This window comes from Petromyzon marinus, unplaced genomic scaffold (assembly GCF_048934315.1).
Source record: "Petromyzon marinus isolate PM22_M1 ecotype Great Lakes invasive population unplaced genomic scaffold, UKy_Petmar_22M1.pri1.0 PM_Scaffold_17, whole genome shotgun sequence".
Classification (NCBI taxonomy): Eukaryota; Metazoa; Chordata; class Hyperoartia; order Petromyzontiformes; family Petromyzontidae; genus Petromyzon; species Petromyzon marinus.
This window is the reverse complement of record NW_027423135.1, coordinates 1,054,065-1,198,243: the sequence shown is the minus strand read 5'-3', so window position 1 is coordinate 1,198,243 and position 144,179 is coordinate 1,054,065. Positions and strand designations below refer to the sequence as shown.

General features: G+C 54.1%; 2 protein-coding genes across 10 annotated transcripts in view; both read left to right on the top strand.

Moving 5' to 3' along the window:
* Positions 1-12,598, top strand: part of LOC142922783 (gamma-butyrobetaine dioxygenase-like) — a 23,019-nt gene extending 10,421 nt beyond the window's left edge. The window contains exons 2-4 of the mRNA XM_076063687.1: positions 910-1,106; positions 8,149-8,432; positions 9,737-12,598. Of these exons, the coding sequence (XP_075919802.1) occupies positions 910-1,106; positions 8,149-8,432; positions 9,737-10,044 (789 nt within the window). The 3' untranslated portion in view covers positions 10,045-12,598. The remainder of the gene's footprint in view (positions 1-909; positions 1,107-8,148; positions 8,433-9,736) is intronic.
* An 11,290-nt stretch (positions 12,599-23,888) lies between these two features.
* On the top strand, positions 23,889-98,449 carry LOC116937477 (FERM, ARHGEF and pleckstrin domain-containing protein 2-like). Of its 9 annotated transcripts, XM_076063656.1 has the most exons (30): positions 23,889-24,067; positions 24,158-24,263; positions 27,539-27,637; positions 31,506-31,698; positions 34,842-34,946; positions 41,074-41,116; positions 42,906-42,984; positions 43,307-43,404; positions 50,478-50,595; positions 51,724-51,871; positions 54,782-54,877; positions 55,646-55,920; positions 59,392-59,460; positions 61,058-61,130; positions 63,246-63,744; positions 67,785-67,966; positions 70,976-71,065; positions 74,200-74,354; positions 74,761-74,842; positions 76,127-76,340; positions 76,955-77,085; positions 80,053-80,121; positions 81,255-81,344; positions 81,522-81,542; positions 86,323-86,399; positions 89,050-89,180; positions 90,901-91,004; positions 92,696-92,803; positions 94,028-94,260; positions 95,298-98,449. In XM_076063656.1, exons 4-30 carry the CDS (start codon positions 31,510-31,512, stop codon positions 95,365-95,367), a joined length of 3,549 nt encoding a protein of 1,182 aa, XP_075919771.1. In that variant the 5' UTR covers positions 23,889-24,067; positions 24,158-24,263; positions 27,539-27,637; positions 31,506-31,509; the 3' UTR covers positions 95,368-98,449. The 9 variants fall into 9 exon arrangements, 3 of the variants coding, with proteins under 3 accessions (XP_075919771.1, XP_075919772.1, XP_075919773.1); XR_012940284.1 differs by lacking the exon at positions 95,298-98,449 and having other exon boundaries at positions 31,506-31,541; positions 91,197-92,803; positions 94,028-94,131; XR_012940281.1 differs by lacking the exon at positions 95,298-98,449 and having other exon boundaries at positions 91,197-92,803; positions 94,028-94,131.
* Positions 98,450-144,179: the final 45,730 nt, after the last annotated feature.

The following is a 144,179-nucleotide window of genomic DNA, read 5'->3' as shown; positions in this document are numbered from 1 at the left end:
CTGTGTGTGTGTACTGTGTGTATGTACTGTGTATGTGTGTGTACTGTGTGTGTATGTACTGTGTGTGTGTACTGTATGTACTGTGTGTGTATGTACTGTGTGTGTACTGTGTATGTACTGTGTGTGTATGTACTGTGTGTGTGTATGTACTGTGTGTGTGTACTGTGTGTGTGTGTACTGTGTATGTACTGTGTGTATGTATTGTGTGTGTATGTAGTGTGTGTGTGTGTACTGTGTGTATGTACTGTGTGTGTGTGTGTGTACTGTATGTATGTACTGTGTGTGTGTACTGTGTGTGTGTGTACTGTATGTGTGTACTCTATGTGTGTGTGTGTGTACTGTGTGTACTGTGTGTGTGTACTGTGTGTGTGTGTACTGTATGTGTGTACTCTATGTGTGTGTGTGTACTGTGTGTGTACTGTGTGTGTACTGTGTGTACTGTATATATGTACTGTGTGTGTGTATGTACTGTGTATGTACTGTGTGTGTGTACTGTGTGTGTGTGTACTGTGTGTACTGTATGTATGTACTGTGTGTGTACTGTGTGTACTGTATGTACTGTATGTGTGTGTACTGTATGTACTGTGTATGTACTGTGTGTATGTGTGTACTGTATGTGTACTGTATGTACTGTGTGTGTATGTACTGTATGTGTGTACTCTATGTGTGTGTGTGTGTGTACTGTGTGTAATGTGTGTACTGTGTGTATGTACTGTATGTGTGTGTGTGTACTGTGTGTGTGTACTGTATGTGTGTGTACTGTATGTACTGTATGTGTGTGTACTGTATGTGCTGTATGTGTGTGTACTGTATGTACTGTATGTGTGTGTACTGTATGTACTGTATGTGTGTGTACTGTATGTACTGTATGTGTATGTACTGTATGTACTGTATGTGTGTGTCCTGCAGGTGCAGTTCCTGCACTGCGTTCGCCAGGCGTTGCGTGGGGGCTCATCGCAGCTGGTGGACGGCTTCTGGGTGTGCGAGCAACTCCGCAGGGAGCAGCCGGCGGCGTTCCGCCTGCTCACCAGCACGCCGCTCAACTTCGTGGACGTGGGCGCCGACCAATGGGACTTCCACGTGCACTCTCGAAACCCCGTCATACAGTACGCACGCGGTGCACACACACACGGTGCACACACACAGTACACACACACAGTACACACACAGTACACAATGGGACTTCCACGTGCACTCTCGAAACCCCGTCATACAGTACGCACGCGGTGCACACACACAGTACACACAGTACACACACACACGGTGCACACACACACAGTACACACAGTACACACACAGTACACAATGGGACTTCCACGTGCACTCTCGAAACCCCGTCATACAGTACGCACACGGTGCACACACACACGGTGCACACACACAGTGTACACACACAGTACATACACACACAGTACACGCACACGGTGCACACGCACACACACAGTACACACACAGTACACAGTACACACACAGTACACACACACAGTACACACACAGTACACAATGGGACTTCCACGTGCACTCTCGAAACCCCGTCATACAGTACGCACGCGGTGCACACACACAGTACACACACAGTACACACAGTACACACACAGTACACACACAGTACACACACACACACACAGTACACAATGGGACTTCCACGTGCACTCTCGAAACCCCGTCATACAGTACGCACGCGGTGCACACACACAGTACACACACACGGTACACACACACACACAGTACACACAGTACACACACACACACAGTACACACACAGTACACATAGTACACACACACACAGTACACACAGTACACACACAGTACACACAGTACACACACAGTACACACAGTACACACACACACAGTACACAATGGGACTTCCACGTGCACTCTCGAAACCCCGTCATACAGTACGCACGCGGTGCACACACACAGTACACACACACGGTACACACACACACACACAGTACACACAGTACACACACACACACAGTACACACACAGTACACATAGTACACACACACACACAGTACACACAGTACACACACAGTACACACAGTACACACACACAGTACACACACACACACAGTACACACACAGTACACACACACACACACAGTACACACAGTACACACACAGTACACACACACAGTACACAATGGGACTTCCACGTGCACTCTCGAAACCCCGTCATACAGTACGCACGCGGTGCACACACACACACGGTACACACACAGTACACACACACAGTACACAATGGGACTTCCACGTGCACTCTCGAAACCCCGTCATACAGTACGCACGCGGTGCACACACACAGTACACACAGTACACACACACAGTACACACACACACACAGTACACACAGTACACACACAGTACACACAGTACACACACAGTACACACAGTACACACACACACACACAGTACACAATGGGACTTCCACGTGCACTCTCGAAACCCCGTCATACAGTACGCACGCGGTACACACACACAGTACACACAGTACACACACACAGTACACACACACACACAGTACACACAGTACACACACACACACAGTACACACAGTACACACACAGTACACACAGTACACACACAGTACACACACAGTACACAATGGGACTTCCACGTGCACTCTCGAAACCCCGTCATACAGTACGCACGCGGTGCACACACACACGGTACACACACACAGTACACACACACAGTACACACACACACACAGTACACACACACACACACAGTACACACAGTACACACACACAGTACACACACACACAGTACACACACAGTACACACACACAGTACACACAGTACACAATGGGACTTCCACGTGCACTCTCGAAACCCCGTCATACAGTACGCACGCGGTGCACACACACACGGTACACACGCACACACAGTACACACACACAGTACACACACAGTACACAATGGGACTTCCACGTGCACTCTCGAAACCCCGTCATACAGTACGCACGCGGTGCACACGCACACACAGTACACACACACACTGTACACACACACAGTACACACAGTACACACAGTACACACACAGTACACACACACACACAGTACACAATGGGACTTCCACGTGCACTCTCGAAACCCCGTCATACAGTACGCACGCGGTGCACACACACACGGTGCACACACACACGGTGCACACACACAGTACACACACACAGTACACACACAGTACACAATGGGACTTCCACGTGCACTCTCGAAACCCCGTCATACAGTACGCACGCGGTGCACACACACACGGTACACACGCACACACAGTACACACACACAGTATATACACACACACACACAGTACACACACAGTACACACACAGTACACACACACACACAGTACACACACACACACAGTACACAATGGGACTTCCACGTGCACTCTCGAAACCCCGTCATACAGTACGCACGCGGTGCACACACACACACGGTACACACACACAGTACACACACAGTACACACACACAGTACACACACACACGGTACACACACACACACGGTACACACACACAGTACACACACACACACAGTACACACAGTACACACACAGTACACACACAGTACACACAGTACACACACACACACACAGTACACAATGGGACTTCCACGTGCACTCTCGAAACCCCGTCATACAGTACGCACGCGGTGCACACACACACGGTGCACACACACAGTACACACACACACACAGTACACACACAGTACACACAGTACACACACAGTACACACAGTACACACACACACACACAGTACACAATGGGACTTCCACGTGCACTCTCGAAACCCCGTCATACAGTACGCACGCGGTGCACACGCGCACACGGTACACACACACAGTACACACAGTACACAGTTCATACACAGTACACACACACACACACACAGTACACACACACAGTATATACACAGTACACACACACACAGTACACACACACAGTATATACACAGTACACACACACACAGTACACACACACAGTATATACACAGTACACACACACACACAGTACACACACACACACAGTACACAGTTCATACACAGTACACACACACACAGTACACACACAGTACACACAGTACACAGTTCATACACAGTACACACACACACAGTACACACACACACACAGTACACAGTTCATACACAGTACACACACACACAGTACACACACAGTACACACACACAGTATATACACAGTACACACACACACAGTACACACACACACGTTACACAGTACACACACACAGTACACACACACACGGTACTACACACACACAGTACACACACACAGTACACACAGTACACACACAGTACACACACACACAGTACACATAGTACACACACACAGTACACACACACACACACAGTACACACACACGGTACACACACACACGGTACACACACAGTACACACAGTACACACACGGTACACAGTACACACACACGGTACACACACACAGTACACACACACAGTACACACACAGTACATACATACACAGTACACACACAGTACACACACAGTTCATACACACACACAGTACACACACACAGTACACACAGTACACACACACAGTACACACACACACAGTACACACAGTACACACACACAGTACACACACACACAGTACACACACACAGTACACACACAGTACACACACACAGTACACACACAGTACACACACACAGTACACACACACACACAGTACACACAGTACACACACAGTACACACACACACAGTACATACACACACACAGTACACACACACAGTACACACACACAGTACATACACACACACAGTACACACAGTACACACACACAGTACACACACGGTACACACACGGTACACACAGTACACACAGTACACACACACAGTACACACAGTACACACAGTACACACACACAGTACACACACAGTACACACAGTACACACACACACAGTACACACACAGTACACACACACAGTACACACACACAGTACACACACGGTACACACACACAGTACACACACACACACAGTACACACAGTACACACACACAGTACACACACACACACAGTACACGCAGTACACACAGTACACACACAGTACACACACAGTACACACACACACAGTACACACACAGTACACACACACACGGTACACAGTACACACACACAGTACACACACACACAGTACAAACACACACAGTACACACACACAGTACACACACACAGTACACACACACACACAGTACACACACACACAGTACACACACACACAGTACACACACACAGTACACACACACAGTACACACACACACACAGTACACACAAACAGTACACACACACAGTACACACACAGTACACACACACACACAGTACACACACACACAGTACACACACAGTACACACACACAGTACACACACACAGTACACACACAGTACACACACACACGGTACACACACAGTACACACACACAGTACACACAGCACACACACACAGTACACACAGTACACACACACAGTACACACAGTACACACACACAGTACACACACAGTACACACAGTACACACACACAGTACACACACACAGTACACACACACACAGTACACACACACACAGTACACACAGTACACACACACACAGTACACACACACACAGTACACACTCACACACAGTACACACACAGTACACACACACACAGTACACACAGACACACAGTACACACACACAGTACACAGTACACACACACACAGTACACACACACACAGTACACACACACACAGTACACACACACACAGTACACACAGTACACACACACACAGTACACACACAGTACACACACACAGTACACACACACAGTACACACACAGTACACACAGTACACACACACAGTACACACACACAGTACACACACACACACAGTACACACACAGTACACACACACAGTACACACACGGTACACACACACGGTACACACACACAGTACACACACACACAGTACACACACAGTACACACACACGGTAGACAGTACACACACACAGTACACACAGTACACACACACAGTGCACACACACACACAGTACACACACACAGTACACACACAGTACACACACACACACAGTACACACACAGTACACACAGTACACACACACAGTACACACAGCACACACACACAGTACACACAGTACATACACACACAGTACACACACACACACAGTACACACACACAGTACACACAGTATATACACACAGTACACACAGTATATACACAGTACACACACACGGTACACACACAGTACACACACACAGTATACACACAGTACACACACACAGTACACACACAGTACACACAGTACACACACACAGTACACACACACAGTACACACAGTACACACACACAGTACACACACAGACAGTACACACACACAGTACACACACACACAGTACACACACAGTACACACACAGTACACACAGTACACACACAGTACACACACACACACAGCACACACAGTACACACAGTACACACACACAGTACACACACACACAGTACACACACACAGTACACACACACACGGTACACACACACAGTACACACACACAGTACACACAGTACACACAGTACACACACACACAGTACACACACACACAGTACACACACACAGTACACACAGTACACACACAGTACACACACACACAGTACACACACAGTACACACAGTACACACACACAGTACACACAGTACACACACACAGTACACACACAGTACACACACAGTACACACACACACAGTACACACAGTACACACACACAGTACACACACACAGTACACACACAGTACACACACACAGTACACACACACAGTACACACACAGTACACACACACAGTACACACAGTACACACACACAGTACACACAGTACACACACACAGTACACACACACGGTACACACACAGTACACACACACAGTACACAGTACACACACACACAGTACACACACACACACACACAGTACACACACACAGTACACACACAGTACACACACACACACAGTACACACACAGTACACACACACAGTACACACACACACACACAGTACACACAGTACACACACACAGTACACACACAGTACACACACACAGTACACACACACAGTACACACAAACAGTACACACAGTACACACACAGTACACACAGTACACATACAGTATACACACACAGTACACACACACGCAGTACACACACGTACACACACACACACGCAGTACACACACAGTACACGCACACACACAGTACACACACACACGTACACACACACACAGTACACACACACACACAGTACACACACACACACAGTACACACACACAGTACACACACACACAGTACACACACACACAGTACACACACAGTACACACACACGCAGTACACACACAGTACACACACACAGTACACACACACAGTACACACAGTACATACAGTACACACACACAGTACACACACAGTACACACACACAGTACACACACACAGTACACACACACAGTACACACACACACACAGTACACACAGTACACACACAGTACACACAGTACACACACACAGTACACACACACAGTACACACAGTACACACACACAGTACACACAGTACACACACACAGTACACACACACAGTACACACAGTACAAACACACAGTACACACACATTACACACACACAGTACACACAGTACAAACACACAGTACACACACATTACACACACACAGTACACACACACAGTACACACACAGTACACACACAGTACACACACAGTACACACAGTACACACACACAGTACACACACACAGTACACACACACACAGTACACACACAGTACACACACACACACACAGTACACACAGTACACACACAGTACACACACACAGTACACACACACAGTACACACAGTACACACACACACAGTACACACAGTACACACACACACACAGTACACACACACAGTACACACACAGTACACACACACACACTGTACACACAGTACACACACACAGTACACACACAGTACACACACACAGTACACACACAGTACACACACACAGTACACACACAGTACACACAGTACACACACACAGTACACACACGCGTTGCGTGTGCGTGCCCAGGCTGGATGAGCAGGGCCGAGTCTCGCGCCTGAACTTGAACCACGCTACGCGCGATTCGGTGCTGGACGTGCCGCTGAGCGCCGTTCGGCCGCTCTACACCGCGCTCAGTCTCTTCACGGCACTCACCGAGTCTCCACGCAACCAGATCACCTTCACGCTGAGACCCGGTGAGTCTCACCGGGGCTCACCACTCACCGTGTCTCACCACTCACCACTCACCGTGTCTCACCACTCACCACTCACCGAGTCTCCACGCAACCAGATCACCTTCACGCTGAGACCCGGTGAGTCTCATCGGGGCTCACCACTCACCGAGTCTCACCACTCACCATGTCTCACCACTCACCGAGTCTCCACGCAACCAGATCACCTTCACACTGCGACCCGGTGAGTCTCACCGGGGCTCACCACTCACCACTCACCGTGTCTCACCACTCACCACTCACCGTGTCTCACCACTCACCGTGTCTCATCACTCACCACTCACCGTGTCTCACCACTCACCACTCACCGTGTCTCACCACTCACCGTGTCTCACCACTCACCACTCACCGTGTCTCACCACTCACCACTCACCGTGTCTCACCACTCACCGTGCCTCACCACTCACCACTCACCGTGTCTCACCGTGTCTCACCACTCACCACTCACCGCGTCTCACCACTCACCACTCACCACTCACCACTCCCCACTCACCACTCCCCACTCAATGCGTCTCACCACTCACCACTCCCCACTCACCACTCACCACTCCCCACTCCCCACTCACCACTCCCCACTCACCACTCCCCACTCACCACTCCCCACTCACCACTCCCCACTCACCACTCCCCACTCCCCACTCACTGCGTCTCCCCACTCACCACTCACTGAGTCTCACCACTCCCCACTCACCGCTCACCGTGTCTCCCCACTCACCACTCACCGCGTCTCCCCACTCACCGTGTCTCACCACTCACCGTGTCTCCCCACTCACCACTCACTGAGTCTCACCACTCACCACGTCACTCACGGCGTCTCACCACTCACCGTGTCTCCCCACTCACCACTCACAGCGTCTCCCCACTCCCCGTGTCTCACCACTCCCCGTGTCTCCCCACTCACCGCGTCTCCCCACTCACCACTCACCGCGTCTCCCCACTCCCCGTGTCTCACGGCGTCTCCCCACTCACCGCGTCTCCCCACTCACCACTCACCGCGTCTCCCCACTCCCCGTGTCTCACCACTCCCCGTGTCTCACCACTCACCGCGTCTCCCCACTCACCGCGTCTCCCCACTCACCACTCACCGCGTCTCCCCACTCCCCGTGTCTCACGGCGTCTCCCCACTCCCCGTGTCTCACCACTCACGGCGTCTCCCCACTCCCCACTCACCACTCACTGAGTCTCCCCACTCACCGTGTCTCACCACTCACCGTGTCTCACCACTCACCGCGTCTCCCCACTCCCCACTCACCACTCACCGTGTCTCCCCACTCCCCGTGTCTCACGGCGTCTCCCCACTCCCCGTGTCTCACCACTCACGGCGTCTCCCCACTCCCCGTGTCTCACGGCGTCTCTGTCCATCTCTGTCCCCTCTCTCTCGCCAGGGGACGTCATCACCTTCGACAACTGGCGGGTGCTGCACGGGCGGGCGGACTACGTGGACCCGGCACGCGACTCACGCCGCTCGGCAGCGGCGGAGGAGGAGGAGGCTGGCACCGGTGCCGGCCCCGGCGACGCCACCGACGACGCCGGCGACGCCGGCGGCAGATTGCTGGAGGGCTGCTACCTCGACTGGGACGTGGTGCTGTCCACGCTGCGCCTCCTCCGTGCCGGGCAGGAGAAGAAGACTCGCCCATCGGCGAGCGCCGGGCGGCTGCCGCCGGGGGGGGGTCCTGTCGGCACGCTCGGTTAAGCTGGCGGCGGCGGTGATGTGGTGATGTGGTGGTGATGTGGTGGTGGTGATGTGGTGATGTGGTGATGTGGTGGTGGTGCGGTGATGTGGTGGTGATGTGGTGGTGATGTGGTGATGTGGTGGTGATGTGGTGATGTGGTGGTGGTGTGGTGATGCGGTGATGTGGGGTGATGCGGTGGTGCGGTGGTGATGCAGGAATGTGGTGGTGGTGTGGTGGTGATGCAGTGGTGTCATCGTCAACAACATTGTCATCATCATCATCAGCAGCAGCATCATCATCAGCATTATCCACAGCATTGTCACACTCACCATCAGCATCACCATCAGCATCACCATCAGCATCACCATCAGCAGCGTCGCGCACAGCAGCAGCAGCAGTGACGATTATCTGAACCGGTCCTGGGCCTCCCCTAGGTCGACTCAGCCTCAAATGAGTACCTGGTGCGGTGTGTAAACATTGCCACTAGGGAGACAAAGGCGGTCGGGCGTGGTGCTGGCCACCCACCCCCTCGTGTACCGATCCGGCCTTCATAGGTGCTCGCTAACAGCACTTGCCCCTACAGTCTGTTAAGGCTATACGGGGGATCTTTGTCTTTGTGTATGTGTGTGTATGTATGTATGTGTGAGTGTGTGTGGTGTGTGTATGTATGTATGTGTGAGTGTATGTGTGTGTGTGAGTGTTGTGATGCCTTGGCTCTGTCCCTTCGTGTCCATCCGGATGTCCCAGAGCTACCTTTTGAGATTCCCTTGCTGGTGGTGATGATGATGCAGTTGGTGGTGATGGTGATGGTGGTGATGGTGGTGATGATGATGGTGGTGATGGTGGTGATGATGGTGGTGATGGTGGTGATGATGGTGGTGATGATGGTGGTGATGATGGTGGTGATGATGGTGGTGATGATGGTGGTGATGATGGTGGTGATGATGGTGGTGATGATGGTCGTGATGATGGTCGTGATGATGGTGATGGTAGTGACGACGATGATCTTGGTGGTGATGATGGTGGTGATGATGATGGCGGTGATGATGATGATGGTGGTGATGATGGTGGTGATGATGATGGTGATGATGGTGGTGATGATGGTGGTAGTGATGGTGGTGATGATGGTGATGGTAGTGACGACGATGATCTTGGTGGTGATGATGATGCAGTTGGTGGTGATGATGGTAATGATGGTGATGATGGTGATGGTAGTGGCGACGATGATCTTGGTGGTGATGACGGTGATGATGGTAGTGGCGACGATGATCTTGGTGGTGATGACGGTGATGATGATGGTGATGGTAGTGGCGACAATGATCTTGGTGGTGATGACGGTGATGATGACGGTGATGATGATGATGGTAGTGGCGACGATGATCTTGGTGGTGATGACGGTGATGATGATGGTAGTGGCGACGATGATCTTGGTGGTGATGACGGTAATGATGATGATGGTGCTGATGATGGTGATGGTAGTGACGACGATGATCTTGGTGGTGATGACGGTGATGATGATGGTGCTGATGTTAGTGGCGACGATGCTGATGGTGGTGGCGACGATGCTGATGGTTGTGGTGGTGCCATGCTGATGGTGGTGGCGACGATGGTGGTGGTGACGATGCTGATGGTGGTGGCGGTGATGCTGATGGTGGTGGCGACGATGCTGATGGCGGTGGCGGTGATGATGATGACGATGGTGCTGATGTTAGTGGCGACGATGCTGATGGTTGTGGCGGTGCCATGCCGATGGTGGTGGCGACGATGCTGATGGCGGTGATGATGATGATGATGTTAGTGGCGACGATGATGATGGCGGTGGCGGTGATGATGATGATGATGGTGCTGATGGTGGTGGCGACGATGCTGATGGTGGCGGTGATGATGATGATGATGGTGCTGATGGTGGTGGCGACGATGCTGATGGCGGTGGCGGTGATGATGCTGGATGTTGGTGGCGGTGCCATGCTGATGGCGGTGATGATGATGATGGCGGTGCCGGTGCCATGCTGATGGTGGCAGTTATGATGATGATGGCGGTGCCATGCTGATGGCGGTGATGATGATGATGGCGGTGCCGGTGCCATGCTGATGGTGGCAGTTATGATGATGATGGCGGTGCCATGCTGATGGCGGTGATGATGATGATGGCGGTGCCGGTGCCATGCTGATGGTGGCAGTTATGATGATGATGGCGGTGCCATGCTGATGGCGGTGATGATGATGATGGCGGTGCCGGTGCCATGCTGATGGTGGCAGTTATGATGATGATGGCGGTGCCATGCTGATGGCGGTGATGATGATGATGGCGGTGCCGGTGCCATGCTGATGGTGGCAGTTATGATGATGATGGCGGTGCCATGCTGATGGCGGTGATGATGATGATGGCGGTGCCGGTGCCATGCTGATGGTGGCAGTTATGATGATGATGGCGGTGCCATGCTGATGGCGGTGATGATGATGATGATGGTGGTGGTGGCGGTGCCGGTGGCGGTGCGATGCTCTAATCCACGCGCAGCAGAGGGCAGCACTTGTCCAGCGAAGCGTCTGTTATTAAACGTGAAACTTCCCCAACCTCGTCATGCTCCCAGGCAATGGCGCTCTCACCGCTGAGCTGCTGACTGAGCTCTTCGTTTTCACACGTGGCCGGGCAATCGCAAACGGTAGCGGGCGGGGTCATCGTCATCATCGTCGTCGTCATCATCGTCGTCATCGTCTTCATCATCGTCGTCATCGTCTTCATCATCGTCGTCGTCGTCATTGTCATCGTCATCATCGTCGTCATCATTGTCATCATCGTCGTCATCATCGTCGTCATCATCGTCGTCGTCGTCGTCTTCATCATCGTCGTCATTGTCATCGTCATCATCGTCGTCATCATCGTCATCGTCGTCATCATCGTCGTCTTCATCATCGTCTTCATCGTCGTCGTCGGTCGTCATCATCGTCATCGTCGTCATCATCGTCGTCTTCATCATCGTCTTCATCGTCGTCGTCGTCGTCATCATCGTCATCGTCGTCATCATCGTCGTCTTCATCATCGTCTTCATCGTCGTCGTCGTCGTCGTCATCATCGTCGTCGTCGTCATCGTCATCATCGTCGTCTTCATCATCGTCGTCATCGTCGTCATCGTCGTCGTCTTCATCATCGTCGTCGTCGTCATTATCGTCGTCATCGTCGTCGTCATCATCGTTGTCATCGTCGTCATCGTCATCATCATCGTCACTGTCGTCGTGTGGACACTTATAGCAGCGGCCAGCTCACTGTGACCGCCGCGGCGATGCCGATTCTGGCTGCGGAGGGGAACGCACCGGAGGATCCGGAGACAAATCCACCACGCGAGCACCACGGGGAGAGCGAGAGAGAGAGCGAGACTCCAGACACAGCAGCAGCAGCAGGCGTCGTCAGGGTCGGGATCGAACCCACGACCTCCTGCGTACCAGGCGATGTGGTCAACATCTCACCACACGCAAATATACAATAGGCATCATTTGGGTCGGGATCGAACCCAGGACCTCCTGCGTACCAGGCGAGGTAGTCAACATCTCCTAGCCACCGTGATGATGATGAGAGAGACACAGACACTCTAAATATACAGCAGCAGTACTGTCAGGGTCGGGATCGAACCCAGGACCTCCTGCGTACCAAGCGAGGTAGTCAACATCTCCTAGCCACCGTGATGATGATGAGAGAGACACACTCTAAAATATACAGCAGCAGGCATTGTCAAGGACGGGATCGAACCCAGGACCTCCTGCGTACCAGGCGAGGTAGTCAACATCTCATCGCCACCGTGATGATGATGAAAGAGACACACACACTAAATATACAGCAGCAGGCATCGTCAGGATCTGGATCGAACCCACGACCTCCTGCGTACCAGGCGAGGTAGTCAACATCTCATCGCCACCGTGATGATGATGAAAGAGACACACACTCTAAATATACAGCAGCAGGTATCGTCAGGGTCTGGATCGAACCCAGGACCTTGCGTACCAGGCGAGGTAGTCAACATCTCATAGCCACCGTGGTGATGATGAGAGAGACACACTATCTCTAAATATACAGCAGCAGCTGCAGGCATCGTCAGGGTCGGGATCGAACCCAGGACCTCCTGCGTACCAGGCGAGGTAGTCAACATCTCCTGGCCACCGTGATGATGATGATGAGAGAGACACACTCTACATATACAGCAGCAGATATCGTCAGGGTCTGGATCGAACCCAGGACCTCCTGTGCACCAGGCGAGGTTGTCAACATCTCATAGCCACCGTGATGATGATGATGAGAGAGACACACACTCTAAATATACAGCAGCAGCAGGCATCGTCAGGGTCTGGATCGAACCCAGGACCTCCTGCGTACCAGGCGAGGTAGTCAACATCTCCTGGCCACCGTGATGATGATGATGAGAGAGACACACTCTACATATACAGCAGCAGATATCGTCAGGATCTGGGTCAAACCCAGGACCTCCTGCGTACCAGGCGAGGTCGTCAACATCTCATCGCCACCGTGATGATGATGAGAGAGACACACACTCTACATATACAGCAGCAGATATCGTCAGGGTCTGGATCGAACCCAGGACCTCCTGTATACCAGGCGAGGTCGTCAACATCTCCTCGCCACCGTGATTATGATGAGAGAGACACACTCTAAATATACAGCAGCAGCTGCAGGCATCGTCAGGGTCGGGATCGAACCCAGGACCTCCTGCGTACCAGGCGAGGTCGTCAACATCTCATCGCCACCGTGATTATGATGAGAGAGACACACACTCTAAATATACAGCAGCAGCAGGCATCGTCAGGGTCTGGATCGAACCCAGGACCTCCTGCGTACCAGGCGAGGTAGTCAACATCTCCTGGCCACCGTGATGATGATGATGAGAGAGACACACTCTACATATACAGCAGCAGATATCGTCAGGATCTGGGTCAAACCCAGGACCTCCTGCGTACCAGGCGAGGTCGTCAACATCTCATCGCCACCGTGATGATGATGAGAGAGACACACACTCTACATATACAGCAGCAGATATCGTCAGGGTCTGGATCGAACCCAGGACCTCCTGTATACCAGGCGAGGTCGTCAACATCTCCTCGCCACCGTGATTATGATGAGAGAGACACACTATAAATATACAGCAGCAGCTGCAGGCATCGTCAGGGTCGGGATCGAACCCAGGACCTCCTGCGTACCAGGCGAGGTCGTCAACATCTCATCGCCACCGTGATTATGATGAGAGAGACACACTCTAAATCTACAGCAGCAGCAGGCGTCGTCAGGGTCTGGATCGAACCCAGGACCTCCTTGCGTACCAGGCGAGGTAGTTAACATCTCGCCACCGTGATGATGATGAGAGACACACTCTCTCTAAATATACAGCAGCAGCAGCAGATATCGTCAGGGTCGAGATCGAACGCACGACCTCCTGCGTACCAGGCGAGGTTGTCAACATCTCATAGCCACCGTGGTGATGATGAGAGAGACACAGACTCTCTAAATATACAGCAGCAGCAGGCGTCGTCAGGATCTGGATCGAACCCAGGACCTCCTGCGCACCAGGCGAGGTCGTCAACATCTCATCGCCACCGTGATGATGAGAGAGACACAGACACTCTAAATATACAGCAGCAGTACTGTCAGGGTCGGGATCGAACCCAGGACCTCCTGTGCACCAGGCGAGGTTGTCAACATCTAGCCACCGTGATGATGATGATGAGACACACACACTAAATATACAGCAGCAGGCGTCGTCAGGATCTGGATCGAACCCAGGACCTCCTGCGTACCAGGCGAGGTTGTCAACATCTCCTCGCCACCGTGGCCTCCCTACAACTCATTCTGAGAGCGCCACATCGAGTCGCGAATCCTTTGGCCGGCTTCCAGCGGGGCTCAGCTCGGGGCTTCTCCAGCCCGGGTTGGACCCCACAGAGCGGCGTCAACGCAGTTCGGGGGGGGGGGGGTGGGGGGCAGAGAGCCCCCCCCCCCCCCCCCCCCCCCCCACCGAAGCATCGTGGAGACGGAGGCGCTCATGGTCAGCGGGCGAGGAGGTCGGCTCGGTCACCTCGGCTGGGTCACCTCGGCTGGGTCATCTCGGCTGGGTCACCTCGGCTGGGTCACCTCGGCTGGGTCATCTCGGCTGGGTCACCTCGGCTGGGTCATCTCGGCTGGGTCACCTCGGCTGGGTCACGTGGTCCACCGCCGTGGCCAAGCGGATTGCGGTTTAGCCGGATGGAGATGGGGGAGGGAGTGGAGGGGGGGGCTGGAGATGAGATGGAGTTGGGTGGGTGGGTGAGTGGGTGGGTGGGTGGGTGAGTGGGTGAGTGGGTGGGTGAGTGAGTGGGTGGGTGAGTGGGTGGGTGAGTGGGTGGGTGAGTGGGTGGGTGAGTGGGTGGGTGACTGTGTGGGTGAGTGAGTGAGTGGGTGGGTGAGTGAGTGAGTGGATGGGTGAGTGGGTGGGTGAGTGAGTGAGTGGGTGAGTGGGTGGGTGAGTGGGTGGGTGAGTGGGTGGGTGAGTGGGTGAGTGAGTCAGTGGGTGGGTGAGTGGGTGAGTGAGTGGGTGGGTCAGTGGGTGGGTGGGTGAGTGGGTGGGTGAGTGAGTGGGTGGGTGAGTGGGTGGGTGAATGGGCGGATGAGTAAGTGGGTGAGTAGGTGGGTAAGTGAGTGGGTGACTGGGTGGGTGAGTGGGTGGGTGAGTGAGTGGGTGAGTGAGTGGGTGGACAAGTGGGTGGACGAGTGGTTGGGCGAGTGGGAGGGCGGTGGGTGAGTGGCTGAGTGAGTGAGTGACACGGGCTGGAGAAGAGATGGAGCTGATGGGTGAGTGAGTGGGTGAGTGAGTTGGTGAGTGGATGGGTGAGTGGGTGAGTGAGTGGCTGAGTGAGTGACACGGGCTAGAGAAGAGATGGAGTGATGTGGTACAGGTGGACGTGGAGATGAGTGGACTTGCCGATGACCGGTACCAGCGGTGTCAAGACCGGCCTCTGTGAAGGAGGAGGCTCGTGAAGGACGCCACCGGGCTAGTGCCAGGCTAGGTGCACTTTGACGCTTCTGGGCAGTCGCAGTGGAGCGAGGCTCACAACAACGGGCAGAGCGCCGGGTGGTATAAAATGAAACGAGTTGGCACAGTAGGGGTCACAGCTGCTGCTGCATCTGCCGGTCATCTGAGTTGACCCATGGCACCTGCTGGGTCTGTCCCGTGAGCTCCTGCACCTAGCCTGGCACAGTAGGGGTCACCTGCTGGGTCTGTCCCGTGACCTGCCAGCAGCGGAGCCTTCCGACACTTCACGTGGCCTGAAGGTGCACCTAGCCTGGCACAGGCGCCGTGGTGATGATGGGGTTGGTGGTAAGCATGGTAATGCTGATGGTGGTGATGCTGATGGCAGTGGCGATGATGGTAATGATAGTGATGATGGTGGTGATAATTGTGGTGGTGATGGTTGTGGTAAGCATGGTAATGCTGATGGTGGTGATGCTGATGGCAGTGGCGATGATGGTAATGGTAGTGATGATGGTGGTGATAATTGTGGTGGTGATGGTGGTGGTAAGCATGGTAATGCTTATGGTGGTGATGCTGATGGCAGTGGCGATGATTGTGGAGATGATGGTGGTAATGTTGGTGATGATGGTGGTGATACTGATGGCAGTGGCGATGATGGTGGAAGATGATGGTGGTGATGATGGTGATGATGGTGGTGATACTGATGGCAGTGGTGATGATGGTAGAGATGATTATGGTAATGTTGGTGATGATGGTGGTGATACTGATGGCAGTGGCGATGATGGTGATGGTGGTGATACTGATGGCAGTGGCGATGATGGTAATGATAGTGATGATGGTGGTGATAATTGTGGTGGTGATGGTTGTGGTAAGCATGGTAATGCTGATGGTGGTGATACTGATGGCAGTGGCGATGATGGTGGAAGATGATGGTGGTGATGATGGTGATGATGGTGGTGATACTGATGGCAGTGGTGATGATGGTAATGATAGTGATGATGGTGGTGATAATTGTGGTGGTGATGGTGGTGGTAAGCATGGTAATGCTGATGGTGGTGATAGTGATGGCAGTGGCGATGATGGTGATGATGGTGGTGATACTGATGGCAGTGGCGATGATGGTGGAGATGATTGTGGTAATGTTGGTGATGATGGTGGTGATACTAATGGCAGTGGCGATGATGGTGGAGATGATTGTGGTAATGTTGGTGATGATGGTGGTGATACTGATGGCAGTGGCGATGATGGTGGAAGATGATGGTGGTGATGATGGTGATGATGTTGGAGATCATTGTGGTGGTGGTGATGGTAATGCCGGTGATTGTGATGGTGGTGGTACTGATTGCTGTGATTATTCCAATCGTGATGATGGTGATGATGACAGTGATGGTGATGATGGCAGTGATGGGTGCCCCTCACCCAGACCCCTCCCCCCATCACCAACTCGTGACCTCAAGCGTGCAAGCTGTTGTGGATGATCGCCCTGTAAGACGCTAAGTGGATTTGGCGACTTCTCCAAACTTAGCATTGGAGGGGGTGGGCAAGGCGATTAGGGGGGTTATTATCGTGGCTAGGAGATGTTGACTACCTCGCCTGGTCTACAGGAGGTCCTGGGTTCGATCCCGACCCTGACAATGCCTGCTGCTGCATATTTGGAGTCTGTGTCTCTCTCTCTCATCATTATCATTATCATAGTGGCTAGGAGATGTTAACTACCTCGCCTGGTGTACAGGAGGTTGTGAGCTCGATCTCGACTCTGACGCCTGCTGCTGCTGCTGCTGTATATTTGGAGTCTGCATCTCTCGTCATCATCACGGTGGCTATGAGATGTTGACTACCTCGCCTGGTATACAGGAGGTCGTGGGCTCCACCCTGACCCCTGCTGTCTGTGCGGAGTCTGTGAGTCTCTCTCTCTCTCTCATCATCATGGCGGTGGCTAGGAGATGTTGACTACCTCGCCTGGTATGCTGGAGGTCGTGGGTTCCATCCCGACCCTGACAACGCCTGCTGCTGTATATTTGGAGTCTGCGTCTCTCTCTCATCATCATCATCATCATCACGGTGGCTATGAGATGTTGACTACCTCGCCTGGTATACAGGAGGTCGTGGGTCCTGACGAGAGATGTTGACTACCTCGCCTGGTCTACAGGAGGTCGTGGGCTCCACCCTGACCTCTGCTGTTTGTGCGGAGTCTGTGAGTCTCTCTCTCTCTCATCATCATAACGGTGGCTAGGAGATGTTGACTACCTCGCCCGGTATACAGGAGGTCGTGGGCTCCACCCTGACCTCTGCTGTCTGTGCGGAGTCTGTGAGTCTCTCTCTCTCTCATCATCATCATCACGACGGTGGCTATGAGATGTTGACTACCTCGCCTGGTACACAGGAGGTCGTGGGCTCCACGCCGACCCCCTGCTGTCTGTGCGGAGTCTGTGAGTCTCTCTCTCCGCGTGGTGGCCGTGTGGATTTTGTGTCCCGCCTCTGTCGGTGTCATCCCCTCCGCGTGCAGAATCGACGGCTCTCGCAGTCGCGTTTGGCGATGCTGCTGCTGATGCTGCTGATGATGAAATAAAACAACAGTTTAGTTTACTACAAATCTCCGCGTGTTTCCCCCCGTGTCTCGGTCTGTGGGAATGTCGCGTTCCCAGCCTAACCCTTTGGGAATGTCGCGTTCCCAGCGTACTCTATGGGAATGTCGTGTTCCCAGCGTAACCCTATGGGAATGTCGTGTTCCCCGTGTAACCCTATGGGAATGTCGTGTTCCCAGCGTAACCCTATGGGAATGTCGCGTTCCCCGTGTAACCCTATGGGAATGTCGCGTTCCCAGCCTAACCCTATGGGAATGTCGCGTTCCCAGCGTACTCTATGGGAATGTCGTGTTCCCAGCGTAACCCTATGGGAATGTCGTGTTCCCAGCCTAACCCTATGGGAATGTCGTGTTCCCCGTGTAACCCTATGGGAATGTCGTGTTCCCAGCCTAACGCTATGGGAATGTCGTGTTCCCCGTGTAACCCTATGGGAATGTCGTGTTCCCAGCCTAACCCTATGGGAATGTCGTGTTCCCAGCCTAACCTTATGGGAATGTCGTGTTCCCCGTGTAACCCTATGGGAATGTCGCGTTCCCAGCCTAACCCTATGGGAATGTCGCGTTCCCCGTGTAACCCTATGGGAATGTCGTGTTCCCCATGTAACCCTATGGGAATGTCGTGTTCCCAGCCTAACCCTATGGGAATGTCGTGTTCCCAGCCTAACCTTATGGGAATGTCGTGTTCCCCGTGTAACCCTATGGGAATGTCGCGTTCCCAGCCTAACCCTATGGGAATGTCGCGTTCCCCGTGTAACCCTATGGGAATGTCGCGTTCCCCGTGTAACCCTATGGGAATGTCGTGTTCCCAGTGTAACCCTATGGGAATGTCGTGTTCCCCGTGTAACCCTATGGGAATGTCGTGTTCCCAGTGTAACCCTATGGGAATGTCGTGTTCCCAGTGTAACCCTATGGGAATGTCGTGTTCCCCGTGTAACCCTATGGGAATGTCGCGTTCCCAGCCTAACCCTATGGGAATGTCGTGTTCCCAGTGTAACCCTATGGGAATGTCGCGTTCCCCCGTGTAACCCTATGGGAATGTCGTGTTCCCCGTGTAACCCTATGGGAATGTCGTGTTCCCAGCGTAACCCTATGGGAATGTCGCGTTCCCAGCCTAACCCTATGGGAATGTCGCGTTCCCAGCGTACTCTATGGGAATGTCGTGTTCCCAGCGTAACCCTATGGGAATGTCGTGTTCCCAGCCTAACCCTATGGGAATGTCGTGTTCCCCGTGTAACCCTATGGGAATGTCGTGTTCCCCGTGTAACCCTATGGGAATGTCGTGTTCCCAGCGTAACCCTATGGGAATGTCGTGTTCCCCGTGTAACCCTATGGGAATGTCGTGTTCCCAGCCTAACCCTATGGGAATGTCGTGTTCGCAGTGTAACCCTATGGGAATGTCGCGTTCCCAGTGTAACCCTATGGGAATGTCGTGTTCCCCATGTAACCCTATGGGAATGTCGTGTTCCCAGCCTAACCCTATGGGAATGTCGTGTTCCCAGCCTAACCTTATGGGAATGTCGTGTTCCCCGTGTAACCCTATGGGAATGTCGTGTTCCCAGCCTAACCCTATGGGAATGTCGTGTTCCCAGTGTAACCCTATGGGAATGTCGCGTTCCCCGTGTAACCCTATGGGAATGTCGTGTTCCCCGTGTAACCCTATGGGAATGTCGCGTTCCCAGCCTAACCCTATGGGAATGTCGCGTTCCCCGTGTAACCCTATGGGAATGTCGTGTTCCCCGTGTAACCCTATGGGAATGTCGTGTTCCCAGTGTAACCCTATGGGAATGTCGTGTTCCCAGTGTAACCCTATGGGAATGTCGTGTTCCCCGTGTAACCCTATGGGAATGTCGCGTTCCCAGCCTAACCCTATGGGAATGTCGTGTTCCCAGTGTAACCCTATGGGAATTTCGTGTTCCCCGTGTAACCCTATGGGAATGTCGTGTTCCCCATGTAACCCTATGGGAATGTCGTGTTCCCAGCCTAACCCTATGGGAATGTCGTGTTCCCCGTGTAACCCTATGGGAATGTCGCGTTCCCAGCCTAACCCTATGGGAATGTCGTGTTCCCAGCCTAACCTTATGGGAATGTCGTGTTCCCCGTGTAACCCTATGGGAATGTCGCGTTCCCAGCCTAACCCTATGGGAATGTCGTGTTCCCAGTGTAACCCTATGGGAATGTCGCGTTCCCCCGTGTAACCCTATGGGAATGTCGTGTTCCCAGTGTAACCCTATGGGAATGTCGCGTTCCCAGTGTAACCCTATGGGAATGTCGTGTTCCCAGCGTAACCCTATGGGAATGTCGTGTTCCCCGTGTAACCCTATGGGAATGTCGTGTTTCCAGCGTAACCCTATGGGAATGTCGTGTTCCCCGTGTAACCCTATGGGAATGTCGTGTTCCCAGCCTAACCCTATGGGAATGTCGTGTTCGCAGTGTAACCCTATGGGAATGTCGTGTTCCCAGCCTAACCTTATGGGAATGTCGTGTTCCCCCGTGTAACCCTATGGGAATGTCGTGTTCGCAGTGTAACCCTATGGGAATGTCGTGTTCCCAGTGTAACCCTATGGGAATGTCGCGTTCCCAGTGTAACCCTATGGGAATGTCGTGTTCCCCGTGTAACCCTATGGGAATGTCGCGTTCCCAGCCTAACCCTATGGGAATGTCGTGTTCGCAGTGTAACCCTATGGGAATGTCGTGTTCCCAGCGTAACCCTATGGGAATGTCGCGTTCCCAGTGTAACCCTATGAGAATGTCGTGTTCCCCGTGTAACCCTATGGGAATGTCGCGTTCCCAGCCTAACCCTATGGGAATGTCGTGTTCGCAGTGTAACCCTATGGGAATGTCGTGTTCCCAGCGTAACCCTATGGGAATGTCGCGTTCCCCCGTGTAACCCTATGGGAATGTCGCGTTCCCAGCCTAACCCTATGGGAATGTCGTGTTCGCAGTGTAACCCTATGGGAATGTCGCGTTCCCAGTGTAACCCTATGGGAATGTCGTGTTCCCCATGTAACCCTATGGGAATGTCGTGTTCCCAGCCTAACCCTATGGGAATGTCGCGTTCCCAGTGTAACCCTATGGGAATGTCGTGTTCCCAGTGTAACCCTATGGGAATGTCGCGTTCCCAGTGTAACCCTATGGGAATGTCGTGTTCGCAGTGTAACCCTATGGGAATGTCGTGTTCCCAGCCTAACCCTATGGGAATATCGTGTTCCCCGTGTAACCCTATGGGAATGTCGTGTTCCCAGCCTAACGCTATGGGAATGTCGTGTTCGCAGTGTAACCCTATGGGAATGTCGTGTTCCACATATTGGGGGAGGGGGGGACATTTTGATCATATTTGATTGTTGGTGGGGTGGTGTTCCCTCCAAAATATTTTATAATTACGGCCTTGAGACACACCCTGGGCCAGGAGTCGATCCCGTGGCGTCTAGGGGTGTTCCCCTGGGTCGCTGTTTGTGTTGCTATAATGGAATGAGCATGAGACATTTTAATTATTATTAAACAGCGGGGCCCGTCCACAATCGCACACAATCATTGTGTGTGTGATTGTGAGTGTGTGTGTGTGTTATTGTGAGTGTGTGTGTGATTGTGAGTGTGTGATTGTGCGTGTGATTGTGAGTGTGTGTGTGTGATTGTGAGTGTGTGATTGTGTGTGTGATTGTGAGTGTGTGTGATTGTGTGATTGTGAGTGTGTGTGATTGTGAGTGTGTGTGATTGTGAGTGTGTGTGTGTGATTGTGAGTGTGTGTGTGATTGTGTGTGTGATTGTGTGGCACAGTAGGGGGCACAGGTGGGGCATCAGCCAGTCATCTCAGTCAGTCGACCCGTGGCACCTGGGTCTGCCCCGTGACCTCCTGCCAGCGGGCGTTCGACACTTCACGTGGCCTCAGGGTGCACATAGCCTGGCACAAGCGTCGTGGTGACGTCACCGCCACTTAGTGGCGAATGGCGGTTGTTGTTGTTGTTGTGTTGTTGATTGCCTGACCCCTCCCCCCACCCACCTGACCCCTCCCCCCGCTTCTCCCCCCCCCATCCCCCCCACCCACCTGACCCCTCCCCCCGCTTCTCCCCCCCCCGACCCCTCCCCCCACCCACCTGACCCCTTCCCCCACCCACCTGACCCCGACCCCTCCCCCCACCCACCTGACCCCTCCCCCCGCTTCTCCCCCCCCCGACCCCTCCCCCCACCCACCTGACCCCTCCCCCGACCCCTCCCCCCACCCCTCCCCCCACCCACCTGACCCCTCCCCCCACCCACCTGACCCCTCCCCCCCCACTGTTTTAATCGCGCGAATCCGCTGAGGCGAAAGCCAGCGCCGGTTTTGGAGTCCGGCATCGATTTTAGTTTTTTTTATTTCCCCTCAGAATTTTTTTTCTTAAAATTAATCTCCCGGTTACAACAACGACGACGACGCCGCCGCCGCAGAGCAAGGTGCCGGCGACGTTTGAAACGGAGGTGAGCATCCAACAAAAATCGACTTAAAGACGAGTGATTATTTTTTTTTCCCGTCCACTAGCAAATGTTGTTGTTGTTTGCGCGCGGAAGGAGACGCCGAGGCGCGCCGAGGTTTGAGCGGAGACGGCGGTGAGGCGGCCGCGTCGGCGGAGGGATACGGCGCGGTGCGCTGGCCGCTACGCCGAGCTGCCCCGAGGTTTGTTCGTTGCAGGGATTTTAAAAATAAAAATAAATAAAAAGTTTTTTTTTTAAAGTTTAAAAGTTTTAAACTCACGGATGAATTAAAAGTTAACTTGTCGGCGCAGGCAGCACGGAGGCGCGTTTATTATTGTGCATTTGTGCGCGCGTCTTGTGCGTCGATATTCCACGGGTGTGTAATGCATGAGTGTGTGTACTGTGTACACACGTGTACTACACTACACGTGTGTACTACACTACACGTGTGTGTACTGTGTACACACACTACACGTGTACTGTGTACACGTGTAGTGTGTGTACTGTGTATACACACGCGTGTGTGTACTGTGTATACACACGCGTGTGTGTGTATACACACGCGTGTGTGTGTATACACACGCGTGTGTGTGTATACACACGCGTGTGTGTGTATACACACACGCGTGTGTGTGTATACACACACGCGTGTGTGTGTGTACACACACGCGTGTGTGTGTGTATACACACGCGTGTGTGTGTATACACACGCGTGTGTGTGTGTACTGTGTATACACACGCGTGTGTGTGTACTGTGTATACACACGCGTGTGTGTGTGTACTGTGTATACACGCGCGTGTGTATGTGTACTGTGTATACACGCGCGCGTGTATGTGTACTGTGTATACACACGCGTGTGTACTGTGTATACACACGTGTGTGTACTGTGTATACACACGTGTGTGTACTGTGTATACACACGCGTGTGTGTGTGTACTGTGTATACACGCGTGTGTGTGTGTACTGTGTATACACGCGTGTGTGTGTGTACTGTGTATACACGCGTGTGTGTGTGTGTACTGTGTATACACACGCGTGTGTGTGTGTACTGTGTATACACACGCGTGTGTGTGTACTGTGTATACACGCGCGTGTGTGTACTGTGTATACACACGCGTGTGTGTGTACTGTGTATACACACGCGTGTGTGTGTACTGTGTATACACACGTGTGTGTGTACTGTGTATACACACGCGTGTGTGTGTACTGTGTATACACACGCGTGTGTGTGTACTGTGTATACACGCGTGTGTGTGTACTGTGTATACACACGTGTGTGTGTGTACTGTGTATACACACGTGTGTGTGTGTGTACTGTGTGTATACACACGCGTGTGTGTGTACTGTGTGTATACACACGCGTGTGTGTGTACTGTGTGTATACACACGCGTGTGTGTGTACTGTGTGTATACACACGCGTGTGTGTGTACTGTGTGTATACACACACGCGTGTGTGTGTACTGTGTGTATACACACACGCGTGTGTGTGTACTGTGTGTATATACACGCGTGTGTGTGTACTGTGTGTATATACACGCGTGTGTGTGTACTGTGTGTATACACACACGCGTGTGTGTGTACTGTGTATACACACGTGTGTGTGTGTTTTGACCATCGTGGTGAAGTATGGTCAAACAACCCTCCCGTACGACAGGGATGCAAAAAGCCACTCATCTAGCAGTGGATTGATCTTGTCAACGTATTTACACTGTGTGTGTGTAAGGCGTTAGCAGACCTGTCATATCAGTGCCCCTATCTTATTACAGACCAAATCACAAGTTATTGGTCACCCCGTGCCCCTTATAAATCTCAACGTTCATCCTACAAAGTCTCATCACGAGGGAGAAACACAAACAGATAGACAACAGCAACAACAATTATTATTATTCTGATTAATTTTGTGGCCCCTATTGAACACTCAATGTCCCTGTACATGAAGACGGCGTGAACTGTATGGGTTAAGAGCTATGCATTAGTATATAGTACCTGTGCAGTTGACCAAGATGTGCTGTATATATGTACACACACATACGTTAGTATGTTTACATGCCGTGCGTGGATGGACTTTCCTTGGGCGTCGGAATGTGGAGTTGACAGCGCTGGTTTTGCGCTGTCAGTGCGTAAACTGAGTGTGTGTGTGGTGTACACTGTGTGTGTGTGTGGTGTACACTGTGTGTGTGTGTGGTGTACACTGTGTGTGTAGTGTACACTGTGTGTGTAGTGTACACTGTGTGTGTGTGGTGTACACTGTGTGTGGTGTACACTGTGTGTGTGGTGTACACTGTGTGTGTGTGGTGTACACTGTGTGTGTGTGGTGTACACTGTGTAGTGTACACTGTGTGTAGTGTACACTGTGTGTGTGTGTACACTGTGTGTAGTGTACACTGTGTGTAGTGTACACTGTGTGTGTGTGGTGTACACTGTGTGTAGTGTACACTGTGTGTGTAGTGTACACTGTGTTTGTGTGTACACTGTGTGTTTGTGTGTACACTGTGTGTTTGCGTGTACACTGTGTTGTGTGTGTGTGTAGTGCACACTGTGTTTGTGTGTACACTGTGTGTGTACACTGTGTGTGTACACTGTGTGTGTGTGTACACTGTGTGTGTGTACACTGTGTGTGTGTACACTGTGTGTGTGTGTACACTGTGTGTGTGTGTACACTGTGTGTGGTGTGTGTACACTGTGTGTGTGGTGTGTGTACACTGTGTGTGTGGTGTGTGTACACTGTGTGTGTGGTGTGTGTGTGTGTACACTGTGTGTGTGTACACTGTGTGTGTACACTGTGTGTGTGTGTACACTGTGTGTGTGTTTGTGTGTACACTGTGTGTGTGTTTGTGTGTACACTGTGTGTGTGTGTTTGTGTGTACACTGTGTGTGTACACTGTTTGTGTGTACACTGTGTGTGTACACTGTTTGTGTGTACACTGTGTGTGTACACTGTTTGTGTGTACACTGTTTGTGTGTACACTGTGTGTGTACACTGTGTGTGTGGTGTGTGTACACTGTGTGTGTGGTGTGTGTACACTGTGTGTGTGGTGTGTGTACACTGTGTGTGGTGTGTGTACACTGTGTGTACACTGTGTGTGTGTGTACACTGTGTGTGGAGCGGTGGTGTAGTGGTTAGCACTACGCTGCGCTACGAACCCGGACACCCGAGTTCAATTCCTGCTCACGGCCAACACTGGCGGTGACGATTATCTGAACCGGTCCTGGGCCTCCCCTAGTTCGACTCAGCCTCAAATGAGTACCTGGTGCGGTGTGTAGTAAACATCGCCACTGGGGAGACAAAGGCGGCCGGGCGTGGTTGCTGGCCACCCACCCCCTCGTGTGCCACAGTGCCGGTAGCCTTCACAGATGCTGCCCGCTAACAGCACTTGCCCCTGCAGTCTGTTAGAGGCTACACGGGGGATCTTTGTCTGTGTCTACCTTCACAGGTGCTGCTGCTACTCGCTACTAACAGCACTTGCCTCTGCAGTCTGTTACAGGCTACACGGGGGATCTTTGTCTGTGTTCATCTCCATCGTCTTCATCTTGGCATTCCTCGCATTGCACCTCCACATTCCTTCCCTCTGAGGCAGGAGATGCGATCCCGAGTGCACACACTCACCATACACACTCACCATACACACTCACCATACACACTCACCATACACACTCACCATACACACTCACCATACACACTCACCATACACACTCACCACACTCACCATACACACTCACCATACACACTCACCACACTCACCATACACACTCACCATACACACTCACCATACACACTCACCATACACACTCACCACACTCACCATACACACTCACCATACACACTCACCATACACACTCACCATACACACTCACCATACGCACTCACCATACACACTCACCATACACACTCACCACACTCACTCACCATACACACTCACCACACTCACCACACTCACCATACACACCATACACACTCACCATACACACTCACCATACACACTCACCACACTCACCATACACACTCACCATACACACTCACCATACACACTCACCATACACACTCACCATACACACTCACCACACTCACCATACACACTCACCATACACACTCACCATACACACTCACCATACGCACTCACCATACGCACTCACCATACACACTCACCATACACACTCACCACACTCACTCACCATACACACTCACCACACTCACCATACACACTCACCATACACCCTCACCATACACACTCACCATACACACTCACCATACACACTCACCATACACACCATACACACTCACCATACACACTCACCATACACACTCACCATACACACCATACACACTCACCATACACACTCACCATACACACTCACCATACACACTCACCATACACACTCACCATACACACTCACCATACACACTCACCATACACACTCACCACATACAACATACACACTCACCATACTCACCATACACACTCACCATACACACTCACCATACACACTCACCATACACACCATACACACCATACACACTCACCATACACACCATACACACTCACCATACACACCATACACACTCACCATACACACTCACCATACACACTCACCATACACACTCACCATACACACTCACCATACACACCATACACACTCACCATACACACTCACCATACACACTCACCATACACACTCACCATACACACTCACCATACACACTCACCATACACACTCACCATACGCACTCACCATACGCACTCACCATACACACTCACCATACACACTCACCACACTCACTCACCATACACACTCACCACACTCACCACACTCACCATACACACTCACCACACTCACCATACACACTCACCATACACACTCACCACACTCACCATACACACTCACCATACACCCTCACCATACACACTCACCATACACACTCACCATACACACTCACCATACACACCATACACACTCACCATACACACTCACCATACACACCATACACACTCACCATACACACTCACCATACACACTCACCATACACACTCACCATACACACTCACCATACACACTCACCATACACACTCACCACATACAACATACACACTCACCATACTCACCATACACACTCACCATACACACTCACCATACACACTCACCATACACACCATACACACCATACACACTCACCATACACACCATACACACACACCATACACACTCACCATACACACTCACCATACACACTCACCATACACACTCACCATACACACTCACAATACACACTCACCATACACACTCACCATACACACTCACCATACACACTCACCATACACACTCGCCATACACACTCACCATACACTCTCACCATACACACTCACCATACACACTCACCATACACACTCACCATACACACTCACCATACACACTCACCATACACAATCACCATACACACTCACCATACACACTCACCATACACACTCACCACACTCACTCACCATACACACTCACCACACTCACCACACTCACCATACACACTCACCATACACACTCACCATACACACTCACCATACACACTCACCATACACACTCTACACACTCACCATACACACTCACCACACTCACCATACACACTCACCATACACACTCACCATACACACTCTACACACTCACCATACACACTCACCACACTCACCATACACACTCACCATACACACTCACCACACTCACCATACACACTCACCATACACACTCACCATACACACCATACACACCATACACACTCACCATACACACTCACCATACACACTCACCATACACACTCACCATACACACTCACCATACACACTCACCATACACACTCACCATACACACTCAGCATACACACTCACCACACACACTCACCATACACAGCATACACACTCACCATACACACTCACCAGACACACCAGACACACTAACCAGACACACTCACCAGACACACTCACCATACACACTCACCATACACACTCACCACACACACCATACACACCACACACACCATACTCACCATACACACTCACCACACACACTCACCATACACACACACCATACACCCTCACCACACGCCATACACACTATACACGCTCACCACACACACCATACACACTCACCACATACACTCACCATACACACTCACCACACACACTCACCACACACACCACACTCGCCATACACACCATACACAGTCACCACACTCACCATACACACTCACCATACACGCTCACCACACTCACCATACATACTCACCACACACACTCACCACACACACCACACTCGCCATACACACCATACACACCACACACATCATACACACCATACACACTAACCACACACACCATACACACTCACCACACACACCATACACACTCAGCATACACACTCACCACACACACCATACACACTCAGCATACACACTCACCATACACACTCACCACACACCACACACACTCACCACACACACTCACCATACACACTCACCACACACATCATACACACTCACTGATGGTGCTGGTGATGATCTTAGTGTTGATGCTGATGATTGTATTGATGATGCTTATGATAGCGTTGATGATAGTCCTGATGATGCTGATGATGATGCTGCTGATGATAATGATGGTGGTGCTGCTCATGGTTGAAGTGTCGGTGTTGGTGCTGATTATGATGATAGTGATCATGATTATGATGGTGCTGATCAGAATGGTGCTTCTGATGGTCATAGTGTCAGTGTTGTTGCTGATGATGCTGCTGCTGATTCTGATGTTGATGGTGCTGATAGTGATACTGATGCTGCTGATGAAGCTGATAATGATCCTGATGGTGCTGATGATGATCCTGATGATTCTGATGATGATCCTGATGCTGATGATGATTCTGATGATCCTGATGATGCTGCTGATGATGCTGATGATGATCCTGATGATGCTGATGATGATCCTGATGATGCTGCTGATGATTCTGATGATGGTCCTGATGATGATGCTGATGATGCTGATGATGATGATCCTGATGATGCTGCTAATGATCCTGATGATGCTGATGGTGCTGATGATGTTGGTGCTGATGATGTTGGTGCTGATCATGATGCTGATGATGATGATTCTGATGATGATACTGCTGATTATGATACTGATGCTGCTGATGGTGCTGCTCATGTTGATGGTACGGACGATGCTGTTAGTGCTGATGATGATGGTGCTGATGATGCTGATATTGCTGAGGATGCTAACGATGCTGATGGTGCTGATGATGTTGATGCTGATGGTGCCGATCATGCTTCTGGTGCTGATGATGCTGCTGATGCTGACGATGCTGGTGATGATGGTGCTGTTGATGATGCTGATGATGATGCTGATGCTGCTGACGATGCTGATGGCACTGCTGACGATGCTGATGATGCTACCCCCCCCCCCTCCCCCCAGGGCGATGCGCGACTCCCCGCGTGGTGCTGGTGCCAGGTTGGTGTGGGGGTCCCCTTCGCCCGCCCCCCCCCACGCCATCAGCACCCTGGAGGCCGCCCCCCCCCGCGGGGGCAAGGGGGGGGGCGGCCCCTCCTCGCTGCTCCCCTGGACCGTGGAGACGCTCGGCGATGCCTCGCACACCTTCCTGCTGCAGGTGCCGTCGCCTGGCAACCCCCCGTTGCCATAGCGACGCGTTCCGCTGGCTGCCTGGAGACGCGGTCGCCTGGCAACCTGGTTGTCTAGCAACCAAAACACCTGTTTGCCTAGAGACACGGTCGCCTAGCAACCTGGTTGTCTAGCAACCAAATCGCCTGTTTGCCTAGAGACATGGTCGCCTAGCAACCTGGTTGTCTAGCAACAAGAACACCTGTTTGCCTAGAGACACGGTTACCTAGCAACCTGGTTGTCTAGCAACCAAATCGCCTGTTTGCCTAGAGACATGGTCGCCTAGCAACCTGGTTGTCTAGCAACCAAAACTCCTGTTTGCCTAGAGAGACGGTTACCTAGCAACCTGATTGTCTAGCAACCAAAACACCTGTTTGCCTAGAGACACGCTTACCTAGCAACCTGGTTGTCTAGCAACCAAAACTCCTGTTTGCCTAGAGACACGGTCGCCTAGCAACCTGGTTGTCTAGCAACCAAAACACCTGTTTGCCTAGAGAGACGGTCACCTAGCAACCGTGTTGTCTAGCAACCAAAACACCTGTTTGCCTAGACAGACGGTTACCTAGCAACCTGGTTGTCTAGCAACCAAAACTCCTGTTTGCCTAGAGAGACAGTGACCTAGCAACCTGGTTGTCTAGCAACCAAAACTCCTGTTTGCCTAGAGACACGGTCGCCTAGCAACCTGGTTGTCTAGCAACCAAAACACCTGTTTGCCTAGAGACACGGTCGCCTGGCAACCTGGTTGTCTAGCAACCAGAACACCTGTTTGCATAGAGACACGGTCGCCTGGCAAGCTGGTTGTCTAGCAACCAGAACACCTGTTTGCCTAGAGACACGGTTACCTAGCAACCAGGTTGTCTAGCAACCAGAACACTTGTTTGCCTAGAGACACGGTCGCCTGGCAACCTGGTTTTCTAGCAACCAGAACACCTGTTTGCCTAGAGACAGAGTCGCCTAGCAACCTGGTTGTCTAGCAAACAAAACACCTGTTTGCCTAAAGACACGGTCGCCTAGCAACCTGGTTGTCTAGCAACCAAAACACCTGTTTGCCTAAAGACACGGTCGCCTAGCAACCTGGTTGTCTAGCAACCAAAACTCCTGTTTGCCTAGAGACACGGTCGCCTAGCAATCTGGTTGTCTAACAACCAAAACACCTGTTTGCCTAAAGACACAGTCGCCTAGCAACCTGGTTGTCCAGCAACCAAAACTCCTGTTTGCCTAGAGACACGGTCGCCTGGCAACCTGGTTGTCTAGCAACCAAAACACCTGTTTGCCTAGAGACACGGTCGCCTAGCAATCTGTTTGTCTAGCAACCAAAACACCTCTTTGCCTAGAGACATGGTTACCTAGCAACCTGGTTGTCTAGCAACCAAAATTCCTGTTTGCCTAGAGACACGGTTACCTAGCAACCTGGTTGTCTAGCAACCAAAACGCCTGTTTGCCTAGAGACACCGTCGCCTAGCAACCTGGTTGTCTAGCAACCAAAACTCCTGTTTGTCTTGAGGCACAGTCGCCTAGTAACCTGGTTGTCTAGCAACCAGAACACCTGTTTGCCTAGAGACACGGTCGCCTAGCAACCTGGTTGTCTAGCAACCAAAACACCTGTTTGCCTAGAGACACGGTCGCCTAGCAACCTGGTTGTCTAGCAACCAAAACACCTGTTTGCCTAGAGACACGGTCGCCTAGCAACCTGGTTGTCTAGCAACCAAAACTCCTGTTTGCCTAGAGACACGGTCGTCTAGCAACCTGGTTGTCTGGCAACCAAAACACCTGTTTGCCTAGAGACACGGTCGCCTAGCAACCTGGTTGTCTAGCAACCAAAACTCCTGTTTGCCTAGAGACACCGTCGCCTAGCAACCTGGTTATCTAGCAACCAAAACTCTTGTTTGTCTTGAGGCACAGTCGCCTAGTAACCTGGTTGTCTAGCAACCAGAACACCTGTTTGCCTAGAGACACGGTCGCCTAGCAACCTGGTTGTCTAGCAACCAGAACACCTGTTTGCCTAGAGACACGGTCGCCTAGCAACCTGGTTGTCTAGCAACCAAAACACCTGTTTGCCTAGAGACATGGTCGCCTAGCAAGCTGGTTGTCTAGCAACCAGAACACCTGTTTGCCTTGAGGCACAGTCGCCTAGCAACCCCCGTTGCTTAGAGACCCATTCGCCTGGTTGTTTACCAACCAGAGCAGCTGCTTGCCGAGCTACTTGGTTACCTAGCAACCGGGCTACCAAGTTTCTTAGCAACCTGGTTACCTAGCGACTGTCACCCGCTGATGATGATTTCCCTCCATGCTGCACCGCTCGACTTCGTGAGACTGATGATGATGCTGCTGCTACTGATGGTGTTACTGATGATGCTGCTACTGATGATGCTGCCACTAATGATGATGCTGCTACTACTGATGATGATGATGATGCTGCTGCTGCTGCTGCTGATGATGATGCTGCTGCTGCTGATGATGATGCTGCTGCTGCCGCTGCTGATGCTACTGATGATGCCGCTGCTGATGTTGCTACTGATGATGCTGATATTGATGATGCTGCTACTGATGATGCTGCTACTGATGATGCTGCTACTGATGATGCTGATACTGATGATGCTGATACTGATGATGCTACTACTGATGATGCTGCTACTGATGATGCTGATACTGATGATGCTGATACTGATGATGCTACTACTGATGATGCTGCTATTGGTGATGCTGCTACTACTGATGATGCTGCTACTGATGATGCTGCTACTGATGATGCTGCTACTGATGATGCTGCTACTGATTATGCTGCTACTGATGATGCTGCTACTGATGATGCTGCTACTGATGATGCTGCTACTGATGATGCTGCTACTGATGATGCTGCTACTGATGATGCTGCTACTGATGATGCTGCTACTGATGATGCTGCTACTGATGATGCTGCTACTGATGATGCTGCTATTGATGATGCTGCTACTGATGATGATGCTACTGATGATGCTGCTACTGATTATGCTGCTACTGATGATGCTGCTACTGATGATGATGCTACTGATGATGCTGCTACTGATTATGCTGCTACTGATGATGCTGCTACTGATGATGCTGCTACTGATGCTGCTGCTGATGTGAATGCTGTTTTCTCTCTCTCTGCAGAAGGGAGCGAACGGAGGGACTCTGCTCGACTCGGTGTGGCAGCTGCTGCGCGTTGTGGAGAGCGACTACTTTGGCCTGGAGTTTGAAGATCACCGCGGAAATCAGGCGAGTGCGGAAGGGCTCGCCCGGCCTGGCTACGGCACTCGTCAGTGAGCGAGCGGTCGGGGAGGGTGACTCACGCAGAGACAGAGACCCATAGACTCATCACGCAGAGACCCATAGACTCATCACGCAGAGACCCACAGACTCACCACACAGAGACCCATAGACTCACCACACAGAGACCCACAGACTCATCACGCAGTGACCCATAGACTCACCACACAGACCCACAGACTCGCCACACAGAGACCCATAGACTCACCACACAGAGACCCACAGACTCACCACACAGAGATCCACAGACTCACCACACAGAGACCCACAGACTCACCACACAGAGACCCACAGACTCATCACGCAGAGACCCATAGACTCACCACACAGAGACCCACAGACTCATCACGCAGAGACCCATAGACTCATCACGCAGAGAGAGACCCACAGACTCACCACACAGAGACCCATAGACTCATCACACAGAGACCCATAGACTCATCACGCAGAGACCCATAGACTCATCACACAGAGACCCATAGACTCATCACACAGAGACCCATAGACTCATCATGCAGAGAGAGAGCCACAGACTCATCACGCAGAGACCCATAGACTCATCACACAGAGACCCATAGACTCATCACGCAGAGAGAGAGCCACAGACTCATCACACACAGAGACCCATAGATTCATCACACAGAGAGAGATCCATAGACTCATCACGCAGAGACCCATAGACTCATCACGCAGAGACCCATAGACTCATCACGCAGAGACCCATAGACTCATCACGCAGAGACCCATAGACTCATCACACAGAGAGAGAGCCACAGACTCATCACGCAGAGACCCATAGACTCATCACGCAGAGACCCATAGACTCATCACGCAGAGACCCATAGACTCATCACACAGAGACCCATAGACTCATCATGCAGAGAGAGAGCCACAGACTCATCACGCAGAGACCCATAGACTCATCACACAGAGACCCATAGACTCATCACGCAGAGAGAGAGCCACAGACTCATCACGCAGAGACCCATAGACTCATCACACAGAGACCCATAGACTCATCACGCAGAGACCCATAGACTCATCACACAGAGAGAGAGTCATAGACTCATCACGCAGAGACCCATAGACTCATCACGCAGAGACCCATAGACTCATCACACAGAGACCCATAGACTCATCATGCAGAGAGAGAGCCACAGACTCATCACGCAGAGACCCATAGACTCATCACACAGAGACCCATAGACTCATCACGCAGAGAGAGAGCCACAGACTCATCACGCAGAGACCCATAGACTCATCACACAGAGACCCATAGACTCATCACGCAGAGACCCATAGACTCATCACACAGAGAGAGAGTCATAGACTCATCACGCAGAGACCCATAGACTCATCACACAGAGACCCATAGACTCATCACACAGAGACACATAGAATCATTACACAGAGACACATAGAATCATTACACAAAGACACATAGAATCATTACACAGAGACACATAGAATCATCACACAGAGACACAGAATCATTACACAGAGACACATAGAATCATTACACAGAGACATAGAATCATTACACAGAGACACATAGACCTATTACACAGAGACACATAGAATCATTACACAGAGACACGTAGAATCATTACACAGAGACACATAGAATCATTACACAGAGACACATAGAATCATCACACAGAGACACAGAATCATTACACAGAGACACATAGTTTCATTACACAGAGACACATAGAATCATTACACAGAGACACATAGAATCATTACACAGAGACACATAGACTCATTACACAGAGACACATAGAATCATTACACAGAGACACATAGAATCATTACACAGAGACCCATAGAATCATTACACAGAGACACATATAATCATTACACAGAGACACATAGAATCATTACACAGAGACACATAGAATGATTACACAGAGACACATAGAATCATTACACAGAGACACATAGAATCATTACACAGAGACACGTAGAATCATTACACAGAGACACATAGACTCATCACACAGAGACACATAGACTCATCACACAGAGACACATAGAATCATTACACAGAGACACATAGAATCATTACACAGAGACACATAGAATCATTACACAGAGACCCATAGACTGACCACACAGAGACACATAGACTCATTACACAGAGACACATAGACTCATCACACAGAGACACATAGAATCATTACACAGAGACACATAGACTCATCACACAGAGACACATAGAATCATTACACAGAGAGACATAGAATCATCACACAGAGACACATAGAATCATTACACAGAGACACATAGAATCATTACACAGTGACACATAGACTCATTACACAGAGACACATAGACTCATTACACAGAGACACATAGAATCATTACACAGAGACACATAGAATCATTACACAGAGACACATAGAATCATTACACAGAGACACATAGAATCATTACACAGAGACACATAGAATCATTACACAGAGACCCATAGAATCATTACACAGAGACACATATAATCATTACACAGAGACACATAGAATCATTACACAGAAACATATAGAATCATTACACAGAGACATGTAGAATCATTATACAGAGACATGTAGAATCATTATACAGAGACACGTAGAATCATTACACAGAGACACATAGAATCATTACACAGAGACACATAGAATCATTACACAGAGACACATAGAATGATTACACAGAGACACATAGAATGATTACACAGAGACACATAGAATCATTACACAGAGACACGTAGAATCATTACACAGAGACACGTAGAATCATTACACAGAGACACATAGACTCATCACACAGAGACACATAGACTCATCACACAGAGACACATAGAATCATTACACAGAGACACATAGACTCATTACACAGAGACACATAGAATCATTACACAGAGACACATAGAATCATTACACAGAGACACATAGAATCATTACACAGAGACACATAGAATCATTACACAGAGACACATAGAATCATTACACAGAGACACATAGACTCATCACACAGAGACACATAGACTCATTACACAGAGACACATAGACTCATTACACAGAGACACATAGAATCATTACACAGAGACACATAGACTCATCACACAGAGACACATAGACTCATTACACAGAGACACATAGAATCATCACACAGAGACACATAGAATCATCACACAGAGACACATAGAATCATCACACAGAGACACATAGAATCATTACACAGAGACACATAGAATCATTACACAGAGACACATAGAATCATTACACAGAGACACATAGAATCATTACACAGAGACACATAGACCTATTACACAGAGACACATAGAATCATTACACAGAGACACATAGAATCATTACACAGAGACACGTAGAATCATTACACAGAGGCACATAGAATCATTACACAGAGACACATAGAATCATCACACAGAGACACATAGGATCATTACACAGAGACACATAGTTTCATTACACAGAGACACATAGAATCATTACACAGAGACACGTAGAATCATTACACAGAGAAACATAGAATCATTACACAGAGACACATAGACTCATTACACAGAGACACATAGAATCATCACACAGAGACGCATAGAATCATTACACAGAGACACATAGACTCATTACACAGAGAAACATAGAATCATTACACAGAGATACATAGAATCATTACACAGAGACACATAGAATCGTTACAGAGAGACACATAGAATCATTACACAGAGACACATAGAATCATTACACAGAGACACATAGAATCATTACACAGAGACCCATAGACTGACCACACAGAGACACATAGACTCATTACACAGAGACACATAGACTCATCACACAGAGACACATAGAATCATTACACAGAGACACATAGACTCATCACACAGAGACACATAGAATCATTACACAGAGAGACATAGAATCATCACACAGAGACACATAGAATCATTACACAGAGACACATAGAATCATTACACAGTGACACATAGACTCATTACACAGAGACACATAGACTCATTACACAGAGACACATAGAATCATTACACAGAGACACATAGAATGATTACACAGAGACACATAGAATCATTACACAGAGACACATAGAATCATTACACAGAGACACGTAGAATCATTACACAGAGACACATAGACTCATCACACAGAGACACATAGACTCATCACACAGAGACACATAGAATCATTACACAGAGACACATAGACTCATTACACAGAGACACATAGAATCATTACACAGAGACACATAGAATCATTACACAGAGACACATAGAATCATTACACAGAGACACATAGAATCATTACACAGAGACACATAGAATCATTACACAGAGACACATAGACTCATCACACAGAGACACATAGACTCATTACACAGAGACACAGACTCATTACACAGAGACACATAGAATCATTACACAGAGACACATAGACTCATCACACAGAGACACATAGACTCATTACACAGAGACACATAGAATCATCACACAGAGACACATATAATCATCACACAGAGACACATAGAATCATCACACAGAGACACATAGAATCATTACACAGAGACACATAGAATCATTACACAGAGACACATAGAATCATTACACAGAGACACATAGAATCATTACACAGAGACACATAGACCTATTACACAGAGACACATAGAATCATTACACAGAGACACATAGAATCATTACACAGAGACACGTAGAATCATTACACAGAGGCACATAGAATCATTACACAGAGACACATATGATCATCACACAGAGACACATAGGATCATTACACAGAGACACATAGTTTCATTACACAGAGACACATAGAATCATTACACAGAGACACGTAGAATCATTACACAGAGAAACATAGAATCATTACACAGAGACACATAGACTCATTACACAGAGACACATAGAATCATCACACAGAGACGCATAGAATCATTACACAGAGACACATAGACTCATTACACAGAGAAACATAGAATCATTACACAGAGACACATAGAATCATTACACAGAGACACATAGAATCGTTACAGAGAGACACATAGAATCATTACACAGAGACACATAGAATCATTACACAGAGACACATAGAATCATTACACAGAGACCCATAGACTAACCACACAGAGACACATAGACTCATTACACAGAGACACATAGACTCATCACACAGAGACACATAGAATCATTACACAGAGACACATAGACTCATCACACAGAGACACATAGAATCGTTACAGAGAGACACATAGAATCATTACACAGAGACACATAGAATCATTACACAGAGACACATAGACTCATCACACAGAGACACATAGAATCATTACACAGAGACACATAGAATCATTACACAGAGACACATAGAATCATTACACAGAGACACATAGAATCATTACACAGAGACACATAGAATCATTACACAGAGACCCATAGACTGACCACACAGAGACACATAGACTCATTACACAGAGACACATAGACTCATCACACAGAGACACATAGAATCATTACACAGAGACACATAGACTCATCACACAGAGACACATAGAATCGTTACAGAGAGACACATAGAATCATTACACAGAGACACATAGAATCATTACACAGAGACACATAGACTCATCACACAGAGACACATAGAATCATTACACAGAGACACATAGAATCATTACACAGAGACACATAGAATCATTACACAGAGACACATAGAATCATTACACAGAGACACATAGAATCATTACACAGAGACACATAGAATCATTACACAGAGACACATAGACTCATCACACAGAGACACATAGAATCATTACACAGAGACACATGGAATCATTACACAGAGACACATAGACTCATCACACAGAGAAGCCGCGCCGCCTTGCTGCCTGCTGTTGCCTGCTGCTGTTGCCTGTTGCTGCTGCTGCCTGTTGCCTGCTGCCTGCTGCCTGTTGCCTGCTGCTGCCTGTTGCCTGCTGTTGCCTGCTGCTGCTGCACGAGGCATTTGCCCCTGGAAGGCCACGCTGGTGACCTTTGTCTTTGTGCGTGGTGCAGGTGTGGCTGGACGCCAGGAAGAGGATCACCAAGCAAGTGAGAAGTGAGAGACTCACAGACACGGAGGGGATGGAGGTCCATGTGTGTGTGTGTGTACACGTGTGTGTGTGTGCGTGCACGTGTGTGTGTGTACGTACACGTGTGTGTATGTACACGTGTGTGTGTGCGTACACGTGTGTGTATGTACACGTGTGTGTGTGTGTGCGTACACGTGTGTGTGTGTACACGTGTGTGTGTGTACACGTGTGTGTGTACGTACACGTGTGTGTGTGTGTACGTACACGTGTGTGTGTGTGTACGTACACGTGTGTGTGTGTGTACGTACACGTGTGTGTGTGTACGTACACGTGTGTGTGTGTACGTACACGTGTGTGTGTGTGTACGTACACGTGTGTGTGTGTACGTGTGTGTGTGTGTACGTACACGTGTGTGTGTGTGTGTACGTACACGTGTGTGTATGTGCGTACACGTGTGTGTACGTACACGTGTGTGTACGTACACGTGTGTGTGTGTACGTACACGTGTGTGTGTACGTACACGTGTGTGTGTACGTACGTGTGTGTGTGTGTACGTACACGTGTGTGTGTACGTACACGTGTGTGTGTGTACGTACACGTGTGTGTGCGTGTACACGTGTGTGTGCGTGTACACGTGTGTGTGCGCGTACACGTGTGTGTGTGTGTACGTACGTGTGTGTGTGTGTGCGTACACGTGTGTGTGTGTGTGCGTACACGTGTGTGTGTGTGTGTGCGTACACGTGTGTGTGTGTGCGTACACGTGTGTGTGTGTGCGTACACGTGTGTGTGTGTGTGTGCGTGCACGTGTGTGTGTGTGTGTGCGTGCACGTGTGTGTGTGCGTACACGTGTGTGTGTGTGTGCGTACACGTGTGTGTGTGTGCGCGTACACGTGTGTGTGTGCGCGTACACGTGTGTGTGTGCGCGTACACGTGTGTGTGTGCGTACACGTGTGTGTGTGTGTGTGCGTACACGTGTGTGTGTGTGTGTGCGTACACGTGTGTGTGTGTGCGTGTACACGTGTGTGTGTGCGTACACGTGTGTGTGTGTGTGCGTACACGTGTGTGTGTGTGTGTGTGCGTACACGTGTGTGTGTGTGTGTACACGTGTGTGTGTGTGTGCGTACACGTGTGTGTGTGTGTGTGTGCGTACACGTGTGTGTGTGCGTACACGTGTGTGTGTGTGCGTACACGTGTGTGTGTGTGTGTGTGCGCGTACACGTGTGTGTGTGTGTGCGTACACGTGTGTGTGTGTGTGCGTACACGTGTGTGTGTGTGTGCGTACATGTGTGTGTGTGTGTGTGCACGTGTGTGTGTGTGTGTGTGCGTCCGATTATCGGAACCGGTCCTGGGCCTCCCCTAGGTCGACTCAGCCTCAAATGAGTACCTGGTGTAGCGGTGTGTAGTAAACATCGCCACTGGGGAGACAAAGGCGGCCCGGGCGTGGTGCTGGCCACCCACCCCCTCGGCAGCCTCCATAGGAGCTCGCTAACAGCACTTGCCCCAAACGCCTGCTAAAGGCTACACGGGGGGTGTCTTTGCCTTCGCGTGTTCATGTCTCCATGTCTCTCTCCCTTGTGCCGGTGGGACTGGCTTCCTTCATCTCCCCGCCAACCTCTCTCCCTGCGTCCTCGTCTCTCTCCGTGCGTGTCTCTCCGTGCGTGTCTCTCCGTGCGTGTCTCCGCGTGTCTCTCCGTGCGTGTCTCTCCGTGCGTGTCTCCGCGTGTCTCTCCGTGCGTGTCTCTCCGTGCGTGTCTCTCCGTGCGTGTCTCCATGCGTGTCCCCCGCGTGTCCCCCGCGCGTCTCCGCGTGTCTCAGAACCCTCCATGGTGACGTTCAAGATGAGCGTGAAGTTTTTCCCTCCAGACCCTGGACAGCTGTTTTATGAATTCACGAGGTGAGGCGCGGAGGGGCATGGGGACACGGGGGACGTGGGGACGTGGTGACGTGGGGGACGTGGGGACGTGGGGACACACACGGGGACACGGACACACGGGGGGACGTGGGGACACGTGGAGACACGGGTCGACTCAGCCTCAAATGAGCACCCGGTGTAGCGGTGTGGAGTAAACGTCGCCACTGGGGAGACAAAGGCGGCCGGGCGTGGTGCTGGATCCACCCACCCCCTCGTGTGCCACAGTGCCTTGTGTGTGTGTGTACGTACACAGCCTGTTAAGGCTACACGGGGGACCTTTGTCCTTGTGTGTGTGTGTGTGCAGGTATTTGTTTGTGCTGCAGGTGAGGCGAGATCTTTCTCACGGCCGCCTGCCCTGCAGCGACACCTCTAGGGCCCTGCTGCTCTCTTACCTGCTGCAGGGTGAGTAGGGAATAGCGCCACGGTGGCTAGGAGATGTTGACTACCTCGCCTGGTACGCAGGAGGTCGTGGGTTCGATCCCGTCCCTGACAACGCCTGCTGCTGTATATTTGGAGTCTGCGTCTCTCTCTCTCTCTCATCATCATCACGGTGGCTAGGAGATGTTAACTACTTCGCCCGGTACGCAGGTGGTCATGGGGTTCATCCCGTCGCTGACGATGCCTGCTGCTGTATATTTGTAGTCTGTGTGTCTCTCTCTCTCATCATCATCACGGTGGCTAGGAGATGTTAACTACTTCGCCCGGTACGCAGGTGGTCATGGGGTTCATCCCGTCGCTGACGATGCCTGCTGCTGTATATTTGTAGTCTGTGTGTCTCTCTCTCTCATCATCATCACGGTGGCTAGGAGATGTTAACTACTTCGCCCGGTACGCAGGTGGTCATGGGGTTCATCCCGTCGCTGACGATGCCTGCTGCTGTATATTTGGAGTCTGCGTCTCTCTCTCTCTCTCGCTCCCCGTGGTCACGTCGATTTCTCTCCGGGTCGTCCGGGTTTTCCCCCTCCGCATTAAGAATCAACGTCCTATAAAATCAGAAAAAAATGAGCACATGTTTTGTACCCTTTCTGCAAGCAAGCAAGTTACCGCGCATTTAACCACACGCGCGGCTGTACTTGTGGGCATTCATAGCTCGGGGTGAGTGCGCCGCGAGACCGTTCGCCGATTGGCGTTGCTCTCTGTTCTGACACTGCTGGTGAGACTAAGGCCCTGAAGAAGGCTGCCGTCTCTGTTGTAGGCCAATGGGGTTTCCAAGCGCAGTGCGTCGATATTATCAGAGCAGTGTTTACCCCTCTGGTTTTTTTTCGGTGAAGTGACGCACGGTGAAACCTTGGATTGCGAGTAACTTGGTCTGCGAGTGTTTTGCAAGACGGAGCAAACATTGTTAAATAGATATTAACTTGATTAACGAGCGAGGGTGTTGCAATACAGCAGTGCACGTATACGCTTTCCCTTATAGGGGAAACACATACTATGAGAATAGGTTTTACCCTTTTAACTGGCACAAAAACTGACACCTTTATTCAAGGCATCATGTTTGCAATAACCACAACACAAGCAGTCAAAATGCAAACAAAAAAGACAACTCTGATAATAATATGCACGATATTATCAGAGTTGTCTTTTTTGTTTGCATTTTGACTGCTTGTGTTGTGGTTATTGCAAACATGATGCCTTGAATAAAGGTGTCAGTTTTTGTGCCAGTTAAAAGGGTAAAACCTATTCTCATATCTTGTTTCTGGCAAAGGAGGTCTCATAATGAAACACATACTAATTAACGGATTACTAACGTAGCATATAATCACAATAACACACATTACAACGAATTACTAATCTACAACTCATTACTAATCATAACCATTGACTGATTACCGATCGATCATATAATTACTGCACCTGATATGAGTTAAGTGATGACGTCACCCTGCTGCTGCTCTATATAAAACCGGGAGCAAGTGAGGGCTTTACCATTGTGGCGAATTGCCCGATGATGCTGGATGTAATTGGCAGCGAAACGTCACGGTACTACTCAAACATCGTAAATGTTGTGGATTCGCTCTTCAACACACCGGTGAGGGGGGCTAAAGTAGTGAACTATTTTGCCTTTTATATTCTTAGTTTTTTCGGGTAAAGTCACGTTGAAGGGAAACAACAAAATAATAAAATACAACTCACATCAGGCGCAGTATTATTATTTTGTTGTTTCCCTTCAACGTGACTTTACCGAAAAAAACTAAGAATATGAATTGCTGCAGTCACGAAAGCTTTAAATCAAAATTTATTTTGCCTTTTGTCAACGCGACACTTTATTTTGCTGATTGGTCGTGCCGGGCGGTGGAGGGTTACGACACATTCGTAAATGAAACGCGATCCAACCCATAAACGCCTTTTTATTTACGAACGCTTTGTACTGCCGAGCGTCATTGGAAATGAAACGAAATGCAACGGATGACGGGCGTTTCGTTGGCAACACGAGCGGTCGCCATCGGGCGACCGAAACGTCGTCGCCTGTCGTGCTTTCTTTCATTTCTGCCCACGTGATGGCTTTTCCCGAAAGAACCAAAGAGTACATGGACTCCCGCAGGCAGGCAATGCGGCCAAGTCAAGATCGAGAAATGTTTGTTCGCCGTGTTTCAACGCAGGCATCGGTGCGCGTTTTTTTTTCATTTTCCGTCTCGGTTTTCATTTGTTTGGAATCGCCCCGCGAGCCATTCGGCTCTTGATTTGGGGATGCGACCGCGACAATCAATAACATCGCAAGGTACATTTAAGATTCGGCGGCACGCAAGTTTAAACATCCCCGGCAAAAAACAATGAGGTCTTGCCAGAAAATGCACCGTTTGTTTATGCTGCGTGCAAAAACGTGCAAAATAATAAGAATAATAATAATCGCATTTTGATGTTTGATCACAATGACAATCGATACAATTTAGATTACAATGTTTAGTCTAACTCGATACTAATGCACGGTAACTTGATTCTAAGCAAAGGGTGTAATCTGTTGGGTGTTTGAACGTCTTCACACGACTCTTTTATTGCTGCCAGAAAGTGTAAAGCCCCTTCTAATTTTTTTCCAACTTTTTTTTGACACTGGTGGCGAAATTTTGCCCTTTAAATTTGCACGCGATGATAATGATGATGATGAGCCAATGATGTTGAGCTGTCATTTGAGGTGGCCAGGTCGCTTCTGCAAAGGAGTTGCACGGCAGCTCACTGGGCCTCACCTGGTGAAATAAAACATTTGTTTGGCTTAGAGTGAGTGTGAGTTAGTGAGTGAGTGTGCGTGCGTGTGTACATGAGCGTGTGTGTGCGTGCGCATAGCAAGGGGAGCGCTGCGCTACGAACCCGGCGACCCGAGTTCGATTCCCGCTCACGGCCAACACCGTTGACGATTATCTAAACCCGGTCCTGGGCCTCCCCTAGGTCGACTCAGCCTCAAGGGAGTACCTGGTGCGGTGGTGTAGTAAACATCGCCACTGGGGAGACAAAGGCGGCCGGGCGTGGTGGTGCTGGCAACCCGCAACCTCGTGTGCCGTGCCGGCCTTCGTAGGTGCTGCTCGCTAGCAGCACTTGCCCCAGCAGTCAGTTACAGCTATACGTGGACAGTGCTGTGGGGGGAGATCCAATTTTGATTGGCTCCTCCCCTCATGGCATATGTGTCCACCACAGGGGCTAAACGGGGGCTCTGGACGGGTGCGAGGGGCTGGTAACCCCTCCACCTTCAATTAATTACCACGAAACTACGAGTTAAACTGAAATATGTAACTAATAAGCTTGTGCCGGAGGCCCCGGGGGGCCAGGCGTCTATGACGTCTCCTGGCCAAACCCCAATTGGCGGAGCCAGGAGATTGAATACCTACCCTCGGGGCTACTCCAGAAACAACGAAAAGCCACTACGGATGGCCACGTGGAATGTTCGAACGCTCACTGCAGAGGAGAGGCTGCCACTCCTCTGTCGGGAGCTGGACCGGTACCGCCTGGATCTATGCGGCATTCAGGAGGTCCGGTGGACCGGCTCTGGCTCCTGCCACCATGAGGGGTGGACAGTCCTCTACTCGGGGCAGCAGACTGCCAAACAACAGGGTGTGGGTCTTCTTTTGAACAAGAGAATGAAGGGGGCGTGGGAGCGTGGCGGTGAGGTGTGGGAAGCTGTTAGACCCAGGCTACTTTGGGCTCGCCTTCCCATCAACCGGAGGCGAGGAATGGTGGTCGTGGTTACTTACGCCCCCACCGAAGATGAACATCCGTGGAGGGATGCAGGCAAAGCCGATGAGTCAGATGCCTTCTATGACCTCCTGTCACAGGTGCTGGCTAAAGTGGCCCCTCGGGATAGAGTCATCATGTTGGGCGACTTCAATGCCCGAGTTGGTCATGATACTGGCACCTGGTCTGGAGTGATTGGAGGGCATGGGCCAGATCAGCTCAATAACAACGGTAGGAGGCTGCTAGATTTTTGTGCAGCCCATGGGCTTGTAATTACCAGCGCGCTGTCCCGGCATCGGCGCATCCACACAACATCATGGATGCATGCCGGGTCCAAGCAGGAACATCTGCTGGACTACATAGTGACGGACCAGCGAATGCGAGCCCATGTCCTTGACACCAGGACCTACCGTGGAGCTGATTTGCCCTCTGACCATCGACTAGTCATCTGTAAGATGCGCCTGCCATTCTTCCACTCCGGTGGTGGGTGTACACCCAGGACCCCATTCCAACATAAAGTGGCCTGGTCTCAATTATCTGATGAAAGTTGCAAGCGAGAATTTCATCATCGCTTGCGGCTGGGATTGGCATCATCCCCGACTCCTCCTGATGTCGAGGGTAAATGGGCGAGGTTTAGGACTGTGACTCATGCAGCTGCAATGGCTGCTTTGGGTACGCGGTCCAGACCTCCCCAGAGACCCTGGCTGACAGAGGAGGTGTTCAGGATGGTTGAGAAAAAGCGACAGGCCCACTGTCATCGGCTACAGAATCCCACGTCAGAGAATGAGGAGGCTTACCGCAGCCTTCGCTCGGAGGTTCGGAGAGCCGTGAGGCGCTGCAAGGATGGGTGGTGGTCGCGGGTTGCTGAGGAGATGGAGTCTGCCTCAGTGGCCCGTGATTACAAATCTCTATTTAACTCCATCAAAAAAGTCACCTGCAGCGCCACACCTATTACCATCATTAGGGGAAAAAACGGTGATCCAATCTCCGACCCCCAGGAACAGGTTCGCAGATTTGCTGAGCATTTCTGTGAGGTCCTGGGGGAGGGAAAATCCCACAGCCAGGAAAACATTGTGGCACAAGGTGAGGATGACCCTGCTGAGGCTGCGGTGCCTCAAATATTGGAAGAAGTCACCCCCTGTGAGTGGCTGGCTGAGGTGCCATCTGCTGAGGAAGTATTGAAGGCGATCCGGAGTCTGAGACCAGGAAAGGCAGCGGGCAGAGATGATCTCCCAAGCGAAATGCTGAGGGAGGGTGGCGTTTGTGCACAGACTGCCCTATATGACATCATAACAACAGTCTGGACCACTGGACGGGTTCCACAGGATTGGAAGGATGCCCTGGTGGTCCCCCTTTTTAAGAAGGGGGACCGCACAGACTGTAACAACTACAGGGGCATCTCACTCCTCAGTGTGCCGGGAAAGGTCCTGGCAAGGATTATTCAGCATCGCCTTGCCAGGCACGCTGAGGAGAGGCTTGCGGAGCCCCAATGCGGTTTCAGGAAAGGGCGGTCCTGCACAGATGCCATATTTTCTGTCCGTCTGCTACAGCAGAGGTGTAGGGAATTCCAACAAGACCTACATCTCTGCTTTATTGACCTGGTCAAGGCCTATGATACCATCAGTAGGCCTGGGCTCTGGGTCGTTCTTCGTGCTTTTGGAGTACCTGACCCTCTGCTCACGATCATTAAGGACCTTCATGATGGTGAGCGGGCCCGGATAAAACTACATGGCCGGGAGTCAGAGCCATTCCCTGTACACCTTGGGGTGCGACAGGGATGTCCTCTGGCTCCCACATTATTTAACATCTATTTTGACCACGTAGTTTGTGAAGCCTTCAATAGCTGTACCGGGGGAATCTCCATATGGTACAGATATAATGGGAGGCTAATCGATGCCCGGGTGCGGTCAAGGGATGGCTCCCTATTGCTCAACCACGTTATGTATGCTGATGATTTGGTAATAGCTGCTCAGTCAGAGGAGGAGTTGGAGACGCTGCTGCTGAGACTGGAGCGTGCCACTAAGAGGTGGGGCCTTACCATCAGCCCCACCAAAACTAAGCACCTGCCTGGGTATTTTGTACCATCGGACACTCCACCCCCACAACTCCCAATCGGTGATGAGGCAGTTGTGGAGAGAGTGGAGAGTTTCCCATACCTGGGCAGTGTGCTTATGACTGGCTCCAGTTTAACAGCAGAGGTCTCACTCCGAATCAGTCGAGCGGCAATATCTTTTCATCGGTTGCGTAACGCTGTGTGGAAGCTACCTGGTCTGTCGCTCCGCACTAAGCTTCAGGTCTTCTCGGCCACGGTCATTCCCTCACTTCTCTACGCTTGTGAAACGTGGACCCCCCTAATGGAACATCTTCGCCGGTTAGAAACATTTAGGCTGGCCTGCCTACGATCCATCCTGGGTTTAACCAGACTGGATTGTGTGAGGAGCTCACAAATCCTTGAAAGATCTGGGCAGGGTCCCATCGGTGAGCTCCTCCGGCAGGCAAGGCTGCGATGGCTGGGTCATGTAGCCCGCATGCCCAGCCACCGCATGCCGAAACAGCTTTTGTTTGGCCGGATTGAGGGGGCTAAGCGGGCGCGGCACAGGCTAGAGAAGAGATGGAGTGATGTGGTACAGGAGGACGTGGAGCTGAGTGGACTTGCCGATGACTGGTACCAGCGGTGTCAAGATCGGCCTCTGTGGAGGAGGCTCGTGAAGGATGCTACTGGGCAGTTGGAGGCAGTCGCCCTCCAACAACAACGGAGGGCGGAGGAGCGACGCTCAGAACAACGAGCGGAGCGCCGGGTGGCTAAAGCACAGCAGGTTGGCACAGTAGGGGGCACAGGTGGTGCATCAGCCAGTCATCTCAGTCAGTCGACCCGTGGCACCTGGGTCTGCCCCGTGACCTCCTGCCAGCGGGCGTTCGACACTTCACGTGGCCTCAGGGTGCACATAGCCTGGCACAAGCGTCGTGGTGACGTCACCGCCACTTAGTGGCGAATGGCGGTTGTTGTTGTTGTTGTATGGGGAGCAGTAGTGCCACAGTTGTATGTTACTGTACGTTGAACTTCGTACGTAGCCAACCGTGCTAATCGGAGGTGCGCGGGAGGCAAGGACGACACTAAACGCATCGTGAAGCGGTTCTGAACAGATTCGTTTTTCGTCGGTGTGCTGTTAGAGGGCTGCCCGGGGGACCTTTGCCTTTGTCCCCGCGCGTTGTCATTTTGTTGTTGTGGTGTTATTGTTGTGTTATTGTTGTGTTGTTGTTGTGTTGTTGTTGTGTTGTTGTTGTGTTGTTGTCGTGTTGTCGTCGTGTTGCAGCGGAGGTGGGCGACGTCACGGAGAGCTCGGCACGCCACTTCCTGCGCACCGAGGGGCCGATGGCGTCCATCGCCCCCCTTGTGGAGGCCTCGGCCCTGCACATGCACCAGCAGCACCGGTGGGTGGGCGAGAGAGGGCCTGAGTGGGCCTGAGAGGGGGCCTGAGTGGGCGTGTGTGGGCGTGTGAGGCGTGTGAGGCGTGTGTGGGCGTGTGTGGGCGAGAGAGGGCGTGAGTGGGCCTGAGTGGGCGTGAGTGGGCCTGAGTGGGCGTGAGCGAGAGAGTGTATGAGTAGTGGACAGAGCCCTGGTCAGGCCGAGATGCACGTGCTGTGTGTGTGTACCTGTGTGTGTGTACCTGTGTGTATCTGTGTGTACCTGTGTGTATCTGTCTGTGTGTGTACCTGTGTGTGTACCTGTGTGTGTACCTGTGTGTATCTGTCTGTGCGTGTACCTGTGTGTGTACCTCTGTGTGTACCTGTGTGTGTACCTGTGTGTGTGTGTACCTGTGTGTGTACCTGTGTGTGTGTACCTGTGTGTGTGTGTACCTGTGTGTGTGTGTACCTGTGTGTGTGTACCTGTGTGTGTGTACCTGTGCGTGTACCTGTGTGCGTGTACCTGTGTGCGTGTACCTGTGTGTGTGTACCTGTGTGTGTGTACCTGTGTGTGTGTACCTGTGTGTGTACCTGTGCGTGTACCTGTGTGTGTGTACCTGTGTGTGTGTACCTGTGTGTGTGTACCTGTGCGTGTACCTGTGTGTGTGTACCTGTGTGTGTGTACCTGTGTGTGTGTACCTGTGTGTGTGTGTACCTGTGTGTGTGTACCTGTGTGTGTGTACCTGTGTGTGTACCTGTGCGTGTACCTGTGTGTGTGTACCTGTGTGTGTGTACCTGTGTGTGTGTACCTGTGTGTGTGTACCTGTGTGTGCGTGTACCTGTGTGTGTGTACCTGTGTAGTGGACAGAGCCCCGGGCAGGCCGAGCTGCACGTGCTGAGCGTATGTATCTGTGTGTACCTGTGTGTGTGTACCTGTGTGTGTACCTGTGTGTATCTGTGTGTGTGTGTACCTGTGTGTGTATCTGTTTGTGTGTGTACCTGTGTGTGTGTACCTGTGTGTGTGTGTACCTGTGTGTGTGTGTACCTGTGTGTGTGTGTACCTGTGTGTGTGTGTACCTGTGTGTGTGTGTACCTGTGTGTGTGTACCTGTGTGTACCTGTGCGTGTGTACCTGTGTGTGTGTGTACCTGTGTAGTGGACAGAGCCCCGGGCAGGCCGAGCTGCACCTGCTGGACGTGGCAAGGAAGTTGGAGTGGTTCGGCCTGCACCTGGTCCCCACCAAGGCGAGGGACGGCACCCCCCTCCACCTCGCCCCCACGCACTCGGGCATCGCCGCCTACAGGGTGGGCCCGCTCGCTCACCCGCTCGCTCACCCGCTCGCTCACCCGCTCGCCCGCTCGCTCGCTCGCTCACCCGCTCACCCGCTCACCCGCTCGCTCACCCGCTCGCTCGCCCGCTCGCTTGCCCGCCCACTCGTTCACCCACTCGCCCGCTCGCCCGCTCGCTCACCCGCTCGCTTGCCCGCCCGCTCGCTCACCCGCTCGCTTGCCCGCCCGCTCGCTCACCCGCTCGCCCGCTCGCCCGCTCGCTCACCCGCTCGCTTGCCCGCCCACTCGCTCACCCACTCGCCCGCTCGCCCGCTCGCTCACCCGCTCGCTTGCCCGCCCGCTCGCTCACCCGCTCGCCCGCTCGCTCGCCCGCTCGCTTGCCCGCCCACTCGCTCACCCACTCGCCCGCTCGCCCGCTCGCTCACCCGCTCGCTTGCCCGCCCGCTCGCTCACCCGCTCGCTCGCCCGCTCACCCGCTCGCTCACCCGCTCACTCACCCGCTCGCCCGCTCGCCCGCTCGCTCACCCGCTCGCTTGCCCGCCCGCTCGCTCACCCGCTCGCCCGCTCGCTCGCCCGCTCGCCCGCTCGCCCGCTCGCTCGCTCGCCCGCTCGCCCGCTCGCTCACCCGCTCACTCACCCGCTCGCCCGCTCGCCCGCTCGCCCGCTCGCTCGCCCGCTCGCCCGCTCGCTCGCTCACCCGCTCGCCCGCTCGCTCGCCCGCCCACTCGCCCACTCGCTCGCCCGCCCGCTCGCCCGCTCGCTCACCCGCTCGCCCGCTCGCTCGCCCGCCCGCTCGCCCGCTCGCTCACCCGCTCGCTCGCTCACCCGCCCGCTCGCTCACCCGCTCGCCCGCTCGCTTGCCCGCCTGATCGCTCACCCGCTCGCTTGCCCGCCCGCTCGCCCGCCCGCATGCTAACCAGCTCGCTCACCCACTCACCCACCCAGTGACCAACTCGCCCGCTCGCTCGCTCGCTCACTCACTCACCCACCTAGTGATCAACTCACCCGCTCGCTCGCTCGCTCACTCACTCACTCACTCACCCACCTAGTGATCAACTCGCTCACGCACGCACGCTCACCCGCAAGCCCACCCGCTCGCTCGCCCACCCACTCACTCGCTCGCTCGTCCACTCACCCATGCAGTGACCAACTCACCCGCTCGCTCACTCACTCGCTCACTCACCCACCCAGTGACCAACTCACCCGCTCGCTCGCTCGCTCACTCACTCACTCACTCACCCACCTAGTGATCAACTCGCTCACGCACGCACGCTCACCCGCAAGCCCGCTCCCTCGCTCGCCCACCCACTCAGTCGCTCGCTCGTCCACTCACCCACCCAGTGACCAACTCACCTGCTCGCTCACTCACTCGCTCACTCACCCACCCAGCTCACCCACTCGCTCGCCCGCACGCACGCTCACTCACCCGGCCACTCAGTCGCTCGCTCACTCGCTCGCTTACTCGCCCACCCAGTGACCAACTCGCTCACCCACCCGCATGCTCACACCTACCCGCCCGCATGCTCAGACCCACCCGCTCGCTCGCTCATTCGCTCATCCGCCCACCGAGCAACCAACTCGCTCACTCGCTCCCCCACTCGCCCACCGAGCAACCAACTCGCTCACTCGCTCCCCCACTCGCCCACCCAGCAACCAACTCGCTCACTCGCTCACCCACTCGCCCACCCAGCAACCAACTCGCTCACTCGCTCACCCACTCGCCCACCCAGCCACCAACTCGCTCGCCCACTCGCCCACCCAGCAACCAACTCGCTCACTCGCTCCCCCACTCGCCCACCCAGCGACCAACTCGCTCCCCCACTCGCCCACCCAGCAACCAACTCGCTCACTCGCTCCCCCACTCGCCCACCCAGCCACCAACTCGCTCACTCGCTCCCCCACCCAGCCACCAACTCGCTCACTCGCTCTCCCACTCGCCCACCCAGCCACCAACTCGCTCACTCGCTCCCCCACCCAGCCACCAACTCGCCCACTCGCCCACCCAGCCACCAACTCGCTCACTCGCTCCCCCACTCGCCCACCCAGCCACCAACTCGCTCCCCCACTCGCCCACCCAGCGACCAACTCGCTCACTCGCTCCCCCACCCAGCCACCAACTCGCTCACTCGCTCCCCCACTCGCCCACCCAGCGACCAACTCGCTCCCCCACTCGCCCACCCAGCAACCAACTCGCTCACTCGCTCCCCCACTCGCCCACCCAGCCACCAACTCGCTCACTCGCTCCCCCACCCAGCCACCAACTCGCTCACTCGCTCTCCCACTCGCCCACCCAGCCACCAACTCGCTCACTCGCTCCCCCACCCAGCCACCAACTCGCCCACCCAGCCACCAACTCGCTCACTCGCTCCCCCACTCGCCCACCCAGCCACCAACTCGCTCCCCCACTCGCCCACCCAGCCACCAACTCGCTCCCCCACTCGCCCACCCAGCCACCAACTCGCTCACTCGCTCCCCCACCCAGCCACCAACTCGCTCACTCGCTCCCCCACCCAGCCACCAACTCGCTCCCCCACTCGCCCACCCAGCCACCAACTCGCTCACTCGCTCCCCCACTCGTCCACCCAGCCACCAACTCGCTTACTCGCTCCCCCACTCGCCCACCCAGCCACCAACTCGCTCACTCGCTCCCCCACTCGCCCACCCAGCCACCAACTCGCTCACTCGCTCCCCCACCCAGCCACCAACTCGCTCACCCGCTCCCCCACCCAGCCACCAACTCGCTCCCCCACTCGCCCACCCAGCCACCAACTCGCTCCCCCGCTCGCCCACCCAGCCACCAACTCGCTCACCCGCCCGCCCGCCCGCCCATCGTGCCGGCCTTCGTAGGCGCTGCTCGCGAACGGCACTTGCCCCAACAGTCTGTGAAAGGCCACAGGGGGGACCTTTGTCTTTGTTGCGTCACAGGGCAGCACGAAGCTGAATTTGTGTTCCTGGGCCAAGATCCGCAAGCTGAGCTTCAAGAGAGACCGCTTCTTCCTGAAGCTGCACGCAGAGGCTTACGTGAGTGAGAGAGAGCATGAGGGAGTGTGAGAGAGAGACAGTGTGAGAGAGAGAGAGAGTGTGAGAGTGTGATAGTGAGAGAGAGTGTGAGAGAGAGAGAGAGTGTGAGAGAGTGTGAGTGTGAGAGTGTGATAGTGAGAGAGAGTGTGAGTGTGAGAGTGTGATAGAGAGAGAGTGTTAGAGAGAAAGTGTGTGATAGTGAGAGAGTGTGATAGTGAGAGTGTGATAGTGAGAGAGAGTGAGGGAGTGTGATAGTGAGAGAGAGAGTGTGATAGTGAGAGAGAGTGTGATATTGAGAGAGTGCGATAGTGAGAGAGAGTGCGATAGTGAGAGAGAGTGTGATAGTGAGAGAGAGTGAGAGAGAGAGTGTGATAGTGAGAGAGTGTGTGAGTGTGTGATAGTGAGAGAGAGTGTGAGTGTGTGATAGTGAGAGAGTGTGTGAGTGTGTGATAGTGAGAGAGAGTGTGAGTGTGATAGAGAGAGAGTGTGAGAGATAAAGAGTGTGATAGTGAGAGTGTGTTAGAGAGAATGAGTGTGATAGTGAGAGAGAGTGTGATAGTGAGAGAGAGTGTGAGAGAGAAGAGTGTGATAGTGATAGAGAGAGTGTGAGAGTGGTGAACTTCTTTCGCACCGTACGTAGCCAACCGTGCCAATCGGAGGTGCATGGGGAGCGAGGGAAGACAAACCAACCAACACCGCCCCCCTCCCTCACCCCCCCCCCCTCCTCACCCACCCCACCCCCCCCTCCCCCCGCGGGCTCATCCGCAGGAGTTTGAGCCGCCGTGGTGCTGCGTGGACACGCTCGAGTTCACGATGCCCGACCGTGACGCCTGCAAGCGCCTGTGGAAGCGCTGCGTGGAGACGCACGCCTTCTTCCGCTCGACGCCTCCCGCCTCCTCCTCCACCGCCTCAGCCGCCACCGCCGCCTCCGCCGCCTCCTCCTCCTCCACCGCCTCAGCCGCCACCGCCGCCTCCGCCGTGTCCCCACGCGCCCGCCGGCATCGTGCGGCGCTCTTCGTCCGCGGCTCGGCGTTCCGCTACAGGCGAGAGAAAGAGGGAGACCGCCAGTAGCGTCGCACCCCCCCCCCCGCCCGCTCCACCTCATCTTCCCCGGCTGTACACTACACTATACACTACACTACTATACACTACACTACTATACACTACACTACTATACCCTACACTATACACTACACTACTATACACTACACTACTATACACTACACTATACACTACACTATACACTACACTATACACTACACTATACACTACACTATACACTACACCACTATACACTACACTATACTATACACTACTATACACTACACTATACACTACACTATACACTACACTATACACTACACTACTATACACTACACTATACACTACACTACTATACACTACACCACTATACACTACACTACACACTACACTATACACTACACTATACACTACACTATACACTACACTATACACTACTATACACTACACTATACACTACACTACACTATACACTACACTATACACTACACTATACACTACTATACACTACACTATACACTACACTATACACTACACCACTATACACTACACTACTATACACTACACTACTATACACTACGCTATACACTACACTACTATACACTACACTATACACTACACTATACACTACACTATACACTGCACTATACACTACACTATACACTACACTATACACTACACTACTTTACACTAAACACTACACTACTTTACACTACACTATACACTACACTACTATATACTACGCTATACACTACACTACTATACACTACGCTATACACTACACTATACACTACACTATACACTGCACTATACACTGCACTATATACTACACTATACACTACACTCTACACTGCTATACACTACACTATATACTACACTATACTACTATACACTGCTGTACACTACACTATACACTACACTGCTATACACTACACTGCCATACACTACACTATACAATACTATACACTACACTATACACTACTATACACTACACTATACACTACACTATACACTACACTATACACTACACTACTATACACTACACTATACACTACACTATACACTACACACTACACTACTATACACGACATTATATACTACACTATACACTACTATACACTACTACACACTACACTACTACTATACACTACACTACTATACACTACACTATACACTACACTCTACACTGCTATTCACTACTTTTTTCCCCCCTTTCCACGTCTGTCACGATGGACACACACAATCCGCGCGCTCCGCTGTGTTTTGGCCGTGCGGGTCCAGGGCGTGCCACCTTGTTTATTCTGCGTAGTTTTCCGCGACGTGCTCGCCTTTTTTATTCTTCTACGCTTTGCACCTCCGATCGATATCGTTGTTGTAACTGTGACCAGTTACAAGCTAATCACTCAGCTATTTCAATGCTAAATTCTATGCCAATTCCTTTGTCAAGGGGTGCCTCTGCAGATGTGTATACTTTAACTTAGCTATTTCAATGCTAAATTCTATGCCAATTCCTTTGTCAAGGGGTGCCTCTGCGGATGTGTATACTTTAACTTGGCTATTTCAATGCTAAATTCTATGCTAATTCCTTTGTCAAGGGGTGCCTCTGCGGATGTGTATACTTTAACTTAGCTATTTCAATGCTAAATTCTATGCTAATTCCTTTGTCAAGGGGTGCCTCTGCGGATGTGTATACTTTAACTTGGCTGTTTCAATGCTAAATTCTATGCTAATTCCTTTGTCAAGGGGTGCCTCTGCGGATGTGTATACTTTGACTTAGCTATTTCAATGCTAAATTCTATGCTAATTCCTTTGTCAAGGGGTGCCTCTGCGGATGTGTATACTTTGACTTAGCTATTTCAATGCTAAATTCTATGCTAATTCCTTTGTCAAGGGGTGCCTCTGCGGATGTGTATACTTTAACTTAGCTATTTCAATGCTAAATTCTATGCTAATTCCTTTGTCAAGGGGTGCCTCTGCGGATGTGTATACTTTAACTTAGCTATTTCAATGCTAAATTCTATGCTAATACCTTTGTCAAGGCGTGCCTCTGCGGATGTGTATACTTTAACTTGGCTATTTCAATGCTAAATTCTATGCTAATTCCTTTGTCAAGGGGTGCCTCTGCGAATGTGTATACTTTAACTTAGCTATTTCAATGCTAAATTCTATGCTAATTCCTTTGTCAAGGGGTGCCTCTGCGGATGTGTATACTTTAACTTAGCTATTTCAATGCTAAATTCTATGCTAATTCCTTTGTCAAGGGGTGCCTCTGCAGATGTGTATACTTAAACTTAGCTATTTCAATGCTAAATTCTATGCTAATTCCTTTGTCAAGGGGTGCCTCTGCGGATGTGTATACTTTAACTTGGCTATTTCAATGCTAAATTCTATGCTAATTCCTTTGTCAAGGGGTGCCTCTGCGGATGTGTATACTTTAACTTAGCTATTTCAATGCTAAATTCTATGCTAATTCCTTTGTCAAGGGGTGCCTCTGCGGATGTGTATGCTTTAACTTAGCTATTTCAATGCTAAATTCTATGCTAATTCCTTTGTCAAGGGGTGCCTCTGCGGATGTGTATGCTTTAACTTAGCTATTTCAATGCTAAATTCTATGCTAATTCCTTTGTCAAGGGGTGCCTCTGCGGATGTGTATACTTTAACTTGGCTATTTCAATGCTAAATTCTATGCTAATTCCTTTGTCAAGGGGTGCCTCTGCGGATGTGTATACTTTAACTTAGCTATTTCAATGCTAAATTCTATGCTAATTCCTTTGTCAAGGGGTGCCTCTGCGGATGTGTATGCTTTAACTTAGCTATTTCAATGCTAAATTCTATGCTAATTCCTTTGTCAAGGGGTGCCTCTGCGGATGTGTATACTTTAACTTAGCTATTTCAATGCTAAATTCTATGCTAATTCCTTTGTCAAGGGGTGCCTCTGCGGATGTGTATACTTTAACTTAGCTATTTCAATGCTAAATTCTATGCTAATTCCTTTGTCAAGGGGTGCCTTTGCAGATGTGTATGCTTTAACTTTAACATAGCCATTTCTGTGACCAGTCACAAGCTAATCACTCAGCCATTTCAATGCTAAATTCTATGCTAATTCCTTTGTCAAGGCGCTTCGTTTCTTCTCACACAGCTTAAAGGTCGTGATCTGAGCGTGGCTTCTTTCACTCCAGCGCTGTCCTCCAGACAGTATGGTCCCTTCACCTGATGAAGGCCGCTTGTGTTGTGGCCGAAACGTCGCGATTTTTGTCATTTTATTTTTTACCTACTACGTGACTTTACCCAATAAAACCAAAGAGTATGGATTTCTTGCAGTCACGAAAGCTTTAAATCTAGAGTTGTTGTTGTAGTTGCGTTGTTGATACAAAGCATCGCACAAAGGCGTTGGTCGCCAGTCCGGCTCTGACTTTCGTGTCCTCACCCACCCCTCCCCCCCCCAACACTGTTCCCTTCCCTCTGCAACTCAGCGGGCGGACACAGCAGCAGTTGATAGAACATGTCAAGCAGAATGGGCTCAAGCAGACTGCCTTCACCAGGTAGGCAGTGTGCGATTGTGCGCCCGAGTGAGTGCGTGCGTGTGTGTGTGTGTCATGCCCTCCCTTCCTCCATGCTCGTGAAACGTGGACCCCCTCGAATGGAACATCGGCGCCGGTTAGAAGCATTCAGGCCGGCAGGCCTAACGATCCATCCTGGTATTCTTATTCTTAGTTTTTTCGGTAAAGTCACGTTGAAGAGAAACAACAAAATAATAAAATATATATAAAACAATAAAAAATTCTCACGACGTTTCGACCATAACTGAAGGTGGATTGTTGCGAGGAGCTCACAAATCCTTGAGAGATCTGGACACGGTCCCATCGGTGAGCTCCTCCGGCAGGCGAGGCTGGACTGGCTGGGTCACGTAGACCCCCCGCACGCCCAAGCGGCTTCTGTTTGGCCGCATAGAGGGGGCTAAACGGGCACGGCACGGGCTGGAGAAGAGGTGGAGCTGATGTGGTACAGGAGGATGTGGAGTTGAGTGGACTTGCCAGAGACCGGTACCAGCGATGTCAAGATCGTCCACTGGTGGAAGAGGCTCGTGAGGGACGCCGCTGCTGCTGCTGCTGCTGGCCAGTTGGAGGCAGAGGAGCGACGCTCACGACAACGAGCGGAGCGCCGGGCGGCTCAAATCTAGCAAGTTGGCACAGTGGGGGGGGTACAGCTGGTGGTGCATCCACCGGTCATCTCAAGTCAGCCGACCCACATGGCGCCTGCTGGGTCTGTCCCCGTGACCCCCTGCCAGCGCAGGATCCTTCGACCCTTCACGCGGCCTCAAAGAGCACCTAGCCTGGCACAGGCGCGGCGGCGGCGTCACCGTCAGCTTGGTGGCGAATGGCGCGGTTATTCTCCTTGGGAGGACGTCGTAATGGTAGCGGATCGCCATTTTGCAAGGTCGCATTGAAAAGTCCAGGGGTCTCGGCGAGCCATGCACGGAGTTGGGAAATATCGACAGGGTGAGCCGTGGAGAGCGTAGGCCTGCAGGCGAAACAGCTGAGCCTCTTGGCGAAGGCGAGTGACCTCGCCTGGGTGGCCCGCACGCTAGCGTGCGAGCGAATCGGCCGTCCCATGTAAAAAAAACGGTGCAGGGTCGTCGTGGGAGGGAGGGGCCCTCCGTCGTGGGCGACCTCCGTCGTGGGGCCCTCCGTCGTGGGCGACCTCCGTCGTGGGGCCCTCCGTCGTGGGCGACCTCCGTCGTGGGCGACCTCCGTCGTGGGAGGAACTCCCTTGCCAGTGTCAGAATGTGAGAATGTTTTTTTTTCCCCCGTATCTGGCGATAAAAGATGTTTAAACACCAAGCGGAAACACCTGCCCCCCTCTTTGCTAAGGAATCGTGTCGCTGCATTAGCCTCGCGCACGGCGCTTGCGGTGAGCGTGCGAACCAAGCCGGCACACGGCCCGGCAAAGGCGACGTGCAGCTGATGGGTCCGCACCGCCGTTGCCGGCAGCTTTTAAATCGGACCCTCGATCGGATCGTGGATCGTTGAGGGCCCGGCGAGTGTCCGCGTGCGTGCCGACCCCCCCCCCCTGACTCCTCCCCCTGACCCCCCCCCTGACTCCCCCCCCCTGACCCCCCCTTCTCTTCACCCCCTCTAGAAAACGTCACCTCCCTCCTCGACGCAGCGTCTCAGCCCAGGCGACGCAGCTGCGCCTGCCGTTGACCGCGCAGGTGACGAGCACACACCACCATCACCATCACCACCACACACCATCACCATCACCACCACCATCACCACCATCACCACACACCACCACCACCACACACCACCACCATCGCCATCACCATCACCACACACCACCACCACCACCATCACTACACACCACCATCACCACACACCGCCACACACCACCATCACCACACACCACACACCACCATCACCACACACCACCACCATCACTACACACCACCATCACCACACACCGCCACACACCACCATCACCACACACCACACACCACCATCACCACACACCACCACCATCACTACACACCACCATCACCACACACCGCCACACACCACCATCACCACACACCACACACCACCATCACCACACACCACAACCACCGTCATCCCCACACACCACCACCGCCACACACCACCGCCACACACCACCACACACCACCATCACCACCACACACCACCACCGCCACACACCACCATCACCACCACACACCACCACCGCCACACACCACCGCCACACACCACCATCACCACCACACATCACCACCGCCACACACCACCACCGCCACACACCACCACCACCACACACCACCACCGCCACACACCACCACCGCCACACACCACCACCACCGCCACACACCACTGCCACACACCACCACCGCCACACACCACCACCGCCACACACCACCACCACCACACACCACCACCACACACCACCACCGCCACACACCACCACCGCCACACACCCCATCGCCATACACCACCACCACCGCCACACACCACCACCATCACCACACCACCACCATCACCACACCACCACCGCAACACCACCACCGCCACCACCACACACAGCCACCACCACACACCACCACCACACACCACCACACACCACCACACACCACCATCCCCACACACCACCACCACCATCGCCACACACCACCACCACACACCACCATCCCCACACACCACCACCGCCACCACCACACACCACCACCGCCACACACCACCACTGCCACACACCACCACCGCCACACACCACCATCGCCACACACCACCACCGCCACACACCACCACCGCCACACACCACCACCGCCACACACCACCACCGCCACACACCACCACTGCCACACACCACCACCGCCACACACCACCATCGCCACACACCACCACCGCCACACACCACCACCGCCACACACCACCACCGCCACACACCATCACCACACACCACCACTGCCACACACCACCATCACCACCACACCACCATCACCACACACCACCATCACCACCACCACCACACACCACCACCACACACCACCACCGCCACACACCACCATCACCACCATCACCACCACCACACACCACCACCGCCACACACCACCATCACCACCACACCACCATCACCACAAACCACCATCACCACCACACACCACCACCACCACACACCACCACCACCACACACCACCACCACCACACACCCCATCGCCACACACCACCATCGCCACCGCCACACACCACCACCACCACACACCACCATCACCACACACCACACACCACCACCGCCACACACCACCACCACCACACACCACCATCACCACCACCATCACCACACCACCACCATCACCACACCACCACCGCAACACCACCATCACCATCCACACACACACGCGCGCGCGCGCAACCCTAACATCCGTCATTCGCCACGGCGCTTGTGCCGGGCTAGGTGCACGCTCTCACACGCAAAGACAAAAGGTCCCCCCGTATAGCCTTCAAACCGGCTGTTGGGGGTGGGGGGCAGGTGCTGTTGGTAAGTAGCGAGCAGCAGCAGCAGCAGCAGCTGCTGCTGTGTTGGTCAGCACCACCACGCCCGGCCGCCTTTGTCTCCCCCAGTGAGCGACGTTTACTGCGCGCTGCGAACGAAGCGCTGAACGAATGACAATCACCGAATGAATAACTCGGCGAAGGAACCGCTCGATCAATGAATCGGCGAATGAATCACTCGGTCGAATGAGCCGCTCGGTGAGCCACTCGCTGAACGAATCGCCCAGGGGGAATGAATCTCCCGCCAGATGAATCGTTGATTGAACCGTCGAATGATTCGGGTGCAGAGTTCAAGCTTCTCGTACGGGGCGCTTCTCCTCTCCTCGCCGCATCTCCACTCGTGCGACGTCGCCGCCGGCGACGCCGGCTCCGGCGACGCCGGCGCCGGCGACGCCGGCTCCCGGCCCGAGTCGCCGTCGTCGCCGGCTCTCGCCTCCTCGCCGCACAGCCCCCCTCACCGTCAACATCCTCGCCAGCTGCCCCACCACCACCACCACCACCTGCAGCAGCAGCAGCAACAGCAGCAGCAACCACAACAACCACAACGACAACCACAACAACAACAACAACCACGACAACAACCACAACAACAGCGCGAACATTGCCCGCACCGGCACGGCACCGCGGGGCGGCTGACGCCGGGCGACGCTGACGAGGTGGACGATGGCGCGAGGAGGAGGGGCAGCGGCGCCCTCCGCGCGTCGCCATCGTCGGTCTCCACCACCTCCTCCTCCTCCTCCTCGTCATCGTCGTCGTCCGCCGGGGTTCCGTCACCGGCCGGGAGAGGTGAGCCAGCGGCCCACGTGACCAACTCCTCCTCCTCCTCCTCCTCCTCCTCCTCGCACGACGATGTCGTCTCGCCGAGCGAAGGTGGCGGTGGCGGTGATGGTGGCGGTGATGGTGGCGGTGATGGTGGCGGTGATGGCGGTGATGGTGGTGGTGATGGTGGTGGTGATGGTGGCGGTGATGGTGGCGGTGATGGTGGCGGTGATGGTGATGGTGGTGGTGATGGTGGCAGTGATGGTGGCGGTGATGGTGGCGGTGATGGTGGCGGTGATGGTGGTGGTGATGGTAGTGATGGTGGTGGTGGTGATGGTGGTGGTGATGGTGGCGGTGATGGTGGTGGTGATGGTGGCAGTGATGGTGGTGGTGATGGTGGCAGTGATGGTGGCGGTGATGGTGGCGGTGATGGTGGCGGTGATGGCGGTGATGGTGGTGGTGATGGTGGTGGTGATGGTGGCAGTGATGGTGGCGGTGATGGTGGTGGTGATGGCAGTGATGGTGGCGGTGATGGTGGTGGTGATGGTGGCGGTGATGGTGGTGGTGATGGTGGCAGTGATGGTGGCGGTGATGGTGGCGGTGATGGTGGCGGTGATGGTGGTGGTGATGGTGGTGATGGTGGTGGTGGTGATGGTGGCGGTGATGGTGGCGGTGATGGTGGTGGTGATGGTGGTGGTGTTTTCCGCGCCTCCATCTGTGCACGGTACCGCTTGGCTAGCTGCGGGGGTGGCGGCCGTGGCGGTGGTTGCGGCGGTGATTGTGGCGGTGATTGTGGCGGTGATTGTGGCGGTGATTGTGGCGGTGATTGTGGCGGTGATTGTGGCGGTGATTGTGGCGGTGATTGTGGCGGTGATTGCGGCGGTGATTGTGGCGGTGATTGTGGCGGTGATTGCGGCGCCGTCGACCGCTCCGTCTCCCGCCGGCCCCGCTTGCCGAACCCCGAGCGCGATGTTGACGACGACCTGGACGCCGGCGGTGACGTTGACGGTCGCGGTGCCCATCGCTGCTCCTCCCACCGCTACCACTTACCGGGCGGCGAGGGCGGCGAGGGCGGCGAGGGCGGCGAGGGCGACGAGGGCGACGAGGGCGACGAGGGCGGCGAGGGCGACGGGGGCGACGAGGGCGACGAGGGCGACGGGGGCGACGAGGGCGGCGAGGGCGGCGAGGGCGACGAGGGCGGCGAGGGCGGCGAGGGCGGCGAGGGCGACGAGGGCGACGGCACCATCGTTTCCGACATCACCTCGTTGCGAGACGACGGGCTGCTGGCCGCGTTCGATCGATCGTGGCCCAGCTCCTTCGACGACGAGGACGACGACGAGGACGAGGAGGAGGACGAGGAGGAGGAGGCCGTTGACGACGACGACGGCGTCACCATGACGACGATGTTGATGATGATGAGGAGCGGGGGGTGGGGGACCGCTGCCCCCCACCCACCTCTTCCTCCCCCGCTCCCCGCGGACTCGCCCCCCTGCTCGCTCCTCAACTTCCCTGCGTCGTCGGAGCGATCCTTCCCGGCGGCGTTCCCGGCGGCGTTCCCGGCCCTCGGCGCCTCCCGCGGCCTCGGCCTCCTGCTCACCAACTCGGACCGCTGCTCGTCAAGCGCCCGGTCTTACGACGAGGTGGACGACGAGGATGGACGACGAGGTGGACGACGAGGTGGACGACGAGGCGGACGACGAGGCGGACGACGAGGTGGACGACGAGGTGGACGACGAGGTGGACGACGAGGTGGACGACGAGGTGGACGACGAGGCGGACGGCGGCGGCCTGCCGACCTGGGCTCTCAAGGCTCCGGGCGGCGGCCCGCTTGGGGTCGGAGGTCGGCTCGGCCGCTCTGCCTCCCCCGTGGCCCCCTGCCACGTGGCGACGTCGCCTCGCTGACGTCAGCGCTTGGCCCCCACCCCACCCCCCACCCCCCCCCCCCCGTAGACGGTGGTGGGCGTCCCACAGGGGGCAAGGAGGTGGCCTTATCCGCGTGTGGTTTTTGTATGGTTCCATTTTATTTGCTTGTTAGAACGGACGGTGCCAAAGTCGCTGTTGACAATAAACACGCCGTCGCCTCTACACCGGGGTGTCACACGTGGTCTCAGATGGTTGGGTGGGTGGCTGGGTGGCTGGGTGGGTGGTTGGGTGGCTGGGTGGGTGGGTGGGTGGCTGAGTGGGTGGGTGTTTGGGTGGCTGAATGGGTGGGTGGCTTAATGGGTGGGTGGGTGGCTGGGTTGCTGAATGGGTGGGTGGGTGGCTGGGTGGGTGGGTGGTTGGGTGGCTGAATGGGTGGGTGCGTGGTTGGATGAGTGGCTGGGTGGTTGGGTGGATGGGTGGATGGGAGGGTGGTTGGGTGGCTGAATGAGTGGGTGGCTAGGTGGGTGGGTGAGTAGATGGGTATCTGTGTCCACCCAACTGCATCATCGTCCTCATCACCTCCCTGTGACTCACACCGCTACCGCCTCCTCCAGACAGAGACAAGGGCAGACTCCTCCAGGGCCCACACCGCTCTCGCTCACGCGACGTCCACGTGGCGTGAGAGGTTGATGGTGGCGATGATGATGGTGGTGGTGGTGACGATGATGGCGGTGGTGGTGGTGGTGGTGTTGACGTGAAGGGTGTGGGTTTGAGACGTTGATCTGGTCCCTGGTTCCCAACTCAACCCTCCCGACCGTCCCACGCCATCCCCACACACGGAGAGACGCGTCCCTCGCTCCTGTCCCCGTCCTCCTCCCGTCCCCCTCCCGTCTCCCTCCTGTCTCTCTCCGTGTCACTCTCCTGTCTCCCTGTCTCTCTCCTTGCCTCCCTCCTGTCTCCCTGTCTCTCTCCTTGCCTCCCTCCTGTCTCCCTGTCTCTCTCCGTGTCTCTCTCCTGTCTCCCTCCCGTCTCTCTCCTGTCTCCCTGTCTCTCTCCGTGTCTCTCTCCTGTCTCCCTGTTTCTCTCCGTGTCTCTCTCCCGTCTCCCTGTCTCTCTCCGTGTCTCTCTCCTGTCTCCCCGTCTCTCTCCGTGTCTCCCTCCCGTCTCCCTGTCTCTCTCCGTCTCTCTCTCCTGTCTCCCTGTCTCTCTCCGTCTCTCTCTCCTGTCTCCCTGTCTCTCTCCTGTCTCCCTGTCTCTCTCCGTGTTTCCCTCCTGTCTTCCTGTCTCTCTCCGTCTCTCTCGCCTGTCTCCCTGTCTCTCTCCGTCTCTCTCTCCTGTCTCCCCGTCTCTCTCCGTGTCTCCCTCCTGTCTCCCCGTCTCTCTCCGTGTCACTCTCCTGTCTCCCTGTCTCTCTCCTGTCTCCCTGTCTCTCTCCGCGTCTCTCTCCTGTCTCCCTGTCTCTCTCCGTCTCTCTCTCCTGTCTCCCTGTCTCTCTCCTGTCTCCCTGTCTCTCTCCGCGTCTCTCTCCTGTCTCCCTGTCTCTCTCCGTGTCTCTCTCCTGTCTCCCTGTCTCTCTCCGTGTCTCTCTCCTGTCTCCCTGTCTCCTTGTCTCTCTCCTGTCTCCCCGTCTCTCTCCGTGTCTCCCTCCTGTCTCCCTGTCTCTCTCCGTGTCTCCCTCCTGTCTCCCTGTCTCTCTCCTCGCCTCTCCCTGTTTCTCTCCCCGTCTCGTGGCCTCTCTCCCTCCCTCTCTCTCTCCCTGTCTCTCTCCCTCTCTCTCTCTCCCTGTCTCTCTCCGTGTCTCTCTCCCTGTCTCCCTGTCTCTCTCCCTGCCTCTCCTTCTCTCTCCCTGTCTCTCTCCGTGTCTCTCTCCCTGTCTTCTCTCCCTGCCTCTCCCTCTCTTTCTCTCCGTGTCTCTCTCCGTGTCTCTCTCTCCCTGTCTCCCTGTCTCTCTCCCTGCCTCTCCTTCTCTCTCTCTCCCTGTCTCTCTCCGTGTCTCTCTCCCTGTCTTCTCTCCCTGCCTCTCCCTCTCTTTCTCTCCGTGTCTCTCTCCGTGTCTCTCTCTCCCTGTCTCCCTGTCTCTCTCCCTGCCTCTCCCTCTCTCCCTCTCCCTGTCTCTCAGCGGGACGCTGGCCGGTGGCCGTGTCTCTCTCTCCCTGTCTCCCTGTCTCTCTCCCTGCCTCTCTCCCTCTCTCCGTGTCTCTCAGCGGGACGCTGGCCGGTGGCCGTGTCTCCGCCACGTGTCTCCGCCGCGTCCCCCTGGCGCCCGGACGACGTCTCCGCGTCGCCGTCGCCCCCGTCGCTCTCGCCGTGCCTCAGCGACGTGAGCGGCTGCAGCTCCCGCACGGACGAGGACGCCGGAGGCGTCGGTAGCGGGGGCCATCGCAAGGTGGGTGGGCGATGATGGTGGAGCCTCACTGCCATCACGAACGTCAGCGTCGTCACTAACAACATCATCATCATCATCATTATGAGAACCTCCTTTGCCAGAAACAAGATATAGGAATAGGTTTTACCCTTTTAACTGGCACAAAAAACTGACACCTTTATTCAAGGCATCATGTTTGCAATGACCACAACACAAGCAGTCAAAATGCAAACAAAAAAGACAACTCTGATAATAATATTGGCACTAGGCTCTAAGAAAAGCTGTCTCGGGTGTGGACCAATCAAATTCAAGGACAAGTGCCAATATTATTATCAGAGTTGTCTTTTTTTGTTTGCATTTTGACTGCTTGTGTTGTGGTTATTGCAAACACGATGCCTTGAATAAAGGTGTCAGTTTTTGTGCCAGTTAAAAGGGTAAAGCCTATTCCTATATCATCATCATCATCATCGCTCAAATCATCATCATCATCATCATCGGAGGAGGAGGGTGCGTGGACGGTGATGGTCAGCATCGCTGAGTGGACTTGCCGATGAGCGGTACCAGCGGTGTCAGGGTCGGCCTCTGCGGAGGAGGAGGCTCGTGAAGGACGCCGCTGCTGCTGCTGCTGGGCAGTCGGAGGCAGTCGCCCTCCAGCAACAACGGAGGGCGGAGGAGCGACGCTCACAACAACGAGCGGCAGATAAAACGCAGCGAGTTGGCGCAGTGTGGGGCGGGGGGGGCACAGGAGGTGGTGCATCCACAAGTCAGTCAGCCGACCCATGGCACCTGCTGGGTCTGTCACGTGACCTCCTGCACCTAGCCTGGCACAGTAGGGAGCACAGGTGGTGCATCAGCCAGTCAACGTAGTCGACCCATGGCACCTGCTGGCTCTGTCACGTGACCTCCTGCACCTAGCCTGGCACAGTAGGGAGCACAGGTGGTGCATCAGCCAGTCAACGTAGTCGACCCATGGCACCTGCTGCCTCTGTCACGTGACCTCCTGCACCTAGCCTGGCACAGTAGGGAGCACAGGTGGTGCATCAGCCAGTCAACGTAGTCGACCCATGGCACCTGCTGGGTCTGTCACGTGACCTCCTGCACCTAGCCTGGCACAGTAGGGAGCACAGGTGGTGCATCAGCCAGTCATCGTAGTCGACCCATGGCACCTGCTGGGTCTGTCACGTGACCTCCTGCACCTAGCCTGGCACAGTAGGGAGCACAGGTGGTGCATCAGCCAGTCAACGTAGTCGACCCATGGCACCTGCTGGCTCTGTCACGTGACCTCCTGCACCTAGCCTGGCACAGTAGGGAGCACAGGTGATGCATCAGCCAGTCAACGTAGTTGACCCATGGCACCTGCTGGCTCTGTCACGTGACCTCCTGCACCTAGCCTGGCACAGTAGGGAGCACAGGTGGTGCATCAGCCAGTGATCGTAGTGGACCCATGGCACCTGCTGGGTCTGTCACGTGACCTCCTGCACCTAGCCTGGCACAGTAGGGAGCACAGGTGGTGCATCAGCCAGTCAACGTAGTCGACCCATGGCACCTGCTGGCTCTGTCACGTGACCCGCCATCAGCGAGCTTTCCACACTTCACGTGACGGGCCTCAAGGTGCACCTAGCCTGGCACAAGCGCCGTGGCGACGTCACCGCGACTTATATGGCGGTGTGAGCAGTTGAAGGCGCTGCGCTACGAACCCGGCACAGACCCCGGGCCCAACTCCCCCTCACGGCCACGGCCAACACCGGCAGTGACGATTCTCTGAACCGGTCCTGGCCCTCCTCCCCTAGGTCCACTCGGCCTCAAATGAGTACCTGGTGCGGTGTGCAGTAAACATCGCCACTGGGGAGACAAAGGCGGGGGATCTTTGTGTCTACCTTCACAGGTGCTGCTGCTACTCGCTACTAACAGCACTTGCCCCTGCAGTCTGTTAGAGGCTACACGGGGGATCTTTGTCTGTGTCTACCTTCACAGGTGCTGCTGCTACTCGCTACTAACAGCACTTGCCCCTACAGTCTGTTAGAGGCTACACGGGGGATCTTTGTCTGTGTCTACCTTCACAGGTGCTGCTGCTACTCGCTACTAACAGCACTTGCCCCTGCAGTCTGTTAGAGGCTACACGGGGGATCTTTGTCTGTGTCTACCTTCACAGGTGCTGCTGCTACTCGCTACTAACAGCACTTGCCCCTACAGCCTGTTAGAGGCTACACGGGGGATCTTTGTCTGTGTCTACCTTCGCAGGTGCTGCTGCTACTCGCTACTGACAGCACTTGCCCCTGCAGTCTGTTAGAGGCTACACGGGGGATCTTTGTCTGTGTCTACCTTCACAGGTGCTGCTGCTACTCGCTACTAACAGCACTTGCCCCTACAGCCTGTTAGAGGCTACACGGGGGATCTTTGTCTGTGTCTACCTTCGCAGGTGCTGCTGCTACTCGCTACTAACAGCACTTTCCCCTACAGTCTGTTAGAGGCTACACGGGGGATCTTTGTCTGTGTCTACCTTCACAGGTGCTGCTGCTACTCGCTACTAACAGCACTTGCCCCTACAGTCTGTTAGAGGCTACACGGGGGATCTTTGTCTGTGTCTACCTTCACAGGTGCTGCTGCCACTCGCTACTAACAGCACTTGCCCCTGCAGTCTGTTAGAGGCTACACGGGGGACCTTTGTCTGTGTCTACCTTCACAGGTGCTGCTGCTACTCGCTACTAACAGCACTTGCCCCAGCAGTCTGTTAGAGGCTACACGGGGTATCTTTGTCTACCTTCACAGGTGCTGCTGCTACTCGCCACTGACAGCACTTGTCCCTACAGTCTGTTGAGGCTACACGGGGCACATTTGTCTGTGTCTACCTTCATAGGTGCTGCTGCTACTCGCTACTAACAGCACTTGCCCCTGCAGTCTGTTGAGGCTACACGGGGGATCTTTGTCTGTGTCTACCTTCATAGGTGCTGCTACTCGCTACTAACAGCACTTGTCCCTGCAGTCTGTTGAGGCTACACGGGGGACATTTGCCTTTGTTGTCTTGCGCAGCGTGTGCCGGCAGACCGGGCCTACTTCATCACCAAGGAGCTTCTGGCCACGGAGCGGACCTACCAGCGGGACCTGGCAGCCATTGTCACGGTCAGAGGTCAACCCCCTCCCCCCTGTGTCTGGGTCACTCCGACACGGCCATCGTGAACTCCCAGAGATAGAGACCCAGACCCAGGGCTTGAACCTTGACCCCAGCATCTCAGTGTCTCTGACACGGCCATCGTGAACCCCCAGAGAGACACCCAGACCCAGGGCTTGAACCTAGAACCCAGGTTCTCAGTGGCTATGATACGGCCATCGTGAACCCCCAGAGAGACACCCAGACCCAGGGCTTGAACCTAGAACCCAGGTTCTCAGTGGCTATGACACGGCCATCGTGAACCCCCAGAGAGAGAGACACCCAGACCCAGGGCTTGAACCTAGAACCCAGGTTCTCAGTGGCTATGACACGGCCACCGTGAACCCCCAGAGAGAGAGAGACACCCAGACCCAGGGCTTGAACCTAGAACCCAGGTTCTCAGTGGCTATGACACGGCCATCGTGAACCCCCAGAGAGAGAGAGAGAGACCCAGACCCAGGGCTTGAACCTTGACCCCAGGTTCTCAGTGTCTCTGACACGGCCATCGTGAACCCCCAGAGAGTGACCCAGACCCAGGGCTTGAACCTTGACCCCAGGTTCTCAGTGGCTATGACACGGCCATCGTGAACCCCCAGAGAGAGAGACACCCAGACCCAGGGCTTGAACCTAGAACCCAGGTTCTCAGTGGCCATGATACGGCCATCGTGAACCCCCAGAGAGAGAGAGACACCCAGACCCAGGGCTTGAACCTAGAACCCAGGCTCTCAGTGGCTATGACACGGCCATCGTGAACCCCCAGAGAGAGAGACACCCAGACCCAGGGCTTGAACCTAGAACCCAGGTTCTCAGTGGCTATGACACGGCCATCGTGAACCTCCAGAGAGAGAGACCCAGACCCAGGGCTTGAACCTTGACCCCAGCATCTCAGTGTCTCTGACACGGCCATCGTAAACCCCCAGAGAGACACCCAGACCCAGGGCTTGAACCTAGAACCCAGGCTCTCAGTGGCTATGACACGGCCATCGTGAACCCCCAGAGAGAGAGATACCCAGACCCAGGGCTTGAACCTAGAACCCAGGTTCTCAGTGGCTATGATACGGCCATCGTGAACTCCCAGAGAGACACCCAGACCCAGGGCTTGAACCTAGAACCCAGGTTCTCAGTGGCCATGACACGGTCATCGTGAACCCCCAGAGAGACACCCAGACCCAGGGCTTGAACCTAGAACCCAGGTTCTCAGTGGCTATGACACGGCCATCGTGAACTCCCAGAGAGAGAGAGGGAGAGACACCCAGACCCAGGGCTTGAATCTAGAACCCAGGTTCTCAGTGGCTATGACACGGCCATCGTGAACCCCCAGGGAGTGACCCAGACCCAGGGCTTTGACCTAGAACCCAGGTTCTCAGTGGCTATGACACGGCCATCGTGAACCCCCAGAGAGAGAGAGACACCCAGACCCAGGACTTGAACCTAGAACCCAGGTTCTCAGTGGCCATGACACGGCCATCGTGAACCCCCAGAGAGAGAGAGACACCCAGACCCAGGGCTTGAACCTAGAACCCAGGCTCTCAGTGGCTATGACACGGCCATCGTGAACCCCCAGAGAGAGAGACACCCAGACCCAGGGCTTGAACCTAGAACCCAGGTTCTCAGTGGCTATGACACGGCCATCGTGAACCTCCAGAGAGAGAGACCCAGACCCAGGGCTTGAACCTTGACCCCAGCATCTCAGTGTCTCTGACACGGCCATCGTAAACCCCCAGAGAGACACCCAGACCCAGGGCTTGAACCTAGAACCCAGGCTCTCAGTGGCTATGACACGGCCATCGTGAACCCCCAGAGAGAGAGATACCCAGACCCAGGGCTTGAACCTAGAACCCAGGTTCTCAGTGGCTATGATACGGCCATCGTGAACTCCCAGAGAGACACCCAGACCCAGGGCTTGAACCTAGAACCCAGGTTCTCAGTGGCCATGACACGGTCATCGTGAACCCCCAGAGAGACACCCAGACCCAGGGCTTGAACCTAGAACCCAGGTTCTCAGTGGCTATGACACGGCCATCGTGAACTCCCAGAGAGAGAGAGGGAGAGACACCCAGACCCAGGGCTTGAATCTAGAACCCAGGTTCTCAGTGGCTATGACACGGCCATCGTGAACCCCCAGGGAGTGACCCAGACCCAGGGCTTTGACCTAGAACCCAGGTTCTCAGTGGCTATGACACGGCCATCGTGAACCCCCAGAGAGAGAGAGACACCCAGACCCAGGACTTGAACCTAGAACCCAGGTTCTCAGTGGCCATGACACGGCCATCGTGAACCCCCAGAGAGAGAGAGACACTCAGACCCAGGGCTTGAACCTAGAACCCAGGTTCTCAGTGGATATGACACGGCCATCGTGAACCCCCAGAGAGAGAGAGAGAGACACCCAGACCCAGGGCTTGAACCTAGAACCCAGCATCTCAGTGGCTATGACACGGCCATCGTGAACCTCCAGAGAGAGAGACACCCAGACCCAGGGCTTGAACCTAGAACCCAGGCTCTCAGTGGCTATGACATGGCCATCGTGAACTCCCAGAGAGACACCCAGACCCAGGGCTTGAACCTAGAACCCAGGTTCTCGGTGGCTATTACACGGCCATCGTGAACCCCCAGAGAGGGAGAGACACCCAGACCCAGGACTTGAACCTAGAACCCAGGTTCTCAGTGGCTATGGCACGGCCATCGTGAACCCCCAGAGAGAGAGACACCCAGACCCAGGGCTTGAACCTAGAACCCAGGCTCTCAGTGGATATGACATGGCCAATGTGAACCCCCAGAGAGAGACACCCAGACCCAGGGCTTGAACCTTGACCTCAGCATCTCAGTGTCTCTGCCATGGCCATCGTGAACCACCAGAGAGTGACCCAGATTCAGGGCTTGAACCTAGAACCCAGGTTCTCAGTGGCTATGACACGGCCATCGTGAACTCCCAGAGAGAGAGAGAGACCCAGACCCAGGGCTTTAACCTAAAACCCAGGTTCTCAGTGGCTATGCCACGCAGCCAGCCAGGCAGCCAGCCAGGTAGCCAGCCAGGAAGGAGGGGGAGACACGAGAGGAGAGAGGTGAGCGGTGACTGTGAGGAAGGAGGTTTGTGTTTTCTGTGCAGTGTCTGGGTGGAGGAGGTGGAGGTGGAGTGACGGACAGTGGAGCGAGTGCTGCTGCTGCTGCCCAGCCGCCACCGCCGCTGCTGTCCGCCATCGCTACTCTGCAGCTGCTCCACGAGGCCTTCCTGCGCCGCGTGGAGCAGCGGATGGCGCTCTGGTAGGGACGGGGAGCACCCTGGCATCGCCAGTCCACTCCGTCATCCTTGTGTGTCTCTGTCCCCGTCCACCTCTCCCTCCTCTCCCACCTCCTCCTCCTCTCCCCTTCCCCCTATGGGGAATCTTTGTCTGTGTCTACCTTCACAGGTGCTGCTGCTACTCGCTACTAACAGCACTTGCCCCTGCAGTCTGTTAGAGGCTACACGGGGGATCTTTGTCTGTGTCTACCTTCACAGGTGCTGCTGCTACTCGCTACTAACAGCACTTGCCCCTACAGTCTGTTAGAGGCTACACGGGGGATCTTTGTCTGTGTCTACCTTCACAGGTGCTGCTACTACTCGCTACTAACAGCACTTGCCCCAGCAGTCTGTTAGAGGCTACACGGGGGACTTTTGTCTTTTCCCCAGGGAAGGGAGGTCCAATGCCCACCTCAAAGGAGACTTCCAAAGAATTGGAGACATCCTCGTCCACTTCATTCAAACCCTGAAGGTGAAAACGCATCATCAGCAGCATCATCAGCACCCATAGTTCCATAGTTGCATTTATTTGGTACAGCCCTGTGAGCCATTCGGCTCTTGAATCGGGTGCAACCACAACAAACAAAAACATGAACAAGAAAAAACATCTTAAAGTGATTATTATGTGACTGTGCAAACAGAAAATCCAGGAAAAAAACATCAAAATATTCCTGAAATAGCACCGTACACCAACGCTGTGTGCAAAAATCCCAGTGGGATGCAAGTCAAACAACAACAACAACAACCACAGGACAACTTAGATTAAGGCCATCAGTCTAACTCCGTACTACAATAACCAAAAACATGGCCAAAACAAAAAAAAACGTTTTCGAAATCACCAAAATAAAAGCCATAAATGCAATGTAACAGTGAGCATGCAATGCATCATCAACATCATCATCAGCAGCATCATCAGCACGCATCGCATCATCAACATCGTCATCAGCAGCATCATCAGCACGCATCGCATCATCAACATCGTCAGCGGCATCGTCATGATCAGCAGCGTCGTCGTCATGATCAGCAGCGTCGTCGTCCGCATCATCATACAGCAGCATCGTCATCATCCACAGCATCGTCATCATCGTCATCGTAAGCAGCATCGTCATCATCGTCATCAACCACAGCATCGTCATCATCGTCATTGTAAGCAGCACCATCCACAGCATCGTCATCATTGTCATCGTAAGCAGCAGCATCCACAGCATCGTCATCATCGTCATCGTCATTAGCAGCATCCACAGCATCGTCATCATCGTCATCATCGTCATCGTAAGCAGCATCATCCACAGCATCGTCAGCATCGTCATCGCAAGCAGCACCATCCACAGCATCGTCATCGTCGTCATCGTAAGCAGCACCATCCACAGCATCGTCATCATCGTCATCATCGTCATCATCATCGTAAGCAGCATCATCCACAGCATCGTCATCATCATCGTCATCGTAAGCAGCATCATCCACAGCATCCACAGCATCGTCATCATCGTCAGCAGCATCATCCACAGCATCGTCAGCATCGTCATCATCGCAAGCAGCACCATCGTCATCATTGTCATCATCGTCATCGCAAGCAGCACCATCCACAGCATCATCGTCATCATCGTCATCATCGTAAGCAGCACCATCCACAGCATCATCGTCATCATCGTCATCATCGCAAGCAGCACCATCCACAGCATCATCATCGTCATCGTCGTCGTCATCACTCCACCTCTTACACTCGCGCTCACCCACGCCCGCCACCCACCCACAGGCCCAGCTGCCCCTGCTGCTCTCTCTGGAGTCCCTGCAGGGGGAGCTGCCGCCGCTGCCGCCCTCCTCCCCCCACGCCTCCCCGCCGCTGTGCCTCCCGTCGGGCGGCGGTCTCCTCGCGAAGGCCCTGCAGCGGCCGCCTCACTACGGGCTGTTGCTTGCCCGCCTGTGCGCCCACTACCCGGACGAGCACCCGGACCGCGGAGACTGCGCCGGTTCGATCGGCCCGCACGGCCCTCCCTTGCCTGTTTCAGGCGCCCATCGATCGCCGATTATCCTGACTGAGCCGCACGTGCACGCGGCCATCTTCATGTTTGGTTGGCCGACCGGTAGCATTGCTCTGGTCGAGGTGCACGTTCACACAGCCATCCTGCTTACTGGGGGTCGATCGATCGCTCGCTCCGCTCCGCTCCGCCTGAGCCGCACGTGCACGCGGCCATCTTGATGTTTGGTTGGCCGACCGGTCGCAGGCTTTTGGTTGAGCTACACGTCCGCAAACGGCCATCTTGCGTGCGTGTGTGTGTGTGTGTGTGCGTGTGCGTGCGCGTGTGTGTGTGTGCGTGTGTGTGCGTGTGTGTGCGTGTGTGTGTGTGTGTGCGTGCGCGTGTGTGTGTGTGCGTGCGTGCGTGTGCGTGTGTGCGTGTGTGTGCGTGTGTGCGTGTGTGCGTGTGTGTGTGTGCGTGCGCGTGCGTGTGTGCGTGTGTGCGTGTGTGCGTGTGTGTGCGTGCGTGCGTGCGCGTGCGTGTGTGTGTGCGTGTGTGCGTGTGTGTGCGTGTGTGTGTCTGTGCGTGTGTGCGTGTCTGTGTGTGTGCGTGTGCGCGTCCGCCAGCCGCGCTGCAGGAGGTGTCGCGCATCACCGACGTTACGCAGGAGGTGGCGGCTCGCATGGAGAATGCGGAGAAGCTGGCCGCACTGGGTCGCGACGTCGTGGGGATCGGCAAGCTGAGCACTCCTGGCAAGGTTGGGACCCCACCCGCTGCCGGGTTTACACCTGGACTGACACCCCCCTCCGCTTGGACCACGCTGGCTGGGAGATGTTAGCTCCCTCGCCTGGCGCGCAGGAGGTCGTGGGTTCCATCCCGAGCCTGCTGTATATTTGTGTGTGGCTAGGAGATGTTGACTACCTCGCCTGGCACGCAGGAGGTCGTGGATTCGATCCCGACCCTGCTGTATATTTGTGTGTGGCTAGGAGATGTTAACAACCTCGCCTGACGCGCAGGAGGTCGTGGGTTCCATCCCGAGCCTGCTGTATATTTGTGTGTGGCTAGGAGATGTTGACTACCTCGCCTGGTACATAGGAGGTCGTGGGTTCGATCCCGAGCCTGCTGTGTATTTGTGTGTGGCTAGGAGATGTTGACTACCTCGCCTGGTACACAGGAGGTCGTGGGTTCGATCCCGAGCCTGCTGTGTATTTGTGTGTGGCTAGGAGATGTTGACTACCTCGCCTGGTACACAGGAGGTCGTGGGTTCGATCCCGAGCCTGCTGTATATTTGTGTGTGTGGCTAGGAGATGTTGACTACCTCGCCTGGTACACAGGAGGTCGTGGGTTCGATCCCGAGCCTGCTGTATATTTGTTTGTGGCTACGAGATGTTAGCTCCCTCGCCTGACGCGCAGGAGGTCGTGGGTTCGATCCCGACCTTGCTGTATATTTGTGTGTGGCTAGGAGATGTTAGCTCCCTCGCCTGGCACGCAGGAGGTCGTGGGTTCCATCCCGAGCCTGCTGTATATTTATGTGTGGCTTGGAGATGTTAGCTCCCTCGCCTGGCACGCAGGAGGTCGTGGGTTCGATCCCGAGCCTGCAGTATATTTGTGTGTGGCTAGGAGATGTTGACTACCTCGCCTGGTACGCAGGAGGACGTGGGTTCGATCCCGAGCCTGCTGTATATTTGTGTGTGGCTAGGAGATGTTAACTACCTCGCCTGGCACGCAGGAGGTCGTGGGTTCGATCCCGACCCTGCTGTATATTTGTGTGTGGCTAGGAGATGTTAACAACCTCGCCTGGCACGCAGGAGGTCGTGGGTTCGATCCCGACCCTGCTGTATATTTGTGTGTGGCTAGGAGATGTTAACAACCTCGCCTGGTACGCAGGAGGTCGTGGGTTCGATCCCGACCTTGCTGTATATTTGTGTGTGGCTAGGAGATGTTAGCTCCCTCGCCTGGCACGCAGGAGGTCGTGGGTTCCATCCCGACCCTGCTGTATATTTGTGTGTGGCTAGGAGATGTTAACTACCTCGCCCGGTACGCAGGAGGTCGTGGGTTCGATCCCGACCTTGCTCTATATTTGTGTGTGACTAGGAGATGTTAACAACCTCGCCTGGCACGCAGGAGGTCGTGGGTTCGATCCCGACCTTGCTCTATATTTGTGTGTGGCTAGGAGATGTTGACTACCTCGCCTGGTACGCAGGAGGTCGTGGGTTCGATCCCGAGCCTGCTGTATATTTGTGTGTGGCTAGGAGATGTTAAATACCTCGCCCGGTACGCAGGAGGTCGTGGGTTCGATCCCGACCTTGCTCTATATTTGTGTGTGGCTAGGAGATGTTAACTACCTCGCCCGGTACGCAGGAGGTCGTTGGTTTGATCCCGACCCTGCTGTATATTTGTGTGTGGCTAAGAGATGTTAAATACCTCGCCCGGTACGCAGGAGGTCGTGGGTTCGATCCCGACCTTGCTCTATATTTGTGTGTGGCTAGGAGATGTTAACTACCTCGCCCGGTACGCAGGAGGTCGTTGGTTTGATCCCGACCCTGCTGTATATTTGTGTGTGGCTAAGAGATGTTAAATACCTCGCCCGGTACGCAGGAGGTCGTGGGTTCGATCCCGACCTTGCTCTATATTTGTGTGTGGCTAGGAGATGTTAGCTACCTCACCTGGCGTGCAGGAGGTCGTGGGTTCGATCCCGACCCTGCTGTATATTTGTGTGTGGCTAGGAGATGTTGACTACCTCGCCTGGTACGCAGGAGGTCGTGGGTTCGATCCCATCCCTGACGCCTGCTGCTGTATATTTTTACTTAGCGTCTCTCTCTCTCTCTCCCCGTGGTCACGTGGATTTTTCTCCGGATCCCCCCGATTTTTCCCCCCTCCACGTTTAGAATCAACGTTACACGTTTCGAGTATTTTGCTGCCGCTATAAACTTCCACGTGATGACGACGATGATCATCGCGAGCCACTTCGTGTGAGCTATCATTTGCGATAGCCACGTGGCTTCTGAAAAAGAGCTACACAGTTCCGTAGGCCCTCACCTGGAGAGATAAGATTTAGTGGTGCGTGCGGCGTGGTGTGTGCGTGGTACGTGCGTGGTGTGTGCGTGGTGTGTATGTGGTGTGTGTGTGGTGTGTGTGTGGTACGTGCGTGGTGTGTGCGTGGTGTGTGCGTGGTGTGTGCGTGGTGTGTGCGTGGTGTGGTGTGTGTGTGGTGTGTGTGTGGTGTGTGTGTGGTGTGTGTGTGGTGTGTGTGTGGTGTGTGCGTGGTGTGTGCGTGGTGTGTGTGTGGTGTGTGTGTGGTGTGTGTGTGGTGTGTGTGTGGTGTGTGCGTGGTGCGTGGGTGGTGTGTGCGTGCGAGGTGGGGGCGTGCGTGGTACGTGGTGCGTGTGTGGTGCGTGCGGTGTGTGGTGCGTGGTACATGGTACGTGTGTGCTGTGTGTGTGGTACGTGGTGCGTGCATGGTGCGTGCGTGGTACGTGGTTCGTGGTACGTGGTACGTGCGTGGTACGTGCGTGGTACGTGCGTGGTACGTGCATGGTACGCGGTGTGTGTGTGGTGTGTGGTGTGTGCGTGGTACGTGTGTGGTGTGTGCGTGGTACATGCGTGGTACGTGTGTGCTACGTGGTGTGTGCGTGGTACGTGCGTGGTGTGTGTGTGGTACGTGTGTGGTGTGTGTGTGGTGTGTGTGTGCTACGCGGTGTGTTTGTGGTGCGTGGCTCCGCAGGTGTTTGTGCGTGAGGGTCGACTCTTGAAGCTCACGCGCTCGGGGCCCCAGCAGCGCATGTTCTTCCTGGTGAGCGACGATGCGTCAGGTGGTGGAGGGTTCTTCACACACACACAAAGACAAAGCTCTCCCGTGTAGCCTCTAACAGACCGCAGGGGCAAGTGCTGTTAGCGAGCAGGACCTATGAAGGCTAACGGCACTGTGGCACACGAGGGGGTGGGTGGCCAGCACCACGCCCGGCCGCCTTTGTCTCCCCAGTGGCGATGTTTACTACACACAGCACCAAGGAACTAATTTGAGACTGAGGCGACCTAGGGGAGGCCCAGGACCGGTTCAGATAATCGTCACCGGTGTCAGCCGTGAGCTAGAATCGTACTCGCACACACACACAAGTACCACACACACGTACACACGCACACATGTACCATACACACACACACCACACATACACACACACGTACAACAACAACAACCACAACCGCCATTCGCCACTAAGTGGCGGTGACGTCACCACGACGCTTGTGCACCCTGAGGCCACGTGAAGTACACGCACACACACGTACACACACACACGTACACACACGTACACACACACACGTACACACACGTACACACACATGCACCACAGGTACACACGCACGTACACACACACACTCAGGGACACACACGTACACACACGCACACACACGTACACACACACACACATACACACACGTACACACACGTACACACACATGCACCACAGGTACACACGCACGTACACACACACACTCAGGGACACACGTACACACACGCACACACACGTACACACACACACACGTACACACACGTACACACACATGCACCACGGGTACACACGCACGTACACACACACACTCAGGGACACACACTTACACACACTTACACACACGTACACACACGTACACACACATACACACACATGCACCACAGGTACACACACATACATACACACACACGCACATACACGTACACACACACACACATGGGTACACACACACACACACACGTACACACACATGCACCACAGGTACACACACACGTACACACACACACACTCAGGTACACACGCACGTACACACACACACACACTCAGGTACACACACGACAGTCTGCCAAGCCTACCTGGGGGAACCTTTGCCTCTGCTGCTGTCCCCCCTCCGATGGTGTTCTTCGATGTCCAGTTCCTGGACGCCCTCATCTACACGCGCCGGGACCTCACTGCCCACAACCAGTTCCCCGTGGCCGGACGCATTCCCCTGCACGGCATGATCGTGAGTGCCCACTCCGCGTTACCGCGACGGGACACAGTACATCCGGCGTGATGCTCGCTTGCTCCGCGGTGCACCCCAGCGCATCGCCCACTCCACGTTAACGTGGCGGGACGCAGCAGGCCATGCGGACAACTCACCTCGCGGTTGACCATCACGCTTCATGTTGTCTCTTTGCAGCTCATCGTTTTGGAGCCACCGGTAAGATTGTGTGAGTGAGTGTGTGTGTGTGAGTGTATGTGTGAGTGTGTGTGAGTGTGTGAGTGTGTGTGAGTGTATGAGTGAGTGTATGAGTGTATGAGTGTGTGTGAGTGAGTGAGTGTATGAGTGAGAGTGTGTGAGTGTGTGTGTGAGCGAGTGTGTGTGTATGTGTGAGTGTGTATGTGTGAGTGTGTGTATGTGTGTGTGTGAGTGTGTGTGAGTGTGTGTATGTGAGTGTGTGTGGGTGTATGAGTGTGTGTATGAGTGTGTGTGTATGAGTGTGTGAGTGAGTGAGTGTATGAGTGAGAGTGTATGAGTGAGAGTGTGTGAGTGTGTGTATGAGTGTGTGTATGAGTGTGTGTATGAGTGAGTGTATGAGTGAGTGTGTGTGTGTGAGTGTGTGTGTGTGAGTGCGTGTGTGTATATGAGTGAGTGTGAGTGTGTGTATGAGTGAGTGTGTGTGAGTGTATGAGTGTGTGTATGAGTGTGTGTGAGTGTGTGTATGAGTGGTCGACTCAGCCTCAAATGAGTACCTGGTGCGGTGTGTAAACATTGCCACTAGGGAGACAAAGGCGGTCGGGCGTGGTGCTGGCCACCCACCCCCTCGTGTACCGTTCCGGCCTTCATAGGTGCTCGCTAACAGCACTTGCCCCTACAGTCTGTTAAGGCTATATGGGGGATCTTTGTCTTTGTATGAGTGAGTGAATGTGTGTGAGTGTGTGTATGAGTGTGTGTGTGTGTATGAGTGTGTATGAGTGAGTGTGTGTGTGTGTATGAGTGAGTGTGTGTATGAGTGAGTGTGTGTGTATGAGTGTGTGTGTATGTGTATCCACCACAGGGGCTAAACGGGGGCTCTGGACGGGTGCGAGGGGCTGGTAACCCCTCCACCTTCAATTAATTACCACGAAACTACGAATTAAACTGAAATATGTAACAACTAAGCTTGTGCCGGAGGCCCCGGGGGGCCAGGCGTCTATGACGTCTCCTGGCCAAACCCCAATTGGCGGAGCCAGGAGATTGAATACCTACCCTCGGGGCTACTCCAGAAACAACGAAAAGCCACTACGGTTGGCCACGTGGAATGTTCGAACGCTCACTGCAGAGGAGAGGCTGCCACTCCTCTGTCGGGAGCTGGACCGGTACCGCCTGGATCTATGCGGCATTCAGGAGGTCCGGTGGACCGGCTCTGGCTCCTGCCACCATGAGGGGTGGACAGTCCTCTACTCGGGGCAGCAGACTGCCAAACAACAGGGTGTGGGTCTTCTTTTGAACAAAAGAATGAAGGGGGCGTGGGAGCGTGGCGGTGAGGTGTGGGAAGCTGTAAGCCCCAGGCTACTTTGGGCTCGCCTTCCCATCAACCGGAGGCGAGGAATGGTGGTCGTGGTTACTTATGCCCCCACCGAAGATGAACATCCGTGGAGGGATGCAGGCAAAGCCGATGAGTCAGATGCCTTCTATGACCTCCTGTCACAGGTGCTGGCTAAAGTGGCCCCTCGGGATAGAGTCATCATGGTGGGTGACTTCAATGCCCGAGTTGGTCATGATACTGGCACCTGGTCTGGAGTGATTGGAGGGCATGGGCCAGATCAGCTCAATAACAACGGTAGGAGGCTGCTAGATTTTTGTGCAGCCCATGGGCTTGTAATTACCAACACGCTGTTCCGGCATCGGCGCATCCACACAACATCATGGATGCATGCCGGGTCCAAGCAAGAACATCTGCTGGACTACATAGTGACGGACCAACGAATGCGAGCCCATGTCCTTGACACCAGGACCTACCGTGGAGCTGATCTGCCCTCTGACCATCGACTAGTCATCTGTAAGATGCGCCTGCCATTCTTCCACTCCGGTGGTGGGTGTACACCCAGGACCCCATTCCAACCTAAAGTGGCCTGGTCTCAGTTATCTGATGAAAGTTGCAAGCGAGAATTTCATCATCGCTTGCGGCTGGGATTGGCATCGTCCCCGACTCCTCCTGATGTCGAGGGTAAATGGGCGAGGTTTAGGACTGTGACTCATGCAGCTGCAATGGCTGCTTTGGGTACGCGGTCCAGACCTCCCCAGACACCCTGGATGACAGAGGAGTTGTTCAGGATGGTTGAGAAAAAGCGACAGGCCCACTGTCATCGGCTACAGAATCCCACGTCAGAGAATGAGGAGGCTTACCGCAGCCTTCGCTCGGAGGTTCGGAGAGCCGTGAGGCGCTGCAAGGATGGGTGGTGGTCGCGGGTTGCTGAGGAGATGGAGTCTGCCTCAGTGGCCCGTGATCACAAATCTCTATTTAACTCCATCAAAAAAGTAACCTGCAGCGCCACACCTATTACCATCATTAGGGGAAAAAACGGTGATCCAATTTCCGACCCCCAGGAACAGGTTCGCAGATTTGCTGAGCATTTCTGTGAGGTCCTGGGGGAGGGAAACTCCCTCAGCCAGGAAAACATCGTGGCACAAAGTGAGGATGACCCTGCTGAGGCTGCGGTGCCTCAAATATTGGAAGAAGTCACCCCCTGTGAGTGGCTGGCTGAGGTGCCATCTGCTGAGGAAGTATTGAAGGCGATCCGGAGTCTGAGACCAGGAAAGGCAGCGGGCAGAGATGATCTCCCAAGCGAAATGCTGAGGGAGGGTGGCGTTTGTGCACAGACTGCCCTATATGACATCATAACAACAGTCTGGACCACTGGACGGGTTCCGCAGGATTGGAAGGATGCCCTGGTGGTCCCCCTTTTTAAGAAGGGGGACCGCACAGACTGTAACAACTACAGGGGCATCTCACTCCTCAGTGTGCCGGGAAAGGTCCTGGCAAGGATTATTCAGCATCGCCTTGCCAGGCACGCTGAGGAGAGGCTTGCGGAGCCCCAATGCGGTTTCAGGAAAGGGCGGTCCTGCACAGATGCCATATTTTCTGTCCGTCTGCTACAGCAGAGGTGTAGGGAATTCCAACAAGACCTACATCTCTGCTTTATTGACCTGGTCAAGGCCTATGATACCATCAGTAGGCCTGGGCTCTGGGTCGTTCTTCGTGCTTTTGGAGTACCTGACCCTCTGCTCACGATCATTAAGGACCTTCATGATGGTGAGCGGGCCCGGGTAAAACTACGTGGCCGGGAGTCAGAGCCATTCCTTGTACACCTTGGGGTGCGACAGGGATGTCCTCTGGCTCCCACATTATTTAACATCTATTTTGACCACGTAGTTCGTGAAGCCTTCAATAGCTGTACCGGGGGAATCTCCATATGGTACAGATATAATGGGAGGCTAATCGATGCCCGGGTGCGGTCAAGGGATGGCTCCCTATTGCTCAACCACGTTATGTATGCTGATGACTTGGTAATAGCTGCTCAGTCAGAGGAGGAGTTGGAGACGCTGCTGCTGAGACTGGAGCGTGCCACTAAGAGGTGGGGCCTTACCATCAGCCCCACCAAAACTAAGCACCTGCCTGGGTATTTTGTACCATCCGACACTCCACCCCCACAACTCCCAATCGGTGATGGGGCAGTTGTGGAGAGAGTGGAGAGTTTCCCATACCTGGGCAGTGTGCTTATGACTGGCTCCAGTTTAACAGCAGAGGTCTCACTCCGAATCAGTCGAGCGGCAATATCTTTTCATCGGTTGCGTAACGCTGTGTGGAAGCTACCTGGTCTGTCGCTCCGCACTAAGCTTCAGGTCTTCTCGGCCACGGTCATTCCCTCCCTTCTCTACGCTTGCGAAACGTGGACCCCCCTAATGGAACATCTTCGCCGGTTAGAAACATTTAGGCTGGCCTGCCTACGATCCATCCTGGGTTTAACCAGACTGGATTGTGTGAGGAGCTCACAAATCCTTGAAAGATCTGGGCAGGGTCCCATCGGTGAGCTCCTCCGGCAGGCAAGGCTGCGATGGCTGGGTCATGTAGCCCGCATGCCCAGCCACCGCATGCCGAAACAGCTTTTGTTTGGCCGGATTGAGGGGGCTAAGCGGGCGCGGCACGGGCTAGAGAAGAGATGGAGTGATGTGGTACAGGAGGACGTGGAGCTGAGTGGACTTGCCGATGACTGGTACCAGCGGTGTCAAGATCGGCCTCTGTGGAGGAGGCTCGTGAAGGATGCTACTGGGCAGTTGGAGGCAGTCGCCCTCCAACAACAACGGAGGGCGGAGGAGCGACGCTCACAATAGCGAGCGGAGCGCCGGGTGGCTAAAGCACAGCAGGTTGGCACAGTAGGGGGCACAGGTGGTGCATCAGCCAGTCATCTCAGTCAGTCGACCCGTGGCACCTGGGTCTGCCCCGTGACCTCCTGCCAGCGGGCGTTCGACACTTCACGTGGCCTCAGGGTGCACATAGCCTGGCACAAGCGTCGTGGTGACGTCACCGCCACTTAGTGGCGAATGGCGGTTGTTGTTGTTGTTGTGTATGTGTGTATGAGTGTGTGAGTGAGTGAGTGTATGAGTGAGAGTGTGTGAGTGTGTGAGTGAGTGAGTGTATGAGTGAGAGTGTGTGTGTGTGTGAGTGTGTGTATGTGAGTGTGTGTATGTGTGTATGAGTGTGTGAGTGTGTGTGGGTGAACCGGTCCTGGGCCTCCCTTAGGTCGCCTCAAACGAGTACCCGGTGTCGCGGCGTGCGGTAAACATCGCCACTGGGGAGACAAAGGCGGCCGGGCGTGGTGCTGGCCACCCACCCCCTCGTGTGCCACAGTGCCGGCATCCTTCATAGGTGCTGCTCGCTAACAGCACTTGCCCCTGCACTCCCTTGAGGCTACACGGGAGAGGAGGTTGGGGATCTTTGTCTTTGTATGGGCCGCAGGAGGGAGACACCCCCGTGGTAGTCTCCAACTGCTTCACCATCTTCTCGGCTCACAAGTCCATGGTGCTGTCTGCCAGGTCCGTCTTTGTTTCTCCCCTCTCGCGCCCTTATCCGTTAATCTGCCACCACAGCGCACGTGCGGATATCACGGAGCGACCTCTTGAGATGTCCTTGCCGATGATGGTGGTGATGAGTGGTGGTGCTGGTGGTGGTGGTGGTGATGATGGTGGTGATGAGTGGTGGTGATGATGATGGTGGTGGTGGTGGTGATGATGATGATGGTGGTGATGATGATGGTGGTGATGATGATGGTGGTGATGATGAGTGGTGGTGCTGATGGTGGTGGTGGTGGTGATGATGATGATGATGGTGGTGATGATGACGGTGATGATGAGTGGTGGTGCTGATGGTGGTGGTGATGATGATGGTGGTGATGAGTGGTGGTGCTGGTGGTGGTAGTGATGAGTGATGGTGATGATGATGATGATGGTGGTGATGATGAATGGTGATGATGGTGGTGGTGATGATGAATGGTGATGATGATGGTGGTGATGATGATGATGAATGGTGATGATGAATGGTGTTGATGAATGGTGGTGCTGATGGTGGCTGATGATGGTGGTGGCGATGGTGATGATGATCATGATGCTCTCATCACGGTGGCTAGGAGATGTTAACTACCTCGCCTAGTGTGCAGGAGGTCGTGGGTTCGATCCTGACCCTGACGCCTGCTGCTGCTGCTGTATATTTGGAGTTTGCGTGCCTCTCTCTCTCTCCGTGTTCGCGTGGATTTTCTCCCGCGTCCTCCGGTTTTACCCTCCACATTTGGAAACGTGCGTTTGGAGTGTTTGCCTGCTCTACATCTCCACGGGATGCTCGGCCGCCGTGTTGAGTTATCATTTGTGGCAGCCAGGTCGCTTCGGAAAGAGCGCTACAGAGCTCACTGAGCCTTTGCTGGTGCAATGAACGCCGCTACCGCTGGTCGCTAACAGCACTTGCCCCAACGGCCTGCTAGAGGCTACGCGAGAGACCTACAATACCACCCTCCCTACAATCCCACCCCCCCTACAATCCCCTACCCCCCCTACAATCCCACCCTCCCTACAATCCCACCCTCCCTACAATCCCACCCCCCCTACAATCCCACCCTCCCTACAATCCCACCCCCCCTACAATCCCCTACCCCCCCTACAATCCCCTACCCCCCCTACAATCCCACCCTCCCTACAATCCCCTACCCCCCCTACAATCCCATCCCCCCTACAATCCCACCCCCCCCCTACAATCCCACCCTCCCTACAATCCCACCCCCCCTACAATCCCACCCTCCCTACAATCCCACCCTCCCTACAATCCCACCCTCCCTACAATCCCACCTTCCCTACAATCCCACCCCCCCCCCCTACAATCCCACCCTCCCTACAATCCCACCCTCCCTACAATCCCACCCCCCTTACAATCCCACCCTCCCTACAATCCCACCCCCCCCCTACAATCACACCCTCCCTACAATCCCACCCTCCCTACAATCCCATCCTCCCTACAATCACACCCTCCCTACAATCCCACCCTCCCTACAATCCCACCCTCCCTACAATCCCATCCTCCCTACAATCCCATCCTCCCTACAATCCCATACCCCCTACAATCCCATCCCCCCTACAATCCCCTACCCCCCTACAATCCCACCCTCCCTACAATCCCACCTTCCTTACAATCCCACCCCCCCTACAATCCCACCCTCCCTACAATCCCACCCCCCCCTACAATCCCACCCCCCCTACAATCACACCCTTCCTACAATCCCACCCTCCCTACAATCCCACCCCCCCTACAATCACACCCTCCCTACAATCCCACCCTCCCTACAATCCCATCCTCCCTACAATCACACCCTCCCTACAATCCCATCCTCCCTACAATCCCACCCTCCCTACAATCCCCTACTCCCCCTACAATCACACCCTCCCTACAATCCCACCCTCCCTACAATCCCAACCTCCCTACAATCCCACCCTCCCTACAATCCCAACCTCCCTACAATCCCACCCTCCCTACAATCCCACCCTCCCTACAATCCCAACCTCCCTACAATCCCATCCTCCCTATAATCCCCTACCCCCCCTACAATCCCACCCTCCCTACAATCCCACCCTCCCTACAATCCCACCCTCCCTACAATCCCATCCCCCTACAATCCCACCCTGCCTACAATCCCACCCTCCCTACAATCCCACCCTCCCTACAATCCCATACCCTCCTACAATCCCATACCCCCTACAATCCCACCCTCCCTACAATCCCACCCTCCCTACAATCCCATACCCTCCTACAATCCCATACCCTCCTACAATCCCATACCCCCTACAATCCCACCCTCCCTACAATCCCATCCCCCCTACAATCCCACCCTCCCTACAATCCCCTACTCCCTACAATCCCATCCCCCTTACAATCCCACCCGCCCTACAATCCCATCCCCGCTACAATCCCATCCCCGCTACAATCCCATCCTACAATCCCACCCTCCCTACAATCCCATCCCCCCTACAACCCCCCCCCCCTACAATCCCACCCCCCCTACAATCCCACCCTCCCTAGAATCCCATCCCCCTACAATCCCATCCTGCCTACAATGCCATCCTGCACGCCCTGAAGCAAGCAGCACTTGCCCCGCCGTCGCGTGCTGGGCTACACGGGGGACCTTTGTCTTTGTTTGCGAGGAAGTTCTCCCCAGGAGATGGAGGCTTGGCTCTCGGACCTGGACCAGGCGATTTGTCACGCGAAGAGGAGTGGTGGAGGAGGAGGAGGAGGAGGTGGAGGAGGTGGAGGAGGTGGAGAGGGGATTGTGATGGAGAGTAGGTCCCGTTGCGAGCATCATCATCATCATCAACAGCAGCGCCATCTTCGACACCATCAACATTATCATCATGCTGAACATAAACATCAACAACATCTTGATTTAAAGCTTTTCGTGACTGCAGTAATTCATATTCTTAACTCTTTCGGCAAAGTCACGTTGAAGGGAAACAATAAAATAATAAAATATATTTAAAACAATAAAAATTCTCACGACGTTTCGACCATAACACAAACGGTCGTCATCAGGTGTGCCGGTTTTGCATTAATTAATTTATTTTTTTACGGTGTATTTATTTCTTTATTAAAAAAACGTCAGCGCCACGCGCAGTGATTTGGCAGTTTATTTAGAAGGACGAGTCCATCTATGTTCTGAAAAGAGGAGGGGGGAGATGAAAAATTTATGTATGTTGTCTGAAAGCCACTGTAAGCGTGAACAATCAATTAAGACCCGAAATGGTTTATCAAATCTTTCCAATGATTGCCAAGCCAGAATCCATCTTCTCGGTTGAAATTGTCTCTGTGCTTGTATATGCGGATAGCCTCATGAACGAATCTCTCATGGTAGCCAGATGGCTTACAAAGAAACAACATCAACACCATCAACATCATCATGATGAACATGAACATCAGCAACATCGTCATCATCGTCGTGATTAACATCAACAACATCTTGATTTAAAGCTTTCGTGACTGCAGTAATTCATATTCTTAGTTTTTTCGGTAAAGTCACGTTGAAGAGAAACAACAAAATAATAAAATATATAGAAACAATATATTATATATATTTATATTTGTTTTTACTTTACCGAAAAAACTAAGAATATGAATATCAACAACATCGTTGACATCATCAACAATGTCCTCGACACAAGCAGCACCATCAACATCAGCAGCATCAGCACGTGATGACGATTTGCACGCTCGGCTAAGTTGCGGTGCGAAAAAAGTTCAACATACATAATGCACACGTGTTGTTGATGTGTCCGTGCGTGCGTGTGTGTGTGTGTACCTGTGTGTGTGTGTGGGGAGCGGTAGTGTAGTGGTTAGCGCTACGCTGCGCTACGAACCCGGAAATCCGTGTTCGATTCCCGCCCACCTAGGTCGACCCAGCCTCAAATGAGTACCTGGTGTAGCGGTGTGTAGTAAACATCGCCACTGGGGGAGACAAAGGCGGCCGGGCGTGGTGTTGGCCACCCACCCCCTCGTGTGCCACAGTGCCGGTAGCCTTCATAGGTGCTGCTCGCTTAACAGTACTTGCCCCTGCAGTCTCTTAGAGGCTACACGGGGGATCTTTGTATGTGTCTACCTTCATAGGTGCTCGCTTAACAGCACTTGCCCCTGCAGTCTGTTGAGGCTACACGGGGGGCCTTTGTGTGCGGGGAGCGGTGGCGCAGTGGTGAGCACGCCGCACTACAAACCCAGCGACCCGAGTTCGATTCCCACTCACGGCCACCAACACCACTGGTGACGATTATCTGAACCGGTCCTGGGCCTCCCCTAGTTACGACCCAGCCTCAAATGAGTACCTGGTGCGCTGTGTATTAAACATCGCCACTGGGGGAGACAAAGGCGGCCGGGCGTGGTGCTGACTCCACAACGCCCTCGGTTACCAAAGTGCCGGTAGCCTTTATAGGTGCTGCTCGCTAACAGCACTTGCCCCTACAGTCTGCTGAGGCTACAAGGGGGACCTTTGTCTGTACATGTGCGTGCGTGGAGGTGAACTTCCTGCTGCGACAGAGCCGAGACCCAACTCCCTGACCCACGTCTGCTGGCTGCGGGGTCACAGTCTCTCCCTCTGCGACAACCTCATCATGGCCAAGGTAGGGGAACAGGTTGCCTCTCACACGCTGTGCCGTGTCCCCACCGAGTCAGCTGTCTGGTTACCTGCTGTCCCGTGTCCCCACCGAGTCAGCTGTCTGGTTACCTGCTGTCCCGTGTCCCCACAGAGTCAGCTGTCTGGTTACCTGCTGTCCCCACCGAGTCAGCTGTCTGGTTACCTGCTGTCCCCACAGAGCCAGCTGTCTGGTTACCTGCTGTCTCCACAGAGCCAGCTGTCTGGTTACCTGCTGTCCCCACAGAGCCAGCTGTCTGGTTACCTGCTGTCCCCACAGAGCCAGCTGTCTCGTTACCTGCTGTCCCCACAGAGCCAGCTGTCTGGTTACCTGCTGTCCCCACAGAGCCAGCTGTCTGGTTACCTGCTGTCCCCACAGAGCCAGCTGTCTCGTTACCTGCTGTCCCCACAGAGCCAGCTGTCTCGTTACCTGCTGTCCCCACAGAGCCAGCTGTCTGGTTACCTACTGTCCCCACAGAGCCAGCTGTCTGGTTACCTGCTGTCCCCACAGAGCCAGCTGTCTGGTTACCTGCTGTCCCCACAGAGCCAGCTGTCTGGTTACCTGCTGTCTCCACAGAGTCAGCTGTCTGGTTACCTGCTGTCCCCACAGTGCCAGCTGTCTGGTTACCTGCTGTCCCCACAGAGCCAGCTGTCTGGTTACCTGCTGTCCCCACAGAGTCAGCTGTCTGGTTACCTGCTGTCCCCACAGAGCCAGCTGTCTGGTTACCTGCTGTCCCCACAGAGCCAGCTGTCTGGTTACCTGCTGTCCCCACAGAGCCAGCTGTCTGGTTACCTGCTGTCCCCACAGAGCCAGCTGTCTGGTTACCTGCTGTCTCCACAGAGCCAGCTGTCTGGTTACCTGCTGTCCCATGTCCCCACAGAGACAGCTGTCTGGTTACCTGCTGTCCCCACAGAGACAGCTGTCTGGTTACCTGCTGTCCCCACAGAGCCAGCTGTCTGGTTACCTGCTGTCCCGTGTCCCCACAGAGCCAGCTGTCTGGTTACCTGCTGTCTCCACAGAGTCAGCTGTCTGGTTACCTGCTGTCCCCACAGTGCCAGCTGTCTGGTTACCTGCTGTCCCCACAGAGCCAGCTGTCTGGTTACCTGCTGTCCCCACAGAGCCAGCTGTCTGGTTACCTGCTGTCCCCACAGAGCCAGCTGTCTGGTTACCTGCTGTCCCCACAGAGCCAGCTGTCTCGTTACCTGCTGTCCCCACAGAGCCAGCTGTCTCGTTACCTGCTGTCCCCACAGAGCCAGCTGTCTGGTTACCTGCTGTCCCCACAGAGCCAGCTGTCTGGTTACCTGCTGTCCCCACAGAGCCAGCTGTCTGGTTACCTGCTGTCCCCACAGAGCCAGCTGTCTGGTTACCTGCTGTCCCCACAGAGCCAGCTGTCTGGTTACCTGCTGTCCCCACAGTGCCAGCTGTCTGGTTACCTGCTGTCCCCACAGAGCCAGCTGTCTCGTTACCTGCTGTCCCCACAGAGCCAGCTGTCTGGTTACCTGCTGTCCCCACAGAGCCAGCTGTCTGGTTACCTGCTGTCCCCACAGAGCCAGCTGTCTGGTTACCTGCTGTCCCCACAGAGCCAGCTGTCTGGTTACCTGCTGTCCCCACAGAGCCAGCTGTCTGGTTACCTGCTGTCCCCACAGAGCCAGCTGTCTGGTTACCTGCTGTCCCCACAGAGCCAGCTGTCTGGTTACCTGCTACGCAAGTTCAAGATGAGCAGAGGGTGGCAGAAGCTTTGGGTCGTCTTCTCCAACTTCTGTCTCTACTTCTACAAGAACCATCAGGTTGGGAAACCCTCCACCATGGCCCTGGGTGTCTCTGTGTACTTGTTGATGTGCGAGCGTGTGTGTGTGTGTGTGCACGTGTGTGTGTGTGTGCACGTGTGTGTGTGTGTGCACGTGTGTGTACACGTGTGTGTACACGTGTGTGTACACGTGTGTGTGTGTGTGCACGTGTGTGTGCGTGTGCGTGCGAGCGTGTGTGTGCACGTGTGTGTGTGTGTACACGTGTGTGTGCGTGTGCACGTGTGTGTGCACGTGTGTGTGTGTGTGTACACGTGTGTGTGCACGTGTGTGTACACGTGTGTGTGCGCGTGGGGAGCGGTGGGTGTAGTGGTTAGCGCGCTGCGCTACGAACCCGGCGACCCGGGTTCGATTCCCGCTCACGGCCAACACCGGTGACGATGATCTGAACCGGTCCTGGGCCTCTCCTAGGCCGACTCAGCCTCAAATGAGTACCTGGTGCGGTGGATAAAAACATTGCCACTGGGGAGACAAAGGCGGTCGGGCGTGGTGCTGGCCACCCACCCCCTCGTGTACCGTTCCGGCCTTCATAGGTGCTCGCTAACAGCACTTGCCCCTACAGTCTGTTAAGGCTATACGGGGGATCTTTATCTTTGTGCGTGCGTGCGAGCGTGTGTGTGTGTGTGCGTGCGAGTGTGTGTGTGTGTGCGTGTGCGTGCGTGCGTGCGAGCGTGTGTGTGTGTGCGTGCGTGTGTTCGCAGTGTGTGGCCTGGATGGGGAGTGGTAGTGTCGTGGTTAGCGCTACGAACCTGGCGACCCGGGTTCGATTCCTGCTCAACGGCCAACACCGGTGACGATTATCTGAACCGGCCCTGGGCCTCCCCTAGGTCGACTCGGCCTCGAATGAGTACCCGATGCGGTGGTGTAGTAAACATCGCCACTGGGGGAGACAAAGGCGGCCGGGCGTGGTTGCTGCTGGCCACCCACCCCCTCGTGTTGCCACAGTGCCGGCAGCCTTCATTGGCTGCTGCTGCTGCTGCTACCAAACAGCACTCGGCCCAACAGCGTCAGAGGCCACGCGGTGCGCGTGGTGAACCTTTAATGTCTTTGTGTCCTCGTCGTCGTTGTTCTCATCTTGATTTGAAGCGTTCGCGACTGCAGGAGAACCATGCTCTTCTAAAATCAATCGCGACGTTTCGATCGGCCGACACGGGCGTTGTTGTTTTCGTTGTTTTCGTTGTGCCATCGTCGTCGTCGTCGTCAAAGGAGGACGCCCCGCTAGCGAGCCTGCCCCTGCTGGGCTACTCGGTGTCTGCGGTGGAGGACGTCGCCGACGCCGACGGCGACACCGGCGACACCGGCGGCGGCGCCGGCGAGGGGGCGGAGACGGCGGTGCAGCGGGAGGGCGACGACGGCGGGAGATGCGACTTCGTCTTCCGCCTGCGTCTGCGGGCTCACAGCTATCTGTTCCGCGCCGAGGGCCAGTTCACCTTTCAGAGGTGTGACGTGCGGGCAAGCGCCGGGGGGGGAGACAAAGGCGGCCGGGCGCGGTTGCCGGCCACCCCACCACCACCCGTTGCCTCGGTGGCCCGCGATCGCAAATCGCTCTTTAAATCCATTAAAAATGTGACGCTCCAGCGCTGTCCTACCAGACAGTCTCGCCCCCTTCGCCTGATGAAGGCCGCTTGTGTTGTGGCCGAAACGTCGTGAGAATATTATCGCGTTATGTTATTTTAATTTGATCAATTTATTATTTTATTCTCATTCTACGTGGTGGTGACTTTACCGAAAGAACCAAAGAAGACGTAGCTTGTAGTGCCGCACCTATCACCATCGTTAGGGGGGAAGAACGGTGATCCAAACTCCGACCCCACCCCCCCCCAGGAACAGGTTTGCACATTTGCTGAGCATTTTCTGTGAGGTCTCGGGGGAGGGGAAATCCCTCAGCCTGGAAGACATCGTGGGGCAAAGTGGGGAGATGACCCTGCTGAGGCTGCGGTGCCTCAAATATTGGAGGAGGAAGTCCACCCCCTGTGAGTGGCTGGCTGAAGTGCCGTCCGTTGAGGAAGTACTGAGAGGGCAATCCAGAGTCTCTGAGACCAGGAAAGGCACCGGGCAGAGATGATCTCCCTAGCGAAATGGTGAATGGCGGTTGTTGTTGTTGTTGTGTGTATCGGTCGGGAGCAGTGGTGTAGTTGGTTAGCGCGCTGCACTACGGACCAGGTAACCCGAGTTCGATTCCCGCTCACGGCCAACGCCAGTGACGATTAACTGAACCGGTCTTGGGCCTCCTCTAGGTCCACTCGGCCTCAAATGAGTACCTGGTTGTGATGTGTAAACATCGCCACTGGGGAGACAAAGGCGGCCGGTCGTGGTGCTGGCCACCCACTACCCCCTCGTGTGCCACAGTGCCGGCGTTCATAGGCTCTCGCTGACAGCACTTGCCCCAACAGTCTGTTCAGGCTACACGGGGGGGTTACCTTTGTCCTTGTACGAACGTGTCCGTGGGTGTCCGTGTGTCTCCGTGTGTGTCCAGGTGGTTGGAAGTCCTGTCCATCTGCAGAGGCCCCACTCGGAGCAGTCTGTGGGACTCACCCCAAGATTGACAACCACGACAACACCTACACCTGAGCGTGGTTCACAATGGCCGTGTCGGAGACGCTGAGACACCACGGCTGAGAGCCTGGGTTAGAGCCCTGGGTCTGGGTGTCTCTCTCTCTCAGGGGGTTCACAATGACCGTGTCGGAGACGCTGAGACATCACGGCTGAGAGCCTGGGTTCGAGCCCTGGGTCTGGGTGTCTCTCTCTCACTCAGGGGGTTCACAATGGCCATGTCAGAGACACTGAGACATCACGGCTGAGAGCCTGGGTTCGAGCCCTGGGTCTGGGTGTGTCTTTCTCTCTCTCAGCGGTTCACAATGGCCATGTCGGAGACGCTGAGACACCACGGCTGAGAGCCTGGGTTCGAGCCCTGGGTCTGGGTGTCTCTGTCTCTCAGGGGGTTCACAATGGCCGGGTCAGAGACACTGATACATCACGGCTGAGAGCCTGGGTTCGAGCCCTGGGTCTGGGTGTCTCTCTCTCTCTCAGGGGGTTCACAATGGCCGTGTCGGAGACACTGAGAGTCTGGGTTGGAGCCCTGGGTCTGGGTGTTTCTCTCTCAGGGGGTTCACAATGGCCGTGTCGGAGACACTGAGACATCACGGCTGAGCGCCTGGGTTCGAGCCCTGGGTCTGGGTGTCTCTCTCTCACTCAGGGGGTTCACAATGGCCATGTCAGAGACACTGAGACATCATGGCTGAGACCCTGGGTTCGAGCCCTGGGTCTGGGTGTCTCTCTCTCAGGGGGTTCACAATGACCGTGTCGGAGACACTGAGAGGCTGGGTTCGAGCCCTGGGTCTGGGTGTCTCTCTCTCAGGGGGTTCACAATGACCGTGTCGGAGACGCTGAGACATCACGGCTGAGAGCCTGGGTTCGAGCCCTGGGTCTGGGTGTCTCTCTCTCAGGGGGTTCACAATGACCGTGTCGGAGACACTGAGACACCACGGCTGAGAGCCTGGGTTCGAGCCCTGGGTCTAGGTGTCTCTCTCTCAGAGGGTTCACAATGACCGTGTCGGAGACACTGAGAGGCTGGGTTCGAGCCCTGGGTCTGGGTGTCTCTCTCTCAGGGGGTTCACAATGGCCGTGTCGGAGACACTGAGAGTCTTGGTTGGAGCCCTGGGTCTGGGTGTCTCTCTCTCTCTCAGGGGGTTCACAATGGCCGTGTCGGAGACACTGAGACATCATGGCTGAGAGCCTGGGTTCGAGCCCTGGGTCTGGGTGTCTCTCTCTCTCTCAGGGGGTTCACAATGGCCGTGTCGGAGACGCTGATAGATCACGGCTGAGAGCCAGGGTTCGAGCCCTGGGTCTGGGTGTCTCTCTCTCTCTCAGGGGGTTTACAATGGCCGTGTCAGAGACACTGAGAGTCTGGGTTCGAGCCCTGGGTCTGGGTGTCTCTCTCTCTCAGGGGGTTCACAATGGCCGTGTCGGAGACACTGAGACATCACGGCTGAGAGCCTGGGTTCGAGCCCTGGGTCTGGGTGTCTCTCTCTCTCAGGGGGTTCACAATGGCCGTGTCGGAGACACTGAGACATCGTTATGAATCTGGCACGACCATGAACAATCTGACGGAGCTACTATGAACTCCACAGGAGTTGCGAGCCTGTCCCTCGTGATGCAGCCGGTGGCGCTACACCTCCGAGCTTCCAGACAGGGGCGCCGCGGTGGCTAGGAGATGTTGACTACCTCGCCTGGTATGCGCGGTACCCGATCGTTGACTGAGACGTGAACGGATTGAATCGCTGCATTCACAAAGCGCGCTCGCCTCTCCATATGCAACGAGTTTGTGCTCGTCTTTTTGCTCCCGTGCTTCGGAAATCTGAAGAGCATCGCTTAGTTTTTGGTAATTGCGGCCACGACTGGTACCGCTACTTCCACCGCGGCATCTCTGGGAGTCTATCTGGCTCTGCTTCATGTGTACATGGGCGCCGTGGTGGGGAGATGTTATCTCCCTCGCCCGGTGTCCAAGGAGGTTCGTGGGTTCGATCCCGACCCTGACGCCTGCAGCTGCTGCTGTATATTTGGAGTCTGCGTCTCTCTCTCTCTCATCATCATCATCACGGTGGCTAGATGTTAACTACCTCGCCTGGTACACAGGAGGTCGTGGGTTCGATCCCGACCCTGACGATGCCTGCTGCTGCTGCTGTATATTTGGAGTCTGCGTCTCTCTCTCTCTCTGTCTCTCTCTCTGTCTCTCCCCGTGGATGTTTGGATTTATTTATCTCCGTGTCCTCCGGTTTCTCCCCTCCACATATTTAGATTCAGCAGCACAACGCGTTCACAGTTATTTGGCTACTGCTGTACATTTCCACACGACGATGATGATGATGATGATGACGGTGATGGGCCACTTCGTCGAGCTATCATTTGTGATCGCCAGGGTCGCTCGTTAAAAAAAATAACCGCCATAGATCAATGGGGCCGTATTACCCGGTAAAGTGAAGCAAAATGAAATCGAGTTTTCTGGTTAATATGGCCATGTCGGGTTCACAATTAGCCAAGCCAGAGTGGTCGAAGCCGGCAGATCTGACCGTTGCGAGTCTCAGGGTCGTCGTCATCATCGTGGTCACGTGGACAATTTTAGCGGCCACATCCTCTGAAGCGTTGACGTTGATTCCAAACGGGGAGGGTAAAAACCGGTGGACCCGGAGAAAAATCCACGCGACCCACCACGGGAAGGGAGAGACGGAGAGACTCGGACTCCAATTATACAGCAGCAGCAGCAGGCGTCGTCAGGGTCGGGATTGAACCCACGACCTCCTGCGTACCAGGCGAGGTAGTCAACATCTCCTAGCCACCCTGATGATGATGATGGGAGAGAGAGAGAGAGAGAGACGCAGACTCCAAATATACAGCAGCAGGCAGTGTCAGGGTCGGGATCGAACCCACGACCTCCTGCGTAACGGGCGAGATAGCCTACCTGATGATGATATCGAGAGATAGACGGAGATCGGTGGAGAGAGGAGGATATGGTGAAGAGATAGAGAGAGAGAGAGGGGGGGTGGAAAGAGAGATGGATAGAGAGAGGAGAGACGAAGAGTTTACATCAAAGCAAAGCATTAAAACAAACGAAATGATGAACGAAGCAAAGTGCCGACTACACCGAGCATCTTCTTGATTCCTCCGATCGTAAAAAAAAGAGAGACGGAGAGAGAGGTGGAGAGAGGGAGAGATGGAGAGAGAGAGAGACGGATAGAGACGGAGGGAGAGAGGAGGAAGAGAGATGGGGGGTAGAGAGAGAGAGACGGAGGGAGAGAGACGGGGTAGAGCGAGAGAGACAGAGATAGACGGAGGGAGAGAAACGGGGTCTAGAGAGAGAGAGAGACAGAGGGAGAGAGACGGGGTGTGGAGAGAGAGACGGGGCGTAGAGAGAGAGACGGTGGGAGAGATGAGGGAGAGAGACAGAGAGAGACGGAGGGAGAGATGAGGGAGAGAGACGGAGAGATGAGGGGGAGAGACGGGGGGTAGAGAGAGAGAGAGACAGAGAGAGACGGAGGGAGAGATGAGGGAGAGAGACGGGGGGTAGAGCGAGAGACAGAGGGAGACGGGGGGTAGAGAGACAGAGAGATGGAGAGAGACGGAGAGAGACAGAGAGAGACGGGGTGTCGAGCGAGAGAGAGACAGAGAGAGATGAGGGAGAGAAACAGAGAGAGACGGGGTGTAGAGCGAGAGACAGAGAGAGACAGAGGGAGAGAGACAGAGAGAGACGGGGTGTAGAGAGAGAGAGAGACAGAGAGAGACAGAGGGAGACGGGGTGTAGAGAGAGAGACGGAGGGAGAGAGAGAGAGACGGGGTGTAGAGCGAGAGAGAGACAGAGAGAGGGAGACGGGGTGTAGAGAGAGAGACAGAGAGACGGAGGGAGATAGACAGAGAGAGACGGGGTGTAGAGCGAGAGACAGAGGGAGAGAGACGGGGTGTAGAGAGAGAGACAGAGAGAGAGGGAGAGAGACGGGGTGTAGAGAGACAGAGACGGGGTGTAGAGAGAGAGACAGAGACAGAGGGAGAGAGACAGAGAGAGACGGGGTGTAGAGAGACAGAGAGACGGGGTGTAGAGAGAGAGAGACAGAGGGAGAGAGACAGAGAGAGACGGGGGGTAGAGAGAGACAGAGACAGAGGGAGAGAGACAGAGGGAGAGAGACAGAGAGAGACGGGGTGTAGAGAGTGAGACGGAGAGAGACAGAGGGAGAGAGAGAGACAGAGCGAGAGACAGAGACAGAGAGAGACGGGGTGTCGAGCGAGAGAGAGGTGGAGAGAGAGACGGAGAGAGACAGAGGGAGAGAGAGACGGGGAGAGAGATGGAGATGTGTCGCGTGGTGCTCTGCGCTCCACGGGGGGTTGATGGTTCACCATCTGACAGGCTGGCTGGGGGGGGGGGGGATTTGGGGGGGGGGATAGTTGGTGGTGGGGGTTGGGGGGCTGTCACGTGACTCCCGGCACACAGGGACCCCCCGTGGTGCCCATTAAGAATCAAAACATTACTAGGGCTTAGCGTCGCGTGGAGGAGGAGGAGGAGGAGGCTGATGGAGGAGGAATTGGAGGAGGTGGGGGAGGAGGTGCAGGAGGAGGTGGTGAGGTGTCTATGAGGGGGTTCCTGATGGCCGTGTCGCAGAGCCTGAACTCCTGGGTTGGAGCTGTGGGTCAGTGTGTGTCTCTGTGTGGGTGTCTCTGTGTCTCTGTGTGGGTGTCTCTGTGTCTCTGTGTGGGTGTCTCTGTGTCTCTGTGTGGGTGTCTCTGTGTCTCTGTGTGGGTGTCTCTGTGTCTCTGTGTGGGTGTCTCTGTGTGGGTGTCTCTGTGTCTCTGTGTGGGTGTCTCTGTGTGGGTGTCTCTGTGTGGGTGTCTCTGTGTGGGTGTCTCTGTGTCTCTGTGTGGGTGTCTCTGTGTGGGTGTCTCTGTGTGGGTGTCTCTGTGTGGGTGTCTCTGTGTCTCTGTGTGGGTGTCTCTGTGTGGGTGTCTCTGTGTCTCTGTGTGGGTGTCTCTGTGTCTCTGTATGGGTGTCTCTGTATGGGTGTCTCTGTGTCTCTGTATGGGTGTCTCTGTGTGGGTGTCTCTGTGTGGGTGTCTCTGTGTGGGTGTCTCTGTGTCTCTGTGTGGGTGTCTCTGTGTGGGTGTCTCTGTGTCTCTGTGTGGGTGTCTCTGTGTCTCTGTATGGGTGTCTCTGTATGGGTGTCTCTGTGTCTCTGTATGGGTGTCTCTGTGTCTCTGTATGGGTGTCTCTGTATGGGTGTCTCTGTGTCTCTGTGTGGGTGTCTCTGTGTGGGTGTCTCTGTGTCTCTGTGTGGGTGTCTCTGTGTCTCTGTGTGGGTGTCTCTGTGTGGGTGTCTCTGTGTCTCTGTGTGGGTGTCTCTGTATGGGTGTCTCTGTGTCTCTGTGTGGGTGTCTCTGTGTCTCTGTGTGGGTGTCTCTGTGTCTCTGTGTGGGTGTCTCTGTGTCTCTGTGTGGGTGTCTCTGTGTCTCTGTGTGGGTGTCTCTGTATGGGTGTCTCTGTGTCTCTGTATGGGTGTCTCTGTGTCTCTGTGTGGGTGTCTCTGTGTGGGTGTCTCTGTGTGGGTGTCTCTGTGTCTCTGTATGGGTGTCTCTGTGTCTCTGTGTGGGTGTCTCTGTGTCTCTGTGTGGGTGTCTCTGTGTCTCTGTGTGGGTGTCTCTGTGTCTCTGTGTGGGTGTCTCTGTGTCTCTGTGTGGGTGTCTCTGTGTGGGTGTCTCTGTGTCTCTGTGTGGGTGTCTCTGTATGGGTGTCTCTGTATGGGTGTCTCTGTGTCTCTGTGTCTCTGTGTGGGTGTCTCTGTGTCTCTGTATGGGTGTCTCTGTGTCTCTGTGTGGGCGTCTCTGTGTCTCTGTGTGGGTGTCTCTGTATGGATGTCTCTGTGTCTCTGTATGGGTGTCTCTGTGTCTCTCTATGGGTGTCTCTGTGTCTCTGTGTGGGTGTCTCTGTGTCTCTGTGTGGGTGTCTCTGTGTGGGTGTCTCTGTGTCTCTGTATGGGTGTCTCTGTGTCTCTGTGTGGGTGTCTCTGTGTCTGTGTGGGTGTCTCTGTGTCTCTGTATGGGTGTCTCTGTGTCTCTGTGTGGGTGTCTCTGTGTCTCTGTGTGGGTGTCTCTGTGTCTCTGTGTGGGTGTCTCTGTGTCTCTGTGTGGGTGTCTCTGTGTCTCTGTGTGGGTGTCTCTGTGTCTCTGTGTGGGTGTCTCTGTGTCTCTTTATGGGTGTCTCTGTGTCTCTGTATGGGTGTCTCTGTGTCTCTGTATGGGTGTCTCTGTGTCTCTGTATGGGTGTCTCTGTGTCTCTGTGTGGGTGTCTCTGTGTCTCTGTGTGGGTGTCTCTGTGTCTCTGTGTGGGTGTCTCTGTGTCTCTGTGTGGGTGTCTCTGTGTCTCTGTGTGGGTGTCTCTGTGTCTCTGTGTCTCTGTATGGGTGTCTCTGTGTCTCTGTATGGGTGTCTCTGTGTCTCTGTGTGGGTCTCTCTGTGTCTCTGTGTGGGTGTCTCTGTCTCTGTATGGGTGTCTCTGTATGGGTGTCTCTGTGTCTCTGTATGGGTGTCTCTGTGTCTCTGTGTGGGTGTCTCTGTGTCTCTGTGTGGGTGTCTCTGTGTCTCTGTGTGGGCGTCTCTGTGTCTCTGTGTGGGTGTCTCTGTATGGGTGTCTCTGTGTCTCTGTATGGGTGTCTCTGTGTCTCTCTATGGGTGTCTCTGTGTCTCTGTATGGGTGTCTCTGTGTCTCTGTATGGGTGTATCTGTGTCTCTGTGTGGGTGTCTCTGTGTCTCTGTGTGGGTGTCTCTGTGTCTCTGTGTGGGTGTCTCTGTGTCTCTGTGTGGGTGTCTCTGTGTGGGTGTCTCTGTGTCTCTGTATGGGTGTCTCTGTGTCTCTGTGTGGGTGTCTCTGTATGGGTGTCTCTGTGTCTCTGTATGGGTGTCTCTGTGTCTCTGTATGGGTGTCTCTGTGTCTCTGTTTGGGTGTCTCTGTGTGGGTGTCTCTGTGTCTCTGTGTGGGTGTCTCTGTGTCTCTGTGTGGGTGTCTCTGTGTGGGTGTCTCTGTGTGGGTGTCTCTGTATGGGTGTCTCTGTGTCTCTGTATGGGTGTCTCTGTGTCTCTGTGTGGGTGTCTCTGTATCTCTGTGTGGGTGTCTCTGTATCTCTGTGTGGGTGTCTGTGTCTCTGTATGAGTGTCTCTGTGTGGGTGTCTCTGTGTCTCTGTGTGGGTGTCTCTGTGTCTCTGTGTGGGTGTCTCTGTGTCTCTGTGTGGGTGTCTCTGTGTCTCTGTGTGGGTGTCTCTGTGTCTCTGTGTGGGTGTCTCTGTGTCTCTGTGTGGGTGTCTCTGTATGGGTGCCTCTGTGTCTCTGTATGGGTGTCTCTGTGTCTCTGTGTGGGTGTCTCTGTGTGGGTGTCTCTGTGTGGGTGTCTCTGTGTCTCTGTATGGGTGTCTCTGTGTCTCTGTGTGGGTGTCTCTGTGTCTCTGTGTGGGTGTCTCTGTGTCTCTGTGTGGGTGTCTCTGTGTCTCTGTGTGGGTGTCTCTGTGTCTCTGTGTGGGTGTCTCTGTGTGGGTGTCTCTGTGTCTCTGTGTGGGTGTCTCTGTATGGGTGTCTCTGTATGGGTGTCTCTGTGTCTCTGTGTCTCTGTGTGGGTGTCTCTGTGTCTCTGTATGGGTGTCTCTGTGTCTCTGTGTGGGCGTCTCTGTGTCTCTGTGTGGATGTCTCTGTATGGATGTCTCTGTGTCTCTGTATGGGTGTCTCTGTGTCTCTCTATGGGTGTCTCTGTGTCTCTGTGTGGGTGTCTCTGTGTCTCTGTGTGGGTGTCTCTGTGTGGGTGTCTCTGTGTCTCTGTATGGGTGTCTCTGTGTCTCTGTGTGGGTGTCTCTGTGTCTGTGTGGGTGTCTCTGTGTCTCTGTATGGGTGTCTCTGTGTCTCTGTGTGGGTGTCTCTGTGTCTCTGTGTGGGTGTCTCTGTGTCTCTGTGTGGGTGTCTCTGTGTCTCTGTGTGGGTGTCTCTGTGTCTCTGTGTGGGTGTCTCTGTGTCTCTGTGTGGGTGTCTCTGTGTCTCTTTATGGGTGTCTCTGTGTCTCTGTATGGGTGTCTCTGTGTCTCTGTATGGGTGTCTCTGTGTCTCTGTATGGGTGTCTCTGTGTCTCTGTGTGGGTGTCTCTGTGTCTCTGTGTGGGTGTCTCTGTGTCTCTGTGTGGGTGTCTCTGTGTCTCTGTGTGGGTGTCTCTGTGTCTCTGTGTGGGTGTCTCTGTGTCTCTGTGTCTCTGTATGGGTGTCTCTGTGTCTCTGTATGGGTGTCTCTGTGTCTCTGTGTGGGTCTCTCTGTGTCTCTGTGTGGGTGTCTCTGTCTCTGTATGGGTGTCTCTGTATGGGTGTCTCTGTGTCTCTGTATGGGTGTCTCTGTGTCTCTGTGTGGGTGTCTCTGTGTCTCTGTGTGGGTGTCTCTGTGTCTCTGTGTGGGCGTCTCTGTGTCTCTGTGTGGGTGTCTCTGTATGGGTGTCTCTGTGTCTCTGTATGGGTGTCTCTGTGTCTCTCTATGGGTGTCTCTGTGTCTCTGTATGGGTGTCTCTGTGTCTCTGTATGGGTGTATCTGTGTCTCTGTGTGGGTGTCTCTGTGTCTCTGTGTGGGTGTCTCTGTGTCTCTGTGTGGGTGTCTCTGTGTCTCTGTGTGGGTGTCTCTGTGTGGGTGTCTCTGTGTCTCTGTATGGGTGTCTCTGTGTCTCTGTGTGGGTGTCTCTGTATGGGTGTCTCTGTGTCTCTGTATGGGTGTCTCTGTGTCTCTGTATGGGTGTCTCTGTGTCTCTGTTTGGGTGTCTCTGTGTGGGTGTCTCTGTGTCTCTGTGTGGGTGTCTCTGTGTCTCTGTGTGGGTGTCTCTGTGTGGGTGTCTCTGTGTGGGTGTCTCTGTATGGGTGTCTCTGTGTCTCTGTATGGGTGTCTCTGTGTCTCTGTGTGGGTGTCTCTGTATCTCTGTGTGGGTGTCTCTGTATCTCTGTGTGGGTGTCTGTGTCTCTGTATGAGTGTCTCTGTGTGGGTGTCTCTGTGTCTCTGTGTGGGTGTCTCTGTGTCTCTGTGTGGGTGTCTTTGTGTCTCTGTGTGGGTGTCTCTGTGTCTCTGTGTGGGTGTCTCTGTGTCTCTGTATGGGTGTCACTGTGTCTCTGTGTATCTGTGTTTCTGGGGGGGGGGGGGGGAATGGGAGGGGAGCGGTGGTGCAGCGGTTAGCACACTGCGCAGCGCTGCGAATCCGACAGACCTGAGTTCGACTCCCGCTCACGGCCACCACCAACCACCACCACCAACCACCACAGCCACCACCACAACCACCACCACCCACACCCCTGATCAGCGTGGCTGGCTTACGCACGTAGCGAAGTGAATGTCGACGTGCCGTGCGTCTTGACGTGCTGCACGCCTTAGCGCCAGCGATCATCCCAGCGGCCGTGCCGAGTCGGCCTCCCCCTAGATCGACTCGGCCTCAAATGACTGCTTTGTACCCTGGTGCTGCGGCTTGCAGTAGAACATCGCCACTTGAGGGGAGACAAAGGCGGCCGGGCGAGCGCGGTGTGGTCCTAGATCTCGGCGTGTTCGCTAACTAAACGGGACCTTTGGCCTACTCTTCCGCGCCTGGCCGCACGCTTTGGGACGGGTGTTGAGTTGCCCACACTATGGCGCACCCTGCAAGGTGACGTGCCGATGGATCGCAGTCCGGCGCCATCGTCCCATCGTGAACAAAACTGTGGTGGGCGGCGGTGGCGGCGGTGGTGGTGGCGGTCGTTGTAGTTGAGATGGTGGTGGATGAAGTGGTGGTGGAGATGGTGGTGGTTGAAGTGGTGGTGGAGATGGTGGTGGTTGAAGTGGTGGTGGTTGAAGTGGTGGTGGAGATGGTGGTTATGGTGGTTGAGATGGTGGTGTTGAAGTGGTGGTTGAGATGGTGGTGGTTGAAGTGGTGGTGGAGATGGTGGTTGAAGTGGTGGTGGTTGAAGTGGTGGTGGAGATGGTAATTGAGATGGTGGTGGTTGAGATGGTGGTGGATGAAGTGGTGGTGGAGATGGTGGTGGTTGAAGTGGTGGTGGAGATGGTGGTGGTTGAAGTGGTGGTGGTTGAAGTGGTGGTGGAGATGGTGGTTATGGTGGTGGTTGAGATGGTGGTGTTGAAGTGGTGGTTGAGATGGTGGTTGAGATGGTGGTGGTTGAGATGGTGGTGTTGAAGTGGTGGTTGAGATGGTGGTGGTTGAGGTGGTGGTGTTGAAGTGGTGGTTGAGATGGTGGTTGAGATGGTGGTGGATGAAGTGGTGGTGGTTGAAGTGGTGGTGGAGATGGTGGTGGTTGAGATGGTGGTGTTGAAGTGGTGGTGGTTGAGATGGTGGTGGTGAAGTGGTGGTGGAGATGGTGGTTGAAGTAGTGGTTGAGGAGGTGGTGGTGGTTGAGGTGGTGGTGGTTGAGATGGTGGTGGAGATGGTGGTTGAGGTGGTGGTGGTTGAGATGGTGGTAGTTGAAGTGGTGGTGGAGATGGTGGTTGAGGAGGTGGTGGTGGTTGAGGTGGTGGTGGTTGAGGTGGTTGAGGAGGTGGTTGAGGTGGTGATTGCGGTGGTGGTGGTTGAGGTGGTGGTTGAGGAGGTGGTGGTTGAGGTGGTGGTGGTTGAGGTGGTGGTGGTTGTGGTGGTGGTTGTGGTGGTGGTGGTTGAGGAGGTGGTGGTTGAGGTGGTGGTGGTTGAGGTGGTGGTGGTGGTGGTTGAGGAGGTGGTGGTGGTTGAGGAGGTGGTTGAGGAGGAGATGGTGGTGCATCATCTCAACTGCCGTGCCGGGATATTTAATTGAACCGCTTCCTCTTCTAACCCATCCATTGGTCTGTCGATCAGTCAGTCGGTCAGCCGGTAGGTCAGTCGGTAGGTCAGTTGGTCAGTCGGTAGGTCAGCCGGTAGGTTAGTTGGTCAGTCGGTAGGTCAGTTGGTAAGTCAGGTGGTCAGTCGGTAGGTCAGTTGGTAGGTCAGTTGGTCAGTCGGTAGGTCAGTCGGTAGGTCAGTCGGTTGGTCAGTTGGTCAGTCAGGTGGTCAGTCGGTAGGTCAGGTGGTCAGTCGGTAGGTCAGTTGGTAGGTCAGTTGGTCAGTCGGTAGGTCAGTCGGTAGGTCAGTCGGTTGGTCAGTTGGTCAGTCAGGTGGTCAGTCGGTAGGTCAGTTGGTCAGTCAGGTGGTCAGTCGGTAGGTCAGTTGGTCAGTCGGTAGGTCAGTTGGTAAGTCAGGTGGTCAGTCGGTAGGTCAGTTGGTAGGTCAGTTGGTCAGTCGGTAGGTCAGTCGGTAGGTCAGTCGGTTGGTCAGTTGGTCAGTCAGGTGGTCAGTCGGTAGGTCAGTTGGTCAGTCAGGTGGTCAGTCGGTAGGTCAGTTGGTCAGTCGGTAGATCAGGCGGTAGGTCAGTTGGTCAGTCGGTAGATCAGGCGGTAGGTCAGTTGGTCCATCCGTTGGTCGGTCAATCGGTCCGTCGGTGAGTCTGTGAGTCGGTCCGTCCGTTGTTGGGTCAGTCCGGGCTACGACTGCTTGCGAGGGTCCTCACCGGCGGTAATGAGCGCCGGGGGGCGGGGGGCAGGGGAAGGTGTGACTGCTTCATTTGACTAATAAAAAAAGACTAAGGAAAAAGGAAGTAAAATCGCGCGATGAATCAGCGCTGACCTTTCCCTGCTCGCCGCTCCTTCACCACCACGGCGAGAGGCAATTAAGGCGGCGGGGTCGTGGCGATCCGTCATTGCGCAATCGCGCCCCCCCCCCCTCTCACGATCCCCCAGGCCCCCCCCCACCGCCCCCCCTCTCTCTCGTTGTGTCAACGTTTCTGTTGGTACCGTTTGTGGCTGAGGTGACCTAGATGCGGCCCCTGAAACTCATCGCGAAGTCAAAGTAATAATGAAGCCACCGCTCCAGGATCAGTGGCCAGAGTTGAGAGCGGGTCTCGGGATCGGTGTCTAGAGACTTAGAGACCGGGTCTCGGGATCGGTGTCTAGAGACTTAGAGACCGGGTCTCGGGATCGGTGTCTAGAGACTTAGAGACCGGGTCTCGGGATCGGTGTCTAGAGACTTAGAGACCGGGTCTCAGGATCGGTGTCTAGAGACTTAGAGACCGGGTCTCGGGATCGGTGTCTAGAGACTTAGAGACCGGGTCTCGGGATCGGTGTCTAGAGACTTAGAGACTTAGAGACCGGGTCTCGGGATCAGTGTCTAGAGACTTAGAGACCGGGTCTCGGGATCGGTGTCTAGAGACTTAGAGAACGGGTCTCGGGATCGGTGTCTAGAGACTTAGAGACTTAGAGACCGGGTCTCGGGATCAGTGTCTAGAGACTTAGAGACTGGGTCTCGGGATCGGTGTCTAGAGACTTAGAGACTTAGAGACCGGGTCTCGGGATCGGTGTCTAGAGACTTAGAGACCGGGTCTCGGGATCGGTGTCTAGAGACTTAGAGACCGGGTCTCAGGATCAGTGTCTAGAGACTTAGAGACCGGGTCTCGGGATCGGTGTCTAGAGACTTAGAGACTTAGAGACCGGGTCTCGGGATCGGTGTCTAGAGACTTAGAGACCGGGTCTCGGGATCGGTGTCTAGAGACTTAGAGACTTAGAGACCGGGTCTCGGGATCGGTGTCTGGAGACTTAGAGACCGGGTCTCGGGATCGGTGTCTAGAGACTTAGAGACTTAGAGACCGGGTCTCGGGATCGGTGTCTAGAGACTTAGAGACCGGGTCTCGGGATCAGTGTCTAGAGACTTAGAGACCGGGTCTCAGGATCAGTGTCTAGAGACTTAGAGACCGGGTCTCAGGATCGGTGTCTAGAGACTTAGAGAACGGGTGTCGGGATCGGTGTCTAGAGACTTAGAGACCGGGTCTCGGGATCAGTGTCTAGAGACTTAGAGACCGGGTCTCAGGATCAGTGTCTAGAGACTTAGAGACCGGGTCTCAGGATCGGTGTGCTAGAGACTTAGAGACTTAGAGGCCGGGTCTCGGGATCGGTGTCTAGAGACTTAGAGACTTAGAGACCGGGTCTCGGGATCGGTGTCTAGAGACTTAGAGACCGGGTCTCGGGATCGGTGTCTAAAGACTTAGAGACCGGGTCTCGGGATCGGTGTCTGGAGACTTTGAGACCGGGTCTCGGGATCGGTGTCTAGAGACTTAGAGAACGGGTCTCGGGATCGGTGTCTAGAGACTTAGAGACCGGGTCTCGGGATCGGTGTCTAGAGACTTAGAGACTTAGAGACCGGGTCTCGGGATCGGTGTCTAGAGACTTAGAGACCGGGTCTCGGGATCGGTGTCTAGAGACTTAGAGACTTAGAGACCGGGTCTCGGGATCGGTGTCTAGAGACTTAGAGACTTAGAGACCGGGTCTCGGGATCAGTGTCTAGAGACTTAGAGACTTAGAGGCCGGGTCTCGGGATCGGTGTCTAGAGACTTAGAGACTTAGAGGCCGGGTCTCGGGATCGGTGTCTAGAGACGTAGAGACTTAGAGACCGGGTCTCGGGATCGGTGTCTAGAGACGTAGAGACCGGGTCTCAGGATCAGTGTCTAGAGACTTAGAGACCGGGTCTCAGGATCGGTGTCTAGAGACTTAGAGACTTAGAGGCCGGGTCTCGGGATCGGTGTCTAGAGACTTAGAGACTTAGAGACCGGGTCTCGGGATCGGTGTCTAGAGACTTAGAGGCCGGGTCTCGGGATCGGTGTCTAGAGACTTAGAGACTTAGAGACCGGGTCTCGGGATCGGTGTCTAGAGACTTAGAGACTTAGAGACCGGGTCTCGGGATCGGTGTCTAGAGACTTAGAGACCGGGTCTCGGGATCGGTGTCTAGAGACTTAGAGACCGGGTCTCGGGATCGGTGTCTAGAGACTTAGAGACTTAGAGACCGGGTCTCAGGATCAGTGTCTAGAGACTTAGAGACCGGGTCTCAGGATCAGTGTCTAGAGACTTAGAGACCGGGTCTCAGGATCAGTGTCTGGAGACTTAGAGACCGGGTCTCGGGATCGGTGTCTAGAGACTTAGAGACTTAGAGACCGGGTCTCAGGATCAGTGTCTAGAGACTTAGAGACCGGGTCTCGGGATCGGTGTCTAGAGACTTAGAGGCCGGGTCTCGGGATCGGTGTCTAGAGACTTAGAGACCGGGTCTCGGGATCGGTGTCTAGAGACTTAGAGACTTAGAGACCGGGTCTCGGGATCAGTGTCTAGAGACTTAGAGACCGGGTCTCAGGATCAGTGTCTAGAGACTTAGAGACCGGGTCTCGGGATCGGTGTCTAGAGACTTAGAGACTTAGAGACCGGGTCTCGGGATCGGTGTCTAGAGACTTAGAGACCGGGTCTCGGGATCAGTGTCTAGAGACTTAGAGACCGGGTCTCGGGATCAGTGTCTAGAGACTTGGAGACTTGGAGACCGGGTCTCAGGATCAGTGTCTAGAGACTTAGAGACCGGGTCTCAGGATCAGTGTCTAGAGACTTAGAGACCGGGTCTCGGGATCAGTGTCTAGAGACTTGGAGACTTAGAGACCGGGTCTCGGGATCAGTGTCTAGAGACTTAGAGACCGGGTCTCGGGATCGGTGTCTAGAGACTTAGAGACCGGGTCTCGGGATCGGTGTCTAGAGACTTAGAGACTTAGAGACCGGGTCTCGGGATCAGTGTCTAGAGACTTAGAGACCGGGTCTCGGGATCGGTGTCTAGAGACTTAGAGAACGGGTCTCGGGATCGGTGTCTAGAGACTTAGAGACTTAGAGACCGGGTCTCGGGATCAGTGTCTAGAGACTTAGAGACTGGGTCTCGGGATCGGTGTCTAGAGACTTAGAGACTTAGAGACCGGGTCTCGGGATCGGTGTCTAGAGACTTAGAGACCGGGTCTCGGGATCGGTGTCTAGAGACTTAGAGACCGGGTCTCAGGATCAGTGTCTAGAGACTTAGAGACCGGGTCTCGGGATCGGTGTCTAGAGACTTAGAGACTTAGAGACCGGGTCTCGGGATCGGTGTCTAGAGACTTAGAGACCGGGTCTCGGGATCGGTGTCTAGAGACTTAGAGACCGGGTCTCGGGATCGGTGTCTGGAGACTTAGAGACCGGGTCTCGGGATCGGTGTCTAGAGACTTAGAGACTTAGAGACCGGGTCTCGGGATCGGTGTCTAGAGACTTAGAGACCGGGTCTCGGGATCAGTGTCTAGAGACTTAGAGACCGGGTCTCAGGATCAGTGTCTAGAGACTTAGAGACCGGGTCTCAGGATCGGTGTCTAGAGACTTAGAGAACGGGTGTCGGGATCGGTGTCTATAGACTTAGAGACCGGGTCTCGGGATCAGTGTCTAGAGACTTAGAGACCGGGTCTCAGGATCAGTGTATAGAGACTTAGAGACCGGGTCTCAGGATCGGTGTCTAGAGACTTAGAGACTTAGAGGCCGGGTCTCGGGATCGGTGTCTAGAGACTTAGAGACTTAGAGACCGGGTCTCGGGATCGGTGTCTAGAGACTTAGAGACCGGGTCTCGGGATCGGTGTCTAGAGACTTAGAGACCGGGTCTCGGGATCGGTGTCTGGAGACTTTGAGACCGGGTCTCGGGATCGGTGTCTAGAGACTTAGAGAACGGGTCTCGGGATCGGTGTCTAGAGACTTAGAGACCGGGTCTCGGGATCGGTGTCTAGAGACTTAGAGACTTAGAGACCGGGTCTCGGGATCGGTGTCTAGAGACTTAGAGACCGGGTCTCGGGATCGGTGTCTAGAGACTTAGAGACTTAGAGACCGGGTCTCGGGATCGGTGTCTAGAGACTTAGAGACTTAGAGACCGGGTCTCGGGATCAGTGTCTAGAGACTTAGAGACTTAGAGGCCGGGTCTCGGGATCGGTGTCTAGAGACTTAGAGACTTAGAGGCCGGGTCTCGGGATCGGTGTCTAGAGACTTAGAGACTTAGAGACCGGGTCTCGGGATCGGTGTCTAGAGACTTAGAGACCGGGTCTCAGGATCAGTGTCTAGAGACTTAGAGACCGGGTCTCAGGATCGGTGTCTAGAGACTTAGAGACTTAGAGGCCGGGTCTCGGGATCGGTGTCTAGAGACTTAGAGACTTAGAGACCGGGTCTCGGGATCGGTGTCTAGAGACTTAGAGACCGGGTCTCGGGATCGGTGTCTAGAGACTTAGAGACCGGGTCTCGGGATCGGTGTCTGGAGACTTTGAGACCGGGTCTCGGGATCGGTGTCTAGAGACTTAGAGAACGGGTCTCGGGATCGGTGTCTAGAGACTTAGAGACCGGGTCTCGGGATCGGTGTCTAGAGACTTAGAGACTTAGAGACCGGGTCTCGGGATCGGTGTCTAGAGACTTAGAGACCGGGTCTCGGGATCGGTGTCTAGAGACTTAGAGACTTAGAGACCGGGTCTCGGGATCGGTGTCTAGAGACTTAGAGACTTAGAGACCGGGTCTCGGGATCAGTGTCTAGAGACTTAGAGACTTAGAGGCCGGGTCTCGGGATCGGTGTCTAGAGACTTAGAGACTTAGAGGCCGGGTCTCGGGATCGGTGTCTAGAGACTTAGAGACTTAGAGACCGGGTCTCGGGATCGGTGTCTAGAGACTTAGAGACCGGGTCTCAGGATCAGTGTCTAGAGACTTAGAGACCGGGTCTCAGGATCGGTGTCTAGAGACTTAGAGACTTAGAGGCCGGGTCTCGGGATCGGTGTCTAGAGACTTAGAGACTTAGAGACCGGGTCTCGGGATCGGTGTCTAGAGACTTAGAGGCCGGGTCTCGGGATCGGTGTCTAGAGACTTAGAGACTTAGAGACCGGGTCTCGGGATCGGTGTCTAGAGACTTAGAGACTTAGAGACCGGGTCTCGGGATCGGTGTCTAGAGACTTAGAGACCGGGTCTCGGGATCGGTGTCTAGAGACTTAGAGACCGGGTCTCGGGATCGGTGTCTAGAGACTTAGAGACTTAGAGACCGGGTCTCAGGATCAGTGTCTAGAGACTTAGAGACCGGGTCTCAGGATCAGTGTCTAGAGACTTAGAGACCGGGTCTCAGGATCAGTGTCTGGAGACTTAGAGACCGGGTCTCGGGATCGGTGTCTAGAGACTTAGAGACTTAGAGACCGGGTCTCAGGATCAGTGTCTAGAGACTTAGAGACCGGGTCTCGGGATCGGTGTCTAGAGACTTAGAGACCGGGTCTCAGGATCAGTGTCTAGAGACTTAGAGACCGGGTCTCGGGATCGGTGTCTAGAGACTTAGAGGCCGGGTCTCGGGATCGGTGTCTAGAGACTTAGAGACCGGGTCTCGGGATCGGTGTCTAGAGACTTAGAGACTTAGAGACCGGGTCTCGGGATCAGTGTCTAGAGACTTAGAGACCGGGTCTCAGGATCAGTGTCTAGAGACTTAGAGACCGGGTCTCGGGATCGGTGTCTAGAGACTTAGAGACTTAGAGACCGGGTCTCGGGATCGGTGTCTAGAGACTTAGAGACCGGGTCTCGGGATCAGTGTCTAGAGACTTAGAGACCGGGTCTCGGGATCAGTGTCTAGAGACTTGGAGACTTGGAGACCGGGTCTCAGGATCAGTGTCTAGAGACTTAGAGACCAGGTCTCAGGATCAGTGTCTAGAGACTTAGAGACCGGGTCTCGGGATCAGTGTCTAGAGACTTGGAGACTTAGAGACCGGGTCTCGGGATCAGTGTCTAGAGACTTAGAGACCGGGTCTCGGGATCGGTGTCTAGAGACTTAGAGACTTAGAGGCCGGGTCTCAGGATCGGTGTCTAGAGACTTAGAGACTTAGAGGCCGGGTCTCAGGATCAGTGTCTAGAGACTTAGAGACCGGGTCTCAGGATCAGTGTCTAGAGACTTAGAGACCGGGTCTCGGGATCGGTTTCTAGAGACTTAGAGACCGGGTCTCGGGATTGGTGTCTAGAGACTTAGAGACTTAGAGACCGGGTCTCAGGATCAGTGTCTAGAGACTTAGAGACCGGGTCTCAGGATCAGTGTCTAGAGACTTAGAGACCGGGTCTCAGGATCAGTGTCTGGAGACTTAGAGACCGGGTCTCGGGATCGGTGTCTAGAGACTTAGAGACTTAGAGACCGGGTCTCAGGATCAGTGTCTAGAGACTTAGAGACCGGGTCTCGGGATCGGTGTCTAGAGACTTAGAGACCGGGTCTCAGGATCAGTGTCTAGAGACTTAGAGACCGGGTCTCGGGATCGGTGTCTAGAGACTTAGAGGCCGGGTCTCGGGATCGGTGTCTAGAGACTTAGAGACCGGGTCTCGGGATCGGTGTCTAGAGACTTAGAGACTTAGAGACCGGGTCTCGGGATCAGTGTCTAGAGACTTAGAGACCGGGTCTCAGGATCAGTGTCTAGAGACTTAGAGACCGGGTCTCGGGATCGGTGTCTAGAGACTTAGAGACTTAGAGACCGGGTCTCGGGATCGGTGTCTAGAGACTTAGAGACCGGGTCTCGGGATCAGTGTCTAGAGACTTAGAGACCGGGTCTCGGGATCAGTGTCTAGAGACTTGGAGACTTGGAGACCGGGTCTCAGGATCAGTGTCTAGAGACTTAGAGACCGGGTCTCAGGATCAGTGTCTAGAGACTTAGAGACCGGGTCTCGGGATCAGTGTCTAGAGACTTGGAGACTTAGAGACCGGGTCTCGGGATCAGTGTCTAGAGACTTAGAGACCGGGTCTCGGGATCGGTGTCTAGAGACTTAGAGACTTAGAGGCCGGGTCTCAGGATCGGTGTCTAGAGACTTAGAGACTTAGAGGCCGGGTCTCAGGATCAGTGTCTAGAGACTTAGAGACCGGGTCTCAGGATCAGTGTCTAGAGACTTAGAGACCGGGTCTCGGGATCAGTGTCTAGAGACTTGGAGACTTAGAGACCGGGTCTCGGGATCAGTGTCTAGAGACTTAGAGACCGGGTCTCGGGATCGGTGTCTAGAGACTTAGAGACTTAGAGGCCGGGTCTCAGGATCGGTGTCTAGAGACTTAGAGACTTAGAGGCCGGGTCTCAGGATCGGTGTCTAGAGACTTAGAGACCGGGTCTCGGGATCGGTGTCTAGAGACTTAGAGACTTAGAGGCCGGGTCTCAGGATCGGTGTCTAGAGACTTAGAGACCGGGTCTCGGGATCGGTGTCTAGAGACTTAGAGACCGGGTCTCAGGATCAGTGTCTAGAGACTTAGAGACCGGGTCTCGGGATCAGTGTCTAGAGACTTAGAGACTTAGAGACCAGGTCTCAGGATCTGTGTCTAGAGACTTAGAGACCGGGTCTCAGGATCAGTGTCTAGAGACTTTGAGACCAGGTCTCAGGATCAGTGTCTAGAGCCTTAGAGACTTTGAGACCGGGTCTCAGGATCAGTGTCTAGAGACTTAGAGACTTAGAGACCGGGTCTCAGGATCAGTGTCTAGAGACGTAGAGACTTAGAGACCGGGTCTGAGGATCAGTGTCTGTAGACTTAGAGACTTAGAGACCGGGTCTCAGGATCGGTGTCTAGAGACGTAGAGACTTAGAGACCGGGTCTGAGGATCAGTGTCTGTAGACTTAGAGACTTAGAGACCGGGTCTCGGGATCGGTGTCTAGAGACTTAGAGACTTAGAGGCCGGGTCTCAGGATCGGTGTCTAGAGACTTAGAGACTTAGAGGCCGGGTCTCAGGATCAGTGTCTAGAGACTTAGAGACCGGGTCTCAGGATCAGTGTCTAGAGACTTAGAGACCGGGTCTCGGGATCGGTTTCTAGAGACTTAGAGACCGGGTCTCGGGATCGGTGTCTAGAGACTTAGAGACTTAGAGACCGGGTCTCAGGATCAGTGTCTAGAGACTTAGAGACCGGGTCTCAGGATCAGTGTCTAGAGACTTAGAGACCGGGTCTCAGGATCAGTGTCTGGAGACTTAGAGACCGGGTCTCGGGATCGGTGTCTAGAGACTTAGAGACTTAGAGACCGGGTCTCAGGATCAGTGTCTAGAGACTTAGAGACCGGGTCTCGGGATCGGTGTCTAGAGACTTAGAGACCGGGTCTCAGGATCAGTGTCTAGAGACTTAGAGACCGGGTCTCGGGATCGGTGTCTAGAGACTTAGAGGCCGGGTCTCGGGATCGGTGTCTAGAGACTTAGAGACCGGGTCTCGGGATCGGTGTCTAGAGACTTAGAGACTTAGAGACCGGGTCTCGGGATCAGTGTCTAGAGACTTAGAGACCGGGTCTCAGGATCAGTGTCTGGAGACTTAGAGACCGGGTCTCGGGATCGGTGTCTAGAGACTTAGAGACTTAGAGACCGGGTCTCGGGATCGGTGTCTAGAGACTTAGAGACCGGGTCTCGGGATCAGTGTCTAGAGACTTAGAGACCGGGTCTCGGGATCAGTGTCTAGAGACTTGGAGACTTGGAGACCGGGTCTCAGGATCAGTGTCTAGAGACTTAGAGACCGGGTCTCAGGATCAGTGTCTAGAGACTTAGAGACCGGGTCTCGGGATCAGTGTCTAGAGACTTGGAGACTTAGAGACCGGGTCTCGGGATCAGTGTCTAGAGACTTAGAGACCGGGTCTCGGGATCGGTGTCTAGAGACTTAGAGACTTAGAGGCCGGGTCTCAGGATCGGTGTCTAGAGACTTAGAGACTTAGAGGCCGGGTCTCAGGATCAGTGTCTAGAGACTTAGAGACCGGGTCTCAGGATCAGTGTCTAGAGACTTAGAGACCGGGTCTCGGGATCAGTGTCTAGAGACTTGGAGACTTAGAGACCGGGTCTCGGGATCAGTGTCTAGAGACTTAGAGACCGGGTCTCAGGATCAGTGTCTAGAGACTTAGAGACCGGGTCTCGGGATCGGTGTCTAGAGACTTAGAGACTTAGAGACCGGGTCTCGGGATCGGTGTCTAGAGACTTAGAGACCGGGTCTCGGGATCAGTGTCTAGAGACTTAGAGACCGGGTCTCGGGATCAGTGTCTAGAGACTTGGAGACTTGGAGACCGGGTCTCAGGATCAGTGTCTAGAGACTTAGAGACCGGGTCTCAGGATCAGTGTCTAGAGACTTAGAGACCGGGTCTCGGGATCAGTGTCTAGAGACTTGGAGACTTAGAGACCGGGTCTCGGGATCAGTGTCTAGAGACTTAGAGACCGGGTCTCGGGATCGGTGTCTAGAGACTTAGAGACTTAGAGGCCGGGTCTCAGGATCGGTGTCTAGAGACTTAGAGACTTAGAGGCCGGGTCTCAGGATCAGTGTCTAGAGACTTAGAGACCGGGTCTCAGGATCAGTGTCTAGAGACTTAGAGACCGGGTCTCGGGATCGGTGTCTAGAGACTTAGAGGCCGGGTCTCGGGATCGGTGTCTAGAGACTTAGAGACCGGGTCTCGGGATCGGTGTCTAGAGACTTAGAGACTTAGAGACCGGGTCTCGGGATCAGTGTCTAGAGACTTAGAGACCGGGTCTCAGGATCAGTGTCTAGAGACTTAGAGACCGGGTCTCGGGATCGGTGTCTAGAGACTTAGAGACTTAGAGACCGGGTCTCGGGATCGGTGTCTAGAGACTTAGAGACCGGGTCTCGGGATCAGTGTCTAGAGACTTAGAGACCGGGTCTCGGGATCAGTGTCTAGAGACTTGGAGACTTGGAGACCGGGTCTCAGGATCAGTGTCTAGAGACTTAGAGACCGGGTCTCAGGATCAGTGTCTAGAGACTTAGAGACCGGGTCTCGGGATCAGTGTCTAGAGACTTGGAGACTTAGAGACCGGGTCTCGGGATCAGTGTCTAGAGACTTAGAGACCGGGTCTCGGGATCGGTGTCTAGAGACTTAGAGACCGGGTCTCGGGATCGGTGTCTAGAGACTTAGAGACTTAGAGACCGGGTCTCGGGATCAGTGTCTAGAGACTTAGAGACCGGGTCTCGGGATCGGTGTCTAGAGACTTAGAGAACGGGTCTCGGGATCGGTGTCTAGAGACTTAGAGACTTAGAGACCGGGTCTCGGGATCAGTGTCTAGAGACTTAGAGACTGGGTCTCGGGATCGGTGTCTAGAGACTTAGAGACTTAGAGACCGGGTCTCGGGATCGGTGTCTAGAGACTTAGAGACCGGGTCTCGGGATCGGTGTCTAGAGACTTAGAGACCGGGTCTCAGGATCAGTGTCTAGAGACTTAGAGACCGGGTCTCGGGATCGGTGTCTAGAGACTTAGAGACTTAGAGACCGGGTCTCGGGATCGGTGTCTAGAGACTTAGAGACCGGGTCTCGGGATCGGTGTCTAGAGACTTAGAGACCGGGTCTCGGGATCGGTGTCTGGAGACTTAGAGACCGGGTCTCGGGATCGGTGTCTAGAGACTTAGAGACTTAGAGACCGGGTCTCGGGATCGGTGTCTAGAGACTTAGAGACCGGGTCTCGGGATCAGTGTCTAGAGACTTAGAGACCGGGTCTCAGGATCAGTGTCTAGAGACTTAGAGACCGGGTCTCAGGATCGGTGTCTAGAGACTTAGAGAACGGGTGTCGGGATCGGTGTCTATAGACTTAGAGACCGGGTCTCGGGATCAGTGTCTAGAGACTTAGAGACCGGGTCTCAGGATCAGTGTATAGAGACTTAGAGACCGGGTCTCAGGATCGGTGTCTAGAGACTTAGAGACTTAGAGGCCGGGTCTCGGGATCGGTGTCTAGAGACTTAGAGACTTAGAGACCGGGTCTCGGGATCGGTGTCTAGAGACTTAGAGACCGGGTCTCGGGATCGGTGTCTAGAGACTTAGAGACCGGGTCTCGGGATCGGTGTCTGGAGACTTTGAGACCGGGTCTCGGGATCGGTGTCTAGAGACTTAGAGAACGGGTCTCGGGATCGGTGTCTAGAGACTTAGAGACCGGGTCTCGGGATCGGTGTCTAGAGACTTAGAGACTTAGAGACCGGGTCTCGGGATCGGTGTCTAGAGACTTAGAGACCGGGTCTCGGGATCGGTGTCTAGAGACTTAGAGACTTAGAGACCGGGTCTCGGGATCGGTGTCTAGAGACTTAGAGACTTAGAGACCGGGTCTCGGGATCAGTGTCTAGAGACTTAGAGACTTAGAGGCCGGGTCTCGGGATCGGTGTCTAGAGACTTAGAGACTTAGAGGCCGGGTCTCGGGATCGGTGTCTAGAGACTTAGAGACTTAGAGACCGGGTCTCGGGATCGGTGTCTAGAGACTTAGAGACCGGGTCTCAGGATCAGTGTCTAGAGACTTAGAGACCGGGTCTCAGGATCGGTGTCTAGAGACTTAGAGACTTAGAGGCCGGGTCTCGGGATCGGTGTCTAGAGACTTAGAGACTTAGAGACCGGGTCTCGGGATCGGTGTCTAGAGACTTAGAGACCGGGTCTCGGGATCGGTGTCTAGAGACTTAGAGACCGGGTCTCGGGATCGGTGTCTGGAGACTTTGAGACCGGGTCTCGGGATCGGTGTCTAGAGACTTAGAGAACGGGTCTCGGGATCGGTGTCTAGAGACTTAGAGACCGGGTCTCGGGATCGGTGTCTAGAGACTTAGAGACTTAGAGACCGGGTCTCGGGATCGGTGTCTAGAGACTTAGAGACCGGGTCTCGGGATCGGTGTCTAGAGACTTAGAGACTTAGAGACCGGGTCTCGGGATCGGTGTCTAGAGACTTAGAGACTTAGAGACCGGGTCTCGGGATCAGTGTCTAGAGACTTAGAGACTTAGAGGCCGGGTCTCGGGATCGGTGTCTAGAGACTTAGAGACTTAGAGGCCGGGTCTCGGGATCGGTGTCTAGAGACTTAGAGACTTAGAGACCGGGTCTCGGGATCGGTGTCTAGAGACTTAGAGACCGGGTCTCAGGATCAGTGTCTAGAGACTTAGAGACCGGGTCTCAGGATCGGTGTCTAGAGACTTAGAGACTTAGAGGCCGGGTCTCGGGATCGGTGTCTAGAGACTTAGAGACTTAGAGACCGGGTCTCGGGATCGGTGTCTAGAGACTTAGAGGCCGGGTCTCGGGATCGGTGTCTAGAGACTTAGAGACTTAGAGACCGGGTCTCGGGATCGGTGTCTAGAGACTTAGAGACTTAGAGACCGGGTCTCGGGATCGGTGTCTAGAGACTTAGAGACCGGGTCTCGGGATCGGTGTCTAGAGACTTAGAGACTTAGAGACCGGGTCTCAGGATCAGTGTCTAGAGACTTAGAGACCGGGTCTCAGGATCAGTGTCTAGAGACTTAGAGACCGGGTCTCAGGATCAGTGTCTGGAGACTTAGAGACCGGGTCTCGGGATCGGTGTCTAGAGACTTAGAGACCGGGTCTCAGGATCAGTGTCTAGAGACTTAGAGACCGGGTCTCGGGATCGGTGTCTAGAGACTTAGAGACCGGGTCTCAGGATCAGTGTCTAGAGACTTAGAGACCGGGTCTCGGGATCGGTGTCTAGAGACTTAGAGGCCGGGTCTCGGGATCGGTGTCTAGAGACTTAGAGACCGGGTCTCGGGATCGGTGTCTAGAGACTTAGAGACTTAGAGACCGGGTCTCGGGATCAGTGTCTAGAGACTTAGAGACCGGGTCTCAGGATCAGTGTCTAGAGACTTAGAGACCGGGTCTCGGGATCGGTGTCTAGAGACTTAGAGACTTAGAGACCGGGTCTCGGGATCGGTGTCTAGAGACTTAGAGACCGGGTCTCGGGATCAGTGTCTAGAGACTTAGAGACCGGGTCTCGGGATCAGTGTCTAGAGACTTGGAGACTTGGAGACCGGGTCTCAGGATCAGTGTCTAGAGACTTAGAGACCAGGTCTCAGGATCAGTGTCTAGAGACTTAGAGACCGGGTCTCGGGATCAGTGTCTAGAGACTTGGAGACTTAGAGACCGGGTCTCGGGATCAGTGTCTAGAGACTTAGAGACCGGGTCTCGGGATCGGTGTCTAGAGACTTAGAGACTTAGAGGCCGGGTCTCAGGATCGGTGTCTAGAGACTTAGAGACTTAGAGGCCGGGTCTCAGGATCAGTGTCTAGAGACTTAGAGACCGGGTCTCAGGATCAGTGTCTAGAGACTTAGAGACCGGGTCTCGGGATCGGTTTCTAGAGACTTAGAGACCGGGTCTCGGGATCGGTGTCTAGAGACTTAGAGACTTAGAGACCGGGTCTCAGGATCAGTGTCTAGAGACTTAGAGACCGGGTCTCAGGATCAGTGTCTAGAGACTTAGAGACCGGGTCTCAGGATCAGTGTCTGGAGACTTAGAGACCGGGTCTCGGGATCGGTGTCTAGAGACTTAGAGACTTAGAGACCGGGTCTCAGGATCAGTGTCTAGAGACTTAGAGACCGGGTCTCGGGATCGGTGTCTAGAGACTTAGAGACCGGGTCTCAGGATCAGTGTCTAGAGACTTAGAGACCGGGTCTCGGGATCGGTGTCTAGAGACTTAGAGGCCGGGTCTCGGGATCGGTGTCTAGAGACTTAGAGACCGGGTCTCGGGATCGGTGTCTAGAGACTTAGAGACTTAGAGACCGGGTCTCGGGATCAGTGTCTAGAGACTTAGAGACCGGGTCTCAGGATCAGTGTCTAGAGACTTAGAGACCGGGTCTCGGGATCGGTGTCTAGAGACTTAGAGACTTAGAGACCGGGTCTCGGGATCGGTGTCTAGAGACTTAGAGACCGGGTCTCGGGATCAGTGTCTAGAGACTTAGAGACCGGGTCTCGGGATCAGTGTCTAGAGACTTGGAGACTTGGAGACCGGGTCTCAGGATCAGTGTCTAGAGACTTAGAGACCGGGTCTCAGGATCAGTGTCTAGAGACTTAGAGACCGGGTCTCGGGATCAGTGTCTAGAGACTTGGAGACTTAGAGACCGGGTCTCGGGATCAGTGTCTAGAGACTTAGAGACCGGGTCTCGGGATCGGTGTCTAGAGACTTAGAGACTTAGAGGCCGGGTCTCAGGATCGGTGTCTAGAGACTTAGAGACTTAGAGGCCGGGTCTCAGGATCAGTGTCTAGAGACTTAGAGACCGGGTCTCAGGATCAGTGTCTAGAGACTTAGAGACCGGGTCTCGGGATCAGTGTCTAGAGACTTGGAGACTTAGAGACCGGGTCTCGGGATCAGTGTCTAGAGACTTAGAGACCGGGTCTCGGGATCGGTGTCTAGAGACTTAGAGACTTAGAGGCCGGGTCTCAGGATCGGTGTCTAGAGACTTAGAGACTTAGAGGCCGGGTCTCAGGATCGGTGTCTAGAGACTTAGAGACCGGGTCTCGGGATCGGTGTCTAGAGACTTAGAGACTTAGAGGCCGGGTCTCAGGATCGGTGTCTAGAGACTTAGAGACCGGGTCTCGGGATCGGTGTCTAGAGACTTAGAGACCGGGTCTCAGGATCAGTGTCTAGAGACTTAGAGACCGGGTCTCGGGATCAGTGTCTAGAGACTTAGAGACTTAGAGACCAGGTCTCAGGATCTGTGTCTAGAGACTTAGAGACCGGGTCTCAGGATCAGTGTCTAGAGACTTTGAGACCAGGTCTCAGGATCAGTGTCTAGAGCCTTAGAGACTTTGAGACCGGGTCTCAGGATCAGTGTCTAGAGACTTAGAGACTTAGAGACCGGGTCTCAGGATCAGTGTCTAGAGACGTAGAGACTTAGAGACCGGGTCTGAGGATCAGTGTCTGTAGACTTAGAGACTTAGAGACCGGGTCTCAGGATCGGTGTCTAGAGACGTAGAGACTTAGAGACCGGGTCTGAGGATCAGTGTCTGTAGACTTAGAGACTTAGAGACCGGGTCTCGGGATCGGTGTCTAGAGACTTAGAGACTTAGAGGCCGGGTCTCAGGATCGGTGTCTAGAGACTTAGAGACTTAGAGGCCGGGTCTCAGGATCAGTGTCTAGAGACTTAGAGACCGGGTCTCAGGATCAGTGTCTAGAGACTTAGAGACCGGGTCTCGGGATCGGTTTCTAGAGACTTAGAGACCGGGTCTCGGGATCGGTGTCTAGAGACTTAGAGACTTAGAGACCGGGTCTCAGGATCAGTGTCTAGAGACTTAGAGACCGGGTCTCAGGATCAGTGTCTAGAGACTTAGAGACCGGGTCTCAGGATCAGTGTCTGGAGACTTAGAGACCGGGTCTCGGGATCGGTGTCTAGAGACTTAGAGACTTAGAGACCGGGTCTCAGGATCAGTGTCTAGAGACTTAGAGACCGGGTCTCGGGATCGGTGTCTAGAGACTTAGAGACCGGGTCTCAGGATCAGTGTCTAGAGACTTAGAGACCGGGTCTCGGGATCGGTGTCTAGAGACTTAGAGGCCGGGTCTCGGGATCGGTGTCTAGAGACTTAGAGACCGGGTCTCGGGATCGGTGTCTAGAGACTTAGAGACTTAGAGACCGGGTCTCGGGATCAGTGTCTAGAGACTTAGAGACCGGGTCTCAGGATCAGTGTCTAGAGACTTAGAGACCGGGTCTCGGGATCGGTGTCTAGAGACTTAGAGACTTAGAGACCGGGTCTCGGGATCGGTGTCTAGAGACTTAGAGACCGGGTCTCGGGATCAGTGTCTAGAGACTTAGAGACCGGGTCTCGGGATCAGTGTCTAGAGACTTGGAGACTTGGAGACCGGGTCTCAGGATCAGTGTCTAGAGACTTAGAGACCGGGTCTCAGGATCAGTGTCTAGAGACTTAGAGACCGGGTCTCGGGATCAGTGTCTAGAGACTTGGAGACTTAGAGACCGGGTCTCGGGATCAGTGTCTAGAGACTTAGAGACCGGGTCTCGGGATCGGTGTCTAGAGACTTAGAGACTTAGAGGCCGGGTCTCAGGATCGGTGTCTAGAGACTTAGAGACTTAGAGGCCGGGTCTCAGGATCAGTGTCTAGAGACTTAGAGACCGGGTCTCAGGATCAGTGTCTAGAGACTTAGAGACCGGGTCTCGGGATCAGTGTCTAGAGACTTGGAGACTTAGAGACCGGGTCTCGGGATCAGTGTCTAGAGACTTAGAGACCGGGTCTCGGGATCGGTGTCTAGAGACTTAGAGACTTAGAGGCCGGGTCTCAGGATCGGTGTCTAGAGACTTAGAGACTTAGAGGCCGGGTCTCAGGATCGGTGTCTAGAGACTTAGAGACCGGGTCTCGGGATCGGTGTCTAGAGACTTAGAGACTTAGAGGCCGGGTCTCAGGATCGGTGTCTAGAGACTTAGAGACCGGGTCTCGGGATCGGTGTCTAGAGACTTAGAGACCGGGTCTCAGGATCAGTGTCTAGAGACTTAGAGACCGGGTCTCGGGATCAGTGTCTAGAGACTTAGAGACTTAGAGACCAGGTCTCAGGATCTGTGTCTAGAGACTTAGAGACTGGGTCTCAGGATCAGTGTCTAGAGACTTTGAGACCAGGTCTCAGGATCAGTGTCTAGAGCCTTAGAGACTTTGAGACCGGGTCTCAGGATCAGTGTCTAGAGACTTAGAGACTTAGAGACCGGGTCTCAGGATCAGTGTCTAGAGACGTAGAGACTTAGAGACCGGGTCTGAGGATCAGTGTCTGTAGACTTAGAGACTTAGAGACCGGGTCTCAGGATCGGTGTCTGTAGACTTAGAGACTTGGAGACCGGGTCTCAGGATTGGTGTCTGTAGACTTAGAGACTTAGAGACCGGGTCTCAGGATCGGTGTCTGTAGACTTAGAGACTTAGAGACCGGGTCTCAGGATCGGTGTCTGTAGACTTAGAGACTTGGAGACCGGGTCTCAGGATTGGTGTCTGTAGACCTAGAAACTTCGAGACTTAGAGACCGGGTCTCAGGAATTGGTGTCTAGAGACTTAGAGACCGGGTCTCAGGATCGGTGTCTGTAGACTTAGAGACTTGGAGACCGGGTCTCAGGATTGGTATCTGTAGACCTAGAAACTTCGAGACTTAGAGACCGGGTCTCAGGAATCGGTGTCTAGAGACTTGGAGACCGGGTCTCAGGATCAGTGTCTAGAGACTTTTGAGACTTTGAGACCGGGTCTCAGGATCGGTATCTGTAGACTTAGAGACCGGGTCTCAGGATCGCTGTCTGTAGACGCGAGTCTGAGCCCCCCCCCCGCCCCCCACCGGATCGACGTTTGTGGATCTTCGGCGCGCTGCCGGAGCCGCGTTTAAGTGTTTAGTAAACACAACAAGACAGGGCTGCGTTCATTAGACGCGAAGGCCTCGTTCCTCCGCCTCGTGTCCCACTCATTACCCCCCCTCCCGTCTCTCTCTCGCCGTCTCTCCCCCTGCCCCATCAGCTCGTTACATCTTTTATTGCCTCTTTGGCCCAAAACCGCCCCCGCCACGGCTTGCGTCTCCCCGTGGTAATGACGCGGCCCGAATTTATTTGTTTGCGTTGCTCTGTTAATATTTCGTCTCCCTTCCCTCCCTCCCTCTCCTCCCTCCCTCTCCTGCCTCCCTCGCTCCCTCTCCTCCCTCTCCTCCCTCCCTCCTTTTTTTTTGACGATCAGAAGAAACAGAAAGACGGTCGATTTTTCGGCGCTTTGATTCGTTCATCATCATCATCGTCGTCGTCGTTTTTTTGCTTTTGCGCCCCCTGTTTTAAAATCAAAAGATTTCACCGCGGGGTGATATCTATGTAACGTGAATCCCATTTGTGTGACGCTGCGTTCGTGGACACCGGCGGCAATGGAGAAATTCGCCCTCAAAAAACCCATCGCCAGATCCCCGTGCAGTTTGTCACGTTACACAAAGCACCCCTCGGTAGTGCAACGCGTCAAGAAAGATGCGACACCTCCACCACCGTCAACTGAGCGTGCAGAAATCCCAGCCGAATTCTGGCAGAAACCAGCACCTTGATGCGACAGTCAGCGGCTGGGGAAGCCGCTGACTTCAATCGCGCATTTTCTGTCCCTGTAGATGCCCGGTTTGCCTTTGTTCGTGATTGAGAGTTCGTCAACCCCTCTGTATCTTTGCTACTCTCGTTCCCCCCTATATCCAAAAATAAGAATCGTGGCGGAGAGATGAAAGATGGGATTTCAGTCGGATATTCCGTAGCAGCACATAGAGCGAGTCCGGGCCCTTGCAGCGTACGTATTGGCGCGCCGCTGTTTCGAGCTCGCCACGGGAAATACGCATTCTGCATTTGTCTCTGTGAAAAGTGCCGGGAATAGTGTTCGTGGTCACAGTCCCATGGGCAATGCTCCAGCTCAGAATCACCGTGGCGCTTGTACGGTGGATTGGAGTTAAACAGCCCCCAATGGTGGCTGCAGGGCACCGTCTCCATCCAAGCGTAGCTTTTGCGTGATGTTAGTATTTGTTGATGGTGGAATTTGACCATTTTGGGCGTACAGCTTTCTCCCGTCTATATCTGAGAAGCACCCCTCCTGGTCATTCCCTGAGGTGTATCCCCCGTGCTGCTGTGAGCAAGAGAGTTGAGTTTACTTCCTTTGCTGGGACCACATTCAGTGTTGGTGGCACTGGGCCACGGCTAGCTTGACTCGTCACCAGCACTCACAGCAGGCACGCTGTTCCCCTCTGCTGCTGTGAGCAAGGGATTTGAGTTTGCTTCCTTGCTGGGACCACATTCAGTGTTGGTGGCACTGGGCCACGGCTAGCTTGACTCGTCACCAGCACTCACAGCAGGCACGCTGTTCCCCTCTGCTGCTGTGAGCAAGGGATTTGAGTTTACTTCCTTGCTGGGGACCACATTCAGTGTTGGTGGCACTGGGCCACGGCTAGCTTGACTCGTCGCCAGCACTCACAGCAGGCGCGCTGCTCCCCGCTGCTGTTGAAGAAAGCCCTTCGTACCTCATTCACGAGTTTTGCGGCGAGTCTCACCGAGTGCATTTCCGGTCATTGCAGCTATCTCGGTATAGAGAAACCACCGCGCCCTCCGTGCCTGGTCTCACCAAATCGCCCACCCCGGTGAGACGTGCGTCTACCGCGCGTTTCTCCACGGCGGGGGCCCACACGAGAGGGTCGTGCCACGTTGGGGCTCCGTAACAGCGGCTAGGTGAGCGAATTCTGATGCTGACCGGGGTTTTATTCAGTCGGGCAGCGACAAGGCAACCCCATGTATGTAGGACACTCCCGTAGAAGTGGGGAGTCTGCGTGAGTGGAATACCCCGTAATGGCCATAAAGAAGAGCTGCGTGCTGCACTGAAGGCCCCCCCCCTCCACCCCCAGGTTATTTGGAGTAAAAAGATCCCGTGGAAACACCACACGGGTGACGGGGCTGTGTAGAGAAACCTCTGTACGGCTTGTAGGCGAAAGGTAGAGAGCTGGCTCCGTACACACACCAGACCTTTAACACGTAGGAGGCTTTCGCGACCAATATTATTCATAATAAAGGTTTTTTGGGTTAGATCGCGTTATTTATAAATTTTGTCGTAACCCTCCACCACCCGACACGGCCAATCAGCAGATAAAGTGTCACGTTGACAAAAGACAAAATAATTCACTACTTTAGCCCACCGGTGTGTTGAAGAGTGAATCCACATTTACAGTTTGAGTACGACGAATTGCCCGATGATGCTGGATGTATTTACCAGCGAAACGCCTCTACAGACTGTAGGGGCAAGTGCTGTTAGCGAGCAGCACCTGTGAAGGCCGGAACGGTACACGAGGGGGTGGGTGGCCAGCACCACGCCCGACCGCCTTTGTCTCCCCAGTGGCAATGTTTTTATCCACCGCACCAGGTACTCATTTGAGGCTGAGTCGACCTAGGGGAGGCCCGGGACCGGTTCAGATCATCGTCACTGGTGTTGGCCGTGAGCGGGAATCGAACCCGGGTCGCCAGGTTCATAGCGCAGCGTAGCGCTAACCGCTACACTATCGCTCTCCACTACTGCTCCCCACACACACACTGACACACACACACACACTGACACACACACACACACGTACACACACACTCACCCACACTCACCCACACTCACCCGCACTCACCCACACACACACAGTCACACCCAGAGACACCCACCCATACTCACCTACACACACACAGTCACACCCAGAGACACCTACCCACACTCACCCACACACACACAGTCACACCCAGAGACACCTACCCACACCTACCCACACTCACCCGCACACACACAGTCACACCCAGAGACACCTACCCACACTCACCCACACACACACAGTCACACCCAGAGACACCCACCCACACTCACCCACACACACACAGTCACACCCAGAGACACCTACCCACACTCACCCACACACACACAGTCACACCCAGAGACACCTACCCACACCTACCCACACTCACCCGCACACACACAGTCACACCCAGAGACACCTACCCACACTCACCCACACTAACCCGCACACACACACAGTCACACCCAGAGACACCTACCCACACTCACCCACACTAACCCGCACACACACACAGTCACACCCAGAGACACCTACCCACACTCACCCACACTAACCCGCACACACACAGTCACACCCAGAGACACCTACCCACACTCACCCACACTAACCCGCACACACACAGTCACACCCAGAGACACCTACCCACACTCACCCACACACACACAGTCACACCCAGAGACACCTACCCACACTCACCCACACACACACAGTCACACCCAGAGACACCTACCCACACTCACCCACACACACACAGTCACACCCAGAGACACCTACCCACACTCACCCACACTAACCCGCACACACACAGTCACACCCAGAGACACCTACCCACACTCACCCACACACACACAGTCACACCCAGAGACACCTACCCACACTCACCCACACACACACAGTCACACCCAGAGACACCTACAACAACAACAACAACAACCGCCATTCGCCACTAAGTGGCGGTGACGTCACCACGACGCTTGTGCCAGGCTATGTGCACCCTGAGGCCACGTGAAGTGTCGAACGCCCGCTGGCAGGAGGTCACGGGGCAGACCCAGGTGCCACGGGTCGACTGACTGAGATGACTGGCTGATGCACCACCTGTGCCCCCTACTGTGCCAACCTGCTGTGCTTTAGCCACCCGGCGCTCCGCTCGCTGTTGTGAGCGTCGCTCCTCCGCCCTCCGTTGTTGTTGGAGGGCGACTGCCTCCAACTGCCCAGTAGCATCCTTCACGAGCCTCCTCCACAGAGGCCGATCTTGACACCGCTGGTACCAGTCATCGGCAAGTCCACTCAGCTCCACGTCCTCCTGTACCACATCACTCCATCTCTTCTCTAGCCCGTGCCGCGCCCGCTTAGCCCCCTCAATCCGGCCAAACAAAAGCTGTTTCGGCATGCGGTGGCTGGGCATGCGGGCTACATGACCCAGCCATCGCAGCCTTGCCTGCCGGAGGAGCTCACCGATGGGACCCTGCCCAGATCTTTCAAGGATTTGTGAGCTCCTCACACAATCCAGTCTGGTTAAACCCAGGATGGATCGTGGGCAGGCCAGCCTAAATGTTTTTAACCAGCGAAGATGTTCCATTAGGGGGGTCCACGTTTCGCAAGCGTAGAGAAGGGAGGGAATGACCGTGGCCGAGAAGACCTGAAGCTTAGTGCGGAGCGACAGACCAGGTAGCTTCCACACAGCGTTACGCAACCGATGAAAAGATATTGCCGCTCGACTGATTCGGAGTGAGACCTCTGCTGTTAAACTGGTGCCAGTCATAAGCACACTGCCCAGGTATGGGAAACTCTCCACTCTCTCCACAACTGCCCCATCACCGATTGGGAGTTGTGGGGGTGGAGTGTCCGATGGTACAAAATACCCAGGCAGGTGCTTGGTTTTGGTGGGGCTGATGGTAAGGCCCCACCTCTTAGTGGCACGCTCCAGTCTCAGCAGCAGCGTCTCCAACTCCTCCTCTGACTGAGCAGCTATTACCAAGTCATCAGCATACATAACGTGGTTGAGCAATAGGGAGCCATCCCTTGACCGCACCCGGGCATCGATTAGCCTCCCATTATATCTGTACCATATGGAGATTCCCCCGGTACAGCTATTGAAGGCTTCACGAACTACGTGGTCAAAATAGATGTTAAATAATGTGGGAGCCAGAGGACATCCCTGTCGCACCCCAAGGTGTACAGGGAATGGCTCTGACTCCCGGCCACGTAGTTTTACCCGGGCCCGCTCACCATCATGAAGGTCCTTAATGATCGTGAGCAGAGGGTCAGGTACTCCAAAAGCACGAAGAACGACCCAGAGCCCAGGCCTACTGATGGTATCATAGGCCTTGACCAGGTCAATAAAGCAGAGATGTAGGTCTTGTTGGAATTCCCTACACCTCTGCTGTAGCAGACGGACAGAAAATATGGCATCTGTGCAGGACCGCCCTTTCCTGAAACCGCATTGGGGCTCCGCAAGCCTCTCCTCAGCGTGCCTGGCAAGGCGATGCTGAATAATCCTTGCCAGGACCTTTCCCGGCACACTGAGGAGTGAGATGCCCCTGTAGTTGTTACAGTCTGTGCGGTCCCCCTTCTTAAAAAGGGGGACCACCAGGGCATCCTTCCAATCCTGCGGAACCCGTCCAGTGGTCCAGACTGTTGTTATGATGTCATATAGGGCAGTCTGTGCACAAACGCCACCCTCCCTCAGCATTTCGCTTGGAAGATCATCTCTGCCCGCTGCCTTTCCTGGTCTCAGACTCCGGATCGCCTTCAATACTTCCTCAGCAGATGGCACCTCAGCCAGCCACTCACAGGGGGTGACTTCATCCAATATTTGAGGCACCGCAGCCTCAGCAGGGTCATCCTCACTTTGTGCCACGATGTTTTCCTGGCTGAGGGATTTTCCCTCCCTCAGGACCTCACAGAAATGCTCAGCAAATCTGCGAACCTGTTCCTGGGGGTCGGAAATTGGATCGCCGTTTTTTCCCCTAATGATGGTAATAGGTGTGGCGCTGCAGGTTACTTTTTTGATGGAGTTAAATAGAGATTTGTGATCACGGGCCACTGAGGCAGACTCCATCTCCTCAGCAACCTGCGACCACCACCCATCCTTGCAGCGCCTCACGGCTCTCCGAACCTCCGAGCGAAGGCTGCGGTAAGCCTCCTCATTCTCTGACGTGGGACTCTGTAGCCGATGACAGTGGGCCTGTCGCTTTTTCTCAACCATCGTGAACAACTCCTCTGTCATCCAGGGTGTCTGGGGAGGTCTGGACCGCGTACCCAAAGCAGCCATTGCAGCTGCATGAGTCACAGTCCTAAACCTCGCCCATTTACCCTCGACATCAGGAGGAGTCGGGGACGATGCCAATCCCAGCCACAAGCGATGATGAAATTCTCGCTTGCAACTTTCATCAGATAACTGAGACCAGGCCACTTTAGGTTGGAATGGGGTCCTGGGTGTACACCCACCACCGGAGTGGAAGAATGGCAGGCGCATCTTACAGATGACTAGTCGATGGTCAGAGGGCAGATCAGCTCCACGGTAGGTCCTGGTGTCAAGGACATGGGCTCGCATTCGCTGGTCCGTCACTATGTAGTCCAGCAGATGTTCTTGCTTGGACCCGGCATGCATCCATGATGTTGTGTGGATGCGCCGATGCCGGAACAGCGTGTTGGTAATTACAAGCCCATGGGCTGCACAAAAATCTAGCAGCCTCCTACCGTTGTTATTGAGCTGATCTAGCCCATGCCCTCCAATCACTCCAGGCCAGGTGCCAGTATCATGACCAACTCGGGCATTGAAGTCACCCAACATGATGACTCTATCCCGAGGGGCCACTTTAGCCAGCACCTGTGACAGGAGGTCATAGAAGGCATCTGACTCATCGGCTTTGCCTGCATCCCTCCACGGATGTTCATCTTCGGTGGGGGCATAAGTAACCACGACCACCATTCCTCGCCTCCTGTTGATGGGAAGGCGAGCCCAAAGTAGCCTGGGGCTTACAGCTTCCCACACCTCACCGCCACGCTCCCACGCCCCCTTCATTCTTTTGTTCAAAAGAAGACCCACACCCTGTTGTTTGGCAGTCTGCTGCCCCGAGTAGAGGACTGTCCACCCCTCATGGTGGCAGGAGCCAGAGCCGGTCCACCGGACCTCCTGAATGCCGCATAGATCCAGGCGGTACCGGTCCAGCTCCCGACAGAGGAGTGGCAGCCTCTCCTCTGCAGTGAGCGTTCGAACATTCCACGTGGCCAACCGTAGTGGCTTTTCGTTGTTTCTGGAGTAGCCCCGAGGGTAGGTATTCAATCTCCTGGCTCCGCCAATTGGGGTTTGGCCAGGAGACGTCATAGACGCCTGGCCCCCCGGGGCCTCCGGCACAAGCTTAGTTGTTACATATTTAAGTTTAATTCGTAGTTTCGTGGTAATTAATTGAAGGTGGAGGGGTTACCAGCCCCTCGCACCCGTCCAGAGCCCCCGTTTAGCCCCTGTGGTGGATACATATGCCATGAGGGGAGGAGCCAATCAAAATTGGATCTCCCCCCACAGCGCTGTCCACGACAGAGTTGCCCGTCCGGCACCACACTCACCCACACACACACAGTCACACCCAGAGACACCTACCCACACTCACCCACACACACACAGTCACACCCAGAGACACCTACCCACACTCACCCACACACACACAGTCACACCCAGAGACACCTACCCACACTCACCCACACACACACAGTCACACCCAGAGACACCTACCCACACTCACCCACACACACACAGTCACACCCAGAGACACCTACCCACACTCACCCACACACACACAGTCACACCCAGAGACACCTACCCACACTCACCCACACACACACAGTCACACCCAGAGACACCTACCCACACTCACCCACACACACACAGTCACACCCAGAGACACCTACCCACACTCACCCACACACACACAGTCACACCCAGAGACACCTACCCACACTCACCCACACACACACAGTCACACCCAGAGACACCTACCCACACTCACCCACACACACACAGTCACACCCAGAGACACCTACCCACACTCACCCACACACACACAGTCACACCCAGAGACACCTACCCACACTCACCCACACACACACAGTCACACCCAGAGACACCTACCCACACTCACCCACACACACACAGTCACACCCAGAGACACCTACCCACACCTACCCACACTCACCCGCACACACACAGTCACACCCAGAGACACCTACCCACACTCACCCACACTAACCCGCACACACACACAGTCACACCCAGAGACACCTACCCACACTCACCCACACTAACCCGCACACACACACAGTCACACCCAGAGACACCTACCCACACTCACCCACACTAACCCGCACACACACAGTCACACCCAGAGACACCTACCCACACTCACCCGCACACACACAGTCACACCCAGAGACACCTACCCACACCCACCCGCACACACACAGTCACACCCAGAGACACCTACCCACACCCACCCGCACACACACAGTCACACCCAGAGACACCTACCCACACTCACCCACACACACACAGTCACACCCAGAGACACCTACCCACACTCACCCACACACACACAGTCACAGCCAGAGACACCTACCCACACTCACCCACACTCACCCGCACTCACCCACACACACAGTCACACCCAGAGACACCTACCCACACTCACCCACACTCACCCACACACACACAGTCACACCCAGAGACACCTACCCACACTCACCCGCACTAACCCGCACACACACAGTCACACCCAGAGACACCTACCCACACTCACCCGCACTAACCCGCACACACACAGTCACACCCAGAGACACCCACCCACACTCACCCACACTAACCCGCACACACACAGTCACACCCAGAGACACCTACCCACACTCACCCGCACTAACCCGCACACACACAGTCACACCCAGAGACACCCACCCACACTCACCCACACTAACCCGCACACACACAGTCACACCCAGAGACACCTACCCACACTCACCCACACACACACAGTCACACCCAGAGACACCTACCCACACTCACCCACACACACACAGTCACACCCAGAGACACCTACCCACACTCACCCACACACACACAGTCACACCCAGAGACACCTACCCACACTCACCCACACACACACAGTCACACCCAGAGACACCTACCCACACTCACCCGCGTGACTGCGCCGTGTGAGGCGGTGGTGACATTCGACTTCCGCACGCCGCCAGGGACCTGCCCCGCGCTGTAGGGGTGTATGGGTGTAGGGGTGTAGAGCTGTAGGGGTGTAATGGGTGTAGGGCTGTAGGGGTGTAATGGGTGTAGGGGTGTTGGGGTGTAGGGGTGTAGGGGTGTATGGGTGTAGGGTGTAGGGGTGTAGGGGTGTAATGGGTGTAGGGGTGTAGAGCTGTATGGGTGTAGGGGTGTAATGGGTGTAGGGGTGTAGGGCTGTAGGGGTGTAGGGCTGTAGGGGTGTATGGGTGTAGGGGTGTATGGGTGTAATGGGTGTAGGGCTGTAGGGGTGTATGTGTGTATGTGTGTAGGGGTGTATGTGTGTATGTGTGTAGGGGCGTATGTGTGTATGTATGTGTGTATGTGTGTAGGGGTGTATGTGTGTGTAGGGGTGTATGTGTGTGTAGGAGTGTATGTGTGTATGTGTGTGTAGGGGTGTATGTGTGTATGTGTGTTTGTGTGTATGGGTGTATGTGTGTGTGGGTGTGTGTATGTGTGTAGGGGTGTATGTGTGTATGTGTGTAGGGGTGTATGTGTGTGTGTATGTGTGTAGGGGTGTCCAACCCGCTCGCTTGCGGCCCAGCGGATCGCCCCTCCACAACTCAATTCCATTGATTCAATAATCGTCGCTAATTCTCGATTGCAACCAAAAAAATAATAATGATTTTGTATGATTATAACGTAAATATAATTTAAATATAAATATTAAATAAATATAAAAAAGATGAGACAAATGCCCTTCTGTTGGCGATGCACACGGGGGCTCGCGCTCACGGGGACATATGGTGGTGGTGGTGGCGGTGGTGGTGGTGGTGGCGGTGGTGGTGCCTTGCACGTGCAGGGCTACTGCCATGTGCATCGAAGACAAAGGTGCCCCGTGTAGCCTCTAACAGCCTGCAGGGGCAAGTGCAGTTAGTAGCGAGTAGCAGCGGCACCTGTGAAGGTAGACACAGACAAAGATCCCCCGTGTAGCCTCTAACAGCCTGCAGGGGCAAGTGCTGTTAGAAGCGAGTAGCAGCAGCACCTGTGAAGGTAGACACAGACAAAGGTCCCCCGTGTAGCCTCTAACAGACTGCTGGGGCAAGTGCAGTTAGTAGCGAGTAGCAGCAGCACCTGTGAAGGTAGACACAGACAAAGGTCCCCCGTGTAGCCTCTAACAGACTGCAGGGGCAAGTGCTGTTAGTAGCGAGTAGCAGCAGCACCTATGAAGGTAGACACAAAGATCCCCCGTGTAGCCTCTAACAGCCTGCAGGGGCAAGTGCTGTTAGTAGCGAATAGCAGCAGCACCTGTGAAGGTAGACACAGACAAAGATCCCCCGTGTAGCCTCTAACAACCTGCAGGGGCAAGTGCTGTTAGTAGCGAGTAGTAGCAGCACCTGTGAAGGTAGACACAGACAAAGATCCCCCGTGTAGCCTCTAACAGACTGCAGGGGAAAGTGCTGTTAGTAGCGAGTAGCAGCAGCACCTATGAAGGTAGACACAAAGATCCCCCGTGTAGCCTCTAACAGCCTGCAGGGGCAAGTGCTGTTAGTAGCGAGTAGCAGCAGCACCTGTGAAGGTAGACACAGACAAAGATCCCCCGTGTAGCCTCTAACAGACTGCTGGGGCAAGTGCTGTTAGTAGCGAGTAGCAGCAGCACCTGTGAAGGTAGACACAGACAAAGCTCCCCCGTGTAGCCTCTAACAGCCTGCAGGGGCAAGTGCTGTTAGTAGCGAGTAGCAGCAGCACCTGTGAAGGTAGACACAGACAAAGATCCCCCGTGTAGCCTCTAACAGACTGCAGGGGCAAGTGCTGTTAGTAGCGAGTAGCAGCAGCACCTGTGAAGGTAGACACAGACAAAGATCCCCCGTGTAGCCTCTAACAGACTGTAGGGGCAAGTGCTGTTAGTAGCGAGTAGCAGCAGCACCTGTGAAGGTAGACACAGACAAAGATCCCCCGTGTAGCCTCTAACAGACTGCTGGGGCAAGTGCTGTTAGTAGCGAGTAGCAGCAGCACCTGTGAAGGTAGACACAGACAAAGATCCCCCGTGTAGCCTCTAACAGCCTGCAGGGGCAAGTGCTGTTAGTAGGGAGTAGCAGCACCACCTGTGAAGGTAGACACAGACAAAGATCCCCCGTGTAGCCTCTAACAGCTTGCAGGGGCAAGTGCTGTTAGTAGCGAGTAGCAGCAGCACCTGTGAAGGTAGACACAGACAAAGATCCCCCGTGTAGCCTCTAACAGACTGTAGGGGCAAGTGCTGTTAGTAGCGAGTAGCAGCAGCACCTGTGAAGGTAGACACAGACAAAGATCCCCCGTGTAGCCTCTAACAGCCTGCAGGGGCAAGTGCTGTTAGTAGCGAGTAGCAGCAGCACCTATGAAGGTAGACACAAAGATCCCCCGTGTAGCCTCTAACAGCCTGCAGGGGCAAGTGCTGTTAGTAGCGAGTAGCAGCAGCCCCTGTGAAGGTAGACACAGACAAAGATCCCCCGTGTAGCCTCTAACAGCCTGCAGGGGCAAGTGCTGTTAGTAGCGAGTAGCAGCAGCCCCTGTGAAGGTAGACACAGACAAAGATCCCCCGTGTAGCCTCTAACAGCCTGCAGGGGCAAGTGCTGTTAGTAGCAAGTAGCAGCAGCACCTATGAAGGTAGACACAGACAAAGATCCCCCGTGTAGCCTCTAACAGACTGTAGGGGCAAGTGCTGTTAGTAGCGAGTAGTAGCAGCACCTGTGAAGGTAGACACAGACAAAGATCCCCCGTGTAGCCTCTAACAGACTGCAGGGGAAAGTGCTGTTAGTAGCGAGTAGCAGCAGCACCTATGAAGGTAGACACAAAGATCCCTCGTGTAGCCTCTAACAGACTGCTGGGGCAAGTGCTGTTAGTAGCGAGTAGCAGCAGCACCTGTGAAGGTAGACACAGACAAAGCTCCCCCGTGTAGCCTCTAACAGCCTGCAGGGGCAAGTGCTGTTAGTAGCGAGTAGCAGCAGCACCTGTGAAGGTAGACACAGACAAAGATCCCCCGTGTAGCCTCTAACAGACTGCAGGGGCAAGTGCTGTTAGTAGCGAGTAGCAGCAGCACCTGTGAAGGTAGACACAGACAAAGATCCCCCGTGTAGCCTCTAACAGACTGTAGGGGCAAGTGCTGTTAGTAGCGAGTAGCAGCAGCACCTGTGAAGGTAGACACAGACAAAGATCCCCCGTGTAGCCTCTAACAGACTGCTGGGGCAAGTGCTGTTAGTAGCGAGTAGCAGCAGCACCTGTGAAGGTAGACACAGACAAAGATCCCCCGTGTAGCCTCTAACAGCCTGCAGGGGCAAGTGCTGTTAGTAGGGAGTAGCAGCACCACCTGTGAAGGTAGACACAGACAAAGATCCCCCGTGTAGCCTCTAACAGCTTGCAGGGGCAAGTGCTGTTAGTAGCGAGTAGCAGCAGCACCTGTGAAGGTAGACACAGACAAAGATCCCCCGTGTAGCCTCTAACAGACTGTAGGGGCAAGTGCTGTTAGTAGCGAGTAGCAGCAGCACCTGTGAAGGTAGACACAGACAAAGATCCCCCGTGTAGCCTCTAACAGCCTGCAGGGGCAAGTGCTGTTAGTAGCGAGTAGCAGCAGCACCTATGAAGGTAGACACAAAGATCCCCCGTGTAGCCTCTAACAGCCTGCAGGGGCAAGTGCTGTTAGTAGCGAGTAGCAGCAGCCCCTGTGAAGGTAGACACAGACAAAGATCCCCCGTGTAGCCTCTAACAGCCTGCAGGGGCAAGTGCTGTTAGTAGCGAGTAGCAGCAGCCCCTGTGAAGGTAGACACAGACAAAGATCCCCCGTGTAGCCTCTAACAGCCTGCAGGGGCAAGTGCTGTTAGTAGCAAGTAGCAGCAGCACCTATGAAGGTAGACACAGACAAAGATCCCCCGTGTAGCCTCTAACAGACTGTAGGGGCAAGTGCTGTTAGCGGGCAGCACCTATGAAGGCTTCCGGCTCTGTGGCACACGAGGGGGGGGGGGTGGATGGCCAGCACCACCCCCGGCCGCCTTTGTCTCCCCCAGTGGCGATGTTTACTACACACCGCATCACCCCCTCGTGTACCGTGGCGGTCTTCATAGGTGTGTCGCTCACAGCACTTTCCCCAACGGTCTGTCACAGGCTATACGGGGGATCTTTGTCTTTGTGGTCACGTAGCCCCGCATGGCCCAGCAGCCACCGAATGGCCCAGCAGCTTCTGTTTGGCCGCATAGAGGGGGCTAGGCGGGCACGGCACGGGCTGGACAAGAGATGGAGCTGATGGGTGAGTTAGTGGGTGGGTGAGTGAGTTGGTGGGTGAGTGAGTGGGTGAGTGAGTGAGTGGGTGAGTGGGTGGGTGAGTGAGTGTGTGAGTGGGTGAGTGGGTGGGTGAGTGAGTGAGTGGGTGAGTGTGTGAGTGGGTGAGTGTGTGAGTGGGTGAGTGTGTGAGTGAGTGAGTGGGTGAGTGAGTGGGTGTGTGTGAGTGAGTGGGTGAGTGGGTGGGTGGGTGAGTGGGTGGGTGAATGAGTGGCTGAGTGAGTGAGTGGCTGAGTGAGTGAGTGGTTGAGTGAGTGGCTGAGTGAGTGGCTGAGTGAGTGGCTGAGTGAGTGGCTGAGTGAGTGGCTGAGTGAGTGAGTGACACGGGCTCGAGAAGAGATGGAGCTGATGGGTGAGTTAGTGGGTGACTGATGCCCCCAGAGTCTGGAATGCTATTGCCAATAAACTGCAACTTGAATCGCTACCAATGAGATCTTCACTCAAAACTGCTCTAGAGGAGTTGTACACCCCTAGCTGCCACTGCTATTCATTGGCGTAAAATAAAATAAAATGTTTTGCTCCGGATGACCGCTGCAAAGTATTATTCTGTATTTTAATTTAGTGTGCTGATCTTAAAGGTGCATTGAAAAATGTTGATACTCCTACTGATGCTCCTGCTGTTGTGGAGTGACTCTTGCAGCCAGCTATGCCTGCAGGGTTTGGTGGTACATGTTGTTTATGTCGTTTATTGTGAAAATTCGGTCACAGTCCCTATGATCACTGTTACATTGCTTTTATGGCTTTATTTTGGTGATTTCGAAAAGTTGTTTTGGTTTGGCCATGTTTGTAGTACGGAATTAGACTGCTGGCCTTTATTTAAGTTGTCTTGTGGTTGTTGTTGTTGGTTGACTTGCATCCCACTGGGATTTTTTTTCACACAGCGTTAGTGTACGGTGCTTTTTCTGGAAGATTTGAGCTGTTTCCTGGATTTTTCTGTTTGCCCAGTCACATGGTCACTTGAAGATGTTTTCTTGTTCGTGTTTTTGTTTTTTGGTTGTTGTGGTTGCACCCGATTCAAGAGCCGAATGGCTCACAGGGCTGTACCAAAATACATGAAACTGAAAAACTGAAGCTGAGTGAGTGTGTGAGTGGCTGAGTGAGTGAGTGAGTGGCTGAGTGAGTGAGTTGGTGAGTGGGTGAGTGAATGGGTGAGTGAGTGGATGGGTGAGTGGGTGACACGGGCTGGAGAAGAGATGCAGCTGATGGGTGAGTTAGTGGGTGAGTGAGTGGCTGAGTGAGTGAGTGGCTGAGTGAGTGGCTGAGTGGCTGAGTGAGTGAGTGAGTGGCTGAGTGAGTGAGTGGCTGAGTGGCTGAGTGAGTGGCTGAGTGAGTGGCTGAGTGAGTGAGTGACACGGGCTGGAGAAGAGGTGGAGCTGATGGGTGAGTGAGTGAGTTGGTGAGTGAATGGGTGAGTGAGTAGCTGAGTGAGTGGCACGGGCTGGAGAAGAGATGGAGTGATGTGGTACAGCAGGGATTTGGAGCTGAGTGGACTTGCCGATGAGCGGTACCAGCGGTGTCAAGATCCGCCTCTGTGGAGGAGGAGGCTCGTGAAGGACGCTGCTGCTGCTGGGCAGCTGGAGGGCAGTCGCTCTCCACCAACAATGGAGGGCAGAGGAGCGACGCTCACAACAACGAGCGGAGCGCCAGGCGGATAAAATGTAGCAAGTTGGCACAGTAGGGGTCACAGCTGCTGCTGCATCTGCCGGTCATCTCAGTCACCTCATGTCACCTGCTGGGTCTGTCCCGTGACCTTCTGCACCTAGCCTGGCACAGGAGGGGTCACAGCTGGTGGTGCACCTAGCCTGGCACGGGCGCCGTGGTGACGGTATTGGTGATGTGGCGGCAGCCTTCATAGAGGTGGTCGCTAGCAGCACTTGCCCCTACAACGGTCTGTCGAAGGCTATGTGGGGGATCTTTGTCTTTGTGTGTAGTGTGTGTGTAGTGTGTGTATGTAGTGTGTGTGGGTTGTAGTGTGTATCGTGTGTGTGTGTATGTAGTGTATGTGTTGTGTAGTGTGAGTGTAGTGTGTATGTATGTAGTGTGTGTATGTATGTAGTGTGTATGTAGTGTGTGTGCGAGTGTGCGTGGTGTGCGGGTGTGTGTTGTGTGCAAGTGTGCGAGTGTGCGTGTGCGAGTGTGTGCCTGTGTGCGAGTGTGTGTGTGCGTGTGTGTGAGTGTGCGAGTGTGAGTGAGTGTGTGAGCTAGTGAGTGTGAGTGTGTGCGAGTGTGTGTGCGAGTGTGTGTGTGGTGTGCGAGTGGTGTGCGAGTGTGTGAGTGTGTGTTAGTGTGTGTGCGAGTGTATGTGTGTGAGTGAGTGTGTGCGGGTGTGACCTCCTGAATGGGGAGCGGTGGGTGTAGTGGTTAGCGCTACGCTGCGCTACCAACCCGGCCACCCGAGTTCGACTCCCGAATCGCGACCGCAAACACCAAGTGACGATTTATCTGAACCGGGTCCTGGGCCTCCCCTAGGTCAACTCAGCCTCAAATGAGTCACCTGGTGCAGTGGTGTGTAGTGAACATCGCCACTGGTTGGGGAGGGGGGGGTGGAGAGACAAAGGCGGCCGGGCCTGGTAGCTGTCCACCCACCCAACCCCATCGTGTAGCCACAGTGGCGGCAGCCTTCAAAGGCTGCTGCTCGCCACTGACAGCACTTGCCCCGTGAGTGTGTCGAGGCTACACGGGGGACCTTTGTCTTTGTGAGCTGCTGCTGCTGCTGCTGTGTGACCGTCTGCCGTGCCACCCAGGCATCACGCTGGGGGCAATATCACGGCCGGGTGTTGATTTCTGAAATAAAATCATAAATTTGCGTCTGTGAAAAAAACTGTAATTATCTTCACGTGTGAGTGTGCAGAAAAAAAGGTGTGTGTGTGTGTCTGTGCGTTTTGTGTGTGTGTCTGTGTGTCTTGTGTGTGTGTGTGTGTCTTGTGTGTGTGTCTGTATTTGTGTGTGTGTGTGTGTATCTGTGTGTGTCTGTTTGTGTGTGTCTTGTGTGTCTGTGTGTGTCTGTGTGTGTGTCTGTGTGTCTGTGTGTGTGTCTGTGTGTGTATCTGTGTGTGTGTGTCTGTGTGTGTGTCTGTGCGTATTTGTGTGTGTGTGTATTTGTGTGTTTGTGTGTGTGTGTATCTGTGTGTGTCTGTGTGTGTATCTGTGTGTATGTGTCTGTGTGTGTGTCTGTGTCTTGTGTGTCTGTGTGTGTGTCTGTATGTGTATCTGTGTGTGTGTGTCTGTGTGTGTCTCTTGTGTGTGTGTCTCTTGTGTGTGTCTTGTCTGTGTGTGTCTTGTGTGTGTGTGTATCTCTTGTGTGTGTGTCTGTGTGTGTCTGTGTGTCTCTTTTGTGTGTGTGTCTTGTCTGTGTGTGTCCGTCTATGTGCTTGTGTGTGTATGTCTGTGTGTTTGTGTGTGTATGTCTATGTGTCTGTCTGTGTATGTGTGTATGTGTGTTTGTGTGTTTATCTGTGTGTATGTGTCTGTGTGTGTCTCTTGTGTGTGTGTGTGTCTTGGCTGTGTGTGTCTTGTGTGTGTGTACGTCTGTGTGTTTGTGTGTGTATGTCTGTGTGTCTGTCTGTGTATGTGTGTATGTGTGTTTGTGTGTGTCTGTGTGTGTGTCTGTGTGTGTATCTGTGTCTCTTGTGTGTCTGTGTGTGTGTGTCTCTTGTGTGTCTTGTCTGTGTGTGTGTGTCTCTTGTGTGTGTGTGTCTTGTCTGTGTATGTCTTGTGTGTGTGTACGTCTGTGTGTTTGTGTGTGTATGTCTGTGTGTCTGTCTGTCTGTCTGTGTCTGTCTGTGTGTGTGTCTGTGTGTGTCTGTGTGTATGTGTGTGTATGTGTGTGTCTATGTTTGTGTGTGTGTTTGTGTGTATGTGTCTGTGTCTGTGTGTCTTGTGTGTGTGTGTCTGTGTGTGTGTGTCTGTGTGTCTTGTGTGTGTGTGTCTGTGTGTCTTGTTTCCCATACCTGGGCAGTGTGCTTATGACCGGCTCCAGTTTAACAGCAGAGGTCTCACTCCGAATCAGTCGAGCGGCAATATCTTTTCATCGTTCTGGGTTCTTTCGGTAAAGTCACGTAGAATGGAGATAAAATAATAATAACAGAATAAAATTCTCACGACGTTTCGGCCATAAAACAAGTAGCCTTCCTCAGGTGAAGGTATTACCTGAGAGTCGCGGCATCTCTTTAGAAAGGTGAGAGACTCGATTAGCTGAGCCTTCTTATCCCGGAGTATGTTGAAGGATCTCAAGGTTATGTGTGTGTGTGTCGAAATTTAACCGCCTCTACGGGGAGGGCTTGAGATCCTTCAACAAACTCCGGGATAAGAAGGCTCAGCTGATCGGGTCTCTCACCTTTCTAAAGAGATGCCGCGACTTTAAGGTGTGTGTGTCTAGGTTGACTATTGACAGAAGCGCTTTCAGCGAGTAGTAGCACCTAGGAAGGGCGCTGCATCACACGACGCCCACTGGCTCAGTGTCTCTGACCTGCCCATCGTGAACCCCCTGAGAGAGACACCCAGACCCAGGGCTTGAACCTATAACCCAAGATCTCAGTGTCTCTGACCCGGCCATCGTGAACCCCCTGAGACCATCCCAGACCCAGGGCTTGAACCTATAACCCAAGATCTCAATGTCTTTGACCCGGCCATTATGAACCTCGTGAGACCAACCCAGACCCAGGGCTTGAACCTATAACCCAGAATCTCAGTGTCTCTGACCCAGCCATCATGAACCCCGTGAGACCAACCCAGACCCAGGGCTTGAACCTATAACCCAAGATCTCAGTGTCTCTGACCCAGCCATCATGAACCTCGTGAGACCAACCCAGACCCAGGGCTTGAACCTATAACCCAGAATCTCAGTGTCTCTGACCCGGCCATCATGAACCTCGTGAGACCAACCCAGACCCAGGGCTTGAACCTATAACCCAAGATCTCTGTGTCTCTGACCCGGCCATTATGAACCTCGTGAGACCAACCCAGACCCAGGGCTTGAACCTATAACCCAGAATCTCAGTGTCTCTGACCCAGCCATCATGAACCCCGTGAGACCAACCCAGACCCAGGGCTTGAACCTATAACCCAAGATCTCAGTGTCTCTGACCCAGCCATCATGAACCTCGTGAGACCAACCCAGACCCAGGGCTTGAACCTATAACCCAGAATCTCAGTGTCTCTGACCCGGCCATCATGAACCTCGTGAGACCAACCCAGACCCAGGGCTTGAACCTATAACCCAGAATCTCAGTGTCTCTGACCCGGCCATCGTGAACCTCGTGAGACCAACCCAGACCCAGGGCTTGAACCTATAACCCAGAATCTCAGTGTCTCTGACCCGGCCATCATGACCACCCTGAAGCCAACCCAGACCCAGGGCTTGAACCTATCACCCAGAATCTCAGTGTCTCTGACCCGGCCATCGTGAACCCTCCGTTCTGTCAGGCCAGCTGCAATGCGCACTCTCATTTTTATTTTAAACATCTATTTTAATAGCAATTGTTTTGTTTAAAAGTTCTCCCTCTTCCCCCCTCCTACCACCTCCTACCACCTCCTCCCCACGGATGTGGATTTGTAAACTCAAGGATATTCGCAAGCACCCGTTTTCGGCCGTGCCCCAACACACGCAAAGACAAAGTTCCCCCGTATAGCCCGACCAAATGCTTGGGGCAAGTGCTGTTAGCGAGGAGCACCTATGAACCGCCCGCACCGTGACACACGACAGGGGTGGGTGGCCAGCACCACCACGCCCAGCCGCCTTTGTCTTCCCAGTGGCGATCACTCCACGCGCCGGGAACCCATTTGATGGGCCGGTTGACCCTAGCGGAGGCCCCAGGACCGGTTCTGAGTAATCGTCGCCGGGTCCGTTGGCCGGCGGACGGGGATCGAACTCGGGGTGGAGGGCCGGGGTCCGCGAACCGCTCGGAGCACAGAGGCAAAGGAGCTTGCCCCGCGTAGCCTCCCCAGTCCGCGGGGGCAAGTGCCGGTCGCGACCAGCTGCACCGGAAAACTCACCCATTCACGGCTGAGTCGACCTAGGGGTCAGCCCCCCGAACCGAACGCGGTCGACCCGGGCGGGGAATCGAACCCGGGTCTCGTGCGGGACGGCAACCCCAACCGCTGCGCCACCGCTCCTCCGCCGCGGAGGGAACCCACGTGGGCCGCCGCACGTGGCCACGTGGACGGAGTCGCGGTGTTTGTTTGTTGTTGTTTTACTTGCAGGGAGGCGGCAGGATGGACGAGGTCACGTGTCCCACGCACTGCGGAGGTCACGGAGAGGTCACGACCGGTGAGAGGGGGTGGAGGGGAGGGCGAGGGGGGGTGAGGCGGGGGGGAGGGGGGAGAGGTGGGGTGCAGGTGTCTGTGTCTTTGTGTCTGTGTCTTTGTGTCTGTGTGTCTGTGTCTTTGTGTCTGTGTCTTTGTGTCTGTGTCTTTGTGTCTGTGTCTTTGTGTCTGTGTGTCTGTGTCTTTGTGTCTGTGTCTTTGTGTCTGTGTCTTTGTGTCTGTGTCTGTGTGTCTGTGTCTTTGTGTCTGTGTCTTTGTGTCTGTGTGTCTGTGTCTTTGTGTCTGTGTCTTTGTGTCTGTGTCTTTGTGTCTGTGTCTTTGTGTCTGTGTGTCTGTGTCTTTGTGTCTGTGTCTTTGTGTCTGTGTCTTTGTGTCTGTGTCTTTGTGTCTGTG

Excerpts from the sequence above, each read along its gene's own strand:
- LOC116937477 (XM_076063656.1), top strand. The coding sequence starts at position 31,510 with ATGCGCGACTCCCCGCGTGGTGCTGGTGCCAGGTTGGTGTGGGGGTCC. Across the intron at positions 81,345-81,521 it reads TTCCCCTGCACGGCATGATC|CTCATCGTTTTGGAGCCACC; the intron begins GTGAGTGCCCAC and ends GTCTCTTTGCAG. Across the intron at positions 89,181-90,900 it reads AGAGGGGATTGTGATGGAGA|GTGAACTTCCTGCTGCGACA; the intron begins GTAGGTCCCGTT and ends GCGTGCGTGGAG.